The sequence below is a fragment of the Phalacrocorax carbo genome, chromosome 2 (genome assembly GCF_963921805.1).
Source record: "Phalacrocorax carbo chromosome 2, bPhaCar2.1, whole genome shotgun sequence".
In the NCBI taxonomy this organism is placed as follows: Eukaryota; Metazoa; Chordata; class Aves; order Suliformes; family Phalacrocoracidae; genus Phalacrocorax; species Phalacrocorax carbo.
Window position 1 is genome coordinate 82,661,695 of NC_087514.1, and position 123,617 is coordinate 82,785,311.

General features: G+C 40.7%; 2 protein-coding genes across 6 annotated transcripts; both read right to left on the bottom strand.

Annotated features, from left to right (window-relative positions):
- Positions 1-39,289: 39,289 nt before the first annotated feature.
- On the bottom strand, positions 39,290-49,376 carry ZNF622 (zinc finger protein 622). 2 transcript variants are annotated; one of them, XM_064443410.1, is made up of 8 exons: positions 49,258-49,365; positions 47,886-47,993; positions 45,227-45,835; positions 43,099-43,353; positions 42,237-42,399; positions 41,322-41,434; positions 40,288-40,431; positions 39,290-39,681 (listed from the first exon to the last, which is right to left on the bottom strand). In XM_064443410.1, the coding sequence occupies exons 3-8, from the start codon at positions 45,831-45,833 to the stop codon at positions 39,554-39,556; spliced, it is 1,410 nt and encodes a 469-aa protein (XP_064299480.1). In that variant the 5' UTR covers positions 45,834-45,835; positions 47,886-47,993; positions 49,258-49,365; the 3' UTR covers positions 39,290-39,553. The 2 variants fall into 2 exon arrangements, with proteins under 2 accessions (XP_064299480.1, XP_064299479.1); XM_064443409.1 differs by lacking the exon at positions 47,886-47,993 and having other exon boundaries at positions 49,258-49,376.
- A 952-nt stretch (positions 49,377-50,328) lies between these two features.
- Positions 50,329-120,198, bottom strand: RETREG1 (reticulophagy regulator 1). Of its 4 annotated transcripts, XM_064443411.1 has the most exons (9): positions 119,805-120,193; positions 103,980-104,086; positions 102,159-102,189; positions 63,373-63,499; positions 61,510-61,594; positions 60,807-60,944; positions 58,903-58,967; positions 57,625-57,751; positions 50,329-54,593 (listed from the first exon to the last, which is right to left on the bottom strand). In XM_064443411.1, the coding sequence occupies exons 1-9, from the start codon at positions 120,080-120,082 to the stop codon at positions 54,082-54,084; spliced, it is 1,470 nt and encodes a 489-aa protein (XP_064299481.1). In that variant the 5' UTR covers positions 120,083-120,193; the 3' UTR covers positions 50,329-54,081. The 4 variants fall into 4 exon arrangements, with proteins under 4 accessions (XP_064299481.1, XP_064299482.1, XP_064299483.1 ...); XM_064443412.1 differs by lacking the exons at positions 57,625-57,751; positions 58,903-58,967 and having other exon boundaries at positions 119,805-120,198; XM_064443413.1 differs by lacking the exons at positions 102,159-102,189; positions 103,980-104,086; positions 119,805-120,193 and adding an exon at positions 78,183-78,455.
- Between the last annotated feature and the right edge of the window lie 3,419 nt (positions 120,199-123,617).

Sequence of the window (123,617 nt, forward strand, 5' to 3'; positions counted from 1 at the left end):
TATTGCTCTTAGCCACACTCCTTCAATCTCATCTTAGATACTTAGGAGAAAAGTCTATCCTAAAAATGAGATTCCTTTAGTTAAGTGTTCCCACATTATTTCCCTCTATTTATTTATTTATTTATTTTTCATCAATACACTGGCGTCATTATAGGACATGAAGTTTAATTACTGTACTTTTTCTCAAGGGAACTTCATTGTAATCTGTTTCACTACTATTACTGCCTTAACTAATAACTAAAAGATGTCATGTTCGAGGTTAATAGCCTGCAGCTGCAATGTAGAGAAACCTGCAGTACTAAATACTGCTATCTAAGTAGACTAGATACAGCTAATAGTGCTATCCAATGATGGTGAGTATTTGCACACAGATGTTGACATTAATCTCAAGTTCCAGTTCATTTCACTCTACTTGAGTTTATTTGCACCCACATTGAAAAACAAATAAGGTCTGGAAACAGCATGTTGGTCAAATAATTCTTTCAAGCTGAGGAGTTTCTGAAGGTGTCCAGCTTGAGAGAAATTACAGGTGATCTCAGCCATCTTGACAGTCTTCACTTTAGATACTTTTACACTTCCTGTCAAAATATACTTTGTGAAGACTTCTTCGTCTGTCTGTCTGAGGGAAAATAAATCACAAATCCCACTTTGACTTCAATAATACATTCAGATTTTTAACAGGGACACTGACAGTGTCCAAAATTATGCTATACTCAGAACTTGTAGAGTACAGCATAGTCAGCCTGCATTTCCTTTCCTGTCAAACCTAATAGCCAAACACCTGTATGTATCTGCTCAGCTATCAGGAGGGGGCTTCATGAAATAAAAGAATTGTCCTCCTATATCTTACATGCCCATCTTGCTCAGTCAAAACAGTTCTCACAGTCTCTTGCTTGTGCCTTCACAATTCATTGTTATACAAACAAATGGAGTCTTTGTTGTATAAACAGTACAGCATGGTCACACTAATATAGATGATAAAGCTGCCGATGTCTCTTGCACTTGCATTTCCTACGTGAGAAACGGGTGCAGGAAAGTGCAAGAAACTGGAAATTTCAGAATAAAACTTCTATGCCCATTAGAGTTATCATTTAAGGTGGTTTGTTTGTGTGGGGGTTTTTTTGTTTGTTTGTTTTTAAATTTAGCTACAGGACTTTCAGGATTTTTGGTTTGCATATTTGTATGTTTCAATGTCTTCTGAGGAAGAACTGTCACCATTTCCTTGTTTATACAGGTATTTTGCAATCCACAGTTCCAGCCATTCTACCTAGTGGTGCATCCAAAAAATGTTACTGAAATGAAAACATAAGAGTATTGGAAAGGTGCCAGAGAATGGCACTGAATTAAGAAAAAATGGTGATAAGAATGTAAAGAATGGGAGCTATGCTGGCTATGGAGAAGGCATGGGATATTCTTCATACCTACTAACAATGATCCCAAATGATCCCTGACACTCAGATGTCCCACACCTCTGCATGTCAGCTTTGATGATGATCCCTATGCAAGCATGGGAGCTTTGTGTCATGGGTCAGCCTCAGTCAGCAACTAAATACCACGCAGCCTCTCGCTTACTCCTCCCATCCCTGTGGGATGGGGGAAAGAATCGGAAGAGCAAAAGCAAAAACAAAAATACTTGTGGGTTGAGATAAGAACAGTTTAATAATAATAATAATAGTAATAGTAATAGTAATAGTAATAATAGTAACAATAATTATAAAATAAAATAAATAATAAGATGATGACGATAAATAATGATAATATAATAAAAGTAATAATGATAATGTAATAAAAGTATATAAAGGTTGGAGTAGCTGCAGTGTCTGTTGTGGGGATTTGAGTGGCCACAGTGCTTGTTGCTTTCCTTGTCTTTGTCTTTTTAGATCCAGAGGCCTTTTCTTCCCCTTGGGGGTACTGAATAGTGTTAAACAGGACTCTATCCCACATACCCTGCCACACATAGCTATCGAGCCTTGGGGCAGTCTCTGGATGATATTCTTAACCATCTGCCAAAGCAATACCAGCAGATGTATCTTAACTGCCCAAGGATGTTCAAGATACTGAAAAGTTATTGTAATGAAGGAGGAGGAATTATAGAAGATGGTAGCTAAGGTGCCATTCTGTATTTCCTCCATAAAAAACCTCTCAGAGGAGGAGGTATAATTGCTAATTGTCTCCATGAGGTGGTACCCGAAGTACAGTAACGGCTTCCATGCAAGACCCAAATAACTATCTCTAGCTCTGTAGGAGAGACGATGCCACCAGCAGCTGGTGGGCAGACATAGACCTTACCTGCTGCATAGATCCCACTCCCCAGCAGGAGAAACAAGTATGAAATTAAAATAAGAAGGGCACTGCATCGCTGATTTTCTGTCTTCTGTTTTTTTTGTATGTTTTACAGGTTGGATTTTGTTACATAAAAAGCACAACTCATTACTCTTTGCAGCCAGCTGATTTGTCTGTCTGGTTCTTTTCCTTTCCTTCTGGAAATGATTCAAGGCACAAAAGACTAGATTGCCTTCCACCAACAGCTATACCAAAAATCCCCCCAAAATTATTAAATTGGCATTACCCTCTTTGGCAAATATTAGAAAAGAGCAAATACTACAAGAGCTGTTTTTGTGGCATGCTACGCAATCAGGCAAGAAAGCATGGAGACTAACGTAATATATGAGATTTTATTCAAGTAGAGATTAGCACTCTCATTGTCTGAGAAGTTCAGAAACACAGCAGAGAGAATAAGATATCAAGAGTATAATTTTCCCAGGCAAAGCACATACAATTGCAGTGGATTATTCATTAAAATCATTGTACCTGGCACAGAAGTGAACACAAATGGCATTGCAGATTTCCCTTGCCCCCCAGATCCTAGTGGAATATTATTTGTGTGACTACTTTCTGGTTGTACAAATTAGTCTGTCAATTTCCAGAACTTTCACCATATGGAAAGAGTCACTTATAACTTTACAGATGTTGCTCAGAGCACAGATGGTCACACACACAAAAATGGTGTTTGCAACATTTACATCCCAGGTACTTTGGAAACACCACCATCTTGCCTTTAACCTTCAAAATGTGCACTCTGCTATCACTGCGCAGCTACTAAGAATGCAATTAAATATTCTGTGTGTCTTACAGTGCTACAGTAAGATTTTGAAATTAGTGGTAGCATAAAATAGGAGCACGATACAACGTTTTCTTTCATAGCTTTTATCCCACAAAATAGTCACGATACTTACATACATCCTGTTACAAGAAGGTGAGATGAAAAACCTCACAGTTTATCCAAGCATGTATGTGCCTCATCTCTTCATCATCTTGGTGGAATCTCTTTACCAGTGAATCTTATATGAGAATTTATGAACCTGCCCCTACAAGGTCTCAGCATTATATTCTCAGTTCCATTCAAGGGCTCAGACAAAGGGGGTGGATGTCCTCTCATGTTCCCAGCAGAGTTTGAAAACCCTGTTCTCTCAATGGCAGCTATTACCAGCATTTTTGATGTGCACCAGTCTGTCAGTAAAAGAACCTCATTGTAGCTCCACAGACCTCCACCATCATCACACAGCTGCTTGACTTACTAGTCTTATCGTTAGCTTTGTTAGCCGAGTCATCTGTGTCGAGGCAAGTACACCACCTTTGGGTCCTAGGACACATACTGAACTGGCTGATTTTATAGAGAATAGGTGGCATTTTAGATAATGGGAAGAGTAAACATGTTGTAAGCTTTAAAAAGAAAGGAAGAAAATGTAGCCAGTCAGCCAAGCTTCTGTTTTGGGAAACAGAAGTACTGGAACAAGTAACTAGACAGACTTCTTGGAGGATAACAAGGAGAGAATAAGAAACAATGTCACTTTTTTGTGAGAATAGATTATATCAGTATAATCCACTTTCATTCTATGATGGGTAACAGATGCTGCAGACAAAGAAAAAGCAATTGCTATCATATTTCTTGACTTCAGAAAGGCTTTTGATGCTGTTGTTCATGACATTCTCCTTTGTAAATTAGAAAATGTGGTGTACATGAGTCTAGAAGAGAACAGACACAACCCACATTGGAAAAGCCATTCTCAGAGAGAGACAGGCTAATGAGGGGCACAGTCAACCTGGAAGTTTGTATTGAGGGCGTCCATGAGGGTCCAGTGATATTCAGGTGATATCCTGCAGCAAGATACTGCAAATTAGTTTCTTGGGAAATCTTTCCTGTAAGGGTAAGGATAAAAATACTAAATGCCTCTCAAGGCAGTGACATTCTCATTAACAAAGCTTTTAAATAACAAACTAGAAAAAAGTACATCGAAAAAAACACAGGTAAGAAGCTGAGTATCGTAACCTCTCTTAAAATCCATTTTAACTAGTTGTTTTGGTACTCAGGAACATGAGCAAATACATCGCAGACCCTCTTAAAGGTTCATTTAGCTTAGCGATTGGACTCTAACCATAAGAAACAAGGCAAATATAAACTAGTGCATAGTCTCTGTATATGTCTCTGTTGCAATTTCTCAGGCTGGAGGTTACATCTAACGCTGACAGCTTCTAAAGCATTCATGGATTTTCCAAGGCTGTCATTAACTTGCTTGTAGTTTTCACCTGACACCATGCAGAATTATTAAAATCTAAAGTGTAGCCATGTGTGAAAAATATTTCCTTTTGTTTAATTTTAAACCTGCTGCCCAATACTTTCACTGAAGTCAGTTAAACCTTATCACACACCACGAGTCACACAGACATGACACCTCAGGCAGAGGTGCTGGAATTACTGCTCCTTACCCCAGACTGGCAAGGAGAGAACATCCGTTGGGTTGTGTTCGTTCAACCTTTCAAGAAATGTTAGTGCATACCTGATGGCAAATGCCATAGTATCAGCTAAAATTGTCCCTAATTTTTCAACCTCATTCTTTGCATGTCTTACTCATGTGTGTCACAAATTAAGGTCTCTCCCTATCTACCACATAGGTAGTTCACCTGTTGACTAGAGCAGCCCACCTAATGGAGTCACGAGTAGCAAGGAGGATTCATTTTTCATTGTCTTTTCCATGGTAGAAATTACGGAATATCAGATGAAAGGAGCGGTTAACAGTTTCAGAGCAAACAAAAGGCAGTGGTTCTTCACACCAAGTATTTACACTGGCTGTGGAGCTCCTTCCTGCAGGACTTTGCAGATGCTAAAGCTTTTACACTGGTTTAAGAGAGGATGAGTCTATTTCATGGAACAGAAATCCCTTGAGGATAACTAAATATACAGGAGCCACATTTGGCTTTAGGAGTCCCTGACTCTCAAATGGTTACAGGCTGAAAGTAATACTAAGAAGTATCATATAATCTTGTCCAGTTCTTATACCCTTCTCAAAGCATCTGCATTTGATCCTTAGCAGAGAAGCTACTGGGCTAGATGGACTTTTGGTCTCACCCCTTACAGCTGTTTCTGTTCCTACAAGCTGGTACAAAATTAAAGTACCAAGTAGCATGAAAATAAATCTATTGTTGGATTTGTCTAAAGAAAATGTCTAATAATGCATTACACGTTATTTTCGGTAACAGCCTTGCTGCTATACTGATGAGGCATTGAGTCCTGCCCCCACAAATCCCAGACATGACCACTGACAGACACAGTGGTTGCTTCTGTGCCTAAGGGGGCAAATGCACTCCACAGCATGCCTCACAGTCTTGGTCTAGTACTTGTTCAGGTAAAGGTGTTTGCTGGTGTGTGCTGCATCTGCCTTCCTCCTGGGTCTTTGGAAAGGAAACCAGATGTGCAGGAGGGGAAAATTATCACCCGTGGCTCATCCTGATATGGAATCAGGCTACTCCTGAGGAGTTCACCTTGTATATCCAACCGGCATTGTCAGCACCAGGCTTTGTGAGGTGATGTAACCACTGCTTGCCAGATATGGCAATGTGGCCTAGCTGGTTAGAAGCCTTCCATCAGCTAGAAAGTGCAGATATCTTGCAGTGTAGATGTATCCATAGTGTTTGCTTGCCACAAAGAGACTTGCCACACCTATGAGTGTGTTAATATTCCTCTTTGCATTTATTCTATCTTGGCTTCATTGTATGCCTAGATTAAACATAATCAAAGTGTCATGCAATTGCTCAAATACTTCTGTACATCCCCTGGAAATATACTACTTTGCAATGCTAAGCTGGTGGACAAAAGAGTGATTATGCTGCTGCATATTATCATTTCTTGCAAGTAATTTCAGCAGAGATGTACAATAGACTTTGGGCCAAGCCTTAGTGCAGTGTTTTGCTCCTGTGCCAATCTATGTGAGACAGCCATTCACATCAGTAATGCTCTGCCAGAGGCTGATATCTATCAGCGCACTTCCATAAACTTTGAATTACAACTATACGTGGCAGATGTACTAACAAGCCACCATCATAATATCAAACTTTTATGTTACAGAAATTCCTTTCTGCTTGTGAGAATAGTGTTAGAATAATTGTAACAACATTCAATAATGCATAAATAATCCTTTTTTTTTTTTTTGAGAAGCCAAATTTTGCCACTGTTTCAATGAGTAGCTCTTTCTCTAAGAATGGTCCTCTTTGGTTTCATATTAATGTTTTTGTCTGATAATACTGACAGGAAAAATATGACTCAATAGGCATAGGAATATCAGAACCTGGACCACTATAATTGGTAAGAAACCTAAGCTCATTAGAAAAAAAAAATCAAGATTTGGTATCATGATAGAATTTCTTTAAAGCTAATATATACCGACAATCTAAATGTGACTGACATTAAGAAAAACTTCAGCTTTCATTGTTCCTGCACCCTTAGATGCTGTAGTTTTGTGGAAGGGTCCCTTACAGTTAGAAGCGCTTTTCCTGAACACATGTAGCATGGCTGCTTGGAGTGCCGTAGGTCCTGTGTTGTTGAATGAACACCTAACTCTTAGGCATTACACCACTGAGTTTCACAACAGCATGTATTTCAGCTTAGTGGCCTGAACTCATTTAAAAGACATTACATTACTTTAATTGTTTTGGATCAGCTCTTCTTGTTAATCATCATCTGACTGAACCAGGACTACCCGTGTAAAAGTTTGCAAAATCTGCTTTACACAGCTCCTGCAGTACTAACCCTTTGAAGACTGCTGTTGTCAAATGCTGTTCCCAGACAACATGGAATAATTCAGTGAGAAATGATGGATGAATGCCAGATGACATAAACATAAAGTATCAATGATTTTTTATTCCAGTCTTTGAACCATGTGTTAATTGCAAAAAGATGTGTAAGATTGGTGAAAATGTGGAAAATGCAGTCTGCTGGGCTATTCTGTGCACTGATAAAATCTATGTAGAACTAAGACATGTGTCTTCACTTAATCTTATAATTGCCAAAGGCAGTTCATAGGCCCTTTCCAATTCCCTTCACTTCTCTCCCAAAATTCATGGGCTGCAAAACCTGGCATGTTTTCTGTTCTGCCAATTAGAGAAAGACTTGCAGAACCTTCATGGAGTGACTTACAATATGATCTCATGTTACACCAAAGGTAAAACATTTATTAATGCTAGAAGGATTACATCTTAACTGAAATAGAAAACTCGGTATGTCAAAATTTAAGATTGAGTTCTTCCCATTTGGCACATTTATATCAAGAGAATTGGATATAAAAGCTACCAATTTGACCTGACAGCATTTTACACAGGCAGCAAGGACTAATGTAAGCTTGGTGTGTCCTCTGCACTCACAACTCTTCCACCAGGGAAGTTGTCTCCCAATTGTAGTAATACTGGAAATTAGTATGGAAATGAAAATCAAATGCTTTACCAGATATCTAAGCCAAATATACCAGACATATTCTGCTCAGATATCTGAGCAGAATAAGGTGCAAAGCAGTGGAAGTCTGCAGCAAAATGTATTTTCATATTCCTAACAAAATTTAAAAACCTCATTTTTCTCCTCTCATTTTATTCCTCTTAATCATCTCACTGAAACAGGTCTTCTCAGGTGTTTGCAGAACCTTTTTTATTAAATCCCCGTATCGCTGACGCTTTGAAATCTGGTGTTGTTAAGTATGGTTTCAGATCAGTATGAAGGGTCTGCCTGTGCAATACTGTTTTTTCCCAATCAAAAGAAAATCTTTTCTCTTCCTCATCATGTCTTCAAGGTCTATGAGCTGCTGTCATCTTCTCCTTCAAGTACTGCCTTTTCAGCATGACTTACAAGTCTTTCCTTTCTCTGGCACTTGCTGCTTCCTTTACTACATTCCCATAATTGATAAAGTGAAGAAATAACAAGTATAAAGGCAGTGAGCCCAGGAGACCGCTCAAGCATTAAGATAGTACTGTTTGGGAAGGAATAGAGAAGTGGTGTCTGATCATACTGAACTGCCCACATGACAGAATATGGTTTAGCAATAGGCCTTGTGGGCAGGCTCTATCCAGTTGTTTTTATCTGCTCTTTAGAGCTGCTGGCAGTTATTGTGATCTCTCCCAAGTTCCTACTCTGTTCACTCTCACTCCAAGAGCCAGGTCACTTAGTGTCTTGAATACATAGACATTCATGCAGTCCTAGATCTTTTCCTCCCTCCCATTCTGCCTCCACCCGTGGGCCCTCAAGCAGAAGTCACCTGTTTAAATGAGATGGTAACGAAGGGGCTGTTTTGGCATCTTAACTAGGTCATTCTGACCTGTGATCCTCACAGAATCACAGAATGGATGAGGTTAGAAGTGACTTCTGGAGGTTATCTGGTCCAACCCCCACTGCTCAAGCAGGGCTACCTAGAGCCAGTTGCCCAGAACTGTGTCCAGGCAGCTTATGAATATCTCCAAGGAGGGAGACTCTACAACCTCTCTGGGCAACCTGTGCCAGTGCTTGGTCACCCTTACAGTGAAAAAGTGTTTCTTGATGTTCAGAGGAAACCTTATGTGTTTCAGTATGTGCCCATTGACCCTGGGCCTGTCAGTGGGCACCACTGAAGGGAGACTCTGGCTCCCTCCTGTTTGCACCCTCCCTTCAGGTATGTAAATACATTAGTAAAATCCCCCCGGAGCCTTCTCTTTTCCAGGCTGGACAGTCCCAGCTTTCTCAGATTTTCCTCATAGGAAAGATGGTCCTGTCCCTTGATCATATTCCGTGCCCTTTGTTAGATTCTCTCTAGTATGTCTATGTACCTCTAGTACTGAGGAGCCAAGACCTGGACACAGCGCTCCAGGTGTGAACTTACCAGTGTCGATAAGTAGGGTAGCTGGTAAGTAGGTAGAATAGAGGGGAAGGATCACTTCCCTTGACCTGCTGGCAATGCTTTGCCTAATGCAGCCCAGGATACCATTAGCTGCTTTTGTGGCAAGGGTACATTGCTGGCTTGTGTTCAACCTGGTGCCCACCAGTACCCCCAGGTCTTTTTCTGCAAAACTCCTTCCCAACTGGGTGGGCCCTGGCATATATATATTGGTTGTTCCTCCCCAGGTGCAGGACTTTGCACTTCTTGTTGTACTTCATGATGTTCCTGTCAGCCCATTTCTGCAGCCTGTCCAGGTCCTCTGGATGGTGGCACGACCCTCTGGAGTGTCAGCCACTCCTCCCAGTTGGGTGTCAGCAGCAAACTTGCTGATGGTACACTTTGAGATTATGCTCTCCTGGTTACCCCTCAGCTTATCCAGAGAAGAAAAAAAGATGAAAGGTACCAGAGTCCTTGAAACTGTGATCTCTGCAGTTTTGCAGCTGCTTTGGTCAGTAGTTATCCTTCCGCATATTACAGCTCAGTAGATCCTGACCATGTTCTCTCAAATGGAGAATGAAATTGGGTCCTTTTTTACTATACTCTTTTTCACCCAGTTTCTTTAAAATGCATAAAAAGACTTAGTTACAAAAATATGGACAGGAACATATATATGTAATTATGCAAATGTGCTCTCTGAGACATGCAAGAGTAGCTTCTAAGAGCTTAAAAGACAATATTAGCGCCTCTACTAAATCTCTGCAATTTCCGTATGTGTAAGATTACAATAATAACTGTAGTGATGGTAAAAATTAGCAAACCATATAATTATTCCTATGTATTTGCTGTATGTCACCCTGCTTAACTGAGTCTAAGAGTAACACAAATCCTAGGCCCAGCTATAGGTACTGTTACCTAAGATTTTTCTCAGAACAATGCTTTGGAGAGGGGCTGTGTGTTCCAGAAATGAAAATCAATATTATTAGTTTAAGCTCTGTAACTCTCTCTGCTACCTGGCTTTAAATTGCCAGAATTTACTGAGGAAATAAAAGCATATGTGGCTTCCTCAGCTCTTTTTCCAACTTTTCCTCATCCGAAGGGAGAAACACAGTCATCACAATCAGTTACCCACATCCCCAGACATGGCATCATCCTGCCAGGAAACAAACAATTTCACATGAATTATAACGGATCCCATAGCTCAGATAATAAAACCTTAAGTACTTTAAGGCAACTACTCCAACAGCAATAGGAAGAAGAAGGAAGCAGTGGGATGAATAACTCTATCTGAATGTGGCTCTGCTGGAGCTGGTCACTCATAGCCATCCTGAAAGGTAGCTTTTTCATTGTTAGCAATGGGATCGCTTACAAAGTAAGGTGAAAAGGTGAAACACCACCATGGGGAAGCCAGTTGCTTTAAGGGGAATGAGACTAAATTAATCTAGTTTGTAAGTTATTCATTATAAATAATTTTCTCAGTGCAAACCATGTTTTTTATTAGCGCCTCTTGTTAAGTCTATTAGAATATTGAGATGATGAGTGCAGCACAGAGAGGAAGCAGTATGTCTGGTTTTGTTTGCAAAATAAATGGTTTCCAAAGCTCTGGATGTGAATCCTGGAAAAGAATGGTTTTGATTTTCCCTTGAGAAATGGGCTGAAGCATTTTTTGTCAATAGGCATCCTTTTCAGATAGAAACCTAATTTATTCTGGCCCTGCTGAATGGTTTCAGAGCCATGCACCCTGGCAGCAATAATACTGTCAGCTTTACTCTCATATTAAATTCACACTTGAGGAGCTGTAGATGATGAATTTCAGATTTCTCTAACCCTTGGTGCTCTTTTCAGATTTTGAGTAAACTAAAGCAAAAGCTGCTTGCCAAAGGAAGTAGATAAAGAGTCTGTCAATAACAGTCTGTCAACAAGGGTCTGAGCTTGGGGGTCATATAGCAAAACATTTATATATATATATATGTGTGTGTATGCATTGTATCAATTAATCTATAAGTAGCACAATGGCCTTCCCTTAGGCCAGCTTAAATCAGATGTTTTAACCTTCTCTCTTTCCTTTTAGGTATGTATATATACTACATTATATGTATAGTTCAGAAATCCTCAAAGAGAACTTATGTTCGGGTCAATTAAACAAAAGAAGGAGGCATCTGGTAGTCCAAGTCCAGGACAACGAAGACATCGAAGTAAACTTCCGATTTAATCCTAAACTTTAGAAAAATAGTATTTTTCTCCAGTCTGGTATGCATCGATCTTGGGGCTTGGGGGGAGTGGGGAGTGGGAGGGAGGTAATTTCTGTGCCTTGCACGTTTATACAATGTCTTGAACATTTAGACAAGAAGATGCGCCTATTCAAGATGCAAGCATGATTGCTTTACACAGTGGCCTTGAGCTCTGCATTTACTTTTATGGAGAGAGTATCAGAATGAAAGCCCAATGGTCAAAGGCTTGTGACCAGAGTAGGAACTGGCATGGGAAGCACAGCATTCAGCTCTGGTGAGGAATCCGGAAAGTGAGTAAGGGGCAAATCTGGCAAAAAGGGCTCAAGCGCAGTTCAGAAACAGAGGTTTTCCAAAGAGGAGTTTGTATCCTGTTTGGTATTTTTTTTCTTGTGCATATTGGCATGGCACTACTAGCCTGTATACAGCTTTCCTAGCTCAGCTGGCATAATTACTCTTTCTTGAGCATAGCTAGGTTATGAAAGCAGAGGCAAGGTTTTTGGTTTTCCCATTCACCAAGGAAAACAGAAAGAAAAGACACATTGAGAACATATGGTTACCTTCAGGTCCTACTCAGCGACGTGTTTCTTTTCCCTTCTCGATACAAGCCACAGACTCTCCCAAACCTTTATAATGTTGGTTCAGCTCATCTGTCCACCAGAGATTTCTTTAGAACTGAACACAACTGAACACTGCAATTTATTACTGGGGAAAGAACTTCCCAGCCTTGCCTCACCATAGCAAAGTGGCTGGATCGCAAGTGGGTTCTACCTAGAGGTTTTACTTTCCTCCTTAGGCCTCTTTCTTTTCCTAGAGTTATACCCTGTTCCTGATATACTGGACCCAGCGCTTAAGCAAAGTACACCTTAAAGCCATTACAATGACTGGTAAAAAAAATGTTGGTAGGTGTCAGATTGCCAATTAAGTCTAAATTAAATAATCTTGCAATATTCACTTTTTAACATGGCTTGTTCAAGAGAAGATTAAAATAAATATGACAACGTCATTGCAGCACGATCATGGAGAGAATGATATGATTTGTTTCAGTTTGAGGAAATTAGACTCAGTGGGAGAAGGAAAAAATTCCTCAGCCATAAGAACCAGCTGTAGCACTAAAACACAGACAATAAAATTAATTCCCAATTAAAAAAAAAAAAAGATAAGTATGTGGGGAGATGTTTCTTTGTAGTTTAGTGAGAGAGGGTTGTAGATCTGTGAAGACTGGTCTTTATTTGCACAGCAAAAAGTTCTCTGAAACCATCCCCTTTGAACCTGAAGTAAGCAGAGTGGTTGCTTCACATCAGCTTCTGGGCATCAATATTTGTATCTTTCCTTTTACAGTACTCAGGCCAAGCCATGATGCTACCTCACAAATCCAGCCACCAGAGACACAAACCAAATGTGTTTCTACTCATTTTAGCCCTAGCATCATGGAACCTGGCTCCTCACCAGGGTGTGAGAAATAACTGGAAGTACTGTTGGAAGATACAGTGTTTAGCTCTATTACACACTAAAATGGAAAACATTGCAAGTCATTCAATAGAAAGCAGAAAGTACATAGAGAAGACTTTTCTCAAAGCACCGGTTTCAGGTAACCCCAAGCTAACCCCAAGCACTGAAGAAAGCTGGAGCATGCTCAATTGTCTAAACCTATGTCTTAAACCTGGTAGCAGCCAGGTTCTCTATACACTAGAGATGTAAAGATTCAGCAAAGAGTGTAAATGTTTCCTATTGTACTGCAGGCAACAGGTGAGGGAAGCTCAGAACCAAGCACACATGCAAATGCTGTTCCTGCCAATCCAGTAGAAGTCTTTCCTATGCCCAACAAGGCCAGTGTTGCAAGGGAAAAGAAATCACAAAACAAACAAAGAAAGAAGGCTCCTGTACGCTAAGATACAAGCAGCACCAAATGCAGGGAACCTTCAGATTTTTTCACACTCGAGTGCTCAGGTTTGTCACTGGTATTTGCAGCACTTGGACATCAAAAGAATAAAAGGACTTCCTGTCAGTGAAATAATTCTAATTTGTGGATGTTTGATGCACTCCTAGAAAGCAACGCTGTATAGGTAGCCTGGGCTAAACTGGTGAAGTGCAGCATTCCAGGACTAGCCATCACCACTGCACAGTAATAACGAGCACAAAACCACGCACCCTAGTTCCTGCTGTGCATTTTACAACATGATCACTCATTCACTCTCCTCAGCCTGACTAGAGACAGAAATGCAGCGGCATCAGGACAATACTAACTCAACAGTTGGCTCTTGTTTTGTGGTTTTCTCCCTCTCCACATTTTAGCAGTATGTGGCTGTTTCTATTACTTCCTGATCTGAGCCCTCTCTGTGTGCAGAGATGTTGCTAATGGCTAATTGTATTCATGAAATTCTAGCAGGGAATGCTTTTCAGCATGAAATACACTGTATATCCTGCATTTATTCTTAATCAGGAAGCTCAGCTTCTAAGGAAGTGTGCTGATACATCTCCTTTATTTTTATGTCTGGCACCTCACAAAAAAAAAAAAAAAAAGATTGGCAAGACCTCAGTTTTTACTAGACTGAGATTTTAACTCCTTCAGAGCCTTGTGTTAAGGAGAGATGAATCAGTTTGAATAAAAAAGGCATCCTCATCCTTCATGCTGTACATATGGAGAAATCTGGTAGTCCTCTGAGGGTGGAATTTCAGAGCAATGTTATTCCTGATTTCAAACGCAAGCAGGAATTTAAAAATGCAGATATCACCAACCTACTCAAAACTGAAAGGCTGTATCATAAGATTTCTTAATCTGCCAGCTGGATTTCCTGATCACGAGAAGTTCAGTTGCAACACTGACGTTGATCCATATCCCTACATCTGTTGTGGTTTGTGCATCCCTAGAGAGATATGCATGAACTGAGGAAACCTCCCTTTTCAAGTCAGGTCTTGTGAATCTTTCTAAAGGCATTCCAAGTCCCCAAAAGTCAGGAAGCCACTGAACCTTAGCAATTTCACTTGAACTACGCCATCGTATACCAGCGTGGATGTACCTGCTGAGAGAAGCAGTTAACATTGGTTTTTTGGACCTTCTGTGGCATGGCACACAGTTGTTGGGAGATCAGAAAAGTATTTTTCTTAATGAAGAGGGTATCAGGGTAACTCAAAGGGTAGGGATCTAATACAGATTCTTCTGAAGTCATGGGGAAATCTGCTATTGATTTCTGTGAACTTCACATCCGACTCTCAGTTAGGAAAGAGGTAAAGAAAGCAGAAATGGAGGTTTTCCTTGGTGTGACGCAATGGTATATCCACCACATGCTCCACACAACCACTTTTTTAATACCTCTTTTTTTAATTAAAAGATTAAAACAACTTGTAATTTGCAGAATTTACATCTTAGAAAATAATTTTCCCCACCACAATTCATGTAAGAGTCTGGCAAATTTCTTTCTACAATTTGCTTGAAGCTTGTTTTGTTTTTTTATGGGTATACATTGGCAAAGTTGTGTTCAACAGGTTGTCATATTCTGACATGGGCACAAGCTGGATTTGAGCAACCCTTAGAAAGTGTCTTTTAATCCATTCAATTAGTCCAGTTCATTAATATTTATTCTCATGGAAATCTAAGAGAAAAGCTACTATTTCTTATGGCAAGTGTTGGTGAGAAAGTTTTTCTATTTTAAATGAAAATTTGAAATTAAAAGGTGTATCTGATGGGAAAACATGCAAGGCTTCTACCTGGCAACCACTCACAAAAGGATGCCCTGCGTTTCAGTGTTGGAAACAATATGAAGGCGTTCCTGCTGTCAGTGCCAGTCTCGCTTGTTATGGTAAGGAACTGGACACAATGTGGAAGCTAGAGTTGCTATCTCTTTCCAAAACATTTTCTTAAATAAGCTCAAATAACCACCAGAAGAGTGGAAACAAGCCTCTAATAACATATCATGCCTTCAGATTTTTGTTTTTGGCCCTGACAACACTCATGGCAATTTTTAGCTCTGAAACTTTGGGTTCAGCTATTTTTCTAAGTGAGGGGCTCTTCATCCATAGATATTTGTGAATAGATGGTGATATGTTTATTGTATCAGATGGGACCATACAGCAACTTAAAAAGTCAGAAGACCATTTCAATACCAGTGGAGGCTGGTATGGATGATGACATTGCGTGCCATTGTTACCCAATGAAGTACTTAAATGGAAGTGAAAAAATAGCTTGGCATATACAAAAATGTACCCTGCATCCAGAGTAAAAATGGACACTTTATTTGTATTGATCACAAAGAACGTTTCATCAGAGTGAATTTCTTTAGGCTACTGTATGGCTCACTAGGTAATCAGTCTCCAAAGAGAGGCCAAGAGGTAGAAATGTACAGTAGAATACAGGGTCATAAATATTACGATGAAAACCTGAAGAGTCATGTTTACGTTTCTCAGAGAAGAAAACTTATTCCATGCAACCATGTATAGTGGCAGCCAGAAACATTTCTAGGAAAAGATGCTAATAATATATGCTGATTTTTAAGGCTCTTTAAAAACCTATAGAAAACACTCTTTTCAAAGCTTGTTTATATTAAATTTAATTTCCAAACAAAGTGGTTTTGGGAACAGTAGTTTTCTGCAGAATTATGCAGGCAACTCAGGAAATGGCCTAGTTAGGACTGCAGTTCAAACTGCAGCCCAGATCTGTAGCATGTATGTGAATATATATACAACTCTACAGGTATATGCAGCTGCATATATTATGCCCTTCAGTGCTGATCCAGAAATGCAAATGGATTGGAAAGCATGTAGGGGCTGAGAAGGGGGAAGCCGGAACACACAGTGTTACAGCAGTGGCAAATGGGCCAGTCGCTCAGCTGAGAAAATGCAGGAAGGGATTCAAGACTCGGACTGCCCCAGAAAGACCCCGCACAACTTACCCTGAGGTCTTCCAACGGTTAGACAAAAATAATGGGAGGTGTAGGAAGCAACAGCTACTTCCCTTCCACTTGCTTAGGGCAGCAGCAGATCTGAGCCATTGCCTTTTGATCACCTAATAGTGCTGTTTCCACTGCGTGATTTGCCATGCTTCAGTAAAGCAGCATCTCAAATATACATGATGATGCATTGTCATGAGCTCTTCTTAAGGCACAGACTGGGGGGAGCATGTAGACAGTGCCAGTGCTTGCACACAGTACAAACCGTTATCCTCATAGCTGCTCCTAAAACAAAACCACAGCTCTGGATAATCTGTGCTTTGGCTGATAATCTTATTAGTGTTTATGGGAATTGCTGTGTAAAGTTACACATGGTGTTCCTTGCCAAAGGATCAATTTAATGTTCTTGCCCTGAAGGTGCATCAATTGTCTGAATAGTTTCCTCTTTATAGATTTGGGCAATATGAGACTGCATTTTCAGATATTCCTGGCTGGGAACCAGTCCAAGATTCATAAATACATTGATTCAGAGAAGGAAATGAAGGAGATGGGGAGGAACAGGGGGAAGTACAGACCTGATAGTCTGTGTCAGATAGATTGAATCAGTCTTCTATTACCTGCATTGGAGGGAACATATCAATCAAAGATATGTTTAAGAAATGGCTGTGAATCACTGAGCTCTGTTTCTAAGTAACCAGGAAGCTTGCATTACTGTGATGTTTATTGACCTTTTAAAATTCTTCTTCAGAAATATACTTATGATTGTGTGTACTACTCACCAGATTGGCACCTGTCAAAATGAACCTAGCTTGAATGTTGAAGCAGGCTCCTCTCTTCCCCCCATCCCACTGCCTTCAAGCGTCAGTTTTGTTCCCTAGTATTTTGGATCAGTTAATCTGCTCAGCGACTCTTCCTCAGGATCTGGAGTGCCATTTTTCACAACTTCTCTACCTGAAGTGGAATCACATTCAAGGATGGTGCTGAGCTTGCATGTCCCCACTGAAGCTAACTTACCTTTTTCACTTTTCCCTTGTAAGCCTTTATCTCAGCTAAGGCTGGGAAAGTTCTGATATTTGGTCTGATTTCCCTCATTTGCACAGTGCCCACAGAGCTAAAACAAGAACAGTAAAATTATTGACAAATTAATAAGAGGAGGAATTATGCTGATATATGCAAGATATTTGCCGGGAGGGGAGACTGTTAAGAGCTGCTAGACCATAAACCATGCCAGCCAGGTCTGCTCAGAAACAGACATATTTTTATCAGATTTGCTGATTCTTTCAGATAGAACTAATTTCTGTAGCTTACATGATTTCACTGGAATTTGCTAGGAATTCTGCTAGAAACCTGTCTGCATTCCTGCTGTTTTTCTGCACAGCTCCGGGGTCGCTCTCCTTGTTGATGGGGATGAGAAGAATGGAAATTCTCAGCATCCCAAGATCTGGACAGACTTTTGGGTCTGTGGCTTTAGGGTTTTCTTTCCTTTCATAAAAGGAGAGACATCATTTTATGAAGAGATATTGTTGATGTTCACCTCTGCACAGAAGCACCCCAGATTTCACCATAACCCAGATCCCCGTCACATGCAGAAATTAATTCTCTCAGCTCAGTTCTCCACTGTGTCTGATGTCTAGCTCTTCAAAATGGGGGAAAAAAAGGACGAATTTGGTGCTTAACTGCTTGGAAGGATGAGAGTGTACAGCCAACCCACTCAAGAACTTTGTATTAGTTAGGGAGAAGAAAAGAAAAAAAAACCAAACATGCCAGCTGTTGCTAAATGGTACGTGGAAGAATCAAACCTTTAAGATATGTTTGTGAGGTACAGTTGAGCTATCTGTAGTATATTCCACATGCAGGCTGACATGGTGCCAAGGTTTTAGGAATCCTCTGAAAATTTAAGATTATTCTTCTTGTTTTTTCTAAGCCTTATCTTGGTCATGTTTCATAGTGAATCAGGTAAAAATGGTTTTCTACCATCTTAACGTATGCTAGTAGTAAGGAAGTCATATAATCTGTTGTCCAAACATCTGATGTATTTGGTATTTATACTTGTAAGGGTAAATTTCATGCCAGATATTTTCTTTCTCCACAGGTATTTGGTCCCTTACATCGGTGTTGATGTTGCCTAACTAAAAAAAGATATCTTGCAGATGAACACATGCGTATCTCTCCTCTGACTAATTGTTGTTTCCACCAGAGCTGCATATCCACCCTCTGCTGGAAACTGAACTGTTTCCACCTTCTGGAAACTGAACTATCATTAAATTTAATTTTGTGGCACTTTATCTACGCTGTGGCTCCTGGAAAGAAAGAAATTGCTGTAGGATAGAAAGGGCAGGACAATCATATATAAAAATACTTACAAGCTCAAGGTCCATCTTCAGCCAGATGAGCTCAAAGCACAAAATAAGTGTTCTTCTTTCAGAAAATACATTACAGTATCGTCTCTTTGGTCATGAAATGGCGTAAGCACTGTTCTTACATGTATCTGCAGTCAGCTGGAATCAGCAGAATGGGAACAGTACTCTGTGTATTTGTCACGATCCACTGTTGGGTTGCACAGTTTGGCAGAAGTTGAGCCCCCTTGCTTTCTAACCAACCTCAGATAATTCTGGGTGGCTAGGGGCGGCTGGGCTTAACTTCTGAGTGATGTTCAATTGGGTGTGTTATCGTGACCAGGTTTGTTGTATTCTTGGGAACAGAATTAAGACTCAGAACGGAGTCAAGTGCCAAGTCACTTTATTTGGCCGCCAACAAGTACGCAAGAGAAAAGGAGAGAAAGAGGAAAAAAGGAAAAAGAGAGAGAGAGATACAATAGCTACCACCACGGATCTGCGGCATTCCATCAGTCCGATGTATCTTCAGTCCAGTGGGGGAACGCTCCAACTGGTTTCTGCTGGTTCCGCCTTTTATAGCATTGTCCCGCTGCATAGTCAACGAGCTGGTTTGCATGGCCGCACCTCCCGCTCGGCAGTGGGGCCCATGCGCAATATCATCACTAGAGAGTGCTCGAAGGTCGCAGAGGGTTCCAAGGGGTCCAAGCCCCCTCCCCCATATGTTGTAAGATGACCCTGGGGCCAGGCGCATGTGCAGAGGACTGGGCCTATGTGCTCCGAGACAACAAGAGATAGAGACATATATATGTTCCTGTTGGGTAGAACCTCCTCAGTTGCCGTTGTGGTGAAGCCTTGGTAGTCAAGCCGTTCTGCCGACAACGTTGAGACAAGTTTCTAGTCCCTTAGAGTATTGATTGCACAGCACCCCAGAACCCACTAGAAAGAAGTGGGGAGAAAGTGTGCATAGGAGGGGTGGTAAAGGAGAAAGAGAACTCAAAAAGTTAATTTTTATTTTAAAATGTTTTTACCCGTTGTTGGTGGTTACATTTTTGACCTGTTGTTATTGACTTTCATTAATGTAAGGGTGTACTTTAATGTGTTGCTGAAAGAGTCTGTCCTGTCTGTCATTCCAAAGGAACTTGCTCCCTTGATGATGATGGGTGGACAGTTGCCTCTTGTGGAGACTGCAAATATATCTGTGCTAATTTTTCCCTTAAGTAACAAGCTCAGCCCAAGACATTTGAAACCTATCTCTGAAATTGATAAAAATTTAGTACTTCACTAAACTGGCCACATTATCAATGACAGGCCCATCCTCTAAAAGATCTGAAAATGTTCTCAGGGTGAACAAACACTTTCAGGTTGCCTTGAACTAGCAGCACTACTGCATGCAGAAATGCTTTGTGGGCTGTTTTCCTACTCCCATCCATCTGTTACAATGGCATCCAGGCAGCTCAGAAATACTTGGGTTTGCTTCATTGATGTATATGTGCCAATGTAACGATAATAATAATGGGTTGACATGTGTAGGCTATCATAATCCTGCAAGGGCCACTTCTTCTATTGGAAGTCTCAAGGAAAAGACTGCCAACTGCCTGCCTTATTTCCCTGTAACGGACTTTGGTACCATGGTGATGAATGCACAGAGAGGATCAAACATCCCTTTGCTATCAGCTGAGAAATCAGAACCCCTTCATGCAAGAAAAAAAATGTCCATACCATTAAAACACTTAAAAAGTGCAAGAACATCTTTGTATTGCACAGTCTAACTGTGAAGCCTGTTTACTATGATTTCTTGGTTTGTTTGCCAGGATAACTTCCATAAAATCTACAGTTGCTTTTAAAAAAAACAAAAAAAAAATTCCTGAAAAGACTGCTCTGCAATGGTAGTATATCAAGAACAATGGGCACAGGAAGTGCATTTAATAAAAGATCAGTCAAATGGCACTTTGTATATGCTGTTTCAGTGAAATGCAGCCACCTCTGGGGTAGACCACATGTGCTGTTGAGCAGTGCACGTTAGGAATATTGAACACGGGAGATAACTACCATCGTGTATCCACCTGAACAGAGAAGCCTATACAGAAGCCATTATTTGAGGAGAGTGAACTCTAGTGACCATGGGTGCTTTATACTGGCTGGTTGTTAATTGTAGCATGGATACAGATGCGCTCTCACCGGTGCCCTGTGCACCTTTGGTCTGGTCAGGCATTTTAGCAATTTCTCGAGGAAGACAGGCATCCTGGGGGAAGAAAAGTTCTACTGTCTTTGAAGAGATTTGCTTTCCAGCTCATTTTAGTGTCCTCTTGTGCTGAACACAAGCCATCGGGAAAGGGGACCTTCAAGGACAGGAAGAAGGTTGTGGTAGTGGGTTTATTACTGGAAACAAATAACTGGGTTTGTGGCAGCAGAGAGGACAGCACTGCAACTTGCTTGCTAGGCACGAAGGCAGTGAAGCTTGATATGTAGGGAGGGTACTTAAGGGTGCAAGAATGAGCCTGCAGGTGTGTGGGTATGCTGGTACCAAATGGTAGGGAAGGATAGGAAGGTAAGCTGTAGGATAAGGTCTGGCTGTTAAGAATGAGACTGAAGTCCAAGACCTCTATTCTGACTTTTTCTGAATACTTCTAGTTTCCTGGGAGGGGCGCTGGAGGGCAGATAGAGGTCCCAAGTGCCAGTATGTGGATGAGTCTTGGGTTAAAAAGGAGATTTATGCCTGTTAAGCCCAGGAGACAGGAGTAACCTGTAAAAGATGGAAGGGCTATACATTAACAGAAACAAATCCAGTTTGCTGATGCAGGAAACGAGGGCTTAGAGAGCTGAAGGACATGAAAAATTCTCTTTTTACAGCTGGCACACTCCTCAGAAGGGACGTGGCTAATACTCATTGGGCCTCTGAAAAGGCCAGAAGGGAAATAAATAGCACAATCACAATGAACAGAAAAATTCAAACTGCCTACAATGCCAATACTGAGTGACAGAGCAAGGGCAGTACTCACAAGTGCATTTACACCAACACTAGAAGTCTAAAAAATGGCATGAGGGAGCCAGAATACTTGGCAACAAATGGCAATCCTGATCAAACCGGCACCTTGGGGATGCAGTGGGAGGAAGATAGTCAATGGCAGCTCTGCCACACTACCTGCTTTACAGGAACAAGAGGGTGGGACATGCAGATGGGGAGTGACGCTGTACATGAAGGACTATATGAACTGTAATACAAGGAATATATCATAGGAAAGAGAATCATTGTAGTATGTTTGTGGGTTGAAATACTGTGATGGCACTAACACCACAATCAGGCTGATGATAATGTTTAGGAAATGCTATCTCAGATCAGAAAACCTCAGAATTTATGACTGGTGACTGTAGAAGTCTTAAGCTACCTCTACACAGAGTGAATAAATGCATCATCAGGATGAGACACAGAATAAATAGTTTCAGGAAGCACTTTAAGAACTTTTTCCTAGACTCCCCAAGGGGTGTGGGACCTACTTCATGACATACTAGGTAAAGGGATGCTATGTAATAGTAACCATAATGCTAGTAGATTTAGCACTACAGCAGGAAAGAACAATCTGAATAGAGTCAAGCCATAGCTATTCAATTGCAAATAAGAGAGCTATGTAGAAATGAGGGAATTGATCAAACATATAAAGACCAATTCAAATGCCTTCCAGGAGCCTGGAGACTGTTCAAAGATACTATAACAGAAACCCAAGAAAATGGTATAGCACAAGTGAGAAAGAGAATAATAAAAACCCTGGACAGAAGTGGAAAATAGAAGAAAATAATAGGAAATAGAAAAAAGAAAAGACTCAATAGAAAAGTCAGGTAGGTTACCATTGGAAGGGGGGAAGTCAATACTTAAAAAAGGAAGTGCTCAAATGAGAACAAGAATGGACATAAAGCAAGTTAGGTCAATTGTAAACAGGAAATTAAAAGGGCTAAAAAATAACTTGAGGAGCACCTTGGAATGGATGCTTATGCTAATGGAAAAAAAATCTATGTAAATACTCAGAGGCAGGAAGCGCTAGGAATTGTGAGATGGTTGGATGGCCAAGGTGCAAAAAGGACATTCAGGAATGAAAAAGCCATAGCAGAGAAGCTCAGTTAATTCTTTGCTTTTCTTTTTGCTGAAGAAGTTGGTGGGAAGACGCCTGCTCCTAACCCACTCTGTGTAGCAGATAGCTCTGTGAAACCAGCCTGATATAAGGTAAACCAACAATAAGCATTAAATAAAATGAGTAAGTTAATGTTAACAAGTCACCAGGACTAGCTGATGTTCACCTGGGAGTCCAGTGGGAATGTGGCTGTGCAACATATCCCATACCTTGGCTGGCAATGCTACAACGCTGCACCAGCAAGCACGTGGTCTGCGAGGGTAAGTCCCATCTACAAATACAGCCCAGAGGAGGTTCTGGGAACTGCAGACTCATAAGCCTCACTCTCACCCCTGGTAAGAGGGCCTCTGTTTCAGAAAAGAGGATCTCAGAGCACAGGATGAACACAAGCAGCTGGGAAAGAGCCAGCATGGCTTCAGTAATGGAAAACCTCCACTCCAGACTGCTGGACCTTTGTGGGAGTGTCAATAAACACGTGGATAAAGGAAATCCAGTCAGCTTTATACACTTGAATTTTTCAAAAAGTCTTTTTCAAGGTTCCACGTTGAAGCTGCTTAAGGATGCTGAGCTGCCTTGAAAGAAAGCTTCTTCTATGGATTTAAAGGATAGAAAGCAAAGGGTTAGCTTGATGGTGACTCCTTAGGATGGACTGTTGAAGTGGTCACCTAAGAATCAGTGTTGAGAACAGTTTTTTCCAATGTCTTCATCAATTTCCTGGAAAAGGAACACTAGATCTCCAAAACTGAGGAGGTAGTCAGAATCCCTCCATTAGCAAAATGCCAGCCTGATGGCAAGAACCTTGCAAAACTGTGTGTGGGAGTGGGGACAGATGAGCTTCAGGGAAGATAAATATGTGTTATGTGTCTAGAGGGAAAATAATCTAATCCACATGTACATGATGCTGGACTTGGAACCTGCAGTTATAACTCAAGAGGGATCTTGGAGTCTTCACTGACAGTTCTCTGAAACTGGCTTTCACGGGCTGCTGCACATTTAGCCAACAAAATATGAGGAGTCATTAGGAAGGAACAAGACTTTTGGCCCTAATAACACTTTGCACAACCGCAACAATCTTAAGTACTGTGTAAAGTCCTGTTCACTGTATCTCAAGAAAGGGCACAGTAGAGTCGGAGAAGGTTTAGAAAAAATCAAGGGAATAAGCACCTGCCTTTGTAAGAAGTCACTAACAGAGGCTGGGGCTTCAGTCTGGAGATGGGGAAGGTTATTCACAGGTAGCCTCCGAGGTGTTGGAGGCCCACTGTATCAGTAGGTTCAAAGACAAACTCATGGACCATGAAGCGGTGCTAAAGGCAATAAGCAGGAATGGATCTTCAACACTGCTATTAAAAAAGTATGACTGCTAAGGAAATATGAGGAGAATGGACCACTGCAAACGGCCAGGTTCACAGACTTTTGCTAAATAGTGTCTCCTATTGCCTTTGCTAGAGATGGTATTGGCCTGGATGGGCCATTGGTCTAAGTAAGCCTTCCACAACATTATGGCTGCTACTGGAAACACAATTCAACACTAAGTGGGCTTTTGATCTGACCCAGGACAGATGTTCTCAAGTTTCTAGGGAGCTGGAAAATTGAAAAAAGAAAAGGAAATTCCTTGCCCAGGTAAGACAGACCTGAACAAACCAAACTATTTGTGTAACTTGGTACTCTGAAGAGATGGCCAACTGAAGAAAAGCTCAGCAGAGGTGAATGTGCACTGTGTGTGTTTGTGAGACTCTAGCTCTACAGCCAACTTCATTGAGTATGGCCAGGCTGGAGGGCTGAGTCAAAAAAACAAAGCAGCGGATGAAAACAAACAATCGCCCCAACTTTATGAAGGAGTCTGAGAAAAGTCAAACTCCACCCCAGTCAGACAAGGTAGGCTGTAATACCTGAGTCACCTGCCTATAAGACGATCATTATTCAGCTGCTTCTAAGACAGACATTGGACACTGATGTAAGGTACTGAGAAGGGGAAGAAGGAACCAGACTTACAGGTCTCCAACCTGCATTACAAGGGGCGAACTAAAAGACTCTTTGCCTTAGTGAGCAGGAGTCTAAAACAGGACACAACAGGGAGCAACGCAGGTGTGGAGGAGTATAAGAAAACTGTAGTCCATCACAAGCAGTTGTCCTTAGAAACCTAGCCTTAGAAAGCTTCAAAAAATAGAGGTAGTTTCATGGTCTTACATCCCTGGAGCTGTGAATTGAAAGTGCTTATAGGATACAGCCTAAACTACCGGGCTGGGAGAAGGGAAGTCTGTGGTGAGCAGGTTTGGGGGAACCCACTTTCTTGAAAAGATAACAAGACCAGTGCATGAAGGAAGTACACTTAAGAAACTGAAGCCAAAGATGACTGGAGCCTAGTGATACTCAAGGCATGCAGGACACTAGGGAAGGAAGGCTAGTGAGAGTCTGGCAAGGTCAGCACTAGCTGAATAGTTCACTTTCAGCCTGAACTGGAAACACTAGAAGGGGAAGCAGAAATTCATAGAATCATACAATTATTAAGGTTGGAAAAGACCTCTAGGATCATCAAGTCCAACCCTCAACCCAACACCCACATGCCTCCTAAACCATGTCCCAAGGTGCCACATCTACACATTTTTTGAACACCTCCAGGGATGGTGACTCCACCACCTCTCTGGGAAGCCTGTTCCAATGCTTGGCAACCCTTTCAGTGAATAAATTTTTCCTAATATCCAGTCTAAACCTCCCCTGGCTCAGCTTGAGGCCATTTTCTCTTGTCCTATCACTTGTTCCTTGGGAGAAGAGACCAACACCCACCTTGCTACAACCTCTTTTCAGGTAGTTGTAGAGAGCAATAAGGTCTCCCCTCAGCCTCCTCTTCTCCAGGCTAAACAACCCCAGTTCCCTCAACCTCTCCCCATAAGACCTTCTCTCCAGACCCTTCACCAGCTTCGTTGCCCTTCTCTGGACACGCTCCAGCAATGCAACGTCCCTCTTGTACTGAGGGACCCAAAACTGAACACAGTATTCGAGGTGTGGCCTCACCGGTGCAGAGTACAGAGGCACGATCGCTTCCCTGCTCCTGCTGGCCACACTATTCCTGATACAAGCCAGGATGCTGTTGGCCTTCTTGGCCACCTGGGCACACTGCTGGCTCATGTTCAGCCAGCTGTCAACCAACACCCCCAGGTCCTTCTCTGCTGGGCAGGTTTCCAGCCACTGTCCCCCCAGCCTGTAGTGTTGCATGGGGTGGTTGTGGCCAAAATGCAGGACCCGGCATTTGGCCTTGTTAAACCTCATACAATTGATTTTGGCCCATTGATCCAGCCTGTCCAGATGCCTCTGCAGAGCCTTCCTACCCTCAAGCAGATCAACACTCCCACTCAATTATTTATAGTAAGATACTTATATTTTAGTATCCTTATTTTTCCCTAATACAGGCATTTTACCACCATCTTCCCATCTTTATGATGGGTATCGACAACATGAATAACAACAATGTGCAACTTGGTATGTTGGGTAGGCTTGGAAGAAGCTAAATTTACTGCCCCACTCAGTCAAAAGGGTACCCCCAGGATATCATCTGCTTACTCTGCAGAAACCAAATACATGTGGAGGAAGAATTGATGCGAAGGAAAACTGCGCAGCTGTTGCAGAAAAGGAAATTTTCTAAAGTACAACTGCAGCAGCAAAGGAGTTGTGTGAGTCAGAGGCAGATGAGGAACATGAGTGAGATACTCATTTTGGAGAAGGGGACATGAGTAGGAGACCTAGGAGGAAAAGAGAATCAAGGTTTAAATACAAAGATTGCATGCTGTTTATACAAACTCCTCAGGCTTTCTGTGGTACCCATGGAGCTGTGCTGCCAAAGCTGAAAGCCTTGAGGCTTTTAAAAGGTCTTCCATTAATTCTGTTCTCTCCTTCAATGCCTTGTGGAGTTTGACCTTGCCTTAGAGATGACTGATATTTCCAGTTCTAAACTTGAGGATTGAGGAGGAAAGATGGCAAAACCAATGTAGTCAGCTGTCAGTTTGGGAGGGGAATGGGGGTAGGGAGGGAAAGGAGTTGGGGCTGCTCATTAACTGCTCCTTAAAGCTGAAGATCACAGACTGCTTCAGGTCCAGGAAAGCATCAGTATCTTCATAGATTCACAGTAACATAGAATACCAGGTTTGAAGGGCCCTCAAGAATCACCTGGTACAATCTTTCTTGGCAAAAGCACAGACTAGACAAGGCGGCCCAGCACCCTGTCCAGCTGAATCTTAAGTGTGTCCAATGTTGGGGAATCCACCGCTTCCCTGGGGAGATTATTCCAATGGCTGATTGTTCTCATTATGAAAAATTTCCTCTTGTGCCCAATTGGAACCTCCCCAGGAGTAACTTGTACCCACTACCCCTCATCTTTTCCATGTGACCCCTTGTAAAAAAGGAGTCTCCATCTTCTTTGTAGCCACCCTTTAAATACTGGAACATGGTGATAAGGTTTCCCCTAAGTCTTCTTTTCTCAAGGCTGAACAAACCCAGTTCTCCCAGCCTAAACTTGTATGGCAGGCTTCCCAGTCCTTTGATCATCTTTGTGGCCCTTCTCTGGACCCCTTCCAGCCTGCCCACACGTTTTTTGCATAGTGGGGACCAAAACTGAACACAGTATTCCAGGTGTGGCCTGGCAAGGACTGAATAAAGTGGGATAATGACTTCTTTATATCTGCTGGTGGTGTCCTTGTTGATGCAACCCAGTGTCCTGTCAGCTTGCTTTGCCACAGCAGCACACTCTTCACTCCTATGGAGCTTGTCCACCAGGATCTCCAGGCCACTTTCCACAGAGCAGGTCCCCAGCCAGGTAGATTCCAGCCTTTGCTGTACTCCTGGATTATGTTTTCCCAGGTGCAAGAACTTGCACTTGTCCTTGTTGAACTTCAGAAGGTTCTTTTTAGTCCACTCTTTCAGCCTATCCAGGTGTTCCTGCAGGGTGGCTTTCCCTTCTAAGTGTCCACTTCCCCATTCAGTTTGGTGTCATCAGCAAAGTTCATCAGGGTACACTTGAGCCCATCATCCAGATCACTTATGAAGCTACTAAACAGCGTTCGGCACAATGTTAATACCTGGGGGACCTCACTCATGACAGGTTGCCAGGCTGAAAAGGAGCTATTTACCACCACCCTTTGGATGCGGCCTGTCAGCCAGTTCCCCACCCACTGCACAGACCACTTGTCTAGACTGTAATGCATCAGTTTCTCAAGGAGGAGGCTGTGGGAAACTGTATCAAAAACCTTGGAGACATCCAGATCGACAATGTCCACCACTCACCCCACATCAACTGAGCAGGTTACTTGGGTAACCTGCAAGTCCAGTGCTGCAGTTATGTATTTTAAGAAATATAAAATTCAACAGGACAGATTAGTCCATTAAGACAAGAGCATGGAGTTCTTCCCATGAAAAAGGAAAACAACCAAAACCTGAAGTTTGGACTCATCATTCAAGCTGCGGTACCAATGCACTTTAAAGTAGACTGTAGTAAGAAAATTAATATTCCTCTTCCTTGCCTTGGCACTCCTCCAGTTGCAATATTAAGTCTGTGGGCTTGTAAAGAACAGGTTTTCCACATAAATATACATCACATGTAATTCAGTATGTGAGGCTGATTCTTCTGATTAACATATTTTAATTTTAGCCCGGTTGATCAATGATCATGTCCCTTGCCGTTCTGCATTATCTGTCACTCTCCCAGAGATGTTTCCTTGCCAAAAGCAGCCATCAGTTAGCAAAATACTGCTAAAATGCTGCAAAATGGCTTGGTCTTTTGTTCTTGACTTCAGCCCAGATCTCAGAAGAGAAGACTTTTCAGTGGGGTTGAGGGGATTTCCTGTAGACCCTAAGGATAACCAGGCCCTAGGCTGGATGGAGCCATTTCTCCAGTACTTCCTAGTTTCCCCTTCCCAAAAGAGTCCCCATACTGTCTTACACCTCTAGAAACAATGCAGAGGAAAAGGTAAGGTAGTGTAAAAAGTTCTACTGCTCAATCTGGAGCCTGCTTATCTGCCCAGATAATGGAAGATGCTGTCAAGGACCGCAAGTACAGTACATATGAAATGGCACTGGGAAAAGGGGACACCTAGGCACTCAGTCCACCACATTGTGCCTACAGTGATAAGGTATTTAGCACAATTCCCATTCGCCAATATTTCATGCTGATCAGCTGGCTCAGGGTCACTCTTGGTGTTCTGCATGCTGCTTTTCCTCCATTCTGTCATTAACTGCTTTAAGCTTGTTTAACCATGCAAATAATATGCAGAAAAGGTTTTGATTCACAGGGCTATCTTCTCAATAAGAACATTTTAAAGTTCATTATCACTTACAGAATGTGGCTCCAAGTGAGATAAAAACTTGAGCTCATGAATATTGTTAATAAAGCTCTGTATGCTGATGAGCTGGGCTTCTGCATTTAGAAGCCAAATAAAAAGCAAGCCTAGGTGAATCAGCATATGCTATACTACCAAGCTATCTAGATCTCATACAGTGACACTATTGACTCCTATTTAATCATACAAGATGACAGTACTGAAAGGAGATAAAAAGGAAAAAGGAGCATTTGTGAGCAGGGAAGAAATCTAAAAGCTGTTGCAGTTCAGCTGGAAGGCTAGGGAAGGCATGCTGGACAGAAAGGCTATCATTTTCTTTAAGATTACACAGGGTTTATGACTACTGGATTTGGACCATCAGGCCCAGTTTGTTATTTCTCCAACCTTGCACACAGCTCTGATTGGAATGCAATGGCTAACCCTTGTCTCTTGGCTGAAAATCCTAGGGGCTTGACACTCAGCTGGAGCCTAAATGTGGTTGTGAATAGGCTGTAGGAGCAGAAGTGGAGTGGGGCAGATGGAGGCACTATGCGTGAAACTAGCAAGAGAGCCGGGGGAGGCGGCAGCGGAGAGCACAGCTGCATGGCTGCGAAGGGTCCCACAGAGTGGGTGCCAGAGGGAGCGTGTGAGCCCCCTAAAGCACGTTCCTCCGGCTCCATGCAGGAAGCCTCAACTCTTCCCACCCATATGGTGCTTGAGCTAACATTAGAAGCATTCAGCCTGCACAAAGAACCAGCTCAGGGAAATGTAACAAGGCTGCTCTGAACAAATGTGAAACTCTTCATCCACTTGCCCCCGCATGCCATCTGCCTGGTTCCTCACCCGTGCGAGGGCAGAATGGAAGCCGTTCCAAGGTGAACTGCTTAGTGAAAGCAGAGAGAGCAGGGGGGGGACTGTCCTCAAGAGTCCTGCTGGCATCATTTGATGGACTGGCATCACGACTGGTGTCCATGTTTTCTGAAACACTCGTCTCGGTACTACTTACTGAAGATCAGTTTTGTGTTTTGGCGGGAAATAGTTTGGTCTGTCAGCCAAGCACTCCTGTGTCCAGAGTAACATTGACATGTCAGCTGAAAAGGGCAGTGTGACTGGCCTGAAGTTCTGGCCGTGTCTCTCTGCAGTCACCTTGCATGAATAAAAATGAGGGGGTTCTTTACCATAGTGCACAGACTTGGTTTTTTTTCCAGCCGAGGGTCTTTCATTGCATGTTTTTCCCCACTCCCTCTTTTCACTGGCTTACCTCAGGGCATTCAGGGAAAACTTTCCCTTATCAAAATGTTTGCTCACAACTCTGTTGTTTTCAAGGACAAGTTCAGGAAATTCAGATCTTTTACTTTTTGCTTTCAGCACAAAAGAACTGAGACCCAAGACACCCAGCATTAGGCAGCAGCCTCCCCTGGGTTCTCCCACTGCCTGTGCAATGCACATGCCTGGGTTGGAAGCAGAGGTGGGATTTCCTATGTAAGCCGCTTAGCTCCGCAGGGTGCGTCAGGTTTTTCCCCGGGGCTGCAGGAGAGAGTGTTTTCCCTCTCACGCAGACATTCTGCAGCATACAGGCTGTGATGGAAGCTGGATTTTGGTGAAAGCTGTCAGCACAGAAACTCTTACGCTCCTGATAAGCTGGACTGAGCTGCTTCCAGTCAGCTGTTCACTTTGCAGTGGTTGACTTCTGGAGACAACTTTTATCCCTGTGACAGAAATGTTTTTGATAGCTGTACTACAGACAACTGTACCACAAAAAGTAATAGCCTGCCCTGTCTTTTTGTTGATATTGTGGGCTATAACTGACTTCAAGGTAATTTGTGCGTTTGCTATTGGATGTGGAGAGAAGTTGGCATCTTCTGTGAGGCAGGTGTGCTACCTATAAAGTTTTACACTTCTGGTCAAAACTAGCAAATATTTTGATGTAAGAAAGTAAGTTCTGTCTCCAGCTGAGGCATTGAACTCAATTATAGAAAAAGCAAGCAGCGGTTTGTCCCTTTTGAAGCCATTCTGAATCTCCTAGGTCCTTGCAAAGGTGAGTATCTTCCGTAACTGAATGGATAGGAGATATTGTTGGAAGTAAGCTTAGAGATTGTTGCCCAAGGGACTGATCCGATGACCAAATCAGATGGGTTTCTCTGTGCTTCAGTCTACAAATACAAGACTTATGCAGAAAACAAACAGCAGAAAGAGGAAAGCAATCAGGTGATAGCATGTCCCATGTTAATCAAAGGCACTGAGCAACTAAAAACCTGTTTGTAAATAATACAAATTATGTTATTCCAACCTCAAAGATCAGCTGGAGTCAGAGCCCTTCCAAAAAAGCTAAGTTTTGGGGAGAACATTCCCAGTGTTGTGTGGCCCTCTAAGCTGTAGAATAGACCTTGGTCCTTACTGCAAGATTTATTTTCTCTTCTGTCTGGATATATTTACCTCTTTCTTGCTGTAACCTTGATCTGTAGCTGTACTCCAGCAAGGGCACATCAGATAGGAAGGTGAACAGATGTGCAAGAATGCTGAGGCTTTTTGCAGTATCATCACCTTGGCCAAGGAGGAAGAGAGTCTTTCAAAACCTGCTGGATATTCATTCATAAATCGATGCTATTCTATTAATGGAGAAATTCCAGTTTAGTCTTCAATGGCTCCGTAATACAGTTAGATGTAGCACAGTACCGAGAAGAAAAGCAAAAGCCCCATGTACATGAGGACTAAGAAATAAGAGAAGCAAAGAAGTTAAAAGGGAACTAAATCAAATAAATTACATCTTCTTGAGAACCAGTCACCAATTCCATAGCTGGAAAATGCTGACATGGCTACAGTTCATACTTTTTTTAAGCATTTGGTTAGTTTATAAGAACAGCTCACCTACTTCTTCAATGCACTTTTAGAACGTTAAGCAGCTACACTGTAAATATTATCCTCTAAAGATCCACTGGGACTCTTTCCTTGCAGGCTGCAAACCTTTACATATTCAATGTGCAGGGTCTTGGGCTGCCCCAAATCTCCCCTTATCACACTACTTTTTTTCTTTTCCTCCAAACCCTTTAAGCTATGCTGCAGATTTCATTTTTTGCTCTGGTAACCTTGAGAGGTACTGTTAAGCAACTAATGAATTAATCCAGGGAAGATAAAGACGTGTGTATTCCTGAGAATATTCTCAAAAGATTCCCTTTGAGATAGTAGCCAAGAGGAATGAATGCCTGGGTCACGCAGACCTCGGAAGCACCCCAGATGTAACTGGTACACAATAAAACCCTGAGAAGCAAAGATTTATTAAAGGTGCAAGGTCTCAGCAAGAATGGAATGCTAATGAGGGAGGAAAGCCATAAACTGCTCTTGCAACGTTGCTTTTAAACAAAAATACAGAGCAGGATCTCATCAAGTATATTAAGGCAACCACCACCTTTTACTCTTCTTACGGTATTTTTTTGTGTGAAAGTTTGAAAGACCTGCAGGAAAACTGTTCGTAAGAGCTACTGACCATGTGGGCAGGTGGGGCACAGTTAAGCTGGATGCTCCCGACACACAATTTATTGCATTTGTATGACCTTCAGTCCTAGGCATGGTGATTTTTTGCACTGGACATCAAACCACCTAGCCAGTCAAAACAGGATTTTTTCCTCGTAATCAATGAACCAGTAAAATATTACACCAAATGACAGAGGATTTATTTATTCTCTCTGCTTGAATGATTTGCTGTTAATAGCTGCAGCTGTCACAGATAGGCATATAAATGGGCTTGGAAGTTCAAGAGCCTGCACGCTGGAATGCCTCACTTAAGTGAGCATGCGAGAATGTGAGCTGTGATCCGCTCCTGCTGACACAAACCGCAGGAAGAAAACCATGCAAAAGGTTATTTTGCTATTAGATTTCCTTTGGTTGTTTGCTAGTTAAAGGGGCTTTTACTTTATTTGGCGTTCAATCTCTTAGCAGGGCGAGTGTCAAGGAACAAAGCAAAGATTTAGGGCTACTCTACTGAGCTCCGGGAACTACTAGCTAGCTTGAGATGCCCTAGAAACAAGGCGATACAAGCAGCAGCAACAAAAATGCAGTGCAAGGGTACCTAACCATCAGTAAGAACAGGTGGATTTCCAGACTATTCCATGCTTGGTGACTTCCTAAGTCCAGGTGATCTTGCAGTTGCAACGTGATAAATGTTTGAAGTGGGCCAACTGCGGGTTTCTGGCACTAATTTCCTGTATACATGACCCTGAGTAACTTAGGTGTGCACGTATAGCTTTCGCTATAACCCTGCCCAAGTACCTCAGCTATTCTTAATGGCTGTACTGGGATTGCTTATTGGAGCTGTGCCACAGTACAGAAAAAAAATGGATGATTCATGGGGCCAAAAGACCGAGTCATTTAAAATAACACTTCAAAGGCATCTGGCTGATTTCTATATTTAACTGCCTGGTAAAAAAGAATTTGAACAGACGGCCTATTAATTAAGAAGTAGGCACCCTCTGGTCAGTTATCTGAAAAGCATCTGCTCTCAGGAGAGGACTCTGCTTCAGATTACAGCTGAAGATAGGTGCCCAGACCCTGGGACAAGGTGAGATGTTGCACTAGATCCTGTTGATCGGTTCTTGGTAGCTCCTTGATGGAGAACTGTGTGGCCACAGCTGAGCAACCTAATCCTCCCTTTGTGCTCTGTAAATGGCCATGGGACTAAGCCATGATTGTACGGCTCCTCCCCTCTCCCATAAAATGTTGTTTTTCTGTCAGGAACCGTGTTGCAGGAAGAACCACGTTGACTTAGGTGTCGGAAGAGTCAAGGACAAACTTAAGCGCAACATGTTCTCTCTCGTGCAGCTAAGGCAGGCATGGCTGACCTAAGCAGGCAAGTAAGCAAACAAAAATAGGCAGTAAAATGAACTACGTGGCTTCTACTGACACCGGTTGGCCAATCTCTAAAGCATTCGAGGATGACGGACAGAGATCCGCACCTCACCGGTCACTTTTCCCTTCTCTGTGGGACAATGAACCTTCTACTGGCAGGAAAGCAGATGCAGCTGGCAAGTGTCCTATATTAAAGATAAAGATGACGGTATTTACCAGGCACTTTGATGTGGAACCAACTGGCCATACATCATTTGAATAAAAATAACAGTCCAGGTTTATCCTTGGCCTATGACCAGTTTAAGGTAATTTCAGCTGCTATTGCTTAGCACTTAGTGGAAGGAAACCTCAAAACCATTCTTCATCTGCTGTATTTTGAAAGCATGCACTTCATCAGTACAGTTTAGTTAAAACACGGTGACTTGAATGGCAGGATTTATTGAAATACCATGATTGCAAGGAATTAAGTAAGCTAGGTACAATTGCACCTAGGAAAGATGTCTGAAAATATCTGGAGTTTGGAACGTTTGAGTATTTTATCAAGATTTTCAGTGCACATAACGTAAGCAAACACAGAGCTGCCCTAGCAGTTAAGGCATTGGTGGCGGTTAGCACAGAATTGTGCGAGACCAGAGGCAGATCTTGCCCAGGAAAGCCAGATTGCTTTCATGTCTCTAAAGAACGGAAATTTAAGGGTGGAAAGCTACCCAAGCCAGAAAAAAAGAAGCCAACAGATCTATAGATGACTGTATAAACCTTGCCAAATCATTAACAGGCCTTGGCAGGAACAGGAAATGTGAAATTGTTTTTGCGTGGTGGGATTTGGTTGAAGTGGAGCAATGCAAAGCAAATTGGCCTCGAGTTTTACAAGCACACCCTCTTTTCTAGCTTAAGAGAGCCACAAATAACAGAGGAACCAAGGCAAGAACACCACACTTGGCCTCAGCTGGTATTTGGGGCTGCGCCTGTGAGAGTTGCAGAGCCTGACATTAGCGTGCTGCAGAAGCTGAAATCCCCTCGGGAGCACTGCTGCCGATGTGCCACAGGGTGTATGATCAGGAAGACTTTTTTTTTCCTTCCCAGCTTGCTGGAACACGTCTCCAGGACTGAGCACTAGCCTAGCCTGCAGCACTCTTCTTTCTTACACATCTGAGGTGCTTGGTTTACCCACTTGTTGTAGAAATGCAGCTTCTATTGGTCTGGGGACCATTAACTGAGCCACTTAGCTTTGTAAACTTCTAGCTGGATCTTCCAGGCATGCTTTAATTATTAAATAAAAAAAAAAAAGTTCTCATTGACCTGGCAGAATAAAGAAGTAAGTATTCCAAGGAGAAATGTATCTTGCTAGAAATGTCATTTGGTAAAGCATTAGGTTATTTTTGTGGCCTCTAGAGCTCATAAGAAATGTAAGGATTTTCTTTTTTCCCCTCGTTAACCGATAATTCTGTTATTCAGGTTATTGATTATCAGCAATTCCTACCCAGACGTGTTTCCTGAAGATCATTCACGAAAGGAATGTTAAGATATGAGGTCACCTGATGACGTGACTACGCACTACTTCTGAGTCCTGGTACACGTCCACATTTGTCTGTTAACACAACGCAGGAGGAGCCAGTCTCTTACTTCCATATCCAAGGTTATGGAATTTACCACTGTAAATTCTCGTCAAAGATAAAAAAAGTTGAAAAATAAACCCAATGACGCAGGAAGCAAGTAAGTCTCCAACAAAACAAGTGCAATGAATGATAGAAAATACATCTCAATGCTAGACAACCCTTTTTCTTGCATCAGAGAACTGTACAAAGACATAAATCTTTGCCTGATAACGTCATTATGTAAAAACCTGTTTAACGATACCTTTTTGCTTTTGAGAAGCGTCACATAACTTTACACTGGGAAGTGCTGACTCCTTTTGGAGGAGAGTGATTTTGACTCCCTTCCTGGCTCAGCTAGCATTTATTACTCTGCTTTTAGTCTGGTACCCTGGACATGTGCAGAAAACCTTAACACAAAGCTGGCTACAGGTCTCCTGTCACTGCTTCTCTTGCTCCTGAAGCGCCTGGCTGCTGCATCTTACGCAGGGTAGTTTGGGAGGTAGCGGGAGAGACAACAGAAATTTTCTCTGGGTCAGATTCCTGAAAAGAGATGGTTCGGCTTGCTCAGACACATGAAGTGCCATCCGTTGGTCATCTCAACTCTCCAGGCTCTGCCGACTGCTGAGGAGTCAGGATCTGACGGCAGTCTGGTGTCTGCTATTCTGCAGTATGGTAGTCAGTTGGACTAAAGCAGTTAACCACTAAGATTCAAAGCTTTTAAGATGTATTTTTATTTTTCAGTCAGACGTGCCCTAAAGTTTCTCTCTAACCTCTCATCTATTACAGGTCATAACAGTATAAATCCACATAGGTCTCTCAAGTGCAGTTTTCCACCAGCAGCTTTATGGAGATAGCTTAGAGGAAAATGACCAAACCTCTGAGCAGATGAAGCCCATTAGCACAGGTTGCCTCAGTTTTAATAGATCAAAAATAACTTTTAAAAGTTGTAGCAAAGGATCTCACTCAGATGCCCCTCAAGCATCAGATGTTAGCCAGGCAATGGTCCAGCTCCTTTTATTTCAGGCCCTCTACCTTGAGGAAAGCAATAAGGGATCAATACTGCACTCTTAAAGGGACCGCTCACTTTAAATAGATCTTTCTTTGTTGACTTGCAGTGTCAGCATAAGCTGTTAGGATGTTTTACATATCTGACTCTCCTGTCTCTCTGCCACTCTATATCCTGAATGTGTCTCTCCCTTTCCTAGCCCCTCCCTTCCAGATAATGGGTGCATGTTTTTCCCTTTAGTACCACTTGGGTTGCTTTTAGATAAATGTACAAAACAGAACTACTTCCAAAAGGAGACAGCAGATGTGCTCTGTCAGCTTCGCCTATTCTTTCATTCTGCTGATTCATTCTGCAATACCTGACGCAGCATCGGGACCATTTCAACATTCAACTGCTACTGGATGGACAGGCAGGCAGAATCCCAGCCTCGCCCAAAACGGGATACTTTCTCTATGCTTCTTCCCAGCTTTTCCTGCTATGGATGCACCAGCTTGAGAAGGAATGATCTCCCTCACTGGGAACAGCACACCCACCGAATTACAATCACACCAGGAAATTCTTGCCTCAGAGTACCCACTATATCCAGAGACTGTCTCAAATCTATTTGGTTGCCTCTAGACTTTACTTCCTTCTCATTCTGATCATAAGAGCCAGAAAACACGAGGTCAGAGCAGGGGAGCACAAGTGCAAGGCTAGGTCATAGCTGGAAACATAGCTTCTTGATGGGAACCATCATCATTTGGAATTCCCTTAGGAAACAAAACACTGCTCTCAGCTACCCTTTGTACAACCTTTAGGATTATGCTAGGGAGGCAAAAGACTAAACTGTGACACTGTGAAGCTTCTTTAATAAAAATACCCTCAAATGCTTTGACATAGCTGGAGTTACCTACAAGCTGTGCAGACTCTAGCACTGTTGCTGAATACCATATATAGTCTGCATACTTGGTCTAGCTACCCTTTGCTATCAACGCTCTTCCTGCACCTATGTAAAGATATTAATAGCAATTCAACTCACAGAAGTCTACTGCTAATCTTAATTCATGCTAGTTGTGAGTTTTGCCTTCTCACTCTACCAGTATTCCACATCAACGTACTCTTACTAGACTGTATTTATTTTCATAGTAAACACAATTCTGGGAAAAGCTTTCCTATGCCCTCTGCTGGTTTTCCACGACACCCATTGTCAAGGTTAGAGTTAAAATTCTTCCTTTAAAATACCAGTAGGTTCCCATACCTCTCCTCCATTTTCTTCTGACTAAACTGCAGGACGACGTATAGGACCGTATCATAGGGGCATACTATACAAATTGCCTCCTTCGTTTCCCTGTGACTTGGCAAATGACTACCAATTTTCATTTTTCCTTACTTGCATTTCTTTTCTGAACTAGACTGTTCAGGAAATTCAGTCAATCCCCATCTTTTCCTAAGCAGCAGGCTGCTTTGAGCAAGTCTGCACAGAGAACAGGAGTTCCCTTTGTTGCCCTTTCATGTTGAGGAGAGCACCTTCAGCCTGAACCTTATGGACCCAAAGTTGTTTGTTATTGCATCAATTACCTCCTCGGATTTCTGCCTTCACTGCCAGGAATCCCTTAACACCTACCTCTAAGAATTTAGCATCTGTACTAGGTTATGCCTAAAACTCTTCCAGATAATGGTCCTGTCCTTAATGTAAGTTTTGGATATTCCATGAGTGCTTTCCAAAAGCTCCATACTGAATACAGCTCTGATGCTCACTGCTGACTTGTACTGGTATTCGAAGCCAGTTCATATTGAATGACACAGCTGAGACTAGATCTCTTAATCTAACTTTGACAGTAAAGCCCCATAACCCAGAGCAAACCCTCTAGAAAAAATTAAAATATGAGCTAGATGCACCTATGGATACACAATGGCAGTAACCCTGCCTTGCCAGGAAAAAGGAGGTGGTACTGTATCAACCCAACTTTAGTTTAAGATTTTGAATGTGAACACTGCCTTCTTTAAACTTCTCTCTGCTTGTTTTCCCTTCACTCAAATCTGTACCTTTTTTAATGTATTAGTCACTTGACTTAGTAAATGCTGTGTCAAGTCTATAGCCTGCATGACTGATTGAGTTCTGTCTTCTCAGTAAAAGCAGGAATAGCAAAAAAAAAAACAAACTTCCAAGGCAGCAGAACTTACAAAAAAAAAAAAACAGAAGAAAAAAGAACAAACAAACAAAAAGAAATACGCCATGGATAAATCCACAAGACAAAAAATACATAGCATGCACCTCCATTGTGAAATGATCCTTCCTACGAGTCCCATAAATGTTTCACTCTTTCAGAAGTGCTGATATGCCAACAGTACTACTTTTTCTGAACTTACTTCTTAGGGGGACTTCCGTGGATTACTTCAAGAGGTTAATTCACAAAGTCTCCCCCTACCATTCCCAGTGATAGTATCCACACACCATTCACAGAAGAGGAAAAAAAACTTACATTAAAATCAAGCCAATGAAAGCCACTACCAGGAAATCCAGAGTAAACCTAGAACGAAGTGTGACTTGACTGTAACCAGCTGCATTCACAATGAATGGACAGGCAGACAAATAGCAGTTTTCCTGTGGCCTTCCCCTCAATAGTGCCACCTGGAAGTCCAGAACACCCAGCTAACTTATGTCTGGCACAAGCAAAAACCTTCAATACACTCCATCTCAGGCTCCTAGATCTAGGATCTTCTCTTGGCCTCAAGCATTTTGCAGAATTAGAAACTGAAGATATTCAGAGACATGACAATGTCAACTGCCCCACAGAAACGGACTGCGCAAAGACAGGCAGCAAGACTATACATGCATCTTTATTCATAGCCGCGACTACTTTGCCACATATTCCATTCAAGATATTTTATTTTTTAAGTTAGGCCAACCATCATTTCACTGGAAGAGACAAGTTCCCTGCCCTTCTTCTCACAGACCGGAAGGCACACCAGCATACATGCCCCATTTGGTAGGTACCAAGTCCATTTTAATAACAGAATCCTTGGCCCAGAAACCATTAAATTCCCCTTCCCCAAACCAGTTGCACGAGGCTGTCTTGGGAACTCAGAATCTGACTTGCGCCCGGAAATGCATCTGTTTTGTAGCATTGTTGCTCATTCCTGTCTTGAGCATCCACTTTGACTTCATCCTCTGCAGGTACTGCATATCACGCTGCTGAGCAAAGACTGCCCCTTCAGGGAGAGAGGAGAAGAGGGAGAAAGAGGATAATAGTCAGTAAGCTTACTGACTACTTATATGCAAATCAGCTGATCTGTCCTCTTACATCAGCAGTTAGCTGTATGTTTTCCCTCCCGTACTGGCACACTTTTCACTTTCCTCTTGGGAAAGGCCAGTTCCCTCTATGGATACCCATGACTGTGATTAAGGGAAAAGGTTGTTTTGCATTCCAACGTGCGATTCTTATTTCAATATTGGATACAGATCACATCACTGCTCCCCAACTGGAAAAGTATTCTAACTGTCAAAGAATGGTTTGTTACATTATTAAATAGCAAGAGTAGTGGTTTTCACAGGCAGAAACCAAGAAATCCTGGGAAGTCACCAAATACCACAAACACACATGCTGAGGAACTTAAGGGCTTGCACAGAAGCTGCAATGGAATTTAGACACAAACAACTTATTCTGGTTGGATGTCGGGAACAAAAGGTAACCGGGTAGAAGACAAACTACTGCATAAAACCCCACAAATGTGAAACAAACTTGAGCTATTTAATTGTAGAGTGATGACATCCTAGAACCTCCTCCTCCTCTGCAAAAACCTCACGTTGTCACTTACCTGCCTGACTTGTCCAGCCCAAAGCTTTGTACTGCTGTAACACCCGACCCACTGCTTTCTTATTTTTCACAACAGCAACCGTCCTTGACAGACCAAACCGTTGCTTGTAGTATCTCATTAAAGAACGATGACCCACTCTTGCACCTGTTCAGAGGAGGAGACATCTTATTATGTATAATGAAGCAGCTTCTGAAATGCAGCATCCAAGCATATTATGAAAACTGTGGGAAAACCCTATGCTGAGAAATGCTTTTAAAAGGCCCAGAACCTTAAAAACTTTGGGACTATTAGGAACTCGTAACAAATGTAAGAGCTGCTGTACTGCACTCTACCTTGAAGAAAAAAAAACCCCAAAGAGTGATGTTGTTCAAGAGGGCCTTAGCTCAGATAACAACAAAGCACTTGTCAGAAATGAAATTTTCATTAGATGAATGAGCAGAGAGGCAATGCTGTTTCAAATAACTAGGGAAGTAACTTGCTGACATTCAGGAAGTCTTCTGTAACTGCATAGTTGGCACCACTTTTCAGAATGAAAGGGCTGAGGTCCCCTCACACAAAAACCACCAAAACAACAACAAAAAAATGCAAGCAAGAGTGCCAAATGCTATACAAGGCAAAAGTAAGGCTGTTTAAATAAATTAATTTTACTGAACTAGTTTACTAGTTACTAGCTGCATCTCTGCAAAAATCTACACGAGATAACCTAAGTTATAGTGTCTCCACGTTGCACTAACACAAGGTATGGAAGCTCTTGGAGGGTACCATGAGAGTTATATGTTAATGAACCGGTAAAGTGGGCAAAGGAACCCTCTGCCCAAGTCCACATACACGTTAATGCTGAACAAGCTGAACTATTTCATAGCAAAAGTAACAGAAAATGAAGACAAAACTGCAAAGACACTTAGATGAAAGTGTGTGCAAGATTACTTTCCCCCTTGCCAAAGGAAAACACAATGATGACCTGTGCTGCAGGTAATGGCTGCAGCTATGAGAAATGCAGAGAAAGCACGTCATAACACAAACCCTATGCCTACCTGAAGGAAGGATCAGCTCCATGGTGTCATCATCATAATCCAACTCTCTCTCTGCTGGGCGCTGCCCAGGCACCTCCACATCTTCCCCATCCTTGTGATCAGGGTAACTGCTCCTGTGGGAGTAGCAGCACACGGTTCATACCTGGTGAGCAGCCACAGCTACGCAGATCCATTACACAGAAGAACTGCAGTGCACAGCTACAGCAAGCCACAAACACTGTCATGTTTTACCCACCTTGGTTTGAGAATTCTTCCCAGTAGCACCCTGCCCTGAACAGAGGCAGAAGACAAGGACCACCCTTCCTCCACTCAGTTCTGTAACTCAGCACAGTTCTGCTGCTGCACACTTCACAGCGACTTATGGTGAAACGCCACCAGTGTGCAGCTCGCCAGCCCTGCACAGCTACTGGACGAGCGCTCCAAGCAGCTCCACTAAATCCACCTGTCACCATACAGGAGGTATTTCCGACCAAAATGAACACAGCTTAGGATAAGTTACAGGAAGTTCAACAAGAGGCCTCTAAATCACAGCAGGCCTGTTTAACTCCAGCTACTTAGGAAGAAAAAAAAAATCCACAGTAGGTATTAAGCCCACAGTCTGCCTAAAAGGTAATGGAAGAGACAGTTATACCCTTTTATGGTCTTTGCTGGTGCACTGAAATCTAAACTCAGTAACAGCAAACATACAAAACAAAACTAAAAATAAATTTTCATGTAGGACTGGTATTAGTGGTCACAGGAGAGGAGAACCAATTGTGCCGTTATACTTACCTAGAAAAGCGGAGAACCAGCTATGCAAAATAAGCATCAGAACCAGAAACAGGACAAATTTTAAGAGTAATAGTTTCTGATGTTATATTCAACTGTCCTTTCGTTTGTTCCCATCTGTGCTCACTCAAAAAAAACTGTCCTCACCTAAAATCATAGAAGTCTGCAAATTCCAGGGCAGCATCTCCATCTGTGAAGAGTTTGCAGTGGCTTTTATCGTTCATGTGAGCCTGCACTGCTTCTGTAGAGTAGAAGGATTTCCCTTTTTCATTGCACCAGATGCAGATTTTCCCAACACCAACTTTCTCTCCTGCAGAAAACATTGACACTTCTATTGGTCTGAATAGACCCTCCCTAGTCAATAGTTAACACTTCTGTGACGTAGGCTTCCCAGCTTACAAACAGAGACACCCAGGAAGAGCCTTGAGCCCTTCATTTCCAGAAGAGCCCTACTGTTCCTTAGCCTTGACCATATGGCATTTTAAGATTTCATACAACCAGGTATGGATCATTATGTACTCTCAATAACAAACTGCATACTTCCAATACAGTTTTCTATCTGCTCCTCCAAAATTATTTTATTCTCATCATCATTTGTAGACTTCAAGGAATATATTTTTTCTAGCTTTTAGCTCTCTCACAAGTATTATAAACCAATGAGGCAAATACTTGCGACTCATTAGTAGGATAACAGAGTTCATATGCACACTTCAGCAACAGAGTTTTGTCCTGAACTTCATGTTAGCTGAATGACTTTCTCAACATTAGAAAACTATGTGAGATCTATGGGGTACTTGACCATGTGTTTGCTCAGGGGTTTTTTCTCTCACTCTCCCTGGAAAGCCTGTGGTCCTATTCATGATCAAAATACTGAACTAGACAGTACTCAGATTCTACACACAAAACCAAAACCCAACCCAAAAACTTTTTAAGTCATAGTCAAGTGAAAATAAGCCATAACAGTACATAATCGTCCTGATGATAAATCAGGGAACATTTACAGGCATACCCAGGTACTTGATTAGTCCTCTGAGATCCACAAGGTACTCTATGTCTGGAATGAAGAAACTGTGAGCTTTTGTCATATGTGCCACATTTTTTGTGAGAGATCTTGAATGGTGGGGACAGAACAAGCAGTCCGTGACTGGTATGGCCCCAACAGCAGGAGTGCTTTCAGATTCTGCCTGCTCCTCCTCTTCTTCTTCCACACTTTCCATGTCTTCTTCAGAGCCAATATCTTCATCAGAATCGATATCTTCCCAGTCTTTTAAAGGGAGTTTAAAATAAAAAAATTTATATGATTACTTCTTCCAAGCAAAACAAGTCTCAATTAAATTAGAAATAGTTATCATAGAAAATGTTGTATTTTCTATTCTTACAGCTAAGTGCCACACAGTCACTTCCAGGTGCAGGAATATACCATTGCCAGTAAAACATGTTTCTTTGTAAGATGCACAGCAAAGCTCAACTCTGCTCATAAAAAAGTTGGCAGACCCGATATTTTTTCCCCTCTCTTTTCTCAACTATTAACACTTTATTGTTGTTTCGAAACCTTAAATTTAATTCACCACAGCACAGGAACACATGCAGGGCTCATTAAAAACAATACAAATCTGTCAGAATCATGAAAATGCTCATTTCCAGCAGTGACTCACCAGTGAGGGAAAATGCACTCCTGTTCACACATACATCTTGAACAACAGAGAATAACAAAGCCAGCTGTCACAGCTAGACCATGTTACGTTACTTGTTAGTAAATACCAAGATATACTACCAGTTTTACATATTTGCAAGATAACTGCAGAGTTCATAATGGATAGACAAACCAGCAATCTGGTTATACTGCTAGAGGGTTCTAGGAATCTTATTTCAGGAATTCAGATCTAGGGCAGCGAGCACCTCCCAGCACTCTATTCCTACCGATCCCCTTCCAACTGCTGTGTGCGCTGAGTGCTTGAGAACAGGTAACATGGTGCTCCCCAGTGTGGCAGGCTGCTAATTAGCGAGATCTTTGCTATAGGATGTAGTATAATATTTTTAAGAGCCTGACACTGAATTAACAGGACTTGTAGGAAACATTGCTGGACAAACACTTAAAAGGAAGATTAACATTCAGAAACCTTCTGAGATTTTAGCATTATGATTTATGACTAACACATTAATACAAAACAGGCCCAAGCTGGCTCCTTCCTTAGATATTAAGATGCTTGTTCAGAACATACATTTCTTCTCCTGTAAAACAGATTCCCTGAAATGCAACTGAAATTTCACCAGCATAAAACTTCTGTAACAGATATAATAACATGACACAACAGTTTCAGTAACGAAGCTGGCATAGTATGGTCCCACTTCTTTCATACCTGTCCCCTTGCTGCAGTTTAATCACCCCACTCAACTGCTCCAATAGATGCATTTGGATACTGCTGCACTGTAAACTACAGCACTGAAAGTGTCCATGTTAAAAATAATCCTTTTCTGGGAATTCTGAAGCTCTGATCTTTTCAGTTGTGCACTTTCCAGGCTGACCTCCAACACAGAGCTGTATCCACACAGCGGTGAGGGTGAAGCAGCAGGAACAGGCAGTTGGGGTGGCAACTCTTCAACGAATTTTAATATAGATGCCAACATGCTGAGAAGCTACGCCACACAGTGTCAGGCTAAGAAGCAAGCTCTGGTCTTGATGGGCAGAGAAAAACAAAACCAACCCCACTCCCAACTCCCTTCAACAGATCAGTAAAGCGATTGATGAGACAACAGCAAATAATCATAATTGGACCTCTGTTGATCTATTTTTCAGAAGTAGTTGTAGGGTAACCTTTTATGTTAGCCTTCGTTAAAGAAAACTTCCCCTGGAATTTCACATGGGTAATAGTGCTCATATTAGTAACTGTTTACGTTCAACCTTCACATGTATCAGCACTTGCGCAGCTGGCAGCTCAGACACTAACACAGAGTCCTTGACTGCAAGCATGGGCCAACCTTAACTCCTTCATTAAGCTGAAAATTTAATCAACAGGAAGACCTTTTGTGATGGAAAATGCTGTACTACTACAGAAACGGAAGGAGACTTTTACACAAAACCAACAACTACATGGCTTAGCCAAAGCTATCTCTTGTCTGCATGTTTATTGCCTTACCTTCTTCCATATCCTCTTCTTCCTCTGCCTGCTGCTTGGCCAGCTTCTTTGCTTGCTGTTCAAACCACTGTAGCCGTGGAGGTTTTTCCAGTCGCTCTCTACTCTGGGGTAAGCTGGCACTTCCTGTAGAAGCTGGAGAGCCGCTTGCATTACTAGGAGGTAAAGGCACCTTCTTCGGAGACGAAGATGGCTGAGCTCTGATGGCTTGTTGAATAGCCGCGTTCATTTCATCTTTGTTTACACTCTCTGGGGCCAGCCCCTTTTCCAGATTCTTCTCATTTAATATTTTCACCTTCTTGCTGACAGCTTGAACAGCTTTCTTCTCCAACTCCAGGTGCTTCTTGGACTTCAAGTGATTCTCGTAGGCATTGAAGGTGGAGAATCTCTTGCTGCAAACCGTGCAGTAAGTGGCAGTGATTTTGTTCTGCTCCTCTGCTACTGCTCTCTGGGCTAGGACTCTCTCTTGGAAATTCTCAGCAGTGACAGGAGGCATGTCAGCAACCTTACGCTTCAGATTGTATCTATGCCAGTCAGTTTTGTAGTGGGCACGCTGAATGTCAGCATCCTTGAAAGCCACACGGCAAGTGATACAAGTGTAGGTTGCCATTACTAGAAAGTAGGGGGGGGAAAAATCATCACACTAATAAAGATGGGTAACAGCCACAAGAAACCCAAACACAACATCCTGACAGCACCCATGTAAGATGGCATAAGAGATATAGTTCTGGTACAGAATTAAATTATTAGACACCAGCAGTAGCAAACAGCATGTTATGTACTAAAAGGAGCAAAATAATACAAGACTCTGATACAATTATCAGAGACTACTCATACCACCGCAGCACCAGAGCACCCTGCCTCTCAACTCAGCACCCACTGTGCTTGTCAGGGCTTGGACACGGGACGAGAGGGTTCCCGGCCCTATAAGGGGTGCTTCAAAAGCTCTGCACTTGTTAATAAAGATCAGAAACTAGAGGTTCTTATCAAGCTCATGTTCTGGGAAGACTAACAATTGCTCCAAAATAAGGGTAAAAAGGAAAAATCTACTTTCATACCTACTTACAATTTTCCACAGCCTTATCAAACAGGAAAAAAGTTACCTCATTTTAAAATAAAACCCTCTCAGCTATTTTGGAGCAGTGCATGCATGATCAACAACATTTTACCCCACAGAACTGTAAATCTGGAGATGCAGTTAGTCATGCCTCGACTGAGCACTTGAAACCACTGCTACCTCTGGTGTTCCTCCATGTCCCTCCACCACCCAGCTCAGCTGTGTTACTGGGGCTGTCACAGGACAAATGTCTGATCTGTACAGTGACCTGTAACTGATGCTGCCCTTTCCAAAGTCACACATTTTCCTCCTTTTCAGTGCTTAATGGAACTTAACATTTTTAAACAAAATTGATGGAATCTCTTGAACACCCCAAAAACAAAGTGAAAAAAAGTGTGTTTTAACTGGAGGTCACCCCCACCTTTCAACCCATTTATAAAAACTATAGTTTAATCTGGGAAAAAAGAAACAATATGTCAAGAGGAAAGGGGCTGAAAGCAGGCAGAAGAACAGCAGCCCCTCCAAGAAGCTACCAAGAGAGAGGACCAGCAGTGAAAACCACAAATGCTCAGAGGGTCGCAAGGTACTTTCCGAAATGCTAGTTCCCTGGAAGAACTGAATTCCTAATTTACCACTTGCTCTGTCCATACTCCTACAGCGAACAAACAATACACTAACAGGAAATAAAGGCTATGCTATTTTATTTGAAAAAACATCCACTCAGTGTAAGAGATGCTTTTTGTTTTGGAAGAAAATGTATTATCTGCTCATTGAGGGGTCCCAACTGCTCTCTGAAGCATGTCGCTCCCACCTGCAGAGGCCCTTAGCCCTTTCCTAGCCCAAACAGGTGTTTTACTGCCATAAACCAACTGAGGCAGAATCAAGTTTGCTGTTAATCACAAACTCCTTGCAGAAACCTCAGGGATAGAGCAGTTTGATCTGGTCTGTTACAGGTAAACAATAGCTACACACTAGATTATCCTGGGGGATTTAAAAAAAAAAAAAGATCAGAAGAAGAGGTATATAACTAAGAGGATCTAGAAACATAAACCTTCATATCTGACTACTAAATGAAGGAATAACACCTGCAATTCTGCTGCATAAAGCAGAAAAAGCACCTGCAGAATCGCATGTAGTTAGGCACCTCCAATTCCCCACGTATGCTCTTCCCCACCATTTTAACCCCCAAAACCAACGCACTGAGTTTTCCCCTGTGGAGGGCTCAGGAAAACAAGACTTGAGGCACTTACAAGCCTTCTGCCCACAGCACAGACAAGTCCTTTGAGACAAATCTCGGTTCTCCCCACAGGGCCTTTGTTATGCCTGATTTTAGCTACCTTTATTTGAATAAAGGAGAGTGGCCAGCAGGTGGAGGGAGGTTATCCTCCCCCTCTGCTCTGCCCTAGTGAGGCCACATCTGGAGAACTGTATCCAGTTCTGGGCTCCCCAGCTCAAGAAAGAAGGGAACTACTGGAGAGACTCCAGCAGAGACCTACGAAGATGATCAGGGGACTGGAGCATCTCCCTTATGAGGAAAGGCAGAGAGACCTGGGCTTCTTCAGCCTGGAGAAGAAAAGACTGAGGGAGGATCTCATCAGTACTTACAAATATGTGAAGGGTGGGTGTCAAGAGGATGGGGCCAGACTCTTTTCAGTGATGCTCAACAACAGGCCAAGAGGCAACGCGCACAAGTTGGAACACAGGAAGTTCCACCTGAATGTAAGAAAAAAACTTCTTTACTGTCACAGAGCAGTGGCACAGGCTGCCCAGAGAGGTTGCAGAGTCTCCTCCCCTGGAGACATTCAAAACCCACTGTTAAAGAGATATTAGATTTAGATACTTAGAATAGGTAGTTAGAGTAAGAAATAGATAAATGAATGTATTCAACATTGTTATACTAGTTGTGTGATCACAGATATATAGCTATTCTTTTCGGTCCACGCAGAGTACTGCTCATTATGTTCCCTGTACAGCCCCAGCCATGGCTGGATTAATCACCAGCTGCACTAATCAGTAGAAAGAATAAATACAAAGAACTATAGTTAGACACGAAGTGCTGATTGTAACATCTCTGTTAACTAACTACAAGTATATAGATAAGGTATGTAAATAAATAAGTAGATAAGTACAAGGGTTGAAAGGTTAACTTCTAAGAAATTAGGAAACTTAAATGAGACATCGAGTTGCCATTCTAAGAAGATCAAAGGACCAACAATGGACCAATAAGGCTCATGATCAGAAGCAGAACCAAGATGAGGATGGCAACAACTTGCTGAAGGTGTAAAAATAAGAACTTTTAGCTGACCAGAAAAATGAAGAATTGAGAAAAGATTGGAAGCTTACGATGGACTTTAACAATGACATAATTGTTAGGGAAACTTATATAACTTGAAGGCTGTGTCTTGTTAGTTGCCACACACTGATGGTGGTGGCCCAACTCTGAGCTGTGATTAGTAAAGCAAACCTGGTGGTACCCACTGTCTTGAGAAATTCTTCAACACCCCCCTGGACGCGTTCCTGTGCCCCCTGCGCTAGGTGTGCCTGCTCAAGCAGGGGGGTTGGACGAGATGATCTCCAGAGGTCCCTTCCAACCCCTGCCGCTCTGTGATTCTGTGATCTTAAATCGAGCCCATGTCCATAAGACAGACTCACACAGAAAAGCCTGACTGACAGGTGGGTGTCTATTGTACAGACACCAGAAGTGACAGCGCAACTAAAATCCAGGAAATAAATAAAGTAAAACTCAGCAAAGGAAAGGGCGCAGGCGAAGCCGCGAGTCCCGGGCGCCGCCAGGCGTGACTCAGGCCGGACTCGGAGGAAACCCCGACCCAAGGGGGAGCCGCGGCCGCGGCCGCCGCCACCCCCCGGCCCGGTCCCGGCCTCGGACCCCGCCACCCCGCGGCGGAGCGAAGCGCAACAGGGCACAGCCGCGCCGGGCGGGACCCCGCTCCCCGCCGCCAGACCCGCGGACACGCACCGTGAGGTGAGAGGCCCCACCCCGCCTCCGCGCCGCTGCCGTGGGACGCCTGGGCCGGAAGACGCCGCGCGGCGCCGCGCAGGAAGGGCGGGGCCAGCCCCTTCCGGCACTAAGAGCCCGCCCCGCCCGGCGGCCCCGCAACTGCTGCCCCCTGCCGGCCCGGAGGTCCCGCCCCGCCCAGCCCGTCCGGCGGCCTGAGGGGGCGGCCCCGCCCCACCCCCGGCTCCGCCCACGCCTCCGGCCTCTGCGCGGCCGGGAGCCGCTGCCGCCAGGGCGGGTCGTACCGCTGCGGCCGACCGTACGGCGTGTGGCCGCGGGCGACGGCCGACAGCATCGGCCTTGGGTAAGGCGTAGCGTCGCCAGCAGGAGTGGGGAAGCGATCGTGCCCCTGTACTCCGCACTGGTGAGGCCGCACCTCGAGTACTGTGTTCAGTTTTGGGCCCCTCAGTACAAGAGGGACGTTGCATTGCTGGAGAGTGTCCAGAGAAGGGCAACGAAGCTGGTGAAGGGTCTGGAGAGCAGGTCTTATGGGGAGCGGCTGAGAGAACTGGGGCTGTTTAGCCTGGAGGAGGCTGAGGGGAGACCTTATTGCTCTCTACAACTACCTGAAAGGAGGTTGTAGCGAGGTGGGTGTTGGTTTCTTCTCCTGAGTAACTTGTGATAGAATGAGAGAAAATGGCTTCAAGCTGCATCAGGGGAGTTTGAGATAGGATATTAGGAAAAATTTCTTCACTGAAAGAGAGGTCAGGCACTGGAACAGGCTTCCCAGAGAGGTGGTGGAGTCACCATCCCTGGAGGTGTTCAAAAAAGACGTGTAGATGTGGTGTTAGGGGTGTTAGGGACATGGGTTAGTGAACTGGCAGCGTTAGGTTTATGGTTGGACTCCATGATCTTTGAGGTCTTTTCCAACCAGAACAATTCTGCGTGTATCTGTGTTTATTGGGTGCGAGCCCACATGAGGCTAAGAGAAGGAATAAACACGGGAGTGGCAGACACCCCCCCAGAGGGGTTTGAGTTTGGCGTTGTGTAGGGTTTTTTTTCCTACTTCGGGAACAAAACAATTAGATATGATGAAAGATAAAAACTAACACATATTTATTAAATGGTTTTACAAACAATCAATATAATAATTCCATGTTTACAAAATAGTAATCAGGCTAGGTAAAGTGCTGCAAAATATTTTAAATAAAGACATTTTGTAATTTTCCAGTTTCTGGTTACCTGGATAGGTGGCATTTACAGACTCTTAACGCTGCTCGTGTGCTGAGAACAGACATGGAGACTACAGGGAATTTGTTCAGAAGGCTTAGACAGTCTGGAGAAAGTGCAGAACGAACAAATAAACAAGTAAAACAAGTATTTCTTTAGATTCTATTACATTGGGTTAAAATTATTTCCCCTCCTCTGTGTAGAATAAGTGTTTTTCACAAACAAACCAAAGAATGCTAAGTGGAAGCGTAGTACATACTCATGGAAAAGCCCTGTGTGCTGCAAATAGGCTCTTTTATGCTAGATTTGACACACCTAAGGCCACTGATCAAATGGCAGTCACTCTGTCTGTCACTCTGAGGTACTAATGCAAGGGGAAATTTTCCAAGTATGAAGAGCTGAACTGCATCCCACAGAGCCTGTCCTAACACACGTCCTTTTCTTCCAGTAGGGATGTGTGAAGAAGGCACTGCAAGGTGAGGGAGGGTGAGCGCTTTAACCATGCTACTGCAAAAATACATGGCATTCTCAATTTACTACCAGGTGAGAGCACACCATATAATGCAGGTAGAAGTGATCCCATGGCAAGATCATACCCTGTGTTACCCACAGGCACCTGCTGACATGTCCACACGCTATCTGTGCCCTCCGTACTGCCTCTTGACTGGAAACTGCACACAAGCAGGCTTTCCACGGAACAAACACACGTTTCAAAGCTATGTGCTACCTCATACTCGCTTGCCTTTTTTCCTGCCTGTGTAATCAGTTTTGGAAGATGGGAAGGTGATGACCAGTGCTCGGCAGGAAGGACACTGCGGACCATTGTGATGGGAATTTATAAGTAACTGCTATTTTGTGGCTGCTGTTAGAATACAGCAAAACAAAGGTTTCTTGAGGGATTTCCAACTGAAGGCAGTGTGGAAGGGATCTCACAGAGGAGAGAGACGTTTTCTTTGTGTTCCGCTGTCAAACTGCTGGCAGTGGAATGTATCGTGTCTGAGCAAAGTGTGTCTTACATGCAGTTTTTTGGCAGGGAAGAGGTTATTTCCTGCAGAAAACGAACCATCTTTCCACTACCTGAGGAGGAATATTTACAGAACTACCTCCTTCGCATTACACAGTATTTAGGGGCTTGAAGGAGATCGACTACCACGAGAACAGAAAAATAAAATTCTAAAGACACTCCAATAAGCAATTATGCCCCTAAACTTTAATGATTTGTGTGTTCAACTTTTGCTTTGTTTTTCTTTCTGGAAAAAAAATTAACTAAATTGAGACTTGTACTGGAGAAAAATCAATAGATTTTTCTATCTCAAAACCAGAAAATGGATCATTTACAAAAAGTCCAAGAAACTCCTCCAACTGCTTTTCCTTCTTGATCTAATCCTATTATTCTAGAAGAGTGCCCCTGCATTACATACTTTTTTAACCACAAGTATTATTCATAAAACAACAATAAAGTGCACGCTGTTATAATGCCACCATTGACAGCCAGCTAGTCCGTCCCATCGATCTGCTACAGAAAAGCCTGTGAAGGATGGCTCCCTCCCTCCCGCCTCTCCCCGTCCAGTAACCCGTTTCCCCTCCAGGCACAAGTGCTGCTGCACAAGGAAGCACACCGTTGTCTGGGTGTCCTACCAAGTTTCATCAGCAACTTGGAAGTTGTGCTCATCTGACTATACAGATTGTCCTACAGACACAGCTAGAAAACGAGGCTTTTAACTCATCTGAGAGATTTAAATGGCCTTTAAACTGACTCGTTTCCCAGCAAAAGCTTCTTTTCTTTTTTCAAATGGGAAGGACAGGCTGGGAGGAAGCTAAAAAGGAAACTTAACCAACACTGTGGAAGTGATGCAGCCATGTTTTTTTAATAATTTCCAGAAACGCGCTTTTAATGTTAAGATGTTATAATTTCAAAAGCTGCATCTTGTGGGATCTATATCCAGCATCCACTTACTTTGTAATGGATTTGATAAGGAAGGCACAGGCTCACTTTTTTACTGGTAAAGGACAGCAAACACAGTCAATATGCATTACTGACAAAAAAGCACAAGCAACAATAAAGCTAGTGTCAAAAATTCTCAGCATCTTTTGTTTCGCTACACTCTTTTTGGCCATCTGCCTATTTTTTTCACCTCAGAAAGAAAAACAAATTAAAATGGAGTTAACTTGAAACACAGGTTTACCTACACATATATGTTAGTGGATGATTTTTATAATCTGCTGCTGTACTTTTTGAGGGTCCTAAATGACAGTATTCACCTCTTCAAATGCCAGCAAATGGAAAATCACTTGAGTAGTAGTAGCAGCTGACATGGTCCCTCAACTTTGCTAACAGTTTACATCACATTAAAAAAAACTAGCTTTAATTCTTCCTATTTCTTTGATTACTATTGCTTGGTATTACAATTCAGTTTTGTTACAGGTGAACAAAAAAGCCCTAGAAAACGTTAAATAAGTTACCTGCTTAAGATGCCATGCCACTCATGAGCATGTGTGGAGTTTAAACTGGCAAATAATTCAAACAAGTTCTTTTTTGTTTGTTTTAAATTACAGCCAAGAAGAAGATTCTGAGCGTCTTCCATAGCAAATGACCTCACCGAATACTTCTAAGTACCTTAAAATATTCAGCTTGTAACACAACTTTTGTTGCAAGTGGTAGCAGCTGTCCTGGGAAAAGAAACAAACCCCACAGAATCTTGAATTAAGGAAGTGGCACTTAAAAAAGCTGCTTTTTTTTAAAAAAAAAACCAACAACTCTAACCTCTATTCCAAATAATAACTACGCTCACCTGCTCCCAAAAAGGTTGTTTGGTTTACATGGTATTAACTCTTAAATATAAAAATGTGTTGGCTGACTTTACATGGGCAATACTGCCAAGGACCAGACTCTACCAAGGAACACAGCAGGTGGTCAGTCAAATAGCATGCCACTTTACAACTCTACAAGCCTATAACAGCAAAAAACCTTGGAAATGCATCACCATATCCAAAATAATTCAAAGGTTTTAAGTATGAAATCAAGTTCTTTGATAGTGTTGCACACATATTTAAACTAGAGTTGTGCTGGTTAATGTGTTTCATATATAGTAGATGCACTATACATAATGTTAACTGCAGAGATTCATACTTTTTGGTATGACTGAAGAGGTGAGATTTAGTTAATCTCATTGCAATCCTATGGTAACTTAGCCTCGCTATGTGAATTGTTAATTGTACTACATGGTCGGCAACCAAGAGTAAATAAACTACCCCTCTTGATAATTTGGCTCAGGACCTCAAAACACATGGTTGGCAAAAAAGATAAAAAATCCCTCTCCCCCAACTCTTACGAACAACTGACCTCCAACACTCATCTGTGACCAAACAGCGGATAGATAATTCATTTCCATGCTATTACATTGAGGTATAACTACCAGAAACATTAAACTATCAGTATCAGCTGATATTTATCCAGTTAATTCACTCTGCATAAGGGAAATTATTACAACACATCTAAAGGGATAGTTAAAGCTTACAGCTCAGAATTTTCCTTTTTTTTTTTTTTTTGCATTTGATTTTTTTTTGTGTGTTTTACATTTAATTTCTTCTATGTTACCAGCTGCAATTTCCAGGTTAATGACTTCCAAGCAGATTTGAAAGGAAGCCTGAAGATTTTTTCTTTTCCTGGGATTCTGCTTCTTGGCCTTGTGAAAGTCCCAATTCTTTCTCAATCTGCTCAAGCTCAGACTGGTCAAGCAGTTCAAAATCATCAGCTTCCTCTGTGTCTGTCTCCTCGCTCAAACTGGGCACCGCGTGTGAGGGAGCTTGCTGTGTGACTTGCAACTGGTCTTTGATGGCAGCAGACACCGCAGCTGCGATGACATCCCCAGCAATTCCACTCATTAAATTAAAGGTTTGGTCACTGGTCAAAGGCAAGGAGAGCCCTGCAGTGGATGGTCTGTCTTTACTCTGTTGGGAAGCATGATCCACCTTGAAATACATTTGTTCTTTTTTTCGTTTTTGCTGGATGGGCATACCAATGCTTGAGTCATCGTCGTCATTTGTTCCGGCACCATTTTCTAAAGAAGGGAATTCGGAAAGATCTCTAGCGAAAGCTTCTTCATGATCACTAGGTCGGTCAAAATCTATTACAGGATAAACAAAAGGAAGCATTGTTAGCAAACATGAAAGGCTCCCCCCAAAAAAGCAGCCAGATGTAAAAATGCAGTTAGGAAATTCTCCTTTAAATACATTTATTAATCCATAGTCTAGAAGTCTTCCACGGTCTTAAAGCAGAGGAGCTTTGGGTGACATCTACAATAAAATGGTTTTAAAGTCATAAACCTACTACCGAAAGTCACCTGGTATCAGCCTAACTCAGAAACTTATTTGAGGACAATATCTTTTTGAAAAGGTATCCAGCTGTAGGTGAAACAAGCCATGCAAATCTTCAGCACAGCTAGTTCTAAATATAGCAGCCACATAAAGTCCTAAAATTTGTAATGTCACAACAGGTCTTTAAACATTTTTCTTCACGTTGTATATGTTCATTATAAATATGAGTGTATGAAAGTATTACAAGCTTTTAAAACACTTGTAGGATTAAAAAAAGGAATGTTTATGTGTTTAAATGAAGATATAAAACCAACGTAAAGGCTTAATTTACAACTTTTTCCTTTCTTGCCCAATGCTTATATTGAGTAAGAAACAGAAAATGGAAGCTCTACAGATGACTAGGAAAGTTGCACATTTTTAAGAGGATAAAAAGAAGAATGTAAACAAATAAAAGATTAGGATTTAATGACTGTGTTAATGGTGCAAAATATACTGACCACAGTACATGGCCTGTGCAAGAGACCTAAATGAGCATAAGGCAATATTTTGATCTAGTATTTGAATGAGAAGGTAAAAAATAATCAATTTGAACTTACTTTCTATGAAAAAAAGCAATAGGAGCATTCATAAGAGCTAAGGAAATGAATCGTAAAAATGTCTGGTACGTCATTTTCTCCATTTTCTTTAGGAAAAACAGGCTGGGAGGGTGAGGAGGAAGGGTTGTGCTGTATGCAGAGTGGTTGCTCAAATGCACAGAGCTTTGAGAGGAGATAAGCCAGTCCCTGGATGAATCGCATCTGGTCTTGCACTTGTGTGTCTGTCCCATTTGCTGAAATGCTCCATGGAGGGAGAATCATAGAATGGAGAAGAGTCGATGTTGTTTATTTTTCACTTAGCAAGGCCTTTAATGCCATTTCCCACATTATCCTTACAGCCAGATTGGTGAGCAAACTGGGTAAGTGAACTATAAGGTGGGTGGAAAAATTGGCGTGACTGCCAGACTGAACGGGGCAGGTGTATTTGGTATTCTGGAGGGCTGGTTGCCCTCAGAGGGACCTCAAAAGGCTGGAGAAGTGAAGAGGCTGAAAAGGAATACCATGAAATTCAACAAAAGCAAATGTGAAGTCCTGCATCTGGAATGGAATAACCTGTGCAGCAGTACAGGTTGGGGGCAACGAGACAGAAAGCAGCTTTCAAGAAAAAGACCTGTGGACAGCAAGTCAGTGGCACACCCTTGCTGCAAGGAAGGCCAACCACATACTGAGAAAAAACAAAGTCAGAAAGTCAATGGAAGGGATTTCCCCCCTTTATTCAGCAACTGAGAGTGCACACTTGGAGTACTTTCATAGAATCATTAAGGTAGGCAAAGACCTCTAGGATCATCAAGTCCAACCGTCAACCCAACACCCCCATGCCTCCTAAACGATGTCCCAAGGTGCCACATCTACACATTTTTTGAACACCTCCAGGGATGGTGACTCCACCACCTCTCTGGGCAGCGTGTTCCAATGCCTGGCCACTCTTTCAGTACAGAATTTTTTCCTAATATCCAGTCTAAACCTCCCCTGGCACAGCTTGAGGCCATTTCCTCTTGTCCTGCTGGATTGATTACTTTGTCCAGTTTCAACCTCTCCAGTATAAGACAGACAATGAAAGACGGAGCGAGTCCCCTGGAGGGTCAGCATGATTATTAGGGGGCTAGAGAACATGACATAGGAGGAGATGCAGAGAGAATGGGCTTTGTTCGGCCTTAAGAGAAGGCGGCAAAGGGGGATCACATAGTTGCCTTTAGCTACCTAATGGAAGGTACAGAGAGGATGGGGCCTGACTCTTCTTAAAGGTGCACATTGGAATGATGGGAGTGAATCACCACAAGCTGGAACATGGGAAATTCTGATTCAGTATAAGAAAAAACTTTTTCATCATGAGGGTGGATCAAATATTGAAAATGGCTGTCCAGGGAGGTTGCTGAATCTCTGCCACTGGAGATGCTCAAAATTCAACCGGTCACAGCCCTGAGCAACTTAATCAAGTTGAACCTGCTTTGAGTAGGAGGTTAGGTGAGATGAACGACAATGGCTCATTCCAGCTTACGATTCTGTGATGTACAATGCTGTCTATTTACAACTTGAAATATTAACAAAATAATTTAAATTATTAATTTGGCCTTTGTAATATTGTTAAGTAACATCACCCTACTTGTAATTTAAAGTGAAATTTCCCTAGAAGAGGAGAAATGCAAGACAAGCAGAGCAACAAATCCATAGAGAAGATTACACCAAACTACTGTTGTCCTTAATCTTGATTCAGGCAAAATGCTAACTGAAAGCTTGGTCTGTAAAAAGTAAGAACTTAAAGATCTGGTCAAGATCAAGACAAGTGCTTGAGAATCGTTTCCTAGTCTTAGTCTTCACTCATTTCAGCTCATTGCTGGCTGTCCATCAGCATTCTAGTGACCAAAACCTAATAATACTTTCTTTAATTGGCTGTTTAGCAATTCAAAGTATTCACTCTTTCTTCCTCAGCTTTTATTTGTATAGCTCCACAAAAGCATTTTTACTGACTTAAAAGGTTTATCTGCTTAAAAGGTTTCATGGAAGAGCACGCTAAATCTGGCACTTACTGAAGGTGTCAGTTTTACCCACCATTACTTATTTATCTAGACACTTACTGAAGACAGCTCTTACACGAGATGTATCCTAAATTATAGAAAACACTGGAATGAATTTCAAATTCATCGCAAAAACAACCCCAAAAACTTTTGTCCTCAAATTCTCTAACCATTTCCAGGTTACTTACACAACTGCAATTCATCGATGAGATAATGAAGCCATTACATACCATCAGATGTGTCTGTCTGTGGAGAATACCCCTCAGATAAGTTAAAGGTCCCATTATCGGTCCAAGATACTTCTGATACATCTGTGTCAGACACTGACAGCTCTTTGGCAACAACTGCAGGACTAACCTAAACATAAAAAAGTCCCATACATGGTATTCTGATACTCAAAAAATTCACTCTACAGGAAGCCAAAGCTTAGATGCTGAAAAAGAAGCCTCTTGGATGTCATAGCAATATAAATTGTCTCCTATTTAAGCTTTAATTGTAGAAACATGAAAACAATAGGAGCACACAATACTTAGAATTGAAGCATCCCTCTTTGTAGTATTTGAAAGCTCTATTATATTAGAGGTACATAGAAAATTCCAATTATTCATTCTGAAAGTAACATCCTACTGTAATGAAAGCAGAATGAGCTTGCAAATACAAAATAGGTATAAATGTAAAGAAATGCATAGACTTGTATCAACCCTCCCCATTACCTATAAGACAGTCAAAAATCAGCTACAGAAAAAAAAAATCATTATCCTTTAAGAATTTATCCACCAATATTCAATTATGTCAGCTACAGATTTTTATCCCATGGGATATAAGTTTGTGTTTTTTGCAGAATACAAACCCACCTCAAAGCGATCACTGTCAGTCAGGCTCTACATACAACAGATCAAATACTGCATAAGAATTCTTAGAAAACTGATTTTTTTTTTAATCAACCAGTGTTCTGATTATAATGGAAAATCCTTTGCCATACAGTTATTTAGAACATTTAGAGAGAAAGGAGATATTAGAGTGTTCTCATACATATCTAAAAACATATCTATATATAAAATACTGATTTACACTATCATTGAAAATGATCATACAAGTGATCACACAAGTATCTAATTACACACGTTTTCTACAAACGTTTCCCTTTTATATTTTAATTTGACAAAAATTACCTGCAATGTTGCCGTTGCAAATAAAAATAGCCACCTTTGCTATTAAATTCTAGTTTAATCATTCCACAGCCAATAAAAAATAAACGCATTCTTAGTTTAGTAGGCCAAAGAAACCATTACCTTGAAGACCAGAAGTCAGAAGTGCAGTAAGTTAATTAGTATAAGCCTAACGATGGAGACTATGAATCACTTTTAGAGCAGACTGCTTAGTTCAGGAACACAGCCTCCTGGGCAGGCTAAAGTCTTCCACAGAAAACAGAGACGGTAGTCTAGATGCTCTCGATTATCTATATAGATTTTAAAAGCAAGATAGGGCTGACTGAAAAAAAAAATCACCTTAGGACACAGGGCTGATATGTCTAATTCACTGTCATCTTCTGTGGGTTTTGTTTTTGCTGCTTCTGAAAGACAAAAAATATTTTTTACCCTACTCATGACAACAGACGTTGAGGTTCAGTGTGCATTCCCTGTCACACAGTTTGCGTAGTACAGCAGACTTTCACCTCTTGACACAGTGCATCATTTACAAAGCATGCCACTAAGGTGAGGGAAAGAAGGCCGATGGAGAGGCTAGATATTTATCAAAATATATTGTGGAGCAGCCAAAGCGGAGAGCAATTGTTGCTCTGAAATACATTCCAACACATTTATTTACTTAGTTTTGGAAGTCTCTGTTGCTCACCATAACATAATGTTCCGTGGCAATATCTATCTATATATCTATCCATCCACCTACCTACCTTTTAAACTACACTTCCTGTACAATGCATAGTTGTAATGTACGGTTAAAACAGGCAGTGTAGTTATCCCAGCACATTACTTTTACTTCAGAACATGCAGTTTTCTGGATAACTGTGAGTAATCTTCATTCACAGAACCTTTCTTTTTCTTTGCACCCAGTTCCCCTGCATTTGCGACGTGTATATGCAATTACACGTACAAAGCGTTCTCTGAAGTCTGGTAGAATGCTGCTCCTCACAGATTAACGGAGACACAAATTTCCCCTCCTCTCTCTGTCGGAGAATAGCCTCATGAATATTTTAAACCAATATAAGCTGAAAGCCACAGTCATATTATTCTTGGCTGCCTATTTTTGCAACTTGCTACTTCCTCTCTTGTGCCAGTACAAGGGTTTGTGAACCCGTGTGGTGAACCCAAGCGGTGAAGCAAGGTAGGAACTCATCTGGGTTAAATTAAACTGGAAGGTGAGAGGCAGGAAAGAATGAATCTCACCTCAACCATTTCCCCAGTGTTGGCTTATGAAATTTATGAAACAATAGTCTGATCTCTCTGCCAGTTTCACTTAAAAGTAGAACAAGGTGGAATAATACAGGAAAGAAAATTTTCAATGCATTATTCCTTGTTTTCAACAGCTACTGCATTATATGCAAGAGAAAGGGAAAAGGCAGATGATTCTCCTCATTGTGTTGGAACAGCACATTGTACGATGAACGGTTGCAAGAAATGCATGTTCCAAAGCAGATAGGAAATCTACTGGTGTGTCACTAACTAAAAAGGGTAGGCTGCCTGCAAGTAATGCGACTACACTACAAAGGTTCAATTACCAAACCGTAGCACACACAAAAAGTAAACTAAAGATAACATTATTCATATAAATGTTTTTCTTGAAATTGCTTCATTACTTAAAATCTGAAAGTTTCCAATGTTATAAAAATTTCAGGTGAGGTTTTGTTTTAAACTGATTTCTCCCCTTTCTAACTAACAACGATTAATTTGTAGCTACTATCCTACTGCAATTCTTAAATGCTTATTGAGTACTTGGGGAAGAAAACATTCTTGTTGCTGCTGGGAATGAAAACAAGGAAGATTTAGATACTGGAGCAGAGTTCAGTCTCCTACTGAAAATTCTGTTATGTTCCCATTTTGCATTCCTGAGTCAGGCTCTCTCCTGGATAAGTTTGCCATGTCTAACCAGAGATAAGCATTGCATACCCGACAGCGAGTAGTTTTTTTCTGAAAGCCTACAAGCAGTACGTCTCGTCAAGTATGAAGAGAACCATCAGTCTTGCCTTATTTCCTTCCATGAAGTATTTTTTTTTACCATACCCAGACATCTGACATACATTATCACTCCTTATGAAGCTAAGAACATAGCCAGGTTCAAAGCAAGAAATACCTTTACAATTGGCTTCGCAGGACAAACCAAACTGTCTGCAAGATGAATACGATTTTCTCTGCATACAGAAATAAGTTACTTGGAACTATACTTAATTACTCACCAGATCTCTCTTTTTTCTTCTGGTTGATATATTCCACCATTCCAAAATCTAGTTTCATCAGAACAGTCTTAATTTTGTTGCATACTTTCTGTCCAAATTCATTGCACTTAAGGAAGGGACATAAAAAGGCACACAATACTGTGATAAAAATGAAGACAGAAAGAAAAACTGTATTGAAATATTGCTTTGTAAGAAGTTACTCAATGAAGATTAAACAATGCATTTGCAGGAGAAGACTACTAATTTTACGTAACACAGTTAGCTTTACATAAAAAGGAACTGTGAAATGCCCACGTCAGACAAACTGCTAATGCCAAATCCAGTTTCTAGGAGCCATTCCTACTTGTCGCAGAAAATACCATTTTATTCATATCAACTGACACCTTTTTTACTTCCAGTAAGGCACAAATTCTGATCACTATAACATTTATCATTTTCTTGGTTTAGTCTGTTTTTGGTATCTCTACCTGAGCAACATGACTACGCAACACTGTGCCAGAATCAACAAGCTGAAAAAACTTTTAAGCTGACCCCCATATGACAAAAGGCACTTGTCGGAACCGACATATATATGTATACATGTGTGCATATATATGCACGTGTGTATATCTATACGTAAACAAATAAAATACCCCCTATACAGAGACCAAATAACGAACAAACCACATACATAAATTGTGACTGGAAAAGAGACTATACTTACGCAGGACATAGGAGAGGACAACTCCAGGAATGTAACTTCCCAAGACAGTGAAAAATGTACATACACTGCAGACTAGTAGGCAAAACTGGCAGAAACATTGAAATTGGCTATTAACACGTGCACTGTTTAAATATTTAGATCATTTTGCAAAAGAAAAATATGGCATGCTAAATGAAATCTAGAATGCAGTGGAAAATGGAAGGTTTATGTTTTTGAAGTCAGGAAATATTTTAACACTTCTTATGCAAATAAGCATCAAACAGTTCATTTTGGCTCATTAGGCTGTACCCCCTCTTCCATTATAAAAATATGCTACTTTTAGTCATTTACTGTAAAGGTTTAACAAGCTCGTGGTTATTGCTAAAATTACTAGAAATTACTTCATCTTCAGTACACAAGAAAAGGCTGAACAGTTTATAAGCAGAAAAAAATCCCAAATCACTACTAGAAGTGTTACAATGCGTACTTGCTGCAGGCTTACAAAAGCAAAAATCCCTTCCAAGAGTAGTTCTCTCCCGTTGTGTTGCTTTGTGAAACTGTTTTCTCTCATATGCCAGCAAGCATTCTCTTGATGCTTGTTAGCGTCTCGAGCGTCCCCGTAACAAGACTGAGCTGAATTTTCAATACAGAACTTGAGATTCAGCCTCCGCTGTGACCGAGACATATAGCACATCTTTCACAACTGCACAGTGCTGAGTACAGAACTGATCTGTGGAAAGCTTATGGAAGGAATCCATTTGCTTGTTGAATTTGGAGTTGAATTGCAATAAAATTGTTAATTCAAAGAAAATTGCACACTGCATCAGTGCCTGATTTGCTTATAATTATGACAGTAAAATAACGGCATGGCTCAGAGAATGATGTCAGGAAAAAGAAAGGAAAACATGCTGTCAAAATTAGCTTTTCTAAATCAGGATTTGATATATCTTAACACATAGTTACTGTGTCATGTTACTACAAGGGACACACTATACCAGTACTGCATCTCCTTATCTCAATATACACCTATTTCTTTTAAATATAACTTTATTATCCTAAGCACATAATTTCTTTTTGTATAATTTATACAACATTCAAATGGATGTTGCTCATATGTATTTCAGTCTAAACTCCTAATACTTCAGTGTGGTACTACATACTTCCAATTTGCTAGTTCTGTTTCCGTGAAAGATTTTGTGGCAAAGCTAACTGAGATCAGAAGAGGGGGAAAAACCTCCTAATCTTTTAAATTTCTATAATTAGCGATACGATTATAAAAATGAAATCTACTCTTGCCATGATATACTTCTACATTATTTATGCCTTTCTTTGGAAGATAAAGCTGCTTCACTTTTGGCTAGAAGTGTATAATGTTCTTCTTCCTAGTAGGAAAGAAGAAACCTTACTCTTGCTTGCCTCTTCATGAACTGGGTTCTCCAGCTCAGTTGTTCCAGTTAAAAAAACCCCAGACAGCTGTATCTGTGTAGAAGAAAGATTATCACAACGAAATAGGAAGGATTCTCTTCTGTCATGTAATACTTGTGCAACTATTTCTGAAAACTAAAATTATTTGGAATAAACATGTATGTTTAGGAATTCTGTACCCTTTCTGCTTTTTCAGGTTTTTATTAAACTGTGATGTTTTAAATTTCCTTCCCATTGAATGGCTGGTGAGGTTCCAGCAGCTATATGGTGAGGGACTGTGCTGCTGTAAACTTTACTGTGAGCAGCTTTGCTTACTGACGACCTAGTTGTGTTCTGCACAGGTAGAACTTAGCAGAAACTTGAAACTGAATTTATCATAGTGGGTATTTTATGTTTCAGGTGTTTGTTTTTTTTCAAATCTGTGTCACCAAACTGTTAATCTTATTTGGGAGGGCTTACCTTGCCAGGGTTTTGTTCCTTGAAGTGTGACATTTCTTGAAGAAATACAAATAAATTCATCAGTGTTTCTGAAATGCACTGATTTATTCTGGGTCTGTAGTCTTGCCTGGAATTGATGACTTTCCAGCTGAATAAAACAAACAAAAATACCCAATGACTGTGGTTACAGCTCATATGAAAGTTGAAACTGGTTGAAAACATCTGAAGCCTTATCAACTTCCAAGCCAATCATGTTGTAAAGCTATAGCCTCCAGGGATCAAAAGGCTGCTGCTATAGCTACAGACACCTGTGCTCGGTTACATGTCTCTTATATTGGGCTAATTCCATCTTTTTTAATCAAATGAATTCTGTTTGGGAGTAGCAATTCTTAGTCCATAGAAGCAATTATGGGAGAAATTACTGCTTATTCATTCTGGCCATATGAAAAACCTGAATTCAAAGCAGGCTGTCATCTAAATTAAGCAACTGAACCCCAAACTTGTTCCATTAATATTAATATTTTCTGAAAAAATGCACCACAGTACTTTTCATTGCCACAGGATGGCAATATATATTAATTAGTTTAATTTCATGCATATAATCCTTGTGCTTTTTCTTTTCTGTTTTTCATTTTGTTCTGCAAACTATGATGATCTTTAACAGATTGTTATCCAACTTAGAAAAAAAGAAATTGCTCTTGAAGTCTTGATGTCTGCATTAATTTCCTTACTGATTTTTTATTTTTCTATCATATTGAAAGGACTGTTTCTAAAGCTTAGCTTCTTACTCTTCAGTCCTTTTAATGAAATAAAAAGAATTTGCTGAAAAACATGAGAAAACAGGTGTATCTAATCTGGGGCCGACCGGTTTAAACAGTATCTGGTTTAAATTATTCACATCATGTACCTTTTGGTGTAGACAAAGATGGTTTATGAACAACAAAAGAAAGGAGAAACACAGACAGGCCAGTCAGTGTCAAATCACACTTTTACAAAGAATGGCTGTACCACCATGCAAATATTCGGAATACGAAGTAAATTCTGCACCAGTTTTACGAAGTTAATTTTCACATAATTCACTGCTCAGTACACACACTTTTGATCAGAGCGAATACAAGTAAGCTGTAAAGGCTCCCAGTCATTTTACTCTGATACCTAATCCATCAAATGTCCAATGCATCACTGCAAGCACCAATTAATTGCAAAGTTTTGTCTCGGATCAAATTACAGGATAAATCAAAAACTACCTTATGAAAAAAAATGAATGTACAAGCGTTGGTGTGCAGCAGTAAGGACATACACGTAGACTCTCAGATGAAACTGGCAGCTCATACTGCCACACGATCACTCTTCTATGTAGCTACTAAAACACCACAAGGCCCTGTTAACAGTTCTTGTTATTCAGAAGGCAAATGCCCTCTGATAGCTCCCTGGGTCAGCTTAAATTTTAGGAAGCATTAGTAAGTGACTGATGAGATTTTTGATATCTAACCTTTACCCTGTGTGAATTTGGTGCTCAAAAGTAACATTTAAACATTTGCTTTAATATTAGGAATACCAGGATAAGAAATTTTCTTTTTTTTTGTAGTGAACATAAGACTAAAACAAAAATGATCAATATCACTTGTAAAAATACCCACAGTGATGAAAAACTTCCACGTTAATATTATCGTTGTTCAACAACAGATTGCTTAGTCATTTTTATTGGCACTTACTGTAAAAGTTAAAAGCCATCATGAGGATTTGGACTTTTCTCAGTTGAAAGCTGGTCAGTAGGGTGGTTTTGTCTACCTTTTCTACTGAGGACACAGGCATAACCTACCTTTGCTGTATTTTGTTAGCTCTGATTTTACATTCATTCTTACTAATAAGGCACCATTATGCTTTAGGATATGAACTTGTTAATGTCTCTCATTTCCTGATATAAGGAAAGCTATGAAGATTTAGAAGTTCTTGAACACGTTGGTATTTTTGTGAGCCACTGGCAGTATTGACACATATGTACAACAGCCCTGATGTCCACAGGCTACCGAGGCTCCTGGCTCACGTGTTACTTGGCAGTTTTGTTCCCATAAGTGACGGACATAATGGTGCATACTTAAAATTAGAGTACTGCTTTTTAATTTCCTTAACACCTAATATTTTTCAAAACAGATGTGGATCCCTATATAGCAAATTTAACCCTACCAAAATATGCTTTTCCAGTCTATAAAGCAAAAGTGTACAGTAGTGTTTTTATATGGGCATGAGTTCATATCCCACTTGCACAGAGAACTGTATGGCAGATCCTTCTAGGAAAAGCAACTGGTTTACTTGAGAGAGCCCCGGGAGATAACGGTTGAAGGAAAATGGATTTGAACTCTGGAAATTATTTACTTGAAAGTTACCTACATAATTGCACTGGACTACAAGAGATATATTGATTTTTCCTAAAAAGATAAGCTTCTGACTTGCTTCTTTTTGTAGGGCTGGGGCTACAGGATGATACTGCACTGAAAGGGAAGTGATCTCTCACACGGCAGCATACAAGATATGCTAACATAGCACTTAAGGGATGGTTGTTAAAAGGGTCAAGTGGCCTAAATTAAGCAGAAGCTTTGATCATGGTAGCAAGTCAAATAATGTAGTCCACACTGTTTATTACACTATAGCACCAAAAGAAAAGAAAAGTTTGGGATTACATTATTACCTCAGATTTCTGGTCACAGAGTAATAACAAAACTAGGTTAATGATAAGTAACTATATACATACATGTCTATTTAACTTTATTTTCCAACTAGAAAATCCCCTCTATTTATAAATTATCAGTGGTATAACCCAAAAGATATGTCACTTCTATTTCACAAACTATGATAAAAGGAGAAAGCAACTCTGAATTTCAAATCCGATGTCTCAGCAGAAAGAACACCAAAGTTAAGTTCTTAAAATCTTTAACTAACATTTCAGCCAAATCCCCGACAACATGTCTGACATCCAATTCAGCAAAGTCTAAAGCCACTTTTTCTTACCATTATAAATTGGTGCTCTCATTTCTCCTGAACACAGAGGATAAGAGGATTTTGGGCTTGTCTTGAATTGTACACTTCAGTCCAACTGCTGCCCCCATTTAAATTTGTGCATTTTTATACACTTGTATCTAAGACCGGAATAAGTCATTTTCTCCCACATACATGATGCCCCTTTTTATTCTACACGGGAATGTTACATATCTTCTTTTCTGTTGCACTGCAGACATATTGATTACTTGGAAGCAGCTTTCCTAACATAAAGGAGATTAACCACCTTCTCCTATTCTGACACTTGGTCTGAGCAGCTCATTTTTGTAGAAAAGTCAGGAATAATTTCGGTCAGAAATGTCTATTTACACACATGGAGAAACTATCTTTCTCTACACCTATATTTAACTACCGTACAGCAACTTCGCCACGAGGTGGTGACACAGCAACATTGGTAATGGAGGAAGGTTTGGGAGCCATTTCATACAGAACATAAATAGCATGCAAGGGGGGATTCATATTCAAACTATCGTATGCAGGATGGAGCGCAGAACATGACTTAAAGATAAACTAGTGTTTTAACCATGGTGTAAAACTGATTAAAGTTCAAAACCCAAACTGTCATCCTATTCCTGACTTTATTATATTATTTTAGGATAGTATTGCAGTATGATTTCCTCTTACATTACAAAATTTTCAAGGTGAGGGATTTTTTCCCCCCTTTGAGAAGAAAAATAATTTAAAATAGTGTACCTGAAATTCACAGGATGAGAGTCTCATGTCTTGGACTAGGTGACTTTTGTAAGACAGAAAATGCAATATATTTGCCCACCATGCATGGCACTACATGCAGGTCTATGCCTCTGGCAGAGGATGTAAATAAAACCATTAAATAACTCATGAACAACACTGAAGGAACTGAGCAGGAGGGATTAGCAATGTTACACAGAACTTTTTGTCTGCCTCCCATCCAAAATAGTGATTGTAATTTCCATCCTCTCTGATAATTAGCAGCTTGAGAAAAGTAGTATACAAGGGTTTTGTCTTATGAGAACCACAACTTTTATGGATAGGCTACTCTCCCTAAAGAAACTTTGGTACCAGCTTTTGTAAACCATTCTGCAGCATTAATAATATGTATTTTAACAGTTTTCTGTTTATTCTAGTGTTGAAAACTACTATTATGACAGTATTCTGAATTACAAAATCCTTTTACAGACTTTACTCCTATCCTTTATTCAAAATTGTTGCCAATCAAAGCTGAACTTCGTGAAAGCACAAAGAGAGAAAACAGATAGGCCTGATGCCTACTATCAAAACAGAGCTTTCAAATGCATAGGAGAATTGCTGACGAAGTGACACTTGGGGCACTAAAGCAAGCTTCTGGCCAACAGAACCTGGTCCTGATGGGTGACTTCAACTACCCAGACATCTGCTAGAAGAAAATACAGCAGCTCACATGTCATCTACCAAGTTCCTGGAATGCGTAGAGGACTGTATCCTCATACAAATGTTAGATGTGCCAACCAGGAGGGAGGCGCTGCTGGACTTGCTATTCACACACTGAGAAAGCCTGCTTTGTAATATCTCAGTTAGTGACAGCCTTGGCTGCAGTGACCACAATATTGTGGAGTTCAGGATCCTGCTGAGTGTGCTGAAGGTCAGCTCTAAGACAAGGGTTCTGGATTTTAGAAGAGCAAACTTCAGTTCACTCAGGGCTCAACTGGGAAGGATTTGATGGGAAGCTTCCCTGGAAGACAAAGGAGCTAGTGAGTGCTGGGAGTTCTTCAAGAACTCTCTATTGGAAGCACAAAGCCAATTTATCCCATACAAAGGAAAGGGAACTAAGCGGAGCAAGATGCCCCCTTGGCTCAACCATGACCTCCTGGGTCTACTCAAATCCAAAAGGGAAACACACCAGAGATGGAGAAGTGGACGATTATCCATCGAGAGCTACAAGTGCATTGCCAGAGTGTGCAGAGACGCAGTTAGAAAAGCAAAAGCCCAGCTCGAATTGAAACTGGCTGTAGATGTCAAAAATAACAAGAAAGGTTTCTTCGGGTATGTGAACCATAAGCAGAGAAAGAAGGAAAACATAGGCCCACTGTTAAACAGAGAAGGAGAGTCAATCACCAATGATGCTGAAAAGGCAGAGGTCCTCAACACTTTCTTCACCTCTGTCCTTACCAGCACTGCTGGGTCCCAGGCTTTGGGAACGAAATTCCTTGTTGATCCAAACACCGACCCACCATTGGTGAAGGAAGAGTTAGTACATGAATTACTACAGGAGCTTGAACCCCACAAATCAATGGGCCCTGACGCCATCCACCCAAGGGTGTTGAGAGACCTGGCTGACATCGTTGCAAGGCCACTCTACATAATCTTTGAGAAGTCATGGAGAACGGGGGATGTCCCAGAGGACTGGAGCAAGGCAAATGTTACCCCTATCTACAAGAAGGGCTCGAGGGAGGATCCAGGTAACCATAGGCCCATCAGCCTTACTTCAATGCCTGGGAAAGTTATGGAACGAATCCTCCTGGGGGCCATCACAAGCCAATTGAAGCATGTGATTGGGAAAAGCCAACATGGCTTCACTAAAGGCAGATTGTGCTTGACAAACCTGGTGGCCTTCTATGACAAAGTGACTTGCCTGGTTGACATGGGGCGGGCGGTGGACATTGTCTACCTGGACTTCTTCAAGGCCTTTGATACAGTCCCCCACAGCCTCCTGCTGGAGAAATTAATGCGTTATGGCCTAGACAAGTGGTCTGTGCAGTGGGTGGGGAACTGGCTGACAGGCCGCACCCAAAGGGTGGTGGTAAATAGCCTCTTTCTCAAACTGGCAACCTGTCACTAGTGGAGTCCCCCAGGGAATGATATTGGGCCCAATGTTACTCAACATCTTTATAAGTGATCTGGATAACGGCATCAAGTGTAGCCTGATGAAGTTTGCTGATGACACCAAGTTGAGTGGGGAAGTAGACACTCCAGAAGGGAGAGCTGCTCTGTAGGAAGACCTGGATAGGCTGGAGGAGTGGGCCAACAAGAACCTTCTGAAGTTCAACAAGGAGAAGTGTAAGATCATGCACCTGGGAAAACATAATCCAGGAGTGCAGCACAGACTGGGATCCACCTGGCTAGAGAGCAGCTCTGTGGAAAGGGACCTAAGGGACCAGGGGGTCCTGGTGGGCAGGAAGCTCAACATGAGCCAACAGTGTGCTGCTGCAGCCAAGAAGGTCAACAGGATACTGGGTTGCATCAAAAAGGGCATCGCCAGCAGAGAGAAAGGAGTCATCATCCTGCTCTACTCAGCGCTTGTCAGGCCACACCTGGAGTACTGTGTACAGTTCTGGTCCCCGCTATACAAAAAGGATGTGGACAGGCTGGAAGGGGTCCAGAGAAGGGCCACCAAGATGATCAAAGGACTGGGAAGCCTGCCATATGAGGATAGGCTGGGAGAGCTGGGTTTGTTCAGCCTTCAGAAAAGGAGGCTTCGAGGGGATCTCATCACCATGTACCAGTACTTAAGGGGTAGCTACAAAGAAGATGGAGACTCCCTTTTTACAGTCACACGGAGAGGACAAGGGGGAATGGACACAAGTTGCTCTTGGGGAGATTCCACTTGGACACCAGGGGGAAAATTTTCACAGTGAGGACAGTCACCCATTGGAATAATCTCCCCAGGGAAGTGGTTGACTCGGCCGTGTTGGACACCTTCAAGAGTCCCCTGGACAGGGTGCTGGGCCGTCTTGTCTAGACTGTGCTCTTCCTAGAAAGGTTGGACTAGATGATCTCTGAGGTCCCTTCCAGCCTGTGATTCTGTGATTGCAGAACGTTGGTTTACCAACTTTAATTGCAAAAATGGGGGGGTGGGATGGGGCAGACGAAAGTATAAACTACAGTAATAATGCAAACCATTTTCATATATGCTAACCACCAATAAAAAGACAATATAGATTAAAAAGGAGATGCAACAAGGCACACTGGGATAACTAATTACAATTCAAAACAAACATGCAAATTACGCAGAAAAATGGCACACTTGCAGGGGAAGTTCTCTGGAGTTGCTTCTCTTGGTTGTTAATAGTGCTTTCTTTTGTCAAGTTTAAGAGATGTTGAAAGTACAAGCTGCAGTGCAGATAAAACGTATTGCTAGATGCTTTGGTCCCATGGTCTGCATGTGCTGCACGGACAAAGCAGCAGCCAAGCAAGAAGAGGATGGTACAGGTGAAGTTTGCTTCAAAACATTACAAACTCACTATTAAGTATGCTCTGCAAAAGAACACTTGGCAGTTTCTTGTAGGCCACAAGAAATCATGGGACACTTGTCGGTTCTACTACAGCCACACTTTTCTATTTTACAGGGAACATCAGGGACTATTTTGAAGTCCTATTCTGATCTTAGGCAGCTCGAGGAGTAAGAAGCCTGCTGATCTTCAGTGCAACAATCAGATGCACATGCTGCCTCTTCTTGTTCACACCTCCCAACAACTGCCAGTCCTGGTAACATCTGTCCCTCCTGCCCCCTTTCCCCAGAGCCCCCTTGAGCAGCAGTATTACCCAGAGGCCGGAGGGTTGGAACCAGGGGGCAGCAACAGAGATCCCGGTGAAGTGGAAGTGAGAAAGAAAGGAGGTACGACGTGTATTTGTACAAATGCATAGATAGAGGGCTTATGTCATGCCCTTGTAGAAACAGAGATAAACATTAAACTTGCATTAGATCAAAAGCTGACAGACACATAATGATGCATACTCTAAACAAATTCATTTTTCAATGATCACGTTTAAAGACAAAGAGGAAAAAAAGATACATGAAGTGATGCAGGTGATGAACGTGGAGTGCATGACATCAGTCAACCAAGGACATCAAAAACTACTTGAGCATAATATTAGCAGAGTTACTTAGTTAAGTACCTTAATATTACTTAAATATGAACCCTATACTTCCTACCAAAACAGCTTTTGGGACTCTTGTCAAGGTGCTCCTTTGGTGATGATACAAGCAGACAACTCCCTCTGAGCACCTTCAAAGGTTTTTGTGCATAATTTAGAAAGAAGAAAACTTAATGCTCCCATCACTGATACCGAGTTTGATATGAAGTACTACACTTCTATTCAATCAGCAAGACTGAAGGTGTTCAGAGAGAAAATTAATTACTCGTATCCTTCTGCTTACCTACTGCACCGCTGCTAAAACTGAGCAAATGTGTAAACTGTTACTTAGCAGCTGAAAAAAACCAAAACAAAAAACCAAAACCCAACACCCTCCCACCCCAGATGCTCCAACCCATCACAGTCACAAACTCTGGCCAGAAGACTCAGTGGCATCACATTCTCTAAAAATGACTGATGGTGTCATGCTCTCATTTTGTACCTCGACATCTGTTCAAGCAAAGCCCGTCACATTTCTCTCAGAAAGGTCAGTAGCTCTCATGTTACTGGCTTAAAGATCTCTCCGTGATGTGCTGGATTTTTTTAAATTATGTGTACAGGGTTTTATATGTATCTTCACGTAGATATGCTACTCGGAACTGCGGCAGTGACAAAGTACACCATGAGGTGGTGGATCTGAAGGATTGCACCTACATAAACAAAGAATTAGTAATTACAGAGCTTCTAAACCGTCTTGATTTCCCAACTGTAACCACAGATGCTTGAAACCTGTGCAGACTCCGTAATTTTAAGGGTAACTTAGAATGTATTATTCAAGGTGAAAGAGCTGCAAGTTACATTCCCCAAGATATGTAAATCAAAATATAGGTAATATGGCTGTTTTGTAGTCTTTTAAAAAGTCACACTTAGAGCTTATAGAATGATGCAGCTGTAAGGGATGTGGATATCTAAGGACAAACCTCACAGGCAATCAGGAGTTAAGTATGAAACTTGACCAAATGAAATCAAGTGCGTAAACTGTTAGGAAAACCCAGTCAAGGAGGTTTACCTTTTCAGAGCTTTCATAGGTCTCTCCTGTGAGGAAAGGAATGACAGAGCAGAAGGCACTGATTATAATGACGCATTTACCTTTCTTTGAAACAAACATTTTACACCTGAAGACCTATGCCAAAAAAATATTTTAAAATTTGTCTTCTAAATTATTCAGGTGCAGAGATAATGGATATAAAATAGTATTTAGATTTAAAAAAAAAGTTTGTGAAAAACATTCTAAATGTTGGTTTTTTTTACATTTCAATTTCAGGTGATCTCATACTCAGAATGAAAAGAACCATTCCTCTCTCTCCAAAATATAAAATAATGTAAAAAGCACATTTTACAGCTAAGCGTATTAAAGCACCAATGGCAAAACCCTTTAAAATCTACTATTGAACTCTGTGGTAGAAAACAATGTAATATTGATTAGCCTTACTGTAATACAATGTAACAAATCTGTGAATGTTATGTGCACTACGTGGAAAGACATAATAGCAAGCACCACTGAACTCACTGCATAGCATCTTAATGACCTATGTGGCTTATTTAAAAGGTGATTATGTAGAATTGTGCTTTATCCTGTGCCACTTTTGGATCCTATGCAATCGTTAAGTATACTAAAATAATTATATTTGTGTCATGTGGCTATGACCAGGTCAACAAGACTTGCAATTTAAATGAATCACTGGGGCACTATGTAAAATCTTGCTTGCTTCAAAGAGTTCCACGAAAGGACGCTGTATCATTGAAAGAACAAGAAACACAGGAAGCATCCACAAATACACTCCGTTCTCAAAATTTAGGGAGAATCTTAATCTACAACCTTTTTGCTACAAACTCTACAAAGCTTTTCTAACAGAAGTCTCTCCAGCCTGTAGATACCCAAATGCATTTAGTTTCCCATTGCTAATCTATAGGCACTGCACAGGTTTAGGCTTTCACCGGCATGTCATGCTGTTGCAAACATCCTTTAACAGATCACCTTTGACATCCCTTCATTGTTAAGGCTTGGGCACACTTCAAATCCCTTTGTAAAAAAGATTTACAAATTTAGACAGATTTGGTTTTTAAATTGAAGCTGGAAAAAATAGTTATCAACCTTAAAGAGTAACTAACAATGTTTCCCAATCCAAAAATCTCCTTTAATTGTCATCTCTCCTGTAGTTCAAATACATAATTTCTAAGAACTAAATGAATTCTGTTAATACCATGCAACATTGCTTCTCAAGCTTTTAAAGTGTTTTCCTTCTGACCTCATCTGTCTTCACCTGACACTTGCAATTTTGTGCTTTTTATTAACAGTGAGTCAGTCCAATTTGCTGTTACTGTTTCTTCCAGGAGATGGTGTGCAGTAAAAAGCTGAAAAAAGATCTTATTTCACAGTCTTCAGTAACGTGCATGACCCTTTTATTTCTTGACCAAGAATATATTTTGGTAATATTACTGTACAAGAAATATGTTTAAATCATCAGCATTTGATGAAGTTGGATGTGTTTTTCTCAATGGACTGCACAGCAGACTAGTCAGGACATGTGACTCTCAACAAAACATAAAAAAGCAACATTTCATACCTGACTCTATATGCTTCTTACACATTGTGTTAAACTGAAGTCAAAACAGTATTTTCTTCTCTTCAACTGACGGAGCATTTTACCACTGGTGTGCTGCTAAACAATATCAATCCCATAAATGAAGGCTTTTTTATTTCTTATATTACTAGTCAAGAACAAACTTTTCTGAAAATGAAAGCAATCCTATTGTTATAAAAATACACTCAAATGTTCTGCAAAGGGATAGGGGAACTCATCTTATCCTACAGGTTGCTTTAAAAAAAAAAAAAATGACCCATTACTCCCAGGATTTTCTTTTTAAGCAGATGTGGTCATCTCTTCTTTTCAAGTATAACATGGGTCACCTTGTAAAGCCTTAGTAAGGAGCTGTATTGTCTGTCTTTAGCTGATGAGAGACAAACTGGTTAACTCCCAAGTTCTCTGAAGGCGATTCCAGCACACAAGTTCCTCAACATAGCAGATTGTACTAAATGTTGTCACTTTTTGCTGAATGCCCTCCTACAATAAACACAATATATTCCAAGTAAATTTGGGCATTTCATTGTTCAGCTCCTCTAGGGAGACTCTTCTAAGCAAACTGATAAGTCAGCTCTCACGGGAAACCCTTCCTTTGACCTGTGCTACTCTTGCCCAGCTCTCCTGAGAACACCAGCTACTCCAGTTCGAGGTCACTCAAAACATGAAATGTGATCTGACATTCAAGTGCCATTAGTCCAAACTCATGACTTAGTCAATAGCACAGATTTTTTTAAAACGCCTCTTTGCATGAAAACTGAGTGTTTCAGTGCCACATAAATACTATTCTACACTTGGCTTTCTGTTTAGCAAAGACTACACTGTTGTTATTACATGCCGTTGTCTTTTTACCAATATAGTACAAGGGCTGGGATCTTTCAGATCAGCTACCCATTTGTAATAGAAACTGGTGATACAAAAGAGACATTTTTATTGCACTATTTTTGTTCGGAGAAGTAAGGAAGTTTCTATCAATAGCAGCTTAAAGTTCCGTTGGCAGAACTTTAAACAGCTCTGCCCAGCTGTTAGAACCAATTCTTTCACATTTATTTTTCCCCTGCAAAGACACCTCTTTTAACCCTTTTTCATAAACTCAATTCATTTTCCTCCTTCAGCCTCCACATTCTTCAGGTGGAATACTCCTAGTTCAGGGCCTCTCAAAGTCAAACAGCTGGGAGAGATGAGCTGAGCATTCTCTGAGTTGCAGAGCAGCTGCACAAAAATGGAAAACTGGATTTTGAAGTGCCAGACAAAGAACACCTTTAACCTGCAAAAACATGAAAACGACTTTTTGTGTAATACTACAAGGCAGATTTAACTTTCTGTGTGGAAATCAATTCTGCCTCTTTTCAATGGGATTTAATGGATTTTGTTTAGTGCACCATCCTCTTCTATAATAAGCAGATGACAGTGATCATAATGAGACAGGTGTTGCTTCTGATAGAGGAATTTACACATCAATATCTCTTTGAAGCACCTACAGCCAGGTGCTTCTACCACTTCAGGACTGATTATTCACGGTACCTTTTATACATTTTTGACCATCACTAGATCCCTCACAAGTTGTCAGTTCAATTTTTTTTTCAAATGAACACCATCCTTTATCAAAACTATAGGGGACCTGATGATAAAGAATTACTGGGGGAAAACATCATGCTTATGCTAAATGGTTTCAATCCTTGACCTTTGACCACGTCTTTCCTAACTGTTCTTGATCTGTGACCGCTCAGGATTATCTGACAAACAAAAAAGAAGATATGAGTGGGCACCTAATATTCACAACTCTTTGCTTTTCTACTAGCCTAACTAAGAAGTATTTGTGCCTATATTCCTTTGCTTATTATACATTCAAATTCATAGTATGACTAACAGACTATTGCCCAATGTCACATCTTTAACTATGATGTTATAATGTTCATGAAATACACTTGTGATGCAATACTACATATTTTCTCAAGTAGGACATGAACTTGAGAGGGGAAAGGATGTAAGAAGTATTTGGTTGCATCTGAGAAGGGGCTACAACGAGTGCAGTGCTGAAACCGATCAGCAAACAAAGCTCATTGTACAGCTTCTACAAAAACACCGTTGCCCTCCTTTTTAAATATATAAAGCAGTAGCTTTGATTCAGTGACCTCAAAATTACCCCATCATCTGTGCATTTACATTACTACCTCTTGTTTTGCGATTCTAAAACTAATTCCTCCAGTACAGTTCCCATAGCTCCTCCTTCTATTCCCTCCTCTTTAACTTGGACCAAAATATTCTGACCTCCACCAAATCTCATTAGCACTTCTGCAGCAGTTTTCTCCAGTTATATCCTATTTGCTACCACAAAGAAAAAACCACAAATTAATTCCAGAAAAAAATCAGAACCTTTGGACTAAACTGTTTTCCCAAACTTTTTTGCTCAATAGCAAAGGCATCAAAGGATGAGGGACTAAGATCAGGGCCAATTAATTTAATGGTAGTTTCAGGAATGATAAATGGGGAGAACAGGCCCTATTATCATGCTTTTTCAGGGTACGGCTTTAGAAACATTCATGCTTTTTGTTTAAGAAAAACCCAAACCAAACAATTTTCATTCTTAATAAAAGAAGTCTTAGAGGTTTAGGCCTAGTATTACTTCTGTTTAACTGCCAAAGCTTGTTATAAGCCTTTACAGAGGAAGAGCAGTGAACAAAGGAAGGTAGATATTACAAAACTTGTATGTTTTACATACCAGTTGCATCCTTTGACATATTGGTAAACACTGCTGTTCACACCCAAACACACACCCCCACACAGCCCCACACACCCGCCAATACAAATTTTGAAATATTTTTTATTTTCAAAATATTTTTCTTCTCAGCTGGTAAGATTTTCTCCCATCTTGATGTAAAAAAAAAAAAAACACAACACATTTTCAAGGAAGGACATGATGCATATCCTTTATAAAATTGATTCAGAAGAAAAAAAAAAAGGTGATTATAATCTTAAACCTCTTTTTTGATGTGTCATGCCTATTGCTGTTTTCCTGTATTGAAAAATATACAATTTAACAAATTGGAGATCCAGCTAAACATTTTTTAATAAACAGCAATTAACACTCTGGTGGCTATCAGTAATGAGACAACATTTCCTTAAAACAAAAGGAAAAAATGCTACCTACTGCTACAATTACATTTAATCTATGTCATATACAGGGCACAACTTAGATCCCTGCAAACGGAAATGCGTAGGTGACCCCACCCTTGCAGAGACCCAGTTATACCACTGGGGATCCATTCACCCACACTCATCCAATTAGGTGACCATGCCTGAATATACTGACCTACAACAGACAACCAGAAATGTCTTCTGTATTTCATCTGTCTTACAACAATACGTTGAGATACATACTGGAAAAACATCCACATAGAAGTTCAAACTGAAATCTAACTAGAAGAAATCAAATCAAAGCCATAATGAAATGCTCACTTCTGGTTCTTGTAATTTCCTAATTTTGCCTCTACATTCTGGCATTTTGTTAACTACTAAAACAAAAAAGTCTATTTCCGCGTACATGACAGGTTTTTTTTCAGTATCAAATATTTCATTAACACCGTTTTTGAGCCACCATTTTGATTAGCATCAAGACAGTAAAAATCACATCTATTGAAAGACCATGTGGACTTTAAGAAACCTAGATAATAAACTCTGTCATAACCAAACATCAATAACATCTGCTTTTAAAATAGCTCTTTTAAAATCTGTCTGTTTAGCTGAATTTAATTAGTGCATTTATTTCATAGGAATGTGCTGGATCATATTTGAGAAAATAGTATTTGTTAAACGGCTATTAAGTTTTAGGTCCAACTGCTTTCTTCTTGTCCTGACCGTTGGTTTTATATGCTAATTAAAATAAAAGTTAAACTTCAGAAAGACAGGCATACCTCAAAGGGACACAGTGCCCTATCTCAGAGTAATGAGTTGTGGTTCTGTCAGTAACGTGGCTCCGACTAAACTATTTGTGTCTCTGACATTTTGAGGCTTATCCCATGGCTGGGAAACGTGACTAGGTAGAAACCACCTGGTATTTTCTTCCCTTCAGCTTTCGTTTCAGAAATGCGTAAGAGCTGTACAATTTAACCTCTGTGCAGACATTAATATCGAATATCTCTCTCCTAAGAAGCCTTAGGTTAGCATTGGAGGCAAACCCCTCAAGAATTAGAGGATTTGTTACAACACAGAGAAAACTGATCTTAGGCTGAGAACTCAGGAGTGCACACAGACTAATTACACAAAGCCCCGGTCCGTACTGCGCTGCATAAGAAGGCCATCAGAATCAACGTACAGTACCTTTCATCTTGTCCCAGATCCTCACTGTCTGGCATTTCAGATGTGAAAAGGAATTCTCTCTCTCTCTCTACAGATCTGGATAATCCAGGCAATGATCTTCTAGTCTGTTTTGTGTTTTAGAAGCGACAACCCAGGCACCTGTCCCGTTTGCTGCTGAGAAGAGCGCTCCCTGCTCAGAGAGCAAATGTTTACAAGACATCCTAAGTGCCTGCTCGTCTTGAATGAAGTTCAGAGCGTTTGGCTTTGATTGGCCAAGGCTATAAATAAACAAGTCGTGACTCACCTCACACACTATGACAGGGTGTTTAGTAGCAAGCACAGCCAAAAGCAAAACATTTTTTTTTTTTCTTCTGGTCATGTGAGGGAGAATCACCACCCAGTTAGTACATTTCATTTTTCTGCTTCCACTGGAAATCTTCCCCAGCGTCTCCCATTTTTCTCAGGTGTAACTGAGCAGCAGCCAAAATGACAGGAAGCTAAATCACACAAGCTTTAAAGAAATATACTTAAAAATATAAGACCAAATAGCTTACTGCAACTGTCCTTTTTTTCCTCCCCACAAAGCGTCAGTCACAAGCTTTCAGAAGAAGCAGAATTCTTCTCCATTGACTGAATTCTCAGATGAAGTAAAAACCTAGAAATTCTTTTAAAATAAGGAATAGGAAAATGAGTTTTTGATAAAGATTAATTGCACTGGTTTTAACTTCTGCTTGTGGCAGACAAGCTTGGAATCAGTCTCAGCTGTCATAGGGATACCAGCAAATTGTACTGGAAGAGTCCTCAAAATGAAAGCACGCTGACAGGACGAGGTTTTCTGTCAAAATACTTCTAATGCCTCTGTGAACAACCCGAAGTGAATTGACAAATCCACTTTCCTCGTATCGCTTTTTGCTGCGTGCATGACAGGGATTCTGTCACTCCAGCTACACCAGCTACATCTCTACTAATTTTTCAACACCCCGGCAACCTGATCTGTGCTGATGAAGCTTTGTTGTGAAGCCCAAGACTCTAAGGATCACAAGCATCGGTTGTTCAGCACATTGCTCAGCACTGCTCCTTCACGTGACTGCCTTCTTCCATTAAACCGCTTGATCTATTGTTTTATTATTTTCAAACAAATATTACATCCAGCGATCTTTACATCAAAACCCTTTTTTTTTAGGAGGGAACCCAGCAAGATTTAGACCTGCTTCTCCGCATGAGATAGTAGGAATTGTCCTGGGGATGACACATCCTAAAAATAAATTTAAAAAAAAATTTAAAAGCTGGAACAAAGGGTATGTCGGAATAAAAAACAACCACCCCATATCTTTGATTTGCTAAGCTGTATTTGGTGTGTTGTGGGTAATGTGTCATTCGCTGGAAAGCTGCTTAACACTCAAAACTACAAAGGATTCTATCCTTTCTTCTTATTTTAATATAAAATGCTTCAAAATGTGGTAAGATCTAGATAAAAATAGCAATAGTTTCCCAAATCATGTAATCATAGATCTATTCTTTAAATTCCATTATTTGTATTTACTATGCAGTGTCTGAATTAATAAAATGACCTCAGGAAGCAGTGAAAAGACAAAACAAAACAGGAATGCTGCCTATCTGTGCATGACAACTATCTTAACATTTCTCCCAACACTCCAGTTAGTTCCTTTTTCCTTTTCTTAATCTCATTCAATCCTCCATACTCATACCTTTCCTCAGTCTTTCACAAGATATGCTCTTCCTGAAGCAGTTGACTCATACTGGACTTTTAAAAGAGAGGAGGGAGAAGAAAAACAGGAATGAAGTCCTATGTCTAAATTATGCAAGGCAATATAAAAATACATATTAATAGATGTCCTGCCCTACTCAACAGAGACGTTCCATGGTTACCTATACCTGCATATTCCAGCATCGTCGTCTCTTTTTTCTTTTCTTTTTCTACTTCTGATAGTTATAGCTGAAATATTTAGAGCTGAATTTCCTTCAAGCTTACCCTGAAACAACAGAGCAGCTAAATTCAAAAATCCTAATTAAAAAATAGTTTTGTGTCGCAGCTTCATTTTCAGAGTCCTCCAATTAGGACAAGAATCAAAAGAAATAACTGAAATCTGAAAACACAAAAGCATAATTCAAAGTTGAAATATAGCATCAAAACCAAAAGCAAGCAAACTAAACCCCTTGTGCAACTTGAGTTGCTTTTGTTTGTTTACATGTATTACAATATAGCCTTACAAAGCCACATGTATTTACTATGTAAAATTGCCTTTGTGCAAAATATTCTTTTTTAATGCATTTGATGATCACATTCAGGAGCTGAAAAAGCTTTCAGTATCATGTCTCTCCCCGTACTTCAGTCTTGAAACTCGATGTACTCCAAGCTCTTCAAGTATAACTTTGGATTGTTCATTTCTTTGTCACTGAGCACACAGTGCTCACCACTACAGCAGAAAAACAGTTCACTTTTACACAGTTACTTCTACAATTCCTTAGAACCCTTCCCCAGCCCTCAGTGAGGTAAGGAGGATAATATTACCTTCTTTACTTATTGATAAGCAAGTCCTGGAAAGATTAAGTTCAAAAGTGTCTACTAAATGAGTACGTAACTGAAATGTCAAGGACCTGTTAACTTGGAATTAGAGCATTTATAAAACACTTCAATACTAAAAGACTAATTTCTACTGATATCAGTGCTCATCATTTTTGCAAATCAGACTTCAGAACAGCACGAGCACATAATTAGCAAAACCACAATCACAGTAAAGTATTTTGCTTAGTATCACAAAGACGACTATCTAGAAAATTCATCTCACTTCCTTGATCAGTCTGAATTCTCCACACCCAAGTGAATTAGAGCTTGTATTGGTCCACCTGGAGGTTTCCCGGATCTCGCTCCAGGCTATTTCTCAGTCGCATGAGATGGAATGACCTCTCCAAGTACACTTGGGTGGAACAGCAGCAGGTGAGCAGAAGTACTGTACTGAATCATGCCAAAGGGCTTCTGGCATCTCCTACTGTGTACAAAAGCGTAGCCTAGGCAAAAAATGCACTGCTGCCTTCTCCAAATAGCCTTCCAGACTCCAGCTAGAGGCTCCTGGGTTTCCTGAACCAGCAGCAATGTCTATATTTTTAGCTCTGAGTGGATTTCCATCCTGTGATAGCATCTGTAACATCTTGTGGCAAGGACTTCTGCAGTTTAACTACATACGGTTTGAAAACAAACAAACCCAACCAAACCCCACACATTTTTGTTTGCTCTGATCTCGCAGCTTCAACTGGTTTCTGAGAAGTCTTATACTGGAACAGGCAGATGACAGTTATCTCTCTTTAGTTTTTCACAGCTATTGATAATTTTTACAGACCATTATCATATTCTTTTTGATTGGCCTGCAGAGTTGAAAGGTGGAATTGCCTAGAAAAGAGCCCACCTGGTATTAGAATTACTAAACATCAGTTTTAAACTTCTTCAACATAGAACCTCAAAGTGACTAGAAATGACAGAACTGATGAAAGAAAAGCTCTTTCCCTACCCATGTTATTTTTCAGGGAGGTTGCTACTTCCTTACTTAGTTGCAGCTAACACTACAACCTTCTGAATCACAGGGGACTTTGGTCAGTCTTCTCTGTCCCTCAGAAGTTCCTTCTTGCCATCTCTGAGGCCTCACCTCACATGACTAATCCTGCTCTTCTCAGCAACCTCTGCTTGAGCCGCCATCTGCCAGCCTCTCTATGTCTGTCACTTCTCACATCCAGCATTTTCTGAAATGTTCCCTCCCCTTGGCTCCGCTGGTTCTTCAACAGAAGGAACAACCCCTTCCCCCCAGCACCGTTTTTCTGAAAGGAACATGAAAGCACTTGACTTTGTAATCAAAAGGAAAAAGATACTATCAAACACATTCTGCTCTTGGTCAGCTCATTCAGCTTTAAAAGCCCCATTCTTCTCACGTGTTTTGTGCATGTAAGCTGTTGCATGCCCTGAAACAGCCTTGTTGTTCTTTTCCAAACTCTTCCTACATTTACTAGCATGGGAGAGACCAGAAATGGACACCACTGCTCCCAGTGAGGGCATACTATTGATTTACACATTTTGACCCTTCTTGTGAGTTGCTCTCCATGCTCTGTTGGCCCCCGTTACCACAGTTTTACAGAGTTTTCCAGACAACATGGTGGTCTTTACTTTATTTTGATAACTTCAAGAATCAATCCTTCCTCCTTCTGTTCATCTCCATTCTGTTCTTCAACTAAAGAGACCTCCTCTAGACCTTTCTCAAAACTTCCTTGATAGCTGGTAAGTAACAGCTCTCTTTACTGTCAGGTATTAAGATACCCCAAAAGGTGTGCTGGCACGCCTGACATATTGCTTGCTCAGGGAATCTTACCAGTTTTGCTCTTGCTAAGTAGAGATTTGGACTGAACATGTATCAATTAAATGGCCTTCCCACCAAAAAGTAGACACATCTGTGTGAAGTTTTCCTTTTACAGGCAGGTACCAAAGACTTCAGAGGAAGTCATCAGCAAAAGAAGAAAACTAAAAGCTACGTTCCTGCCAGAGACAAGAAAGTAGCCTTACGGGGTAGCTGAGAGGATCAGAAATTGTGTCAGATGCACAGCTTTACATAGCCTGATACTGAAGATGCTCAAGGGCTTTAGCAGGTGGGTGAAAGGCAGCCCACTGTCCATGTGGAATGCAAGGGGAATGTTCTGGCATTGTGAGGCAGATGGTCGGCAAGCTTCCAAAGATTTCAATTAGTCTGCATGTGGCACACTTTAGCTGGTCTACCAGCTCCAGAACTAGTCACAATCACTGCCGCCTTCTATGTTTCCCCTCATCTAAAAGGAGAGTAAGACAGTGCTTTCAACATACAACCCTGTCAAATTATTCACCTATGAACAAGTCCCACTTCTAATAACGTGGATGAAAAAATAATGAACACCATGCTGTACACTTAAAAGACATCCTAAAAAACCTCAACTGACTCATAGCCAAAAATCACACTATAAAAAAAACATCTAGTTTAGTTCGTATTTCCAAAAGGAATGGAAGGTGTAGCATTTTATTTTTTGTAGATGGTTTATGCTGATAATATTTTCAGCAAGAGCACATATTTAAAAATTACCATCATTGTCAAAGGCATGTTTAGCCTTAAAACTAACTTGAAATGCATGTTTCTGCTACTGAAAAAAAATCATATTAATAACATACCTGAAGTCCCCTAAAATGGAATATTTCCTGCCCCCTTTTTCAATATAGAAAAGTGAATATACTGGTCACATTAGTGTGTGTTTGCAGGCATGTGTACATTTATAAGCGCACACACATATGAAAGTATTTGTTTTAATGTATTTCATCAATTTGAAATGCACACCCAATTATCCCATATTTTCAACATCCAAATTTCTTGAATGATATCCACCCCAATTCTTTCTGACTATGTAAAGCTGACTTCAAATTGCAAATGCTTAATATACTTACTTAACTTTGAGATCTCTTCATACACTATAAGATATACACAGGAGGCTTTTTAGAAGAGGAAGCCTTTCATACAAGTGCAAATGAAAAATCTTAAAGGTAGACCTGCCGAACATGCTCAGTTCTGTGCTGGAGTATTGTAGTAGGTATAACCTCAATCTGGTAAGCAGTGTGCTAAAAAAACTTAAGACAACTATTACACACAAAACATAGTTTTGTATGTACCTGTACATAGGACTAGAAATGCCAAAAAAATAAATTAGGAAAAAAAAATCTTTCAAGAGTTGAAGACCAACAAAAGCAAACAAAATAAGCACTCAGGAAAATTTTTCTTTCTTCACGGATCCTGCATATTATGCAGGACACTTCTTTGTACCTGGACGAAATAACTCATTGTTAAAACATCTTTGAAAATCAGAAGCTGCATATTCAGGAAGAAAAAAAACCCAAAAAACAGCATTCAGGTTTGACAGAAAAGAAGTTATGCAACATTCTAAAAGCTAAACTAGAGATTGCATGCAAGAAATATTTACTCGGCAGAACAAAGCACATGGATACGTATTTTTAAAGAATCATAAAAAACTGAGTATGAAAGCAACATGACTATCAACAGGCACCAAAACCTGATTTGTATCAGCAACAATGAATTGTCACTGTGAGGTATTAGTGTTTCATCACACAGCACACATAATGCACCACGGTGCATGAGAGTATTTCCAAGTTTTCGAACACACGCAGAAAGAAAAGTTAAAGAGAGCAAGAGACACTCCAGCTGCAGTTTAGAAAGCAAATGACTGCATTTTAGTCACATGAAGATAGCAAATCTTCCTCTTGTACAAATACAATAGATCATGCTGGATTTGTGTGACAAACAGAGAAGAGCTGGAGACAGGGCGGTAGAAGATCTTACCACTAAGGGTGAAAATCTCAACTGCTCTGGGACCTTTTGGCTATGGGATCTTGTTAAACAGCTATAAAAGAAACAGATTTTGGAGGGAGGGAAAAAAACGCATAATACATCACCTAGCAATGATCAAATAAATTTCTAAAGATAAATGAATATTTTTCCAAATTTTTCAGGAGACTCTTTACATACTGTTTCATGAAATTATTTTTTTTACTATACCACATTTCATATTTACCCTAAGACCTACTTATGTACTAGTTTGTCTGCAATCATGATCTGTAACTTAGTAAAGGCACATTAAAATGCAATCTTCTTCCCTAGGCACACATGCTACTCAAGATTTTGAAACCTGCCCCTCCACCTGTCTCTCTGGTTTGCAGCAATCTGATTCTGTTTCTTCTCAGCAATTGGTTTCTTCCCCCACTGAAAAGAAATTAACTATATGAAAGGCAGTCCAAATAGCAAGATAGCTATACAAGAAAATCAGCTTGCATCAAAGAAATAGGTCAGAAGATTAAAAACAGTTAAGAATGCATGAAGAATTTAAAATATTTTTCAAATGTGTTTATACAAATAAAGCACAAACCTAAGCTTGTTGTGTTTTCTAAGTGTAAAACACAGCACAAAACGACACAAGAAAAACAGACTGTCAGCAAGCTACCAAGAAAGAGAATATTTAGAAGACAATTCTGTATGTAATTCAATTAAGAACATAAGAAGTCACTCAGCTATGTAGAACATCTAAGATTATTAGGACACTCAGAGCCACATACTGACAATTCCTATGTCTAGAAGATTTTGCTGGTATGCTCGCAGTTTGCTAAGATAACCCACCATCACTTTGATGCTGCTATCATCCTATGAAGAAAAGGATATGAGCCAGTTTTCCACCTAATCATATAATTTATTCTTCTGTGCGATGTACGAAAATCTCACCAGAGGGGGCTTAGTGCAATTGCAATCCACCGCTAGATCAAAGTCCAGGTCACCAGTCCTGAATTAGACCTTACAAGCTGAGGGATGAATAACTGCAGGACTTCAAGTACATTATAATGGAAGCACAGCACACGCTTATATTAATAATTTTCATTGACATCAGCCCTATTCTTATGTCCCAGCTCAAAGAGCTGAAGTTCTTCATTAGTATTCAGAATTGCTAGCCAAACATTTTCCTACTAAATATAACTTCATCTTGATTCCTTCAGGGCCACAGCCTTTTTCAATGCCTATATAATAAAAACGAGAGATTACCAAATTATACTGTTAACTTTTAGCATCAATTTACTACCTATTTGTTGTTTACTGTGTGACAAGAGATAAAGTCTTTAGTGTTTAATATGCCTGATGGTAAAATTTCAGTGATATTCTCTCCCTCTGAAAAGAGCTTTTTTCATTATAATTATCTTTATTCAGTCTCACTCTGGTAGGTTGTGCAACTGTGGCATAAAAAAAACATTAGTTTGTCACTAATGTGACTCAGCTTCAAGGGCATATTTTTATCTGATGGAGAAATTGGTAATTTGTATGCTGTCACTATTTTCCAACTTCAACACATGTAACAGCACATTAGCAAATCTGATATATTTGCTCTCATTATAATGAGAGCAATGAAATGTAAATTTATCTAAGCAACGTTTAAAGTATTTACGAACTAAAACAGATCAGGGAAAATAATGTGAGAGCGCATGCTATTTGAGAAGGCATGTACTTGTGTATGCAGATCAAATAGCTTGCTTTTTAAAAAAAAAGGTAAAAATATAGGAACACCTCACCACAGTTCACGTTACCACTTAATCTCACACTATAGCTCTACCAGTTGGAAAGAGAAGCCAGACATATAACCTTGTTAAATGCTAACATCAATACTTAAAGAAAATAGTCCTGCATAATATCACAGGCAACAACGTAAAACACAGGCAATAATGAGAAATAGCAGCATTATAGAAAGCAATGGTATGCTTCACACGATGACAATTCATACACATGCACAACTGCAGCCTGGATAGGATGGTTAATTCTGAGAGGCATTGATGAAAACAAAACTAACTTTATCCTGGAGTGACTGGAGCATCCAGTTTCTTACCACAGTTTCTCCAAAGTAAATACTTGTCAAACCACAATCATTCTGCTCTCAACATCTGTCCCTCTGTGAAATAACTGCCAGTGTAAAGCTGCGGCGGCCACTGTAACACCACACAGCTCCACAGAAAAGGCAAGGGGGCTGCCAAGACTGCAAAAGGGAACTCATCCCCCTCCTGCAATCACACCTACCCTCAAAAACCCTACAGGGCTAAATGGCTCCTGAGCTAATAGAAATCAAGAAAGAGACCAGGAGCGATGATCAGTGAAGACCTGCAGCCTAACCCGTTTGTCATCAAGGGCACAGGCAGATCTGTGATTTAGAGGAATCCCCTGAACTGGTTGGGTGAGCACTGCCAGAACACTCACCCAGAAGCGCTGAGCTCCCGATAACCTTTGCCCTGCCTTGAGATGATGATAATACACAGGATATTTTGCTGAAAGGCTGACGGCACTATACTGGGAATTAACTTCCGTTATCTAGACTTTTGTCTCAAAGAATAAAAGACGTAATTTTTCCCTTTCCTGTTTCTTTACTATTATTTTTTAAAATTCAATTTCATAGGGTGGTTTAGAACACATGTACAGAAAACCTTGTTTTGCACAGCACAATAGCAGCTCCTATCACTGTTCAAACTTCCTTTTCCCTCATCTTTCATGAACGTCTAAAGATTTCTAAAGAAAAGTTTTCATCAAGCTCTAGGAAATACATTTCAGTAGCAGATTTTGCTGCCAGAAGACTGAAAAATTAAGCTTTCAATGTAGAAGTTATTCATACATGTATTTTATCTATATAAATCTGTAAAATGCATTATATTTTGCCACAGCTTTAGCTGTTTCCTTCAGAATCTTGATCTCTGAGATACCTATGAGAAAACATCCTTTGCTTTGAAAAATGTTCTCGGCTGATGTACAGATTGTAGAATCACAGAATATCTCAAGTTGGAAGGGACCTATAAGGATCATTGAGTCCAACTCCCAAGAGGTTCCTATAGAGGAGGAAAGTAGAAGGGTGAAAAAATAACACTCAGACTTTTACTTTAGTCCAGTAGTCCAGTGAGGTGTGTTTTTCTTACTTTAAAAAAAAACAACAACAAACAACAAAAAACACAAAAAAAAGGCTTTATTTAGGAAATATTCAGAGCACTATAAATACATCATCTTTCAACTACTTTTCAGCTATCCTGCATTTCTCTTCACCTCATTTCAGTGATGGACAAAGAAAGCCCCAGAAGACTAATTTCCATATGCTAAGGTTACTCTTTAAAAAAAAACCAAAACCCTCTTTAGTATGCTTTTTGTTTGATTACTGCTTAACGAAACAAGTATTCTCCAAGGTACATCTGGAAGGGTTTTGAGCAGAGTATTTGAAACTGTAACAAAAAAATTCCGTTTATGTGTTCTTCTCAGAAACTTCTGTATATTTCTATTTGTCATCAGATTAAGGAGTTTTGAGCTGGATTCCCATGTTCTAAGACTTTGATTATAATACAAAATATCTAATTCAGCTAACAAGTTAGGACACAAGTTGCCAAGCTACGCATCCTAGGAAAATTGCCTGCTTATGGTGGACTCACAACGGAAACAGTTTTGTTCCTGTATGACCCTCACACGGAACTTCATACGACGACTGTTCAGACACATTTGGAGTCTTTTCTGTCAATACGCAAGACAACAGTCTCACGTGCTTTTGTCTCAGCTTGAATTCTAAGAAAACATATACATGCACTCAGCTAAAAGTTCTTAAAAATGTTTAGAAAAAATCTTTTTAAAGATCAGACATGCAAACCTCGGATATTACTGCTCTGATCTCATACCTAAGTGCATAAAAGCAAGTTCTTAAGGTACACATTGACCCTGCAACTTCTTCCATGGAATGTGGTGGTAGCAACAGAGAGTCTAAAATTGGGCAACAGCTATCTCACATACCCTTCTGGGATTTCTCAGACTTTAACATTTATATATCATTTATTAACAACATTAACAAATACAGAAATAAATGGGTATGTTTATTTCGGTCTTATTATGTCGCTTAATGGAATAAAAAGTCTAGCCCTGTGCCCTGTCTTCAACAGTTGCCAAAACCGAACACCTGGAGATACCAAATCAATAGAACAAGAACATGGGAAAATTTGTAATGATACCTCCATGAAATACAATACAGCCACCAACAATCTGCAACTCAGGAACTTTCAAAGCCAGAGGGGATGATTTTTTTATTTAATAGCCTTCAATTAATTTTCTTCAAAGAACTATCCTGTAATTTATATTTTTAATCCACATATAACTCTAATGTTCACAACAATCCTGTGTCAAGGATTTCTAAAGCTTAATTACATCTTTTTATTTTTCCTCAGCCTGCTGTTTTGATGCCTCCTCATTCCAACAGCACGAGAGAAAAAGCATGCTTCTTATGGTATCTTAGAGACCTCTATTATTACCTTAATTATTCCTCTTTTCTTTTGAAAAGTCCTATCTCATTTACTTGTTCTTTATATGGAAATAGTTCTGTATAATTGTTCTAACTTGTTGCTCTACTCTGGATGATTTTTCTCCTGTATCTTTTTCTAGGAGGTAACGGATCAGAACTACACACAGTATTCAGGATGTGGACATCGAACAAATTTATAAGTAGCATGTGGCTGTGCTTACTTTTGCCCTGTATGTCTTTTTTACTGACAATTAACAGCAGATATAGTCTGTTGATCAATGCTAGTTTTGTGAGACCACATCTTATTCATGAGTGGTTACAGTCACCTTTGGACACTATTATTCTAAATGTGAATTCAGGACTGGTGTTCCTGCGTAACTTTACAGTCACCTGCACTGAATGTCATACGCTATTTCACTGTGAAAAAAATCCTGTAAGGATCATCTTAAATTCTTCACAGTTTGTCCTTTTCTTAATTTCCTTGAATAATATGGTACCTCCAGCAGTCCTGGCCCTCCCACTATTCACTGCCTTTTCAGGATCACTTACATTTATCAGAACAGTTCCAGCCACACTGCTGCAGGACTCATTCTCCCACCTTCCATTAACACCAGGGCTAGACATTTACTCTCACTGTTGCTGCCTATATTCCACCCATTTCTTTATTTAATTATTGGGATCATATTCTCTCATAGTCCAGAGTTACTTATTTGCTTGTAGCTAATGCCATTTGGAAGGTCAACTGGCCTACATAAATCTCTACTCAGCATTCTGTCAGTCTTCTCATCTGAAATTCTTAATATAGATTTTTAAAGAATGTCAATATTTTACTTTTAAAAAGTATTTAAAAAAATTATTTCAACTACTTTCCTATTGGATATTTTTATATTCACTGTGAAATCCTCTTCATTGTCTCACACTATGAACTGACCTACAGTAACATCATGGCTACAGCCACGTCAATGATCTATTAATTGTACTACCAATCCAAGCGCTTGGTAACAAACAGGCTCAACTTCTGAAATAGTATCATTCTCCTTTTATCAAATCTAAGGAAAACCTAGGAAAAGGAAGTGAATGTCATATGGTGCCATGACCATAACTTTCAGGTGGACTTGGGAGAACTTTCATGTTCTTGTGCTACAGTAAGTATTTACCTCTGAAAATTTTTATTAAACTGGTCTCTTGAATATGTCTGATCATCTGTATTTGAGGAGAGGGGAAACTTGCAGGGCATGAAAAACATGCTGAACATGTGCTACCCTGTATTTTCCTCAGTGTAAAAATAAAAGACGTGTAGCTTCATAGAGCTGATTTCCAGTGTTATTTAGACTCTAAAACATCTTGTGATATTAACAAAAAAAAAAAAAAAGACATTAAATATATTTCATTAGGTGAATATGCGACATCTCTTCTGCCAGTAAGAAAAAAGAAAAAAACCAGAAGACTCAGGGAAGGAATATCATCATGTTTGTTTCAAAACAGCTGTGCTGTTCTACTCAACTGTATGGCAAAACACCCGAAAGAATAGAATATGTTATTCTGCTGATAGGCTCACATGCTTCAACAAAACTGCGTGCCAGGACATTCCTTACTAAATTCGTGCCTAATCAGATGTTGTGCTGGGAAACACCCCCTCACGTGTTACAACCACCCAGGCGTCTGCAACATTAAAAAAAAGGGGGGACTACGACTCTAGGTTCTCATGCCCCCTGTAAATAATTTCCATCATGCGTTTTGTAATCTAATGCTTGTATTTGGCAAACCAAATGCAATTAAAGGTCAAAACCCAACTACTATATAATCTCAACTCTACTTACTCTAATCTTTTGCCTGACTGTCACCATTCTGAAGATTCCAAGCAATGACGTCGCTTCCTTCCACAGCAATAACTAGTATATATTTATAAATACCTTGTTTCATTAATCATAAATGTTTCTTGCTTCTGTTATCAAGTCTGAAATTAACTGAAACTGCCTGTTTCTTTTTCCTTCTTATTACCCTCAAGTTTCCAATATGCTTTAAAAATTGTTTAGAATTTGAAAGCTTGACAGGATTTAACTCAAATAGGGCTGGTTAGGAGACCTGCACGTATTTTCTCCTTGTGAAAAACAGCATTTTACAAAACTCAAAATGTAATTTCTATATTCTTGCTGCATATAGGGAGCATACTGCATATGGCAAACTGTGCAGCACTATAAAATTTTCACTCTTTACTCCTGTTGTTGAGATATAAGACAGTACAAAATACTATTTAAATAATTCAGTTTCTCAAACCACATAAAATAGTACAGAAAAGCAAGCTTCCTAAGCACAGAAAACAGTTGTCGATTCAATTACTTGGGTTTCGGGTTCTAGAAACCTTTGCATTGTCTGCAGAATGACCTGAAGGCCGGTCTCCCGATGCTGAAATCAATGCTCAGGGACAACTGGCCCCAGAACCATTTCTGTACATCATGTATACAGATTCTCATGAACCGATTGATGCTGATTTTTGTGGCAAGAAAAGAGATCTGTGAATGGCAACAACTGTGACAAGCAATCACCAAAACTGGGAGACAAATACCTCTGGTAAATATACCTATGGCAGGTTTGGTATTTGATTCAGAAACTTTTTTGTGTGAAACAAACCCGGTTCTTCTCAAAATAATAAAATAAAAAGGCAACATTTCTGCCTACAGGAAACAGATCGTACAGGCCAATATTAAAAGGGGAAAAAAGCTATCTGTACTTGCAGGAGAAAAACATCTTTTTCACATTTTTGTGTTTGGCATAAGCCATACCATCGCTTTTCATTTTCTTTAGTGATAATATGAAAATCCAGAATATGGTTAAGCTTGCTACCTGTTTTTACAGAGTTTTTTTCTCAAATATGATTTGACTTGTGTTTAAGAAAAACAATTCCAAAATGAAACTGTTCAGTTTTTTTTCTTAAACCTAAAAGCAGTCTATTTAAAGTAACTCTGGGGGCTCCCTGAATGGTATAGTTTATAAATACCCTTTAAGATGACAAGTCAAATGACTTCAGGATTGTAAGTTATCTCTCACAGTTGTTCAACTGTTAAAATGGAAAGTGGTAAGAATAGAATAAAAATACCCATGGTGAAAATGTTACATGTGCAATGAGATAAACATAGGGAAGAGGACACATGACCGTTTTAACATTAATCTTTCCACTTAAACTTAACTCTCTACCCTTTAAAAAGGTCAGTTTTGCAAACTTCTTGCCTGATGAGCCATTTGAGGTCTGTTGTTCTGTTCAAAGCTCCACACTGATCAGAAATGCAGTCTTCCTCTACTTATGATCTGTCTGGTAATTGTTGTAACTATATTCTGCTGGTTTAGGCATTAATAATAATTCAACAAAACCCACCTAATTATAACGAACATTTTAAAATACATACCAAAAGTGAAAAATATGAAGTTACATTTGCAAGCAGAACCAGTCTCTGAAGCTGGCAAACGTGTCCAGCAACTCTGTGGCAATCAAACAGGCTGTGCCTAGACTAGGTAGTAGTTAAAATTATTGTATGGTATAACCCTACAGAGAGTTACAAAAATGATGTTTTGCCTGTATGTCAGTTTTCTGTTCTCTTTAACAAGGCTTGGTACCTTGCTACTCTAAAAAAGTACTATGTTTGTTAAACAATTCCGAGATACAACAATATGCAACTAAGCTCTACCTGTCTCGACATTTTACCAAGTCTGCCTAAGCTCTTTGAAATCTTTTAAATAGAAGACAGCCTTGCTAACTCTGAAAGTTGCCCTAAAAAAAGGATATTCTTTAGAAGGAACGGACTTTTTCCAGTTTGCACTATCTACAAAGCCTGAGAATACAGTACCTCCACTTGAATGTAAGGAATTAAGGATTGCATTCCAACCAGTAACCTAGCGTTAGTTCCAGTGTACTGATACGTAATGATGTACATAGTTACAACTACAAATTGCGAGACATTTGACATGGGTTCCCACCATAAAGTAGAAAACCCCAGAGTACCGAGTACTTGTTCAAAAGTCTTTATGGATTAGAGATAAATATTCAGGGTGAGGGCTGACAGAGGCAGGAAGGGACCAGCTCTTCTGTTCAGAATTACGTGACTGCATTCAGGTCATCTCCTTTCCCTGTCTGAGCCAGGTAGGAAGGCTTTTGCTACCCTTCAAGAGGCAGTGCATGACTTGAGCCTAAGTTCAACATGTGAGTTGAAGCACACCTGTCCAAGAACGAATATTACCTTTTGGCTGACATTTTATAAGAGTTATGTCCAAACCTTTTGGATCCTTCAGCTGGAAGGATCTTCATCTAGGATATGAGGGGTCTTTGTCACTTTCCCCCAGATACACTTTATTCCAAGTTTCACTTTCTTATTGAGGAAATATCTGTCAATCACATCCTTGGACGGGTTTTCTTAAAATGTTATTTAGGCTGGCAGCCAAAATAAGAGTATGCCCTTCTACACCCTGCCTCTGAAGCATGCTATTTATAATAAACACTTTGTAAATATAAACAAGTCAAAAAAAGAAACGAAGCAAGGGCTTTATACTGAAAGTGCAGTAATACTCAGAATTGACAACAGTGTATAAAGTGTGCCTGCCAGTAGCTGACAATTTCCAAGCAGTTTTGAAAAAAAAAAAACAACATAGGGAAACAATAACAGATGCTATGATTAGCATGAGAAAGCTGATCTGCTCAAAAATGGTCAGAAGAACAACTTTTTCTTAGAGTCAGGAGGTACCCAAACATTGTCCCTTTTCTTTTAATTCATTTGATACTCTCTGTGGGAGTCTTGCAACCCGCAACAAGCAAAGATTAATTGCTTGTGTCAAGAGACGTCCCTGAATACAGACAGAAAAAGTGATCTGAGATGGACGGTACCAGCATAATTTCTCTGTAATTTTTCAGATACAGTTTTTCTACAGAGATGTTTACAGGCTTAAGAAATCAACCCATGAAGATGGGATAGGTATTTTAAGAGCAGCTTGTAGCTTTCATAGTATGTTCAAACTGTGGCCTGCAACTCAACACAGAAAAAGAGTATGTTTTGTTTTCCCTGTAATTAGACTTTCACAGCTTTATCTCTGGTGCTGAAAAAAAACTTGTGCCAATATTTCCATATCAGTAAGAAATGTGAAAATACTAAAAAGTGAAGGACACCTCCAAATTCCCTTGCTGAAAGCTGGGAGAACTTGGCCAACGGCAGGCAACTGCACTGTACAGATCAGGAAATTCAAATGCAGCACCTGCCATACTTGCTCTTGTCTAAGATTGAATAGTAGATCTACGCACTTGTTACTGAGATAGTGCAAAGTTCAGAAAGACACAATTGGCATGGGAGAGCTCCAGAGTAACACTAACCATTCTGGCAATTTTCTCTTTCAGAATCTCTGCTTTGTTTCTCCACTCACTTCCTCGGTGGAATTTTCTGTATTTGTTTTATCACGTTCCTTTCAACTCCCATCAGCTTCCAGGAGTTGTTTTGTTTACTTAGTGCTGGAAACAAGCTGAACTAAAAAAAACCACCAAAACACCTGCAATGCCACATATCTTGTACTTAATGTTGAGTTAATACTGTAATCAAAAGAAACGTTTTATCATTACAATAAACATAGCAATAAAAAAAAAAAGATGTGAGACAACCTAGGAGATCGTAGGCAGCAGCAGGGAGGTCGCATTTTTTCCCCTAGTGATGGTAATATGGGTATTACGTGACATGCCAGCGAGCATGACACAGAGCTACCAGAACTGGGTCAGCTCAGAATTAGCAGTTCTTAGGTTGTTCACAACGTACAAATCCACCTGGCTGCACTCACAGGTACCTTTAAGAGGACTGCATTTTTGACACAGCAGATCCAGAAGCAAAACTCTCATGAATAATTGAACAGTGACCGCAGCTCCATACTTTAAAAAAAATAGACACAAAATAGAGCTGGCTTTACTGTATGTTGAAAGTTGCTGGAGAAAAGATGCTTTATGTTTAAATTAAAAATGACGAACAAAGGCTGTATTTCCATCCTCCCATCATTATGGAGCTAGAATTTTTCAACTGAGTCTAAGAGTTCATTTCTACCAATGAGTAACAAAGGAAATTAATTACTGAGTCACTTTTGCACAGGATGCAGCATACCCTGCAGTTTGCAAAGACTGCACTTACGTCAGGTATTTATTTCACACATTTAATCATGGATACAGTGGCTTCACTTGAATAAAAGTATTTCAAACCTAGTTTATTTAAGCATAATAAAAATACACGTCTTGCTGTGCTGGTGCCCAGATGACCATTTTTCCAACATGGAGGCAAACTGGCAAAATCACAGAATCATAGAATTATTTAGGTTGGAAAATACCTTTAAGATCATTAAGTCCAACTATAATGCTAGGTATAAGGATTTTTGAAGTCTCCACATGAAATCTCCTGAAGTTGTTCCATGAAATTACTTCTTCTGACTTATTAAAGGAATAATATTTGTTTATCCCTTGGAAGATACAAACAGAACACTAAAAAAGAATAGCTTTCAAACAATATGCTTACAAATGATTGCTGAAATCTCCTGTCTGTGAGAGATTAGAAAGACCAAAACCAACTGTCAAATCAGGCTATGTGAGGTGTTCTGTATCTTGAATTTTTAATTAAATATTTGTATAAAACCACTTTGTTATCAGAAGAAAAGTTTTTCCCAGAAGTAAATGACAGCAATCTTCTGAATGGCTCCCCAGTACCTCAGTGCTGCAAAATCAAAATATACAATATGGAAATCTTTCAGAGCTCTCTGAACAGAATAAAGAGTTTAATACTTGATAATTTTGACTGTAACTAGCCACTGGGTTAGAGGAAGGGACAGTACTGTAAGACAAATGAAGAGAGTAGTATATTTCTCAAGGAATTATGGTTTATGAAGATAAAACTAGAAAAAAATAGGGCTATCCAAGCAATTTCAGATCAACTACTCTCACTTGGATACTTGGAACGATGCTGACCAAGTTAGTAACAGAGCTGAGAAGCTGTTAAAGCAGTCAAGGCTTATTCAGCATCCAAACAAGTAAAAAAGAAGGCATATTTCTTTTTAAAAAGTACATAGCCCGCCCTAAAAGGATGGATGCATATATCTGAACTGTTGCAATGCTTCTGAAAATTTCCTGTATGACACTTTAAAGCAAACTGCAAAAATATGGCTTACATGCAATCCCCAAAAGATAACTTCATGTTTAACTGAAAAGCCATACTCGAGGGCAGGTCTTGTTAAGTGTCTTGTTAAATGAGATTGATATGTCTCTAGCATTTGCAATGAGTATCCATGCTACTCCTTCAGATGAGTGAGTGGCAGTACCCTGGGAGGCATGGCAGAGACTGTAGAGGAACGAATCAGGGTTCAAAGAAGACCTCAAACTGGAAAATGGCATGAAACAATCAACCAGCCAAACTCATCAGGGACGTATATTTGACAAGCCAAATACATGAACGCACAATGGGAAACAACTTACTAAACAAGCAGTGTAGTGAAAAAGGAGAATGTTCCCAACTGGTTATAAGCTACTTGAGTTATTTGCAATAGCCTTAGAAAAAATAAATCTATGTCTGGGATGGATTTAGAAGATGTTTGTATTATACAGCACAAGTCATTTCTTTTACTTGATACTGTAAGGTCTCAGTTTGGGCATCATGCTAGGAGCAATACAGATACTCAAACATGAATGATTAAAGTTTCTGAAAACATAACTCATGACTCAGCAAATATTAAACTGGGTTGATGGAGTATATTGTTATTAAAAAAGTTAAAGCAGCACCAGTAAAATTCTGCTGGTCCTTTGTTTCTGCTCTTACTTCCTCAGAAGTTACTGCTTTCTTGCACCCACGATAACGTTTAACTTTTATTTTTAACTAATAGGGACAGAAGGCAAATAAGGCTTATAGAAAGAGGTATGCAGTTTTGTTTGGTAGTAGTAAAGAGGCTGGACAATTCCAACATTTTCCCCTCACCTCTTCCATGCACCCTCCATCATGAAAGGTGAGTTGGGCTCCTGGAGATGAGGAAGAGAGGAAAATGTCTTGTGATGACTAAGGCAGAGTCACATTATAACCAAATTACTGGAGAACCACAGATAGCAGGCCTGACTTCAAAAGTTTGCGGACCACTCCATATGAGAAATTGGCCTTGGCTTACATTAGCTTTGTTCCTATCTACAACTTCAAGGAAATGGATTAACAAACATCAACCAGAAATACTTCCGTAACAACCTTGATTCTGTTTAGATTTCCTAATGGAAAAAGACCACTTATTTCCTACTCTGCTCATCTGCAACGAGATTCCTTCACAACCCCCTGAAGGACAGAACACTTTGTTTTTGAGATATGAATAAGAAGCATATCCTCGAGGTCTCAAGAGTGAACTGAATACACAATCACACTCTTCTGGAGATTGATTTCAGAGAAGCTGCTTGCATACACAAAGAGACAGAGGTAAATCTAGTCCCCCTGCTTGTTTGTCAAGCCCTGCTGTGGAATGATGTTCCAGCACATTGCTGCAAGAGTCGGCTTCTCACTGTAACCATGAGCACCAGTCAGTGGCATCTTTAAGACAGACAGGCCTTCAGACCAACAGGGAATAATGACACAAGGGTTGTAAATGCTCTTACTCGTCTCACCACCACAGGCTTACTGTATGTATTCAAGGGAAACAAAAAGTCACCATTAAGGTACAACGTACCTGACCAGCCTACAGACATTTCGTTTAAGACAAGATGAATCATGCTATGTTAACTCACAAATTATTTCAACTCTTTCTCCGTTGACCACAAAATAAGACTAGGCAGATTACATCAGAAATCTTTAGGCAAATGATTTACAGATTGTCCTAAGCCAACCCAGCAAGCAAAGCATATGTAAATCAGAGGTATGCAAAGCCTCACACATAATAAATGAAACATGGTAATTAGAAGAAAGGGAGAATTGTCTCGTTTATCTTTAGTGATAACATGAAGAGTTTTTTTCCATAGCTGTCAGTGACATATTAGGAAGAATTTTGCACAGGTGCATTATGGAGCTATGATTAGATTCAGAAGACTTTTTATTTTTCTTGGGAAAAAAATATAACCACACATTGTGTGAAGTCTGTCAAGCTCTGAATGGCACTAGGACGGAATATTGTTCTTCAGTGTGCACAGACCATTGCAATGCATACAAACATCTATGAGCTGGGCTGACGCAGGCATGGACTTTGTGTAGGTCAAAAGATGAATTCAGGTTACGACCTGAATTTGAAGATGATCTGTCACAAAAGGGATTTAGCACCTGCTGGCCCAATAACAGATGTAGCCCCGTACCAAGCAGTAACACACTTTCCCCAGGAAACAAGCAGCAACTTTGATGGCACTGGAGGTCCGCAAGTATCACCGCAGCAAACTCTCAAAATAGGAATCTCTGAAGGAGGTACTGGAGGAGAGGGGTGCTGAGAAACAGGAATGTTCTGGGCTTAACAATAACCTCTGCTTGCAACCTTCTGTCGGTGAAGGCTATTGTCTTAGAAATATTCCAGTTGGCTAAGTAAAGAGCTTCAAGAGAGCTTCAGTATTAGCTCATGGTTTTCAACATCAAGTCCTGAACTGCTTCAATAAAGACAGCTGACAGTTAAAAGCTGCAGTCAAGAAATGTCTGTTTTTCTTGTAATGTTCCTGTTTCTTCTTACAAAAGTCTAAGTCTTGGTCCTCTTGGGACCAGAAGAGAGCATGCAAGTCTACCTGGGAGGAAAGCCCCCCTCTGGGAAGAAGTAGTCTTCCTTTCAAAATACAGGGCCAGGAGAACCCTTTCAGGAGTTATTTTCATGGCCTAAGGAATTCTATTCAAAGTATAAAAACATACTAAGTATTGCACACCTACTGCAATCTGTGTGGCTGATGCTGCTATTAGTACAGTAGGGAGCATAACGCAATCTCTGGTCAGGCAAGTCTCTCCCTAGAAGTCAGTAGCTTTAATTTGGTTAAGAACATGATAAAGCATAGAGGGACCTGAGAACTAGCTGTGCAGATCTTCCAGTTTTCACAGCATTAACTACTTTCTTGCTGGCTTATTCTCTTTAGTCACTTTCTGGTGGCCATTTTAAAGGACTGTTGCTTAGTCTCTTCTCAGGCTGCAACTGATTTTTTTTAGGCTTGCTACAAAAGGATATTTTTTAATGAATATTAATTAGACATCCTTAAGTTTGATCACTAAAGAAACAAAGGTGTGACATAATTCCTGCATATAATTTTAATACAACTGCTAGCGCTGGCTGGAGAAGCACCAGGTTTCAAAGAAATCTTGCTAGGACAGGAAAACATAAAGCAGCTTTATAATGAAAAAAAGTAATTTAACGGGTGACCTTCTCCAGTGCTCCTTTAATAGTTATTATTAATTTTTTTTAAAAAGGCAAGATATCAGTAGAGAAGTTCCTCAGAAACAGAAGCAGATTCAGAAACAGAACATATTACAAGAGCCTACTTCACTGAGAAAGGTTTAGGACGAGTTCTCATCTTGGTTCTGTTTGAAAATTTTTAACTTAATACGGTACTAAATGACTCCATTGGAAATAATGGCACAGGTTGTCTTACACAGATATATTTTAAATAGTAGCAAACTAGCATTCACCATTTGAGTTAGGGCAGTGAAAAAGAGAAGCTACTCTTGCTTCCGTGAGTCAGCAGTGCTCAACAAAGACCAAAGAGGACCAAAAGCAAGTGCAGGAAGTTACCAGTATCTTTACTGAGGGACTCTGATCTCTGATGCTTGGAGTGTATGTGCAGCAGAAGGGATGCACAATGCATGCCTACGTAGAAAAAAATTGCAAGTTTCCCAACAGCGGTAATCAGTCATTCATCTTCCAACTACCACAAGCTTTAATTGCAAAAACAATAGTACAAAGCATACCATTTCACTATTAAAATAATCATAAAGCTGTGCCACCATTTATGAAGCAACATATTGCGATAGTGACTGAATAATATTAATTTTCAACAACTGAATTATGTATCACAAAGGTAAGACAGGAAACAAGTCTGTTCAGATCATTTGTTACTTTCTGACTATATTTTGATAAACTAAACAGTGTGTTGCAATGCTGTTGGGCACCAGAACTGGACATTTATTCAGTTAGGCCATTAAAATAGCTCTTGGCACAGTTTTGGCGCATGCCATCCAGCACCTTCCAAAAGAACCCAAGTTAGTTTCGAAGGTGGCACAGACCAGGAGTTATTTCCAGTCTGCACAGGGTCCTTCTGTATGGACCATAAGGCAATTAAATTCTATGGACAGCTTTGTGCTTGTAGGCCATGAGGCCAGAGAATGGTCACGAAGACATTTATTTATTAGAACAAGCATTGCCTCTCATTCAAAGTACCACAGATCTGTTTTTTTTCCTCTGTATGTTATTTAAGAGCATGTGATTCTCTACAGGGTAGTGTTTTTTTCTAAACAGGCAGTATGGGGATACATTTGACACAAGCTGCTTATGTAAGATTACACGAAAACAGTTTTTCATATCCAATCTTAAGTATAATGAAAAGCGACCATGCACTCAGCCTCAACATCTTACAGCAGTTCTTCCAATTTCAACCCAATGAACAGGCATATTTATACGTTAACATTCAGAAAAAAAGAAGAATATACAAAACCACAAATACCCACCTACAGTGCTAACAAATGTAAAGACTTTATGTGAACTTAAAGAATTTCTAAATAAAAGCTAGGGTGCACTAGCTGAAATTTCATTTATGCTAAATAACCTCTCTTAAAGCCACCTTAACTCCAGAGGACTGTGAAGTGTCTAAAGCTACATCTATTTTTAGAGAAGGTATGCAGGAGCCAGAGAACTGCAAACCAGTAAAGACTCATCTCTGTTCTGTGCAAACTGTCAGGAAATCTAATAAAAGACACGCATGCTGTCCTATGGCACAGTTTTGTAAAGGACATCACATCACAAGTCTTCTGTGCTCTCAAAGAGTCAAGCAGCTTGTAAATGAACATTGATATCCATAAAATATCGCCTGGATTTCTGAGAAGGCTTTTAACAAGGTCTCATAAAATGCTTTTACGGAGACTAAAAAGTCATGGAATATGCAAGGAATTATTCTGGAAAAAGATGGAAACCAACTGCAAGGAATTGTAGAACTTTAACGAAGTATCAAGTGATTTGCTTGTCAAAAGGCAGATGAAATGTGAAAAGATTCACGGGGGGGGAATCTTAAAGTCACATGGGCTTTAGGCTGACTTCTACTACTTAGGAACATAATCTTCAGGTTATTATATCCATGAAAACATCAATTCAGAGCTGAGTAGACGTTAAAAAAAACCCAGCCAAGCACTGGGATTTAGTTTGAAAAGAGCAGAGGGCATTTTTTTATAACAATGTATAGTCTTATGCTGCGGACCATGTATAGTCCAAGGTATCCCCAAACACTGAACACTATTTCCAGTTCTACCCCCGCCCTGTGACAAAAGGTATAACAGAAATAGAAGTGCAGAAAAGCACAATGAAGATATTACAGCTACAGAGAACTTCTCTTTTAGGAACAACTAAGTAGTCATGGACTGAACAGAACAGAGGTTTATAAAGTCACAGCTTGCTTGAGAGTATTAATAGAGAGTGATTGCTCACTGTTTCTTCCAACACAAAAAAGGTAGGAAGAGATTAAGAAGCTATTATATAGCAGTAAACAAACACAAGGCTGTGTTCACAAAATGCATAGTTCAAGCTGTTCTTATCTGTGCTACAGGATATCACGAATATCAGAAGCTTGTAAGAACAAAAGCAATGAGACAAATTCACGGAAGGTCAACCTAGAGCAGTTTAGGGGTAAAGAAGCTGGGAGGGGTTGGTGGGTGGTGGTGGGGAACAGGGAAGAGATCACTTCTGGTACCAGAAGCCTTTTAACTCAAACCTGCTGGAGACTGGAAAAAAAAATACACTTTGTAGAAAGTTATTAAAAATTAAAACTGACAAACAGTAATAAACTTAGAAAAGATGCTAATATCAAAATAATTTGGTTCTATTTTGAGGGAAACTAGACTATTTTTAAATTCCAGACTATAAAAAAGAGAAAATATTAAATAAGCAATATATTAAAAATAATAAAAATAATATACCTACTTGCCCGTGATGGTCCTCCAAAGCTGTGCACCTGCAATTGTGGGAATGTAAGATGAAACACAATGCACTATACAGAAACAATATTTTTTTTTCTTTATTCATAAGGAATGTTCAAATTTGGGACAAAATGACTAAGGAAGACTCTGTAACAGTCAAAACAGGAAGGGTATATTAACTTAGAGTAACAGTTCTTGAATTGTTTTCTGTAAACTTAACATACCAGTTAAAAAAGTAAATAGAAAAAATCAATATCTTATATTGCTACATTTTCACATGGAAGGAGAAGATAACCAACATAACTTACACTTTACATCTACAAACTGTCAACTGCTTTCATTACATTTCTTATGAATCTGTAATAGTCTTGCCATCTAGTGGTTGGCTGGAAGTGTGAAGTAGCTACACAGAAGTGTTGTACTGGCAAGAATTTTCTTCTGCTTTTTGGAGTGGCACATCACTGATTTCGAGTCACTACCACAAGATTTCTACAATATTACTTCAAGAACCTGATTGTTCTTGAACTCTGTGTACAATGCCATCAAGTGCAATAGTAAAATAAAAAAAAGAGTTAACTACAGCAAAATAATCATTCTTTAAGCTAGGAAACACAAGTCTTCTTAGCCTCATCTCTATGATGAATGGTTAAAAATTCACATAGAAACGGGAGTGAAACAGAAATTAAGATGGGGTGGTATTCTTACTCTCTTAGCTTTATCAATATTGGTACATCTTGAGTTTAGTCAATACAAAAATATTAGTAATTACAGTTAAGAGAGTTTACGTAAATCACCACCTTCCAACTAGTGAGGTATTCAACATTAGGGGTGCCTTATACAACACAGAGCCTAAAAATAAAAATCTGCTAAGCTTTTCAAGTTGGCCTCTGAGCTTGCAACGCTCAGGTAGGAAACAGAACGGTAGTAAGACTCTGGAGGAGGCAATGACAGCAAACCATGCTTCAAAAAAGGTTACAAATAACTGCTGTAACTTAGCGGGGAACAATAGGCTTTGGCAGTCCGAAATGACGCGCTAGTACATCAAAGAGGAATGCCATGCTTCTCTGACACCTATTTCCTGCTTTTGTACTACCTTAAGGTGATTTTTCAAACACTTTGCATCGGGATTAAACATCAAATAAAAGGCAAGATAAGGCAATTATTAAAAACAAATCTCCCTGACAATGAAAATTACAGACTGATGACCATCATTTTGCCACAGAATTTTCAGGATGGTGATGAAGCACAGAACACAAATTTAAAAAAACAAAAGAAAAGAGACCCAAACAACCACCAGCCCAGCCAACTCAAGATCCCTTTCAAACTTGGTTGTATTCACATAAGACTTTATACACACTGGAAAGTAAACACTACATAAAGCAGAAAAAATATTGCTCACTTTTTATTTCAACTGTGCTAAAATAGGTAGTTTTTCAATCTATTTACTAAGTTGCCCAGCTGATATTTGGTTTTACCAAACTTTCCATCAATGGTGTGATTAGAGTCATGTCAAAAGAAGTAGGACTGTTTAGGAAAGCTTTGTATTTTAGAAAATAATGCGTTTTTAAACCGAGCAGTTACAAAACAAGGATTGTTCACTGATACCAGTTATACTCATGCTAAAACAAATCTCCTAATGCCCTTTCTATAAAATATAGCAAAACTTCTCTGAAATAGTAACAGATCATCATAGATATATTATTTCTCTCTGAAATCATCTAATACTTTTGCAATAATCAAAATATCAAAGCGGATTTAGTAATGAACTAACATGCTCTGAATTGCAGGTGTTTAAGCAAGGAACTCTATCAGTATACTACCCTACCTTTTATCCTCGAGAACACCAAATCCTTTATTATCTGAAGAACTAGCACTCCAAGTATTATGAGGGAAGTCAGATGATACACTCTCCAAGGGGTCAGTGCAACAAACCTAGAATGTCAAGAAGAAATAAACACTGAAGACTTTTAAACTTATTGGAAGTATACGCAAACTGACAGCTGCTATTCGTACTGAAAATAAAGACAAAAAACCCCTCCTGATATTACACTAATTTAATTTTGTTCCTCCCCACAACCTTTTCACATGAAGCAAACACCAATACCTCCAAGCATGACAGTCTCATTTAAAGGTGCAATCGTTAAACATACATTGAGTTTGGAGTAGTTTTCTGTCCACACTTTTATCTAAGCACTGAGGAAGTACAGAAAACAATATTTCAGTTATTGCATAGGACATTACTTTTAAAATCAATTGTTTTATTAACATGAATTGTCTTGGCACAACAACTTTCTTTTTTATTCACATACAAAAAAGGTTAGACATTTTATTGTGTTCCCTACAGGACCTATGTTCACACAAGATTTTTATACATACGATTCTTTCAAATGAAAAGATGAGGTAAAACTATCATTCATGGTATAATTCTCAAACTTGTCTTCATAATGAGCTTTTTTAAGTTTTGGTTTTCATTATGTATAAATTTTAGAACAAACAGACCTAGACTCAGAACATATGATTTGTAATCCCATGCACTGTTGACTTTGCTATCCAGGTCTGTTTGGATACTAGCTCTTCTGTTTTACTGGCAAATATCTTAACTCACAAAAAAAGTATCTGAAGCCTAAAACAATTAAAATTCAATTAAATAAACAAAAGCTGAAGTATTTTATTAACTTGTTTCAAACACATTAAGTCAGAGATCTGAATACAGATAATGAGTACGTTAGTATCATTTTCAAGGTAAAAGCAAAAATAACTAATTAAAAAAATCTGAGGCTAGCCAAAACCAGTAAGAAGCCACTGTCCAAGGAAGTCGATCAAATGAGAATACCAGCAGAAAAAAAATCACACAAAGCTAGAAGGTTTCTGAGATACCTCTTGGATTTGAAAACAGGGCAATTGGCCACCCAACTACTTGCTGCTGTAGAATTCTTCTGGAAGGAAAAGCAGGAAGGGAAATAAAGGGAGTAGCAAGCAGGGCCACTGGAGGAAGCCAAGACGCCCTTTAAGCACATTTGGATTTCTAAAAAGAAAAATGACTTCTAGGTGTTTCTAACAACCTCAGGATATGCTGCAGTTTTGGAAAACTGTTCCAGTATTCCTTGCAATTCTCAAAAAAACCAGGACTGCATCAAAGAAAATATCCATGCCACTAATTTTCACATTTAACCAATCACCCTGAGCAGACCAGGATATGATTTCCAATATGAACAAACAGGTTCACTCTGAAAGTGTTTTCTGCATAAGAAGGGTTTCTACATCTGTGCAGAGTTTGAATTGTAAGACTACTCTATCAAAAAAAAAAAAAAAAAAAAGAGTATGAAATAAGTACCTCTATATAACCCCAGCCAGGTCAAGAAAAGCAATAGAGATGTTTAGAGGAAAAATTATTACAAGATACACTCTCTCAAAGCTGCCCAAGCGTAGATTGTTAAATCAAAACTCCTAACAGCTTTGCATCACATTGTCCCACTATTTTTCTTGGAGGTAATCCTCACCATTAAACATCCTTGATTCTGTTTAAGGATCAAGTTTAACTGCACTGAAGACTTTGCTTAGCTTACTTATTTAACTTATCGATAATGGAGAAGATGTGACACTGCAGAGAAAAATATAATGAAGAATTTTTCATACAACTTCTAGGCATCAGAAGTTTGTAACAAATGCAGACCTTTAGGTTATGTGGCCTTAATAACATGCCTATTCTGTAGGTTCTTTGTGGTGCTTGTGCATTAATGTTTTATAGAATCAAACAGCATGCCCTGACTTAGCAATTGCCATTGGCCTGTCCTCAATGGTTTAAAGAAATACATCGATACTGAAATTTATGTATCCATGTGTGAATGCATGTGTGCACATACACACACATTTTAGTAGTTGTTGAAGATCAGATGCTTACTAAGAAGGTTTAGACTGTCTTTCAAAGAATATACAGAACATGTCTGACCTACTTTATGCTCACAACTAAAACATACTCCTAGTTTCACTGCAATCACAGCTGACACCTGCTGTTAAAAACAATTGCACTAATGCGGATAAGGATTAGCAAACAAGGATTAACAAGGTAGCATCCTCTCTGAAAGATGATTCCAAGTCATGTCATTCTACCTTTGTGATACTGCAGTCTTTCTGCTCCATAGGTTTTCAAGAAAAAAACCTGTAATCTAGTTGGAGCAGATAATGTAGTAGCCAAAAATGGGCTCTTCACTTATTTGGAGAGCTTTGAATTGTTCTGACTGGACTTTCCATGCTCTAACAATATTAGCTCCCACACTCCTTCCTTCCCCACTTCAGTACTGTTTCTTTACCATGTGGTGTTCGCAAGAAAGACTATCTCTTATGAATTCATTCACAGCCAGTGTGTGTCAGCCCTCAGATGCTCCAGCAATACGGACTAGCAAAACTGTGTGCAAGTCATGTCAGACAGACCAATGTCCCTGAAGCCCTTACTGGTTATAAAATAGAGTCATTAAGGTTGGAAAAGACCTCTAGGATCATCAAGTCCAACTGTCAACCCAACACTACCATGTCTCCATGCCCTGAAGCTGGTAAGGTCCCCTTGTAGGTTTTTTTTTTGTAGGTTTTGTTTTTTTTTTTTTTAATAAGTCTACCATAAACCTATCAAAAAAATGCTGGGACCTGAAACCCACTTACTATGCTAACAGTGTCAGGATTCAAAATTCTTACAGGAATTATCAACATGATGCACAGCAACCAGACTAACAAAAGGTTTCAGTGGTACTTTTGCTTATTATTAGGAGTTAGGACTTTTTCCCACCCCTTCTTTTTTAAGGAAAAGAACAAGAGTTTACTTAAGTATTTCTAACACACACACACACGTATCTGGCAGAACTTAAAGGCTCCAGAATGACATCATCATATACTATATAAAATACTTCTGTTTAGTAGAAGAATCAACAGCAATAAACTTTTATGCTTTCTTTTTAAGCAATAAACTAACCAGACTGAATTTCAAATTGTTTAATTTCTTCTACAAGTGATATGGAAGTAACAACCATTACTAGACACCTAAACAAGATTTGTCCCCCCATGAAATTCTGCAGTATTTTGAAGGAAATGTTTTGGGGTTTTTTTCAGAAAGCAAAGGTTAAAACAATGCATAGAATTATGCATTTTTACATAATGACTTCAGCAGTTAACAGAGCAGCTTGCATGATGAGAGGGCAAGAATCTCTGCTGTAGACAGCATGGGACTGCACAAAAATGGTCATGAGGTGCCACAGGGCTCAGTCCCCAGCACTGGCTGAAATAGGTACCCCGGCACACGGGAGGCCTGCACTCAGGCAGAGCTCCATAAGTAGGATACAGCCAACTGGTTTCTGGGCATGTAAGAAATGCCTCAAGCCTCTCCCCTGGGCTGATGGTAACAGTGGCCTCACCTGTGAAAGATGTGCTCTGGCTGATGTATAGAGCAGTCAAGTGAAAGAGCTACTGGAGGCAGTAAGCAGGTGGCAGACCACTACGGAGTATGATCTCCAAAATCTGATTGGGTAAGCAGCTGAGCAACTTGATCTGACTGCACCTCTCTGAGGAAGAGTTCAGACTAGCTGACCTCCTGTTGTCCTTCCACCCTACATTCTTCTGTGCAGGAACAGATGGAGCCGAGCCTGCTTCTGAACTCCACTCTGGGAGACTGGGAAACCATGATTATAAAAAGAAATAGGAGAGAGATCAACTATTGACTGTTAGGATAATTAAGCAGTGGCTGCCCACAGAGGTTGTGGAATTTCCATCCTTGAAGGCCATCAAGACAAAACCCTGAAAAACCTGTTCTGAATTAAGTACTGATATTTTCTGAGCTGGAGGTTGCACTAGAGACCTCTCAAGGCCCCTACTGACGAGAACTATATTTTCATTCTATTTTAGTCTATTAAAAGTGGCTGGCATATCCTTTTCTGTAAGATGCTGAGCTTAGATCTTTAAGGCATAACAGTTACTATTTCTTGGCCTGGTTGTACTGCAGCTGGACTGAAATGTTTCTAAAAGGCAAAATTAAGCATCAAAACGTGACTACTTCCACAATTAGAAGTCAAAATTCTTCAACTGCATAATGGTAAACCCTACTGCAATTTTAAAATAATACATAAACATACAATACTACATACAAGTGTGAGATTTACTGAAAACTTCTGAAACTCCACTGAGAGCTACCCTACCTGCTCTTCAGCACTTCAGTCACCTTTATTTCTTCCTACCTAGATACAGTTACAGAGTACAAAATCGTTTGCTTAAATCCCATAATGCAACTTCTCTTAGCGAGTCATGCTTCTTTATTTTTAAAAAGTGTCACACAAATAAGTACGTGTTGCCATTGAACTCTATTGCCTATTCAGAAGCTGCTGAATTCAAATGTATCCTTTTCGGTATTTTGGCAACTTCCGTGTTTTGCTAAAATTTTATGTTTACGTTCCAGAATGGTGCTCTGACTAAAAATAAAAAAAAGAATATCCATTTGACAAGCTTCCCATAGCCATGAAGGTCAGATGGAAAGAAAAGATGGGACAACAAATGCAGATGAAATCCCAATGGCAAAAGCAAGACTGCATAGTAGCAGAGCAATGCATTAAAACTAATGATTAGGCCTAAACTGCTTAGAGAGCTCCTTAACTTACTCCTGGTGGTGATAGTATCTAATATCGCGTCACCTAAAGATAGAAAGTACCCTACGGCACCTTGTCCTTCTTCTCCTTACTCCAACTCTTTATAGTATGGATGGTCATATGTCAATACTGGCAAGATATGTTAACTAGCAGAACAAATCATCCATTGGATCTGTTATATCAGAAAGTAGCCACCTCCCAGTGCAGAGCTCCTGGGACAATTAACCGCACAAACCTGATCATACAGAATCATCTGAATGGCACAAGCCAGGTAAGAAATTTCAGAGGCAAATATTGTCACACAATACTGCAGGCTGTAAACATAATGAGCTCTTACAGGGCATGGCAAAAGCTATTTTTAATTGTACTTGTGAGATACAAGGAAGGCACGGACCTACTAAATTGCTTTAGAAGTTAAATATATCAATTTGACAATACAAGCCTCATTTCAGCTGTGAAGGTATATTTTTTACAACACATTCTAGAATTATGAATGTCTTGTACTTTGCAAATACAAACTATAAGACAACATTTCATCAAGAAGTAAACAATTTAGATTATCGGCAGCCAGAGCTAGTTATTTCTGGAAAGCCTTAGTAGGTAGACTTTTAATAACCATCTATCCTTAGATGAATTCCAGAAATAACCACACAAATACATGAAGGCTGGGAATAACACAGTCATCAACATGGGGCTCTGCTTCACCACCAGCTGTTACGACACATTGACTGGCTGTGTAAGTGATTTGCAGACTTTAGTTCAGTGCTCAGCAAACACGTACTTATATCTTGCAAACAGAGCCCAAACTCTTCAGAGTATTTTTGTGGTGTTTTAAATAGCATAGGTCGGTATATACGTATTTCCTCATTAGAAGCTAAAGGTAAAAATCCACTGAACACCTTCCAGCCATAGTTCTCCATAGAACCAGCCTTGTTCCATAAGACACAGCTATGATGCAGCACCGAACAAAAGTGAGAACTGTCCACAGCAAGCGTGGGCTATAATGTAAAGCAGCTAGAGAATGGCTCTCACTGGTGCAGATCAAATATTCCTAGGGCATTTTGAGAATGCTCAACTGCCAACAAGGGACACTCTGCTTTCCTTGTCTTCTAATTTTAAAGGTACGTCTACTCCTGCTCTTACAGGGCACTGCCCCACACTGTTTCAGACAGATGTCTACAGTGATGGCATGCAGATATGGAACAAATGTGGCCATAACTGTTCCCTGGTGGTAACTGCTTCCTGCTTGGAGCTGAATGTAGCCCATTCCATGCTTTCTGCTGGAGTGATCAGCACCAGTCTGGTTGCAACAAATTCTAATGCCTATCTCAAGCAAGATGTCTGAGGAAGGGGAGGAGGGTTAGTTTTCGTCTAAAAACAGCATGAAATGCACTTCCTGAAGAACACTGCTGAAATACACCACACAGGCAGCATCAGAAAGCTTGTGCTCTTACTGATCGCTGGCTCAACGATTGTGTTTGCCCTCTTGCGAATCAGGAGGCAATAATGTATATTAAATTCAACTATGTTTTATTTAAAGATAATTTAACACTTTGACTCTCCTAATTGAATACCCCAAAGCAGGTTTGCAAAACCTGCTTTTTACATCTACTAAACATGTGAATTTACAACTTTTATGTAAATTGCTCTTAGATGCAAATGATTTTCACACTAAGCTTCTGTAAATATCAAAATGCAGTATCTATAAGTATTAAAATCCAAATGCTCAAATATTCAGCACACTTGAAATCAAAAACTCAAAAATCTAGTATTTTTCTACTGTTTCTTTAGTACATTTTGGTGTGAGACAAAGGATTTAGGAATTACAGCGCAAAAATCCTTTCCCCATCCCTGCACAAAAAGTGTAAACACTCACTTAAGGCAGAACAAGTTCTGCAAACTTTTTTGGTAGAATCTCTTTATAGAATAGAATTTGGTACAATCTTATTCTATTTATATGCTATTTAACTGTCAAACTGCATTTCTGAAAGATACATGAATACTGCAGTATGGCAGACTCCCTGTTGCACAGAGGGAAACATATTACATGTAGCAAAATACATTTGTACAGTCAAAAATTTTAGAATGAACAAAGACTTTCTAAATTTATAGAGACTCCTCACCCCTACAAAAAGCATAATTTATTGAATAAAATAATTTCAAAACCCATTTACTCTACATCTTACGTTAATTCAGATTTAAAATAGGCACACCACCACTTTGGGTGCCTCACAGCTTGAACTCAAACAGCTGTATATCTGTTTAGCGGAAAACATGTGAAATACTAATAGATTGCTTCTTAAAATATGCACATTAAAAATGTTTAAAATTACTTTTAATTTAGTGGTGATAAGTGTAAGCTTCTGTACAGACATAAATTAGGAAGAAACACCTTTTTCACTTAAAGTTTTTTCTAAGTAAGAATGTCATCCAAGAACTTAGATATCTAAGATTTTTAATAAAATTTTTCAACCAGAATAGAACAAAGAACTGGAAAGCAGTCGATTCATGACTTATGTGCCAACCAGCAATGAGCTTTCCATTGGAGAGTGCCTAGAAGACTAAAAATTCTATCATTAAGTACATAAAAGTAGAAAACCAGAAGAGGCATGATTATTATTCTAAAACTTGCAGCATTTTCTTCAATTCTTTCTTTGTTAATCACAGAATCACAGGTTGGACAAAGACAACTCTGTCATTAACCTCTTATTCAAGAGGCTTATTTGTTTAGGTTTTATTCAAAAGATTAAGATCCTTAGTTGTTCAGCCAGAAAGCACAGATCAAATCAAACCTGAACAGCTGGGTTTTTTGAAAACCTTCTAGAACTTATTAGTAATAAAGATTTTGAAATATAACTAAATCTCTTATCGTAAGAAACAGACCCCCACAAACTTAAACTACTATGACAGCCACCTGTAGAAGCAGTAGTTCTCTCTGAGGTCTGTGCACAGGTTGCTGGGCGAAAGGCAAAGACTGCCGGACAATTCTAACTAAAGTTAGTAACACATAGGTTAGGAATTCAAACCGCATATTCTTTCTACCCCAGCTATAAGAAACAATGTTTCAAACTTATAGATAAGTCTAAATAAAAATGAAAACGGGGCAATTCTCTAAGCAAAAATATTAGAAAAATCTTTAAAATGCTCTGCATTTAATCACCAAAGAGGAATTTGCTTATAAGCTGGTAAAATCTGAAGTATATTGGTGGTCTGGGAAATAGGATCAAGTCAATAATGAAATGTTGCATTGCAAAATTATCTCACACTGTTTGCAAGGAAACCTCTTGGGGAATGCAGTAGTTCGAATCATGTTTCAACATCTGTGGCCTGTGGATCAGATTTACTATAACCTATTGCATTCAAATAGGCATATAAAATAAAAAATTGAGAAGGAGGAAGTTTAAATGACCTCAACAACACACCTTCTGAGTCTACCATGACATCAAATGCTACTGTTACATCAGCGACAACAGGGGATGGTATTTCCATGGAAGTTAAAATTATTTTGAATTAAACATGTAACATCCAATAACCTGGCTTCCTTTATTTTTGCAGAAACATGCCCAGATGACCTTAACTAACCTGTACTCTGGCAAAGTACAGAAGAAATCTTAATCCCTTTTTCTCATACAGTAGCAGCAGTTTGATGTTAAACAATCCACCTCTACCATGCTGCCCTAAATCTCCTTTTCTTTAATGCTCTCATTAGTCCTGTAACGTCTACTATGGAGCATAGCATATCCCCCTAAAACGTCCACTGTTCTCAAAATTCTACTTACTATTTGAAAGGTCTCATTATTTTTAATTAATACATGAAACTATCGTTTCTCTCTTAATACATTGCTTTAGACACAGAATTTTTAAGTTTTAGCAAGACAGAATAAACCCAAGCCATGCTGCAATTCATCTATTCTCCTTTGTTCAGGATTTCCATAGTCTGCAAAGTCCCCATCCTGGATTTGGTTCTAAACTGTTCAGTAATGCTCGCTCTCCCTCAGTTTCTAAATTATCCCATTTGATTTTTTCCCTGATTGATCCTGTTTTCATCCTACTGGTTGAAAAATGCTGTAAACTATCCAGGTTTTTATGTAACACTGTCTGGCTCTTAAACAATGTCAATTTTCATTCCTGTAAACCAACCTCTCAGACAAAACTATGCAAACTCTCACTAAAAAGCTGTTGAGATAACAAAACAAAATTAAATTAACTTTCTGTTCCACTTTTCCACCTCCAACGCCTTCAAAAGTTTTAATAATTCATATTGGAAAAAGTTAAAATAAGCTTAAAACTGCCTGAGTGAAAACAAGTAGACCCTAAAATGATATCACAACTTGTGTTGCTATCGGAATTTCAGCTTTACTTGAGAAAGTGTATTTTGGACTATCACCTCCTAGGGAAGAAAATAAACAAACTACAAACATTTTTTTAAGCTTGCAGAACAACCAGCAAGTTACTGTACTGTAGATGGGTATAATAAATTAATCACAATACCAGTAAGTTACAAAAGCTTGGTAAAAGGCAGCAAATTAAGTAAGTAGAAGAAACAAACTAGCACCCATGTAAGAAACCCATTCATGTGGATGCACAGTGAATTTCAAAACTGCCTATGCCAGAATTATTTTCTATTTTCTGATAATGAATGTATTATAATTATAAAAGAAAAATGTCAATACATAACCTATTCTACTACCTTTATTTAAGGGATAAGAGACAAACTCTTATTAGGGTTTGAGGCAGGATTACAATCCATATTAAACCATTCATTTGTGTGTTACCCTGACACTTTGGATTTTGGGAAAGTAATCCCAAAACAACTAAAAAGGTAGCTCTAAGATTACCTAAAGATTGAAGATCCCCAAATTCAAAACCACATTTAGCACTTGGTTGCTGTGAGAAGAAAAACATTTTTGTCACAGAAACATATAGATGTATTCTCCTGACTTGGGAGATATTACAAATTTAAGATAGTGATCTGAAAGCCAACATACTACACACTGGCCTCAAAATACCAATACCCCTTCTTACTCCAACTCACTTCATTTTCATGCATTTTTCTTTGTTTTGATTTCACAGATTTATTTTATTCCAATTCTCAATGTAGTTTGGCAATCTCCTTCCTGTCCACTGCCACTGATGAATTACCCACAATATTCTAAATGAACTCAAGTATTTTGAACCAAATATTTTCTTCCTAAAGATTTAAATTTGGGCAGAATTAATTCTTTCTGTATTAGTTTTGGTTGGTATGCTCTCAGATTTGAGTGTGGTTTCAGGAAAGCTTAAGTCTGAGAGAGAAAAAAAAAAGGACTCTGAAACAGCTGAAATACTGTATAAGCTGAAGCAACAGGGAATACAATATTTATAGTTTGCAACTTGGACTGAACACCCTGAGGACTCCATTTCCAGTGGTACCCATGGTCAGTGCTGCTAGGAGACAGAAATTCACAGTCTCCTTTCTCAAACACTCAAAATGAAACATAATGACATAGCTATACCAAACATAGAGTTATATGGTCAGTTTCTTTCTTATAACAAAGAACTGTATTGGGACTGCATGGCAAGGCTTTGGTATTGGGAGGGCTACAGGGGTGGCTTCTGTGAGAAGCTGCTGGAAGCTTCCCCTGTGTCCAAGAGAGCCAGTGCCAGATGGCTCCAAGGCAGACCCACCACTGGCCAAGGCCAAGCCCATCAGCGATGGTGGTAGCACCTCTGGAATAACAGATTTAAGAAGAGGGGGGAGGAAAAAAGCCCTGCACAACAACCTGCAGTGAAACAGATGGGTGAGAACATGTGAGAGAAACAACCCTCCAGACACCAAGGTCAGTGAAGGAGGAGAGGGAGGAGGTGATCCAGGTGCCAGAGCAGAGATTCCCAGGCAGCCCATGGTAAAGACCATGGTGAGGCAGGCTGTCCCCCTGCAGCCCGTGGAGGTTAACGGTGGAGCAGATGCCCACCTGCAGCCATGGGGGATCCCACACCAGGCACATCCACCTGCTCCAAAGGAGGCTGTGACCCTGTGGAAAGCCTGTGCTGGAGCAGGCTCCTGGCAGGACCTGTGGACCCACAGAGAGCAGCCCATGCTGGAGCAGTCTGTTCGTGGAGGACTGCACCCCGTGGAAGGGACTCACACTAGAGCAGTTTATGAAGAACCGCAGCACGTGGGAAGGACCTACACTGGAGAAGTTTGTGGAGGATGGTCTCCTGTGGGAGGGACCCCAGGCTGGAGCTGGGGAAGAGTGTGAGGAGTCCTCCCCCTGAGAAGAAGCAGCAGCAGAGACAACATGTGAACTGAGCGCAACCCCCTTTCCCCATCCCCCTGTGCCACTTGCGGAGAGGAGCTAGAGAAAACTGGGAGTGAGGTTGAGCCCGGGAAGAAGGGAGGGGTGGGAGTAAGTAAAGTATGTTTTAAGATTTGGTTTTATTTCTCATTACCCTACTCTGATTTGATTTGTAATATATTAATTTTCCCCATGTCCAGCCTGTTTTGCCCATGATGGTAATTGGTGAGTGATCTCTCCCTGTCCTTATCTCAACCCATAAGCTTTTTGTTCTATTTTCTCTCCCCTGTCCAGCTGAGGAGGGGATTGATAGAGCAGCTTTGGTGGGCACCTGGTGTCCAGCCAGGGTCAACCCATCACAAGAATAAAAACCCAGATGTAGGCGTACACTGTGTATGCACACTGCTCTAAGTGCGCAGAAACCTTGCTTCATAGGCAAGGTATCCATCAAGATGGAGTGACACCATTTACAGTTGGTGTGCAAACACCTGAAAGAAATGCTTAGCCCAGTACTATTTTCTTACATTGAAAGAATAAATTAATGAACAGGAAGTACTTTGACATCTCTCCATGGTAAGCATTATCATTGCCAAGCAGAGATTTCAAGAAACACTTCAATAACAAAACTTAAAGTGAGTTGGATACTTAAAACCAAAACAAACACTTCAATAACAAATCTTAAAGTGAATTGGATACTTTAAACAAAACACACCAAACCTCTAAACTCTGCATGTGTTTTTGTTACTAAAGTTTAAGTTGCAATTAGATTTTATATCTGGAATAATGTCCCTACCACAGTCTTTACCTAATGCAACACACATGGTCGGTTCAGATAAAAGAAATACTGTTTCCTCTCTTGATTAGTCAATTCTCCCGTACAAAAAAAAAATATTCATTAGGTCTGAGACCAAACAAAACAAAACAAAACAAATCTGAGCACAGACGATGACAAGAAAACACTATTTTTAATGGTAATCTTGACCAGCATACCCATCTAAATCAAGGAATGATACTTGTCCCTTACACAGCTGGTCAGTTAATTTGTTCATCCAGTACAATAATGTCATATAATGTTAATAACAGACCTGCAGTAACATACAAATTAGTATATCGGAAAGCACATAAAAATCCTCAAAGAAAAATTTGGATTTGGGCTAGCAACAAGAACAGCAAACAGGGTAATACAATAACTTCATTCCATAAGGAGACAGAAAGAGAGAAAAGATCTATTACATCTTAGTCTTTCTACTGTCTCTCTTCCCAAGAAATCCTATGGAAATCAGTCATTTAGGCAACTGGTGAAGAGATGCAACTGGTGTGTCTAAGGATGACCTTGCAGACATTTGTGTATTATGTCTGAAACATATATCTGCAAATATAAAACATATATTTGAAACAAATATCTGCAAATGACAAAAGACATATAACAGTACAGAATTACTAAAAATAAACTTGTCCCCCGACCTCACAGAAATATTTAAGATGACAGGTTGGGAGAACAGAAATGAAAAGCTGCCACCCCCCCACCCCATACACACACACACAAAGTAATAATTAGGCTAGAATACTAGCTTAAATCTAGGATTGACTGTTAATATTTGTCTAAGATTAAACCTGAAATTGAAAGTTATCAGTCAGCAGCCTAACACTTAGAATACCAGGACTAAACTTCGGGCACCAACATGGAGTTTCTCTGCTCTTTAGCAAATCGCTCACTCTCGGTACGTGTGTAAAGTATGAAAAAAAAATTTTCCTTATGTGGTATTTTAACTTCATTTGTAAACTACCTACAGTGGAAAAGCAGAATCCATATTACATTTGAGACTATTAGGTGCTAAATAATATGTACTTAACTCTTGTTCATTTTCAAGATTTTCAATTGGGGTCATTTGGGGCGGGGGGCTTAAAGCTGTTCGTGGTGAATAAATAGTGGATGTGATAAGTGACAAATGCTTTTTCGATAGTCAGATTTCTTTTTAATTTAACTACCAGCCTTGTTTCATTCATTTTTGAGAAAATTTTATGAAATGTTAATTCACTAAATATGACAGAATATATCGGGTCAGCTTTTGCAGGGTGTGAAGAACTTTAGTGCAGCCTTTATGTTAGAAATCCAAGGAAACTGAAAAATGGTACGGTACTGCCTAGTCCAAGAAGGTCCTGAAGTCATGATCAAAACCAGTTGCTTTAAGCCTTGTTAAATTGTCCACAATGATTTGTCAGGAATATTGAAAAAAAATTTTAAAAAATGAAGGAAAACAGAATGAAATTAAATTAGTAAGTTTCTTCTATCTACACTTATTTCAGCAGTAAACATCAAAAATGCATTTATATACAGTACCATGGTTAAAAAATTTTTAGCGGGAAAGTTTACAATCAAATATATATTAGGAAAAAAAAAAAAAGGATTTTGCAAGCAGACATCAGAGCAATAGCTGACACTTAGCAGCTCCTACTGCAACAGTTACACACAAAATGTTTTGCATGGCATACATACAAGAACTAAACTAACTGTGAGGGAAAACAGTCCCACCAAAATCAAAGGGATGGGAGGACGGAATTACCACTACTCTTCCAACATTTAGAAAACTGTAAAATTAAATTTCACATCGCTTTCTCCCTCTTCCACCAACGCTACTGCTGATACAGTGAGAGAAGTCTGCCACCCAGCAATACAGACTTCTCAACTTTGAGAAATACTGAGATTAGAGACCCTGCACACTGGGAGCGCAACTACTTCTGCATGGGGAGAGGGATGACTGGAGGCACATGACGAAGGAAGATGAGGCACATGAAGCAGTAACTAGGAAATGCTTCCTCAGGCTAGGCTCCGGCCAGCACACAGCCCTGTCAGGAGAGGCAGCAGGCGCAAACGCTCCTTCCCAGTCCTGAATCAGCAGCAACTGGCTGGGCCATCACAAATCAGGCTGACCTGTTGGGTCTCAAGACAAGAAAAGGAAAAGCAGCAAACACACTGTGCTGCAAATACTCACGACACCAACACCAAAGCAGGGTAATGTGAAGCTAGATTTAAACAACTGTTTCATTTTCAAAGTGTCAGATTTTACAGGTTTGCTAAGAGTTTCTGTCATTATGTTCTTCAGTCTCCAACCACAGAAGTGCACTGGCCATCACACCTGCTCCTACATATTTCCTACTTGGTCTCCATCTCTCAGATCTCCCTGGCACTAGGACAGTGACCTTCCTGCTGAGGTACAACACTACCACCAAATTAAAAGCAGTCCTTGCCCCGACTTCTGCTATTCTGACTCATCTTGACAGTAAGAAAGTAGAGTGAACCATAAATTCTGGTAAAATAACTTCAAATACTAGTCACATAACAAGTTACAGTAAGGCTACCAAAGGAGATTTTCTATAGGCATTACATAATGCACATACTATTTTGGACAAAGATTTTAGTGGGGGGAAAAGGATAGCAGAACGGCCTTGAACGCAGATATGTACTGAGACGCAGATACTGTCTGCAATGTGTCTTGAAATTTTATCATAGTCACGTTGCAAAGCAGATGAAGTGTTATGACCCTTCTAAATCGCTGAAAGAACACATAATCTCTGTGTACTTCAGAAGATGAGAGCAAAACCATGTAACTTTCTCAGTGAAAGGATTTACCAAGGGTAACTAAGAGCAAGATGGATAATAGAAGTCAACCTCAGTTAGGCATCACATGTAGTGCTCCTGGGATTAAGGAGGATAAAATGATTTTGAAAGTATTTGCGCAAAGAGCTTTTCTTGTACGACACAAAGCTTCAGAAAGTTCTCTTTCCATGGCTTGGATCTCATGTTTAAACATCACACTTTTAGAGTAATAGAGAGGTAAGTGAAGTTTGCAATTAATCCACCTCTTGCTTGTTTGCCACTCATTCTACGAAGAGGAAAGGAGGCAGTTCTAGCCACAGGAGGGGAAACACAATTCAGTCTCCACAGTATTCTTAGGCAGAGCCCTAACAGATAAATGGCTCTCCATGAGCAGGCCTGCATACAGCAGCATTTTAGGAGACCAGCAAATGAAAAACATAGGAATCGCCAAAACCTACGATCAGGTGAAAGTCCTCAAGAAGTTTCACATAGGAAGGCCAAGTTTTTCCCTACAGAAATAAACAGTAGAGCTGTTACAACCACAACAATGAACACGTCCCCATGTTAATTTCTAGGGTTTCTTCAACAGATCTGCACCTGACTAGGAAAAGCTTGGTCAAGACAGAGAACTGGTGCACTGCAGTAACATCCCCGCTGTCCCCACTCCACAAAGCCTCCACTAACTAGGCCACCCATCTGCAAAAGCCCTCGCACCCAGCACCAACCCTGAAGTAAGGGGGGAGCGGCGGCAGCGGCGCGGGGCAGCCAGGGGCTGCCGGCCTGCCTTCAGGAGGTCGCAGGGCCCCTCGCCCATCTCCACCGCCAGGAAGGCCCCGGCTCAGCGGGGCGGGCCGGGCCGTGCCGCGGCCGCCGGGCCGGCCGATCCGAGGGCCCCCGCGGCGGAGTGGGGCGGGAAGCTGGCCCCGAGGGTGCGTGGGGGAGCCCGGGGAAGCAGATGCGCAGGACGGCAGCGCCGGCCTCGGCCCCGAGGCGGCTGCCGGGGGCAGGGGAGGAGGTGGCGCAGGTGAAGGGGAAAGCGAGACCCTCCCCAGGGAAGGGCAGCGGGCCGGGGAAGCGGGGCGCAAGCCAAACACTCCTCCCGGGGGGGCGGCCCCGGCCCCCGCCCGGCCCGGCCCGGCCCGCTGGCTCACCAGAAGAGGAGGTTGGCGCAGACGAAGCCGCCCAGGCTGTGGAGGGGCCGCTCCCAGCTCAGCGCCGCCGCGATGCAGCAGCCCACCGCCAGCCCCGTTTCCCCCAGCAGCGCCGCCGCCCCGGCCCCGCCCGACACCGCCTCCGCATCCCCAGCCGGGGCTGCCGCCGCGCCCGGCTCTTCAGGGGCCTCCGGCCGCTCCCGCCCGCCGCCACCGCCGCGCTCCCCGCCCGCCTTCGGCTGCGGCTGGCCGGGCTGCGCGGGCGCCGGGCTCGCCATGGCTCGGTGGCGGCCGCCGGGCTGCCGCTGGGGCGGGCGGAGCGGGGCGGGCCGGACGGAGGGAGGGAGGCGGGGCCCAGAGCGCGGCCGTTACCCTCCACACCCCTCCCGCCCACCGCAAACGGCGACGTCAACCACCGACAGTGACGTCACCGCAAACGGCGCAGCGGGCGCTTGTGAGGGGGAGGGGGACCCGCCCCCTGGACAGGTGTCACGGGGGGGACTGCGCCTGCGCGTGACAGGTGCGGGGGGCGGTGCCTCCCGGGCGGGGAGGGGCGAGAGGCGGGGCGGGGCGGGGCGGGTGGCGCCCTCATCTCCTCCGCCGCCGCCTCCTCCGCCTGGTTGTGCCGCGGCCAGGCGGCGGTTCCCCCGCGTCCTCCACGGAATGGAGGTAACTTCTTGTCGCAGTGGTGGCAACGTCCTCTGGGGCCACGAAGGAGGCAGCGGGGGTTCGGTGGCCTCCATCGGCATCTTGCGCACCCGGGGAACGTACCTGAGAAATCCTCACCGCCTTGTGCTGTCGCCTGCACTGCTAAACATCTGCCCCAGGCGCAAGGTGGGCGCTTGAGGCAATTCCTGAGGTGACGATGCGCATTGTAGCTGATGTGATTATTGGGGAGCTGAGTTCTGGAGAGCGTGCCTGGTGAGAAACGTCACCTGAGCGTCTGTTGCTAAACAGCGGCAGCCAAAAATTGGAATCGAGGAACGTGCCTCTCAGCGTCAACTGCATACAATTAAATAACTTTCATTGCAAGAGCAAAGTCATATAAATAGAGGAATAATATTGGACTGGGAGTTAACATCAGTTTCCAGCTTAAATGGGTACCCCGTTAGCTTGGTTTCTTTTTTTTTTTTTTCAGGAAAAGGAGTCGTACTCACTTCAAGGTCAACATGCCTTTTTTCCTCTGAGGTAAAAGAAGACAAAATAAGATCACACAATTAATTAAGTTGCACCGTTAACCGTGGGTTGCAAATCTGCTGTGTGTTTTGACTGGATAACCTTGGAGGGAGTTATGCTACTTCTCTGATTCCACATACTCTGCGTAGTATATGAGTTGTACCAGAGAGGAAACATACAGAACATTATTCTACATAATCAATTAAATTTTTTCTAAGGGACATTTTAATTTTATGCTGATTCGTTACACCTCTATGCTCACACCTCTAAGAACCCAGGGCCAGGCAGACCTGCCTGAATAATTAGCCCATCTAAAAGGTGATCGATTGGGTGCTGCCCCTGAGGGTCTCAGAGAGCAAAAGGAAAGAGGCAGGCTCCCCCAGCAACCCAAACCACATGGGTGGCACAGAAAGGCTCTGGGAACGTCTTGCAGCAAGGCCGGAGAAACACCTTGTTTTGCTTCAGTTTTGCGCCGGTGGATAAAACTCTGCCCGAATAAACCTGGTCACAGCAGGGCATCCTTCCTGCGCTGGGAAGCAGGCAGCGCCCTGGAGTGTGCAGGCAGCTCCTCGCAGATACCGAGCGCTCCTCCTGGCGTCACTAGAGCATCTGACGCCTCTCCGGGGTGTGCGCAGGGGTTGCCGGCAGATGCCGATTCCCTGGTTTTGGGAGAGGCCCCAGAGGGAATCTTGTCAGTTCATGGGAGTAAAAATAGGGTCTTCTCACAAGGGAAGAGAAGTAGGGAGAAGAGCACAGATAGGGGAGTTTCTCCTGTACTTACCCTTTCTTTGGGCCGTTGGAGGATGCTGTGTTACCCGTGCCAAGCTGCTGTTCTAGCAAATGCTGTCCGTAACGTGCCAAGCCCATCCCCAGCTCAGCCAGCGGCAGCCTGCTCTCCCTTGCTGGCAGTCAGTTATTTTGGTGAGGAGGGACGTCCTATCCAGCATCGAAGCCTGCCTAACTCCAAGCAGTTACTAGATAAGCCTGGAAAGAACACTGGGGTTAAAATGTTGGGATTTGGGTTTAACCAGTATTAGGTCTTGATTTGTACTGAGCTTGTGAACGTGAATAATGGCAATATAATCCTACAGCCCTAAGGGTTAAAAATCATGGCAGGTTTTAGGTGATTCGCCCTTACCAATATTTCATCTTATTTTTTTAAACATTGGCGTATGTTTATTGGAGTATGATTGTGTGCTCCTTCCCCCTGATTTATACTCTATACTGTACTCCCTTCAGTCACAGGAGTTCAAGAATCGCCCCTCTCCTTGGAAAAGGGGGGATGGAGTCTGGGAGGGGAGGATGAGGTGGGGCTTCCATGGGCAGGGTAAACTCTTTCCAATTTCGATTAAATGTTGCATCCATTCTAGATTACCGGCCTCTGCTGAACAGAAATCAGTGAAAAGTTCTTGCAGAATAGGTTTTGTAATTTAGCTAATGGAAAAAGTGCTTCACGTACTGATGGACGCCAGCTCTTCCGTTTCACTGTTGATAGTTACTGGGCTGGGTTTCTATGAATGAGCTCACTGAAAGCGCTCTGGTATAGCCATCGGTGAAAGGGAAGAGATGGATTGTTCATTCCCAGCCGTTGACAGTTTAGATGTCTTTTTCGGAAAAAAACCAGTAGTAAATATGATCTCAGGCTTTGATGTTTCTTTATTTTGATGTTTTGTCTGCCAGGGTTTAAAAGGTTTGTGTGCCGTTTGTGAATTTGAGCTGGGAAGAACTAGCGCCGGCACCCAGTGCACAGTTGCATGTGTGAGCTGTAATGTGCAGAATTAGGCTAGGGAGTGCAGTTCTGGTGTCGGGGACTACAATGTAGATGATGGATGAAAACTGAGGAGAAAGCTTTCTAAATGCTTGTATCAAAGGAGCTTACAAATATCAAAGCATTCTAATGCTTCTGAAATATTTTGAAGATTCTGATGTCAGCATAGAGTAACATTGTTGAATTCATTTGAGGATTCCAGCTCAAAACGGTATGACTTTTCTTCTTTTTTTTTTTTTTTTTTTTGTAAACCTGTTCTCCATTTCCTTCATTTCATCACAGTATCACAGAATAAGTTAGTCTGGAAGGAACGTCTGGAAGACATTTGGTCTGACCTTTCTCCCCTCATACACCCTCACTCAAAGCACCTTGGTAGCTGTCTGTGACAGGGTGCTCCGTGTCCTGCCCACCTTAGTTGCCTCACTTCCTAGGGGAGGACCCTGGCTTGGTACTTAGCATGTAGATCCCCATTAACCCTCCATCCTCCAGAGTGAGCGAACCCAGCTCTCAGCCTCTCCTTCTACATCCCATGCTGTACACCACCAACCTTCCAGAGGCCCTCTGCACTCCTTCCAGTATGTCAGCATGTGTCTGGTATTGGGTTGCCCAAAACTGGACAAAGTATTCTATATGTGGTCTCACACATGGTAGGAGGGGAAGAATCACTTCTTTTGTCCTACTAATGACCCATAGTTAGTGCATGGTTATTGACTCCGAATCCAGTCATCCCCCAGGGCACTTCCTAACTCGTCTCTGCTTTGAGGCTGAAGAGTTGCATCTTGGTCATTCTTCATATGGTAGCAGTTCTGTGACTTTGATCACCCTTGTTTCCTTTCCCTGAACCTTTTCCGGTTCTAAGATAACCTCCT

Coding starts and splice junctions, on each gene's coding strand:
- ZNF622 (XM_064443409.1), bottom strand. CDS start 45,833: ATGGCAACCTACACTTGTATCACTTGCCGTGTGGCTTTCAAGGATGCT. Junction 43,354..45,226: donor AGAAGAGGATATGGAAGAAG/GTAAGGCAATAA, acceptor TCCCTTTAAAAG/ACTGGGAAGATATCGATTCT. Junction 41,435..42,236: donor GCAGACTTCTATGATTTTAG/GTGAGGACAGTT, acceptor CTACTCCCACAG/GAGCAGTTACCCTGATCACA.
- RETREG1 (XM_064443411.1), bottom strand. CDS start 120,082: ATGGCGAGCCCGGCGCCCGCGCAGCCCGGCCAGCCGCAGCCGAAGGCG. Junction 104,087..119,804: donor TGCGCCAACCTCCTCTTCTG/GTGAGCCAGCGG, acceptor TTGACATTCTAG/GTTTGTTGCACTGACCCCTT. Junction 54,594..57,624: donor ACAGACAGACACATCTGATG/GTATGTAATGGC, acceptor ATCCTGTAATAG/ATTTTGACCGACCTAGTGAT.